The 144,179-nt window shown below is 41.8% G+C and overlaps 2 protein-coding genes across 2 annotated transcripts; one reads left to right on the forward strand and one right to left on the reverse strand.

Moving 5' to 3' along the window:
* Positions 1–24,869: 24,869 nt before the first annotated feature.
* Positions 24,870–109,000, forward strand: LOC126174718 (hornerin-like). Its single transcript, XM_049921056.1, has 2 exons — positions 24,870–25,111; positions 102,673–109,000. Exon 2 carries the CDS (start codon positions 102,689–102,691, stop codon positions 105,227–105,229), a length of 2,541 nt encoding a protein of 846 aa, XP_049777013.1. The 5' UTR covers positions 24,870–25,111; positions 102,673–102,688; the 3' UTR covers positions 105,230–109,000.
* A 26,933-nt stretch (positions 109,001–135,933) lies between these two features.
* LOC126176720 (uncharacterized) lies at positions 135,934–137,028 on the reverse strand. The gene has a single exon (XM_049923924.1). The coding sequence runs from the start codon at positions 137,026–137,028 to the stop codon at positions 135,934–135,936; it is 1,095 nt and encodes a 364-aa protein (XP_049779881.1).
* Positions 137,029–144,179: the final 7,151 nt, after the last annotated feature.

A 144,179-nucleotide genomic window follows, 5' to 3' on the forward strand; every position in this document is an offset into this window, starting at 1 on the left:
TAAGTATTCACTGACTTCGCTTATGTTTATTACAATTATCGTTATTACCGATACCTCTTTCTGTATTCCTAGCGATGCATCTGTCCGTGTCGACAGTTACGGCTCGATACGTTTTCTCAACAACGTAATTTGGAGCCAAAGTGAAGCCGGGGACACTGTAATAGCGTGAAATTAGAATTAAAAGTTATTAATAATATTAATGCATGTGACTACAGATAACGGACATGTAACATGCAGGGTGCTCTTTACCTCTTTTCAGTAAATCATGTGAATCAAAGAACTATGAGTCTGAAAGTAGAAACACACCATGAATTACCAGCGGCGGTTCATCGCGAGTATGGCACAACCGATGGGATGGCCTTTTCCTAGAAGCCACGTCCGACAATTAACCTAAGAGCTTTCGTATTATTCCGTGGAGGAGTTAGCTCATACGTAACACCTGGGTTCACCTATTGTGCAGCGAGGGTATTGTTCCATTTCACCGGAGGCGGCCACGCTCTAACAGTTATCACGGCTGGGTAATCACACGGAGCACACAGTTTCGATTTTCTCCTTCTGCTCCGAATTTTTTACGCTTGATGTTTTGATGTTGGGGCAGAGCGTCACCTACTTAATCCTTTATTTCTGACAAGTTTGATGCTGTCCTTCTTATTTTCCTATCTTTCCATCTCTCCATATCCCACAAAAATGTCACTTTTTCTGGTAGAAGTCTACTACATATCAAATGCTTCCAGCTCCCACTAGCTGATATCGGAAGTCCAAATTTCACTTTAGCAGAATGCTGTGATCAAGACATAAATTTTCAGGAACATTCGTATTCAAGTGGGGTTCTCCTTCAGCAGGTAAGATCAGCAAAGGCAGTAACCATACATAAAAAAGGTGATCAGCAGTATGGGTTGTTGTAGGCCTGAGTCACAACTATCGGATACTTCACAAATTGTTGTTAAATTGTACCTGTCACGAATGACGACATTATTCGACAAAAGCAGTATTGTTACTGAATGTTAACATGGCGTCAGGACACAACGCTCAACTGAAACAGCTACTTTGAACGTAATAAACTGTGTCGTAAATGCAGTGGCCAATTACAAAGAAATCTCTGCAGTACTCTTAGACGTAACACAGTCTTTTGATTTAACTAATCATGCTGTTCTGCTGACAAAATTTGTACGATGTGGTGTAAGATTAAATCGTATGGTAACTGAAGTAAATTGCATGGAAGGAAACGAACTCCAGAGTCACTTCACAGAACCCCAGAAAAAGGAACCCGCGACTCTCCATACACACACACACACACACACACACACACACACACACACACACACACACAAATACAGCACTAGCAAGAATATGTATCGGTAATTAAAACGTTAGTGCTTTTACCGAAACTAAATTTGATGGGATTCAAATTCAAGAAAATCTTAAATAATGTTCTCATATCACATCTCTTAATTAAAACCTGACAAAAATGGGAATGGAGTAAGAAATATTTGCAACAAAACTAATGCTGACATAGTTAGGGCCGTATACTTTGCTCATGTACATTCATTATTAAGATAGGATATAATTTTCTAGGGAAATATACACCAAACTGGACCTGTGTTCAGACAACAAAAACCAGATTTAAGAATAATAAAGCATGTAAGCAGCAGGTAAACATGAAAAAGTTTTCTTAAAGAAGTAAAAATCGTACCACTTACCTGAATTTATATACTAGAAGCAGTTATGAAAGTAAAAAATCTGATGGTGAGACATTTAAAAAATTAAAGATGATGATGAGCCTAGTTGAGAGAAGAGAGAAATTTCCTGATGATCTTGGACATTGTAGTGCCGAGGAAAATATAGTTTTCCCTCAAAACAAAACTTTCCATGAACACAGCTCCAGGTCAAACAGCTGCAACACCACGTTGTGCCAAAAATGTGTATATGATGCAGTTTGAAAACGATATAATGCATTACCCATGTTTTTAAAAAGAACTGTGACATGCAGCCTACTGCAAAAGTCATTTACTCTATCTCCCAGACCTCGTGCGTGAAAATTTGTAACTTACCCTTTTAATTACCGTGAAATATAACATGTGAACAGTTGGGGGCGCATGTAAATTAACTTTTATCCAAAAAATGAAACTATTCATTGCGTGGTATCAAATTGCCTATAAAAATTTAAATGAAATGCACTTGTAAGTTGTAAAACCAACGTGTTTTCTGTCCAACATCTCGTGTCCAGTACATGTACTGGAAAAAATATTTATATGAACAAAGAAAGAAAATATTATTAGTGCTCGAAAATTACGTACTGCAGCTGTCGTCCTCCTCTACATATGATCGTTATACCGTAAATCCTAAACTGAAAACGTCGGTCATGCGCATGGTCTTATGACATTCTGAAAATTATGGAACTAAGCAAACAGCTAAAAGAAGTATTTCTTGACTTGAGAAAAGCTTTTCAGTCAGTTCCACATCAATGCCTGTTAGCGAAAGGATCATCGTATAAAGGAGACAGCATTATTTCTTGTCGGAAAGAGCTTATCATTTTGTCTAGGATGCAGGATCGTTGGCAGATGTAGAATTAGCTTCAGGCATGCCCCCAGAGAATTGTGTTGGGACCATTGCTGTTCATGTTATCTATAAATGAACTGGCAGACATCAGTAATAATCTCAGGGTTTTGCAGATGGTGCAGTTACCTATAACGAAAAAAAAAAAAAAAAGAGAAAAACTGCACAAATATTCACTCAGATCTTGACCAGATTTCACACTGATGCAAAGACTGCTTACTTGCTTTAGTCAGAAATACAAAACAGTGCTCTTCACAAAACGCAAAAACACAATATCCTACGACGACAATTAGAACTGAAATCAGTCAAATCATATAAATACCTAAGTGTACCAATTTTTTGGCGTACGTAATTGAACAACGTAGGAGTACAGTAAGGAATGTGGGAGAATTCAGTTCATTGCCAGTACGCTGAGTAAATGTAGTAATTCTACGATGTACATTTATTATAGATCACTTTCGCGACCCATTCTCTAATACTGTTCAAGTGTATGGGACAAACGTGAATTATGATTAACAGGATATATTGATTAAATACAAAGAAGGGCAGCACAAACAGTCACAGGTTTGTATGACTCAGGGATGAGCGTCACTGAACAGATGAAAAATTTGCAGCGGCAGACGATAGAAGCAAACTGTCCCTCGAAAGAATACTTACAGTATTACAAGAAGAAGTTTTAAGTGTGGAACTGGGAAACAGACCCCTAGGTATGGCTCCCGCACGGAGCGTAGAGGTAGGGTTACAAGAACTATAACATTTGATTAGTCATTCTTCCCATGCGCCGTAAGCAAATGGAACGGGAAGAACCTCTCTTACGTGGTATTGTGAGGAGTACCCTTTGTATGCACTTCACAGTTGTTTGCAGAGTATGGCTGGGGGTGTAGGCGCAGATGTTGATTTAGATGTATGTGTGAATTTTCCTTCCTTCTTCTGTGTGTGCTTCAGTCGAGGTTCCCCCTTTGCTCAGTACGCAACACAGCTCAAATACACCGTTTAATTTCGTTCGTCATATTACATGATTCAGGAAAGCCTGTAACTGTCATTCATGACTTAAATAATGAAAACTGCGCCAGTTACTTATAACTGGTGCAGTTCTCACTACTTAAATAAAATACATCGGCCTACTGGTGCAGTTTTCATGATTTAAATCAAATACACCGACCAAGTGCTTCCGACAGTGGACAAAAATAATCGAAGAGAGAAGTTCATACATCCGTTTCGCCAGCTTGATGTAGGTTTTTACTTGCCTCCCGAAATCACGAAGGATGACCAACAGTAATTTATTACGGATGCGGGCCATTTCGTTTCCCATAATATTTCCTCTGAGCTACGGGGCACGATGTGGTTAAAGGTGTATGATTTTAATTCCTATTTCTAGTTAACTCAATGGCGTAGGAACGCTAATCATCACCTTTTGTTTCCTTCAGCTGGAATACCACGCATTTCTGAGTGACTAGTTTCTTCTTATTTAAGTTTCCTTAGACGAGCTCGATTCTTAAGAGAACTAAATCAGAAATAACCAAACGGACAGATCTGCTGACCTTCGTGGCCGAGAATATCACCGAATTTTGACACCGTTATTGACTATGTGCAATAGAGGCTTTTGATTATGCTAAAAGCAGTGATAATGAAGTTGTAAAAAATTGTGGACTGCATGTGCAAGCAACAATTTCAGTATCCCAAAACACGCAGACTCGTAGGGAATGTAATTACGTTTTCATTTTCGAAAAAACTGATAGGTGTCATATATAATTTTGGTATCTGAATTTTTCGTATCTGAATCGATTGTGAGGGAGCAGCGATGTTGTAAACTGTACCGCAGAAGTTAAGCTAACATCGCTAATGTGCGCGAGGCGGGCAGTGGAAGCAGTCAATGTGGAGAGGACAGTCGAAGTTCAACTGTGTTAGAGTTACGCTAATAATATTTACCAGTGTTAGAGAGAGGAAGCTATGGGGATATTATGATTCAAATTCAATGTCTCAGTTTATCATTTTGTTCAATCAACATGATAATGAAACTAATTTATGAAGGAAGAAATCCAGTGGAATGTCAGGTAAGCACAATAATGATTTTACTTTTTTTCCACTATTGCTGCACCAACGAACTAACTTGGTTATTGTACTGAAAGTTGTTAGATTTGAGAAGCAGGAAAATGTTTTCTTTGGATGTTGAGAAGTTCATTAAATTTGAAATCTGCTTTGAGAACTTTTTCTCAATATACAAAAGAACATAGTGTTGTCATTTTCGCGCCTATTTCATTTTCTTACCAACTTCTCTCTTACAATTCTTTTAATGGATCACCTAACCAAATATGTTCGATAAACAGTTCGATTTGCAGTTAACACAGAACTCACTGCACCTCTCGAGTGTCTCTGTACAGATACAGTAATTTGCAGCATTAGCATATCGGCGCGCAAAACAGAGCAGTACTGCAAAGCGTTATCCAGATTTGCGCAGAATAGAGGTAAGGAGAAAATATTATGATTTTTCTTATTTATTCAATCAGGGCCAACTTATGTTATTCAGAGACAGTTTTTGTGATCGAATATTGAAAAGCGAATTACTCTAGGTTTGATGTCCAAGTTAATTATTCAGGCAGTTTATACTGTTCAAAATACTTGCAATCAGATTGCTAACTTTTACAGTATGAGAGACTTCCCTTTTCATTACGACAATTAATTATTATCACTTTGCAACTTTGCTTTCACATTACGACAGTACTAGTTTCATCACGACTGTTCATTTATTATTACAGCTCAGGCATACAATCAGAAACAGTACTTCATTCTAATATTTTTATTTATTTAGATAACTTTCAAAGTAATGTTTGTGACCATTTGTCTCGGCACTGCACACCTATAATTCAATCGTATCTACACTATCTGGTCAGAAGTATCTGGACACCTATTTTAGTGGATATTAATATGCGATGTGTCCAGCCTCCGTCTTTACGACAGTTTCAACGATGCAGGGGAGACTGTCAATGAGGTTTCTGAATGTCTGTGGAGGAACTGCAATCCATCCTTCCTCAAGGGCCGAAACCAGAGAAGGTAATGATGTTGGACGCTGGTGTCTGGAGCCAAGTCGATGTTCTAAATCATCGCAAAGGCGTTTTGTTGAGTTCAGGTCGGACTCTGGGCAGGCCACGTCATGTCAGGAATGACACTGTCAGCAAACCACTGCCTCACAGTTGTATGGCAGAATGCGTTATAATCCTGATAAAAACAAACATATCTCCGAAATGTTCCTCTGCTCTATGCAGTACACAATGCGGTAAAGTCTGTTCATATCATTTCTGTATTTAGAGTTTTCTTAAGTGCGATAAGGGGACCGCTCCCCAACCGTGAAACACACTCCTATTCCGTAACACTACCTCCTATGTGCTTCATTGTTGGCATTACATATGATGGCAGGTAACATTCTCCAGACATTCCCTAAAACCAGACGCTCCCATCGAAATCCCACAGAGTAAGGCCTTAGTTCATCACTCCAAATCATTTGTTTCCATTCATCTGCTGTCAACACCACCTGAAGATTTGCGTAGCATTGCCTGCAGAAATGTGTGGTTTATGAGAAGCTGCTTAACCACTGAACTCCATTCTTTGTAACTCCCTATGCATAGTCATTGTGCTAGCTAGACTGCTGACAGCACTTTGGAGTTCCTCTGCTTTCATATGATTATTTACAACCAGCTGTCGCAATATTCGACAGTCCCTGTTCGTCAGAATACGATGTCAGCAGCCTATTCGATATCGTCCATACCGTCATTTTCGGTTCGGTAGCCGAGTTGCTATTCTGTACATTACTGAGGGCTGTCAACGATCAGTCCGCCTGCCGATTATTCGTCTGCTGGCTGTAGAGCCATATGGCGATCGACAGTCAGCTTGGTACCCCACCACTGTTTGGGGTGTCTCCAGACATGTCTTCACTGATCATCGGGACTCAGTTCGAAATGGGACTCATGACTGAAGATCATTCTACTCCTGTCAATGAGATTCCAGCCGATCTCTCGTAGCGTTTCTACATCTACATGGATACTTTGCAAATCACATTTAAGTGTCCAGCAGAGGGTTCATCGAACCACCTTCACAGTTCTCTATAATTCCAATCTCGTGTTGCGCACAGAAAGAATAAACACCTGTTTCTTTACGTACGAGCTCTGATTTCCCTTATTTTATCATGCTGATCGTTTTTCCCTACGTAAGTTGGCGTCGAAAAAATATTTTCGCATTCAGAGGAGAAAGTTGGTGATTTAAATTTCGTGAGAAGATTCCTCCGGAACGAAAAAGGCCTTTGTCTTAATGACGTCCATCCCAAATCCTGTATCATTTCAGTTACACTGTTTCCCCTATTTCGCAATAATACAAAACGTGCTGCCCTTCTTTGAACTTTTTCGATGTACTCTGTCAATCCCATCTGGTAAGGATTCCACACCGCACAGCAGTATTGTAAAAGAGGATAGACAAGTGTAGTGTAGGTGGTCTCCTTAGTAGATCTGTTTCATTTTCTCTAACTCCTGCCAATAAGCCGCAGTCTTTGGTTACCTTTCCCCGCAACATTTTCTGTGTGTTCCTTCCAATTTTTAGCAACTGTAATTCCTAGGTATTTAGTTGAATTTATGGCTTTTAGATGAGACTGATTTATCGTGTAACCGAAGTTTAACGAGTTCCTTTTAGCACTCATGTGGATGACCTTACACTTTTCGTTATTTAGGGTCATTTGCCACTTTTCGCACCATTTCGATATTTCTTCTAAATCGTTTTGCAGTTTGTTTTGGTATTCTGTTGACTTTATTAGTCAATAAACGACAGCGTCATCTGCAGACAACCGAAGACGGCTGGAAAGATTGTCTCCCAAATCGGATATATAGATAAGGAACAGCAAGAGGCCTATAACACTACCTTGGGGAACGCCAGAAATCACTTATGTTTTGCTCGATGACTTTCCGTCAATTACTACGACCTGTGACCTCTCTGACAGGAAATCACAAATCCAGTCACATAACTGAGACGATATTCCATAAGCACGCAATGCCACTACGAGCCGCTTGTGTGGTATAGTGTCAAAAGCCTTACGGAATTCCACAAATACGGAATCAAAATCTGTGTGAAATCTTATGGGACTTAACTGCTAAGGTCATCAGTCCCTAAGCTTACACACTACTTAACCTTAATTATCCTAAGGACAAACACACACACCCATGCCCGAGGGAGGACTCGAACCTCCGCTCGGACCTGCCGCACAGTCCATGACTGCAGCGCCTGAGACCGCTCGGCTAATCCGGCGCGGCAATACGGAATCGATCTGAAATCCCTTGTCAATAGCACTCAACACTTCATGTGAATAAAGAGCTAATTGTGTTTCACAAGAACCGTGTGTCAATAGACCGTTTTCTTCGAGGTAATTCATAATGTTCGAACACAATATATGTTCTAAAATCCTGCTGCATATCGACGTTAATGATATGGGATTACTCCTACTACTTTCTTGAATATCGGTGTGACCTGTGCAACTTTCCGGTCTTTGGGTACGGATCTTCCGTCGACCGAAAGGTTGTATATGATTGTTAAGTATGGAGCTATTGCATCACCTTACTCAGAAAGGAACCTAACTGGTATACAGTCTGAAGCAGAAGACTTGCTTCTATTAAGTGATTTAAGTTGCCTCACTACTCCGGGGGTATCTACTTCTACGTTACTCATGTTGGCAGCTGTTTTTCATTCGAATTCTGGAATATTTACTTCGTCTTCTTTTGTGAAGGCATTTCGCAAGGCTGTATTTAGTAACTTTTTGGCAGCACTGTCTTCGATAGTATGTATCTCCATTGCTGTCGCGCAGAGAAGGCATTGATTGTGTCTTGCCGCTAACATACTTGACATACAAACAGAATCTCTTTGTACTTTGTGCCAGTTTTCCAGACAAAGTTTCGTTGTGGAAACATAAGATCGCCAATCTTGGATGTTTTGTGTGTTTTTTTTTTTTAATATGGAAATATGGTATGTTTTTTTCGTTGTTTCTACAACAGTGTTCTGACCAGTTTTGTGTACCAAGGAGGATCAGCTCCCCCGCTTGTCAATTTATTTGGTATAAATCTTTCCATTCCTGCCGATACTATTTCTCTTAATTCAAGCCACATCTGGTCGACACTTATATTGTTAATTTGGAAGGAGGGAGATTGTCTCTCCGGAAGGCGTCAAGTGAATTTGTATTTGCTTTTTTGAATAGGTATATTTTTTGTTTATTTTTGGAGGATTTGGAGGTTACAATATTCAGTCTAGTTACGACAACCCTGTGTTCACGAATTCCTGTATCCGTTATGATGTTCGTTATTAACTCAGGATTATATGTTCCTACGAAGTCAAGAATGGTTTTACAACCGTTTACTATTCGAGTGATCTCATGAACTAACTGCTTGAAATAATTTTCAGAGAATGCGTTTAGCGCGATTTTGGATGATGTTTTATGCGTACCTCAGGAATTAAACATGTGTTTTCGCCAACATATCGAAGGTAAATTAAAGTCACCACCAACTATAATTACATGAGTCAGGTACGTGTTTGAAATCCAACTCAAGTTTTCTTTGAATCTTTCAGCAATTGTATCATCTGAATCATTGGAAAAGGACCCAATTATTATCCCGGTTGCCAAGAATGACCTCAGCCCATGCTAACTCACAGGAACTATCTACTTCAATTTCGGCACAAGATAAACTACTTCTAACAGCAACAAATACGACACCGCCAGCTGTGTTTAGCTTACCCTTTCGGAACACCGTTAGGTTCTTCGCAAAAGTTTCGGCTTTCAGCTTTCAGTGCCTATAACTATTTGAGCATCAGTGCTTTCTATTAGAGCTTGGAGCTCTGGTACCTTCCCTACACAGCTACGCCGGCCGCTGCAGTCCGGAACCGCGGGACTGCTACGGTCGCAGGTTCGAATCCTGCCTCGGGCATGGGTGTGTGTGATGTCCTTAGGTTAGTTAGGTTTAAGTAGTTCTAAGTTCTAGGGGACTTATGACCTAAGATGTTGAGTCCCATAGTGCTCAGAGCCATTTGAACCATTTTTTTACACAGCTACGACAATTTACAACTGTTATACCGATGGTTCCTGTATCTGCGACGTTCCTGTGTTTGGCCTGCACCTTTTGTGACTGAAGCCCTTTTTGTGTTTTCCCAAGAACCTCTAGTCTAAAAAACCGCCCAGTCCACTCCACACAGCCCCTGCTACCCGTGTAGCCGCCTCCTGCGTGTAGTGTACTCGCTGACCTATTCAATGAGAACCGAAACCGAACCATCATATGGCGCAAGTCGGGGAATCTGCAGCCTACACGATCGCAGAACCGTCTTAGCCTCTGATTCAGACCCTCCACGCGACTCTGTACCAGAGGTCCACAGTCGGTCCTATCGATAATGCTGCAGATGGTCAGCTCTGGTTTCATCTCAAAAGCAAAACTAGCAGTCTCTACCACTTCTGTTAGCCACTCGAAACTGGAGAGAACCTCTTCCGATCCAAAATGACACACGTCATTGGTACCGATGTGAGCCAGCACTTGCAGTTGAATGAACCCTGTGCTCTTCATGGCATTCGGAAGGACCCATTCCACATCAGGAATGACTCCACCTGGTATGCACACAAAGTGCACATTGGCTTTCTTCCCCTCCTTGGCAGCCATGTCTCTAAGGGACTCCACCACATGCCTAACGCTGGAGCTCCCAACTATCAATAATCCCACCCTCTGTGGCTGCCCGGATCTAGTAGGTTCAGAGGTTTTATCTGAAACAAGCGAGGCAACTGCATCTGGCTGTCCAACGGTGTCAACCACAGACAGAATCTGAAACCTGTTTGTCAGACTAACAGGGCAGGCCTTATGTGCAGAGCGCTCCCTGCTGTGCGCTGGGGCAACCTCCCACTCGACCAAGGGTGAGAAGTCAACCTTGGTGTGAGCAGTAACTGGGCTGGCCACTGTTGAGCGCCGATCGGAGGACTCAGACGTACTGGACGTCAGTTGGATCCCCACAGCCGGCTCACAACAGTGGTGCTCAGCCACTGCATCTTCAAGTTGTGTAACCAAAGCCATCACAGCCTGGAGCTGAGAGCGAAGTGTCACCAACTCAGCTCGCATCCACACACAACAATCACAGTCCCTATCCATACTAAAGAACGTGAAAAACTGAACTACCCAGATAAATGGACTATCGGCACGTGTAGATGCTGACGAAAACGCAGGAACTGTGTGCAATAAATTAGATTCCTATGAATAGATTCAAAAACCTAATTACCAAAGCACTCAGGCGAAACTAAATCCCCCCCCACCCTGATTAGGAACTTGTAATATGTCACAAAATCGGTTTACTTTCCAACACAAACGAAAACGCTAGAACTATGGTTATTAGGTATTAAATTAACATACAGAAACTCAAAAAACTAAACTAGCATAGCACACAGATGAAATTATACAATTTCCTTCTGGTTACGAACTCGTAAAAGTCACAAAATTGGTTACTCCCCTGTTGTTGCGTCTGTCTCGGCCGGCTGTTGCTGCCTGACTGCTTTGGAGCATTATGGAGCATCCTGGGCTGCGCACTACAACCAGCTCCGGGTTTTGACAATCTAACGTGCCAGTTGGACACAATTTGGCACGATATCCTTTAGGAATGCATCCAACAACTCTGTCAACAAATGCTTGCATATGGGCCAGAGGTGAACTAACACGTCACTGACTTGTTCGATTTGAGAAGCTCGTTCTCTTGAATTAACCGTCCATTTTTCCTGTATCTGTAATCATATTTTTGTCTATACATGTACATCATACCTACCATTTTACATCCCATTCGGATAATTCCTTCATGGTGCGTCGTTTCCTTGTCTTAGAGTGTATCTAACAGTTAATGCCTCCAATTTCCAGCGCTATGGAAGCAACAAGATATAACACAGCTTCATACAAACATTTATTTTCAAGCTATGAATGTGTGTAAAATGTACGACTTGAATTTTCACGTTCTTGTAGCAAAAGATGATAAACAATAATGAGCAGACGTAAGGTGCTTAGAGTGACATGTAATGCAGTTAATCGTGGTGCCTATTAATCTCAAAGGAAGAGTATTGCAGTATTAGCGTAAAACTCCTCTCCATGCGGCAGGATGTAGGCCAGGAGCACTGCGAGCAACAGCACACAGAACGTTCCAAAGAGATTCAATGGGATTCATGTCCAGAGCTAAAATTTCTACTTTTGTGCTGTTCATTGTCTTCTCCAAGGAGTAGAGTGGCTTACTTGGGATCTGGCCGACTACAGATTCAAGGATCTTTTCAGCCATAAACCAGGCGGACTGTATGGGGCAGAGTTTCCCAATTGGGGATAAATGGGAGGGAATTACCAAGTCCGATATTTGCCTTGCTGCCAAGGGAACCCTTCTGGAAACCTTGGTCAGAACTGGGGGATTTTTTATAATATATTTTAAATTATATTTTTCATTATATAGGTGGAACACGCTATCCAGTCCCAGCTGGGAATATTTGTGAGAGGATTTAGAGTAATGACATTTGCCTCAAATCCATGGTAAGCCTCCCGAAAACCCTCTAAGAAGCGGGAAACGGGAATAAATTTTGAATAAAATTGTAATACGTGCCAATTCTCAACGTTTGGTGAACAATAAACGTGCTACCTTTCACTCAGTGATACATCGCCTAATATCTATCCCCATGAGTGATGGCAACTTCCAAACTGAATAAAAAATGAACAAACAAAGAGCGACAACCTATTGTTACTCTCCTCTCATGCCGGCCTCTGTGGCTGTGCGGTTCTAGGCTCTGCAGTCCGGAACCGCGGGACTGCTACGGTCGCAGGTTCGAATCCTGCCTCGGGCATGAATGTGTGTGATGTCCTTAGGTTAGTTAGGTTTAAGTATTTCTAAGTTCTAGGGGACTGATGACCTAAGATGATAAGTCCCATAGTGCTCAGAGCCATTTGAACCATTATCTCCTCTCATGGTGGACTTCATGGTGCACACGAAACAGAAGCAACAGATCGCCTCAGTTCTTTAACTGGTACTCGACCCAACAGCTCAAGACATTAGTAAATGGTGCACACTTCCAGATTTAAGAAATGTGTCTCTGAATGAGACCTGAAAGTTTAAATCCGCTAACTTCGAAACGTCATATTATGTGTACAACATTAATGGACACTTTTTGCCGGCCGTAGTGGCCGAGCGGTTCTAGGCGCTTCAGTTCGGAACCGCACGACTGCTACGGTCGCAGGTTCGAATCCTGCCTCGGGCATGGATGTGTGTGATGTCCTTAGGTTAGTTAGGTTTAAGTAGTTATAAGTCTAGGGGACTGACGACCTCAGATGTTAAGTCCCATAGTGCTCAGAGCCATTTGAATTTTTTGGACACTTTTTTCCCGGTGGTAAAGACTGCACATCGCTTAGGAGGAAAGTGGAATATACAAAGTCACTTTAAATGTGGCAAATTCTATACGGGCCAGTCTGGTGGGGCAATATCCAGCTGCTTGAAGGAACACCGTAGAAGCTGAAGACTTAGAAGGGGAGACTCTGCTTTTGCAAACCATTGACTTAAAGAGGGCCACTGTTACAAGTTGCAACCTGAAACCTTAGATAACACCCACAAAGTCAGTAAGATGAACTACCTTGAAATAATGGAAATTAGTTAACATATGTCTGCTTGCACGAGCTTAGTACTGAGTGATCACACAAAGTTTCACTATACGCCACTTGTAACTGTAGATACTGCTAATAATCCCATCCCGACCACATGGTAGATTACCTCTTCTACTCATATGCCGTATTTTCCTTTATTTAGTTGCCGTATTTTCAATAGCCCTGCTAAAATTTTGCTTTGTATACTTACAGTTGTTTCACTTAACTGTTTCGTCTTACTTGTAATATTTTACATGTTTGTGATACTGGACCTGTTAAAAACAAGATTATCTTGTTCAACACACCCTAGTATCGGATCATCAAAGTTTACTGCATACTATTCAGCTTATTTTTCTTCTCAGGACAGTTGTAATTTGTCACTTAGTTATTTAATATGTTACATACTTCACTTAAGCTAAATAGTTTCACATTTCAATTTGCTAAAATCATTCCTCTTGTTGTAGTGCTAAATCAAACATGAATAACTGTTCTCTCTGAAAACCAATCTTTGATCCCTCAAATATTTCACAGCCACACATATTTGTCTTTGTACCTGATGTGATGTGTAACAGCCGAAAACTGTCGACATAAAAGTTTTCTGGGTTGGTTTTTCTCCAGCAGCAGTAGTATTTTTTTTTTTTTTTTTTTTTACATTATGACGCGGTAGCATACCCAGAAAACTTTTATGTCGACTGACTCTGGCCGCGGAAGCCTACGCAATTACATTAGCCGAAAACTGGTTTTTGAAACAATAAATATTGCAAAATGTTGTATCAGTGTCGTGTGTTTTTTTCTTCATTCGTACCTATAAAATATTCAACCAGGAACCAATGGAACAATCAATTAACGGAACTAATTTTAACTTAATTCTGGGATGTTTGTCCCACGCAAACAATGAAAGCCCAATGTATGTGATAATGAACTTGATTACGATTATACAGAGTAAATTTAATGACTTACGTGATACGTGCAGTGTACATGTGTCGCTATCGATCACATGCAATGCGAAGATGGTCTCAGTGCGTCTAGGACACTTGATCTATTTTAAAATTATTTCGAGAACATTGTTATCGATTGTCATAAACAAAATTTTAAAAAGTATTTTACGTACGTGTATGTGAGTTTGGGAATCGACTTGGAACTACATGAACTACACTGAACTGCGTGCATCGTTTGCGAGACGATCACTTTGTAGTCAATAGCTGTCTTCCTGTAGAATGCTTCGGCTGGAGGATGCACACCATAACATGGTCGGTCCGAGAACATTTTTCACAAGCGACTTGTCATTTGGTGCCCTCGCACTCGGCGCCGCTAGTGTCCATTTCAGATTGGCGAGCCAAGTGACCGCTATTAATAAATTGTGATACGTCCTGTAAAAAAATCTTACAGCCTCAGCATGGCGCCCCACGAGGCGGTTTGTGTCACATCGGCTTTAAAGCTGCTCTGATCAAGAATGTCATCTTTTGACATTTACACTCAGTTCCTCTTGGAAAGATACCGAGATCTGCGCTCACAGCTAAATATTTGCTGCAAACGCTTTCTTCTGGTGAGACACACGCAGAAGACTGCTTCTGACTTTTAATTTTTTTAGTCTTTTGAACAAAGTTATTTGATGATCGCGATATCACTTGCACGAAAAGATTTGATAAATTTACGGTACTATGATATAGACCAGTACGTTGTGCAATACGCCAAAATATGTGTTGTGTTACATCCACATTACTAGTAGGCGTCAAATTATCTTACTATCGAAATTTGTTGTAATGAGAAGAGACGAGGCTGTAATGAGTTCTTTGGAGAGTGTTCTTGTATGTATTTTTGTAAAATGTTATAGAGATTGTCGCCTGAAAATGTCTGAGCTGCAGAATCCGGTCAAAGTCAGCGAGTTTACTACGCACGGACGACTGCAGAGTTGCAGCTTGCGTCAAAGATAACATCCACGGCGCAGCTGGCCACCGCAAGACTCCAACGACAGCCGCAAAGGAAACCCAACTATTGTTGAAATAGAGAATTTGAATTCTATGTTTATTCGTCGTAAATGGTTGTTGGTTTGACCCATGAGAACTTCAGTTAGTCGTTGGTGGTTGGTAGCCAGATTAAGATCAGTCCGAATCGCAGTTAGACTCGGGAATGTTTGAGACAGACGCCATATTTGTTTTGGAGAATTCAATGAGATTGATATCGACTTGTTTGAAAGATATTTAGCCCTGTGATAATTCCGATCTCAATTTGTGGGGCGAAAAGCGTGAAGTGTTTGATTTTTGTGGGATTATACTTTTGTGTGAGATAGTAGAAGTGGCTACTGTATGCTGTTTTTTAGGATCGGTTTCTCGTAGTTGGTGATTTTATGCCAAAGCGGTTACTGGACGAAGTGTAGCTTGAAAGCCACTCGTTTGGAGGCGATCTGTATCTGGGTTAGACTGGAGATTTTCTATTTTGTTGTGGAAACTAAGCGACGTTATTGGATGAAGTCTTCATTTGAGTTTGAAGATGGAGAAAGCACGCACTAAGGAAATAGTGCCTTTGCGTTAGTGTATTTGAAGATGAAAGCAAGCCGTTAGGAAACGGTGACTTTGCGATATTGCGTTAGGCATTGTTTGCGATTTCAGCGTGAGCACAGATGTATTTTAGTTAAGGCCTTGGAATCTCTATATAGATACACGAATTGTGTTGTCCTTGTAATTAGGAGAACGACGTCCTACGTCTGTATGTGATATGGTGAGAATCAATCTAAGTTAGTAGGAGATCTTCAAGCGCGGTCTCAGATTTAGTAGCTTTTCCTATATAACCCCAAATGACAAAACAAGAACATTGTTACTGAAGGCACGCAAATTATCTCTCCTACAGTGCGAGAGCTGCGTTTTAAATAATTTCAGTACTAGTAGGTACGCGGAAAGTCAATGCGTGAAGTGGGATGAATTTTGAGCCTATATTAAAGTCCAAGCAGTTTAAAAGTGGTGGTGACACTCAGGTCTTTTAGGTCTTTTGTTTGCTTTTTTTCCGCTTTGGGGGTTGTTTGATTGACCAAAACTCGTAAAATCAAAGATTAGCTTGTACCTCTACATGAAAAAAAGGAGCAATAAAGACTGAAGAGTTTCCTTTTAAAAATTGAAATAGTTATCTGGGTCTCATTTGCACCATATTCAATATTCAAGGAAATTTTAAAAATAAAGTTCAGTTTTGTAGCAAACGAATAATTTGCAAATATCGGAAAGTGTTAAAAGGAAGTCAAAGAGTAGATAAAGAAAAGTTTGCAATATTATAAAAAGCAAAGATATTAATTCCCAAACAAATAGAAATATTGGTTCATATTTGGTAATTTGTAAAGAAAGAAATTATTTCATACTTCTTAAGTTAAAAAGGAGAGAAATTATCTCCAGGATTTTATTTAAAGAGAAAGATGCTTAATTTTTGAAAGAAGGATAATTTACTTATTTCTGAGACTGCGAGAATTTTAAAACTAATTATACATTGGTAATTCAGTTATGTAACGATATTGTTGCAGCATGGCTGCTTTCACGTGCCTCTATTTGTATATTACCTTACGAGAGGTACTGTGGCTGTACACCTTTCAAAGATATACTTTGGCTTTCACAAAGGCATTGACAGATGTTTCTGTTTTCAAGGTTTCGACGTGACTGCGGCAGCCATTCTAGCAGACGAATTAAAGCAGAAGCTCATTATATGTTTAGCTGGTTCATTCATTGCGAATTTGGAAACTATTACTACCTTTTCTTTTTTTCGCAGTTGCGATCTTTTCGATTTATATCAATTATATCAGTTACATAGTAGGAAAAATACTTAAGAAGCGCCGCCAAAGATACATAAGTGAAATATGTTCTAATTTGTGCGAAAAATTATAACTGTTGCTGTATTTTCTTTCTTTGACAATGAGAAACTGTCAACTACATACTAATTATTTAAGTAGCGATACGTATTAGAAAAAGTACTTATGGAGAAACTCCCCCATTGCTAAATAAATGTGCTCATTATATGAAGCATGTTCTAATTCGCGTAAAAAATTAAAATTCACTGCCAGGGAAGTAAATGTCTTCCTTTGTTCTTGACAGTAAGTGAAACACCAGTAAAAATATGCCTGCACCAGTACCAGAATACATTTCGTCTGTATATGTGCTTAATTTGACGTCGTTTTTGTTTGGAAAAGACGTATCCGAAAATATTTAGCTCGTAAATTTTCTTTTGTAATTCATAGGCGGCTGACAGTGAAGCCAAGTCACCATTCAATTCTGTCTCACATCTGTCAGTTTTCTTATGTTTTTGTTCTGATGATGAGTGATACTTTGTTTTTACCAGATAACCAATATGTTTTGTATATTCACTCCCATTTCCGTGTTTTATGTTCAATTTGTAAATCACTGAGAATGTCAAGTCCCAGAAACTATCAGAACTGTGAAGGTGAATAATAAAATTTTTGCAGATGGCAATACGCAAACTAAAACTAGTGCATTTGCAATTATACAACCACTTCCACTACTCGGAATGTTATCCACTATACCACAACGATAATTTGCAAATCAGGTCCTTTATACCTGTGTGATACGTCTGATGGAACCTATAAACGCGAATAACATATTATCTGACATTTAATATCAATAAATTGTACCTTTTCGAGCGATCCTCAATGTGCTAGTGTTTTGGGATAGCGTTTATGTATAGGAAATAAGTTATAATGTGACTATCTGTAAAACCAACAACCTACATAAGCAATATACCTCCTTGTGTATAACACACCACATACGAGCTTGACGAAATCCAATATGGCCTCACCACGAGCTTCAGCCAAAGTATATCTTTGAAAGGAACACAGCCACAGTACCTCTTGTACTTACGTGCAAATAAAGCATGGAGGTAAGAATAGAGGGACGTCACAGCTGCGAAGCCATGTGAAGCCGAGGGTAGCCATCTCAATCCGACCAAAACATTGCTGCTGTAAGCTTGTGTGCATAGGCTTGTCGCTCGCTTTTGGAAGGATTTTGCGCTATTATGGTGACTTATGTGCGAAATCGAAGGGAATAACATTTCAGGTGTAAGTTGTCTCGTTAAGTGTGATTTTACAACTTCATTGTGAATGAACGTGTGCTACATCAGTACTTGTACTATAGCGTGTTTTTCTCCTGTATGATTTTAGATTTCCTAAAAATGAAAGTCGGAAAGCTCTGTGGGAGAATGCCGTGAGGAGGAAGAATTGGCGTGCGTCTAAATGGAGCACTATATGTTCTCAGCATTTCCGAGAAGAGGACATAGACCGAACTTCCCTTTCAACAGTAAGGCTCCGAGAAAATGCTGTACCATCAGTTTTCCCTACACACCCAAAACATTTGCAAAAGGTATGTTAATTCAAAGAATTAAATTCTTAGTTTTCAAGTTCACGTTTCAGTATAATACGTACGTATCGTCGATAATCGAAGTGTTGAGTAACTCACTTTGTCTTCATCATGTACCAAATTAAAAGCTAACACTACATTAACTGGCATAAAGTATAGGCCTAAACAGGACACTGTGTAGATTTGCCATTCTATGTACCGTATTTCAGTAAATATTGGTGGTAATGAACAGTGTTTCCCAGTAGTGTAACGTTACTGAAATGTCCCAGTACGTATTACAAACAAGATGTATTTATGGGGCTTTGGAGGGAGGGTATAGCTAACTTAGTTTTCAGTTTCTATTATTTAGTTTGTGATACACGTTTATTATTGAATTAACAAAATTGTATCGTTTACATTGAGGACTAGCTATTCATAATGTTACATTAAAACTGTTTTTAATCAGAAGAAACGCGGAATTTCGCCTTTACGAGATTTTATTTTAAACAAAAACTTTGAAACAACCAATCTGATGACGTTACATGCGTATATGGTGCAATTAGCGACTGTAATACACGCAGCGCTATACCACACTGGCAATGTTTTGGTTAGAGTGTCATGGCAGCGAGTCACGCCCCCATGGCTTCAAAACGTAGTACGGCTGGGATACGTAGCGCCATCTCCCCTTATTCTTACCTCCATGAAATAAAGGTACGTGGTTACTACGTACAGAAGTTATCACTTAGACAATTAATAACGTCAATGAGACGAGAGAGTAAATTACATCTCTGAAAGTGGAACGTAAAATAAATATTATTTAAAAGAGCAGTCAAGCTCACTGCAATTACCTGGTTATACATGATTTTGTTGTGGTTTTGATGTAGAAAGATATTTATTAGGTATTATTGAGCACGGCAGCTCGTACTTCTTTTTTTATAAAAGAGTTGAATATTTCTGTTCTTCCGTTACTTAGCGATGTGCGTTATCGTGTGAGAGATATACACTATAAGTTTTCATTTTGTTACTTTGAGAGGTGAGGTCGAGTATCTGGTTTTCTATCCAAGGTACACTGTAGTGCATAGAATTTTCCATTGAAACTGAGATCGTCATTGGTGGTTGTTACTCGCACGAACAAGACACTTGTAGATCTTTTGACAGTCAGACGCGTTATTAATATCCCTATTAACATGTTTCGGTAGCTACCACTAGGCCATCAAACCAAAAATAGTATCTAACTGTGGTATTTCTGTAGTGGACATCATCTTCGTAGTGGTTCATAGTGTGGGCTGTATCGAGAGAATCTCGACATCCGAATGAAAGTGTCTACATTGTGATCTGGACAGATGATATTTCCAATACCGCTGCTTATCTTAGGCGTAGTATTACCTGTGAAGTCGATTGACGTACATTCACGATAGAGCTAACGTAGTAGATCCTCGTGTTATGCTTCTTGAGTACAATTGAGCGAAATTGAGGTGTTGATTTTAGCTGTGCGACGTTGTTCTCCCAGTGCGTATCACTCTGCCTGTGAAGTATCTAACAGTTTTGTTATTTCTACGAGGATGGTCGTGTCTGTAGGGTAGCGCAGTACAGAAGTGGCAACCCTGTGGTCCAGGGTGTGCTACTGGTTGTGTCTTTGAAAAGCAATACATTCTGAGGTGACCAGGTGATAGAAAATTGTTTTCTGCTAAGTCCAGTTCAGAAGTGTTGTCTTTGCTTAGTGAGGATTCGCAGAATTCGAGCGTTTCCTGAAGAGATCTCAGTCGTTGGACAGTAATTGTCGGGAGGAGGTCGGAAGTAGAATTAAGTCTGTGCAGGTACTACCAGACGTAGCTGGGGCAATATCATTCCACGGGCGGTGCCGTCAGCTGAGAATGCAGCATCAATTGACTGCAGTAGCGACATCGGCGTCGGCTACAGCTTCAGATTTTACCTACAGGTGCAGCTCCTGTACAACTTAACACGACTTCACAAACTAGAGCAGCTCTTGCATTGCCTTCGGCTGTGGCGGCAGCGTCGGCGTCGGCTTTGCCTGTGTCATCCTCGGCAGTGTCTATGGCGACTTGTCGAACTAATTGCGATAATGAGGAGCCATGGAAGTAAAAAACTTAAGTATCAAAAAATAATTTGGTTGAGCCCTTATTGTTTATTGTAAGTGAATGTTCTTTCGAGAAGTGATGATTCAGTTTGCGGACTATTTGTCGGTTAAACTGACGTAAAGTCGTAGAGTGGCTTTTAAATATTAGACATTATTACTCATACACTTGGTTTAAGATTTCAATGTATAATTAGTCATTATTTAAGATTGATGGTGATCACAGTGACAAGTTAGCGCAGCTATTAGCCGGTACAAAGCGAATAAATGATGGTACAAATGAGACTAATACTAATATGTAGGTTGGAACTTAAATAGTGACAACACTGTTGTGGAGATACTATGCAATGGAATCTATTATTGTCGCTGATAGCACACGTTGTTGACATACCTACCTTACACCCGAGCAAAGGGACTCGCCCGTCCCACGACACCGGCATGCGCGCAGTCGAGGGAAACTCAGTCACTTGTGAGCCAGCGGTCTAACGTAACGGTGTCACTATGTTTTCGAAACAGGAACAACGGAGTTGGATCAAGATTGAATGTGCCAGAGGTGGTACGGCACGATACTGTCATCAAGGTCTTCAAGAGGCGTGCGGGGAATCGGCATTGCCGTACAGAACACTGGCACGTTGAGTAAAAGCCTTCAACGAAGGTCGGCGAACTGTGGCAGACATGCATCGGGTAGGTCGTCTTAACGTCTCTGAAGAATTGCATGCTGTTGCCGCGCTAGTGGACAGTGATCGACGCCATACGATTCGTGAGCTCGCCCACGAAATCGGCTTAGCGCATACGACTGTGCTTCGCATCCTGAAGGAACGCCTGGGCATGCGAAAAATTGCATCACGATGGGTTCCACATGACTTGACAGAAATACAGAAATGGATGCGTTACGACGCTGCTCAGACGCACTTGGAGCGCTATGAGCGCGAAGGAGAGGCTTTCTTACGCCGTATCGTAACACTGGATGAGACATGGGCTACATAGTACGAGCCAAAACTGAAACACCAATCCAACGAATGGCGTCATTATGGGTCGCCGTGAAAGTTGAAATTGCGTCAGAGCCCCAGTATGGTGAAAGTTATGGTGATTCTCGTGTACGACTGTCCAATCCAACGAATGGCGTCATCATGGGTCGCCGTGAAAGTCGAAAGTGCGTCAGGGCCCCAGTATGGTGAAAGTTATGGTGATTCTCGTGTACGACTGTGATGGTGTTATCCTGACGCATTACGTTCCTCCACGGCAGACCGTCAATGCACAGTATTACTGTTCGTTTTTGGAGCTTCACCTGCGACCAGCTTTGCGAAAGAAGCGGCGACACTTTCTGCGCAACCCACCCATCATTTTGCACGACAGTGCGCGGGATGACTTTGATTTGATTCCGAAGATAAAGGAACCACTTCCTGGCATTCGCTTCACAACTGTTTCAGAGATTCGACAGGCGCTAGACCGCTCCATTCGCACCATCAACAGAACAGGCTCTGCTAACAGTATACTACGCCTTCCACATCGCTAGCAACGGGTTCTACACAAAGCTGGTGACTACTCTGAAGGACAGTAACGGGTGCAAACATGTAACTCTTTGCATCAGTTGTGAATAAATAGTTGCCACTATTTAAGTTCCAACCTTCGTATAAATAAACTTAGTGATAAGATAGCAGCGGGTCTGAAGGTACTGGATGAAGCTAAACATGACAGGGAGAAATTGTGACGTGATTTAAAGAAAGAGATCGGAGATGGTCAGGAAGAATTACGAAATGAAATTTCTATTTTGAATTATAAATATGAAGCGGTTAATAGTGATGTATTGTCAGTAGAGGGTGCACATAAGGAATCCCAGGAAAAGGCGATAGATTTGCTTAGGCGAGATGTAAATGATCAGATTGAGAGTAACAATGTACAGTTCCGAGGTTTTAATGAAATCACGATCAATAAATTAGGCAAATACCATGTAAGCGACATAAGGAGGTATACTGTAGGCAGAATAAAATTAAATATGAGAGATACCTAAGCCAGCACTGGAAGAGGTTTCTACTATAGCAATTAGTAATGCGACAAAAAATAATGTTAAGAAACCTCATGGCGGTATATGAAAGAGTTCTAAATTTAAAATTACTGAGAATCTAGTCGGTAAGGAAATAGGATACAACAGAACTAGCAGTGCATTATTTTTAAGTGCATTACCCTATATTCTAGCGAAAAGAAATGGTTGCGTAAGAAGAAAAGAACAAATTAGGCATGGCAAACTCAGGAGTATCTGGAACGTGTCAAGAAGGCGGAATATAATCATGGTGACGCAATATAAAAAGAGAAAGATTAAAGAATTTGAAATAGAAGGTAGAAGACCACGTGCTTACGAGAAGGAGTTGTCTTTGAGTGGGTCGGTATAGGCTCGACTTTTATCGATGCCACAGGGTACCTGGTAATAAATTTTATACTTCAGATTAGTTATATAGGAATAATTTGTTTAAGATTATGTTTAATGTTTTCGGTAGTTCAAGAAAGTTTTGTTTGCTGTGTCCTGCGTGTAGAATTGGGAATGGTAAATGAAGTTTATCGTCAGAAGAGCATTGATATTATAATGCGAGGGGGCGACACCCAGATTATTTCTGTTTTGATTGTTGATCAATTAATAGGTGAAGTTAAGAGTTTAGGTCCAACCCTCTGAAAGGTCTCGGGCGCTCCGTCTAAGCACTGGTCAGGCACGACAATTGCAGTGTGTTAAAAGTATCCATTTTTTTTAAATGTGGGGACTTGAGTTAGTCTATCAATGCCTTCCACGACGAGTAAATCCGATGGACTGAGTTCTTGTATAATTAAAATTATAACTAAAGAGTAAGCGAATTACCAAAACTAAGATGTTGCTTTCTGCTGTGTGACGTTGCTCTCCTCTTATGTGTTACTGTGCCTTTGCAGTGTCCAACCTTTTTTTTTTTTTTTTGTCTAGAAGGATGGTCGTGTCTGCAGGGTGGCGCAGTGCAGTTGATTGTAGCCAAGTTTGTAAATATGTTACATATGATACGCTTAATAGACACCTGAGAATGGCAACACACTCTAAACTACATAGTAGTAAACAATATAAAGTAAAAGGATGTTTTAATCGTAATGATAAACAATTGAACTGCAAATTTGTCTCATAGAAGAAATTTATCACATCTGTGGACTCGACTGGAACTAATTATTTACATTTTATGGAATTATTGCTGTTTTAAAGTTAACCTGATTTGTGAAAAACCATTGTATATGTGATATATATTTTGTGGCAAAATCGATTTGAATAAAGTTATGAACTAAGAATACAATTTGATATCTATGTGTAAGTGCTGAGTTCTTTGGGATACTGTTCTGTGACGTATGGTTATTGTATGTGATCTGAAGGAAGTTATACTGTGATAAATAAAAGAAAGTTCAGTATATTTAATAGTGTTTATTCTTTGGTATTACATAGGATACCTAAAAATTCACTTAATAAAGCTTGATAATAGTCCACTGATTTTAGGCTCAGCTCTCTTGTCCAACAAAAATTTGCTGTGCATATTTATGATAGCCGCATTTTGATCTTATTTCCTAAAAGAATCATCAGCTACCGTACCTGAATTATCACTGTAAGAAATAGCTTTCTATAGGCTTGTTATTTTAAATAATCTGCTGCATGCATGTACTATCTTTCTGTAGGCATAAAACCGTTCGTTTGTAGCCCGAATTTGTGAGAAAATATTGATTATTAACACACGCTCGAAAGTATCGTAACCATTGTTCCAGTTCACTAGATAGTTACGTGTAGTAATTTCTCAAACGTTGGTACAGTCAGTAAGACGTAAATCACTTCGATCCGGGTGAAATTTAAGGTTACCTCCAACAACAAGATTTCTTAAAAATGAGAAGAACATTACAGAGAACTGCGACTTAAAATGGCAAGAAAAACTCATATTCCACTGGTTAAGAAGTAGGCTGTAGTATTGTTATTGTATTAATATACAACCTCATGCGTTTATTTGAAGACGTCATGGGCGATTTATTCTATTGAGTCGTATCGTGTCTTCGTTTTATAACCATAGGTACGAGTCATATGGAGCATGACAACTGAAACAATGAGTGTACACCACTTTGCTCAAATGCAACGCTCGTTCGTGAAACAGATAAAAGTCTCGAGCGCAGAAACGCAACGCTGCAGTCGTACCAACTGTATTACTGGTAAGCTAACGCCGTCGGTGAGGTCCCAAGCGTTGGCAGCTCCGTACGCCGCTCCTGTGTTGCTTGTCAAACTGCGCAGCGGAGGAAATTCCGCAAAACGTATGTATTGTGAGTGTGCGTGAGGGATATTGCTCAAATAACTAAGCTGTATCTGCGAAGATCTCTCGCAGGCGAGAGTTCAGATACGTGAAGTGAAATCATACATAAGAACGAAATATATACTCGTACTTTTGCCTGTAGTGACTTGTAAGTAATCGGCAAAGGCTCGGTGTAAAAATCAACGGACAAAGGTAAGCCAATAAGAACTGTGTTTCTTTGTTATTGATAAAGTAACGCTTCGTCAGAGCTATTTTGATGAAATGACTTGTAATTAATTGGCAAAGGTACATTGGAGAAAGTCAACGGACGAAAGTAAGCCAATAAGAACTGTGTTATTTTGTTATTGATAAAGTAACGTCACGGAGCTAAATATTCATGCACAGCCCCTGTTTAATTAGTCATATTCATGTAACTTTCTGTGTGATTATCTATTCGTCGACAAGCTTTAGTGTAATGTTGAATTATTTTCATTGTCTCAAACCACCAAACTACCTAATGGATGGAACTCAATGGATTTTTAAAGGAGAAACGAGGTGCTGAATTTCTTGTGCATTTAATGTTTCTGCACACGTCATTTTAGACGATGTAGCAATTTCTTTGACTATAACCTACTTCAAACAATGTTAAATGCGTTCTCTAATTCAAGCTCGTTTTAATGAATTGTTGTGAGTGACTGCTGTCATCTGCCAAAATTTCACCTACTTTGTATTTACGAGTTAAAATGGACCACAGTAGAATTATGTATCTTTGAGAATTACACATGCTATATAGGTGCCATCAAAATCTTTTTCTATGTTACTGTGTACACAGTTTTACTACATACGTTGATAATCAGGTGCTAGTAATGCTACATTGGTTACAATGTTGAGGTTACACCTACGTGAAACTGATTGAATACATTTGATATAGTGCTATAAACGATTCGTACAATTCATTTTGAAGTAGCTTTAATGGCAATGTTTATGTTGATTATGCACTGTGTGTGCACATGGTGTTCTGCTGATGAAGCTGGTCTTCTGTTTTCAGCGGTGTATAATCCTTTTGGCACAGCTCACAAATAGCATTTTAATATTTCCACCATGGTGGCAGTTGCTTGATGGAGAAGTGGAGATGTAATTAGTGTGCCATGAGAAATGCGTGTGACATTGATGATAACAGCCTATCTTCAGTAGTGTCAGGTATGCATACCTGTAGTGCAGAAGTACTACAGTGGGCATTGTGCACCTCATAATTAACTGAGTCGAGACGGATACGGTAGAATCAGGGCCATTAGAGAACATTTTTCTACATAAGCGATACATCGTTTAGTGCCACATCCCCATCCATTTTTCCACACAAGCGGCATATGATTTTGCCACCGCCCTCCTCCTATTTCCTCCCTTCTTCACAAATTAGTTGCAGTTCTTTGAGCGTTTAGTAAGACCGTTAAAGATATTCTGAGTCTAGTAAGCGCGGAAATGTGTTATTTTCGCCATTGGTTATGACGCATTCTATGTGCAAATTTTGTGTTACGGGCGCCCCAAGTGGATGCTTGTGTCGTTTGGGCTTTATACCAGCTTTGGGTAGCACAAAATCTGCACTTGTTTAGTTGCACACAGACCTCAATATTAGCGTTACAGTATTGCTATTTATCACGAGTTTATTGTCACTGAAAACTGCGAAAACAGCCATGCTTTGAAAACAGCTGTTCATGAATGTTACATTTCAAGAAATGTTTATTACATAGTAGCTTGTAAACATTCTACGTAAACGAGATCTTAAAACTCATTTTGTTAAATGAGGCCGGCGGGAGTGGCCGAGCGGTTAAAGGCGCTACAGTCTGGAACCGCACGACCGCTACGGTCGCAGGTTCGAATCCTGCCTCGGGCATGGATGTGTGTGATGTCCTTCGGTTAGTTAGGTTTAAGTAGTTCTAAGTTCTAGGGGACTTATGACCACAGCAGTTGAGTCCCATAGTGCTCAGAGCCATTTGAACCATTTTTGTTAAATGAGACTCTTCGTTATTCCCCATCAGACTCGAGGAATATTATGACTGGCGTTTAATGCCCGTCGGCATCGAGATAAATAGCGATCGAGAACTAACTCAACAGGGCAGGGAGAGAAGAATACAGTGGTGTTCTTGTTGAAGGAATGGTTTTAGCATTCAGGTGTCATTGTCTTGCACCGGACGGGGATTTCTGAATAACGCCTCAACTCCCAAATAGCAGTCTAGTGCGTAAAGTAATTCCTCACATCGCTCACTAATCTGCAGTATACTTAATAAAATGCAATTCCGGAACCCGGTACCAGTTGAGGGCAACAAAAATTCAATTTTCGATATTTCGAACAATTATTGCCCGAATTTAAACTAAGTCATACTATAATCTTTAACATGTGTAACATTATATTAAATGGTTAACACAGTAACACAAGTATTTATCTTGCGGCAGCATAACGGACGGCTCGAAAATACAAGGATCTCATTCATACAGGATTTGAGAATGAGAGGGCTTAGTGACTTCCAACAAACTTTACACACAATTTCAAACCTTTACGAAACTGTTTCTCGCCGACATCCATCGTACAATGATTAAGGGAAAAATGTTTATCATTTATTACATTTTCCCGGTTCGTCTAGTAAAACTTCAGCATCAGACAAGATGTTTTAATTTATTATGTCTTTACTACTGCCTTTATTTGCAACACAGTTTGCAGACAGTATACGCATATACCGTTGAATGAAACTGAAAATTGTGTCACCGTACGAGAAGTATTTCATGAGATACGTCGTCATAAACGTTGAGATGCGTGAAATACTAGCATTTGGTTAAAATTAACCGTACATTACTCAGTTTATACTCATCCAGTCTTTAATGAGAGCACTTTGCGACTTCCAACGAACTCAAAGCACAATCTCAAAGGTAATCTTTTATTTAAACTGTCTTGATTGCAGAATTCTTTGAACAGAATTGCTGGTTTCTGCTAAGCGAGAGCGATCTTCAGACTCTACAATAGAAGTAACATAAAATAAATTGCTAGCTGTTACATTAAGTGGTTAAAAACAGAGGAGACAAATCACAATGTGAACACGTTAACACCGTATACCTCTCGTTCTGCTGCACTGCAACAAGTCTTAACGATGTAAAAATAAAATGAGTTAAACTTGCCAAACATGCTGCGACCGTGTATATATAGGATGCGAAGCTATCCTAGAGGTCCTTGATAATTATACAAAGTAGTTAAAAAGAGGTCCATAACCGTTTGAAGCTGGCGTGGCAATTTTGACAAATGTTATTTTTACATGGTTATGATTTGTTGCGTAGCAGCAGAATGGGAGTTAGCCCATATCGTGTTCACAGTATGATTTTTGTTCTTCGTTTTTAATTTCTTAATGTAGTAGCCAGTACTGTATTTTCTTTTACTTTTATTGTGGATTCTGAAGATGGCTGATGCATAGCCGAAACTTTGTGACACCACAGTAACCATGTAAATCATATGATAGATCCCCAAATTGTCATTTTATGTCAACTTCTATATAATTTCAAACCTTCTCTAAACGTTTCCTTGCTTACATGCTTAGTCAAATATTTAACATATTAACTCATTTGTCAAGTATTCGGGCATTTGATGCTGCTTTAAAGATGTGAGTTCGATTCTTTGAAGAATCAGGGAGTTGTTGGTAATTTCGCAGCGAGAGCGAGGGAAGTGTATTCGCGCGGCTCTACTGACAAGCAGTCAGTTGCCAGTTCCCTTGTGTAGATGAGTGCGTCAGCTGAAGGCGGGGAACTGATATGAGCGCAGCGATAGAGGAGGGGGCAGTACGTGACCTTGTAGGCAGCTTCTTTGGTGGACGTTGGACTACAGCCAGCGGCCTTGCACACGGAGTGCATTCCGTTACGAACTGCACGGCGCGCTGGCGTTTAATTCGGCAAAGAAGATATTGTTGTTGTTGTGGTCTTCAGTCCTGATACTGGTTTGATGCAGCTCTCCATGCTACTGTATCCTGTGCAAGCTTCATCATCTCCCAGTACCTACTACAACCTTCATCCTTCGGAATCTGCTTAGTGTATTCATCTCTTGGTCTCCCTCTACGATTTTTACCCTCCACGCTGCCACCTAGTACTAAATAGGTGATCCCTTGATGCCTCAGAACATGTCCTACCAACCGATCCCTTCTTCTAGTCAAGTTGTGCCACAAACACCTCTTCTCCCCAATTCTGTTCAATACCTCCACATTAGTTATGTGATCTACCCATCTAATCTTGAGCATTCTTCTGTAGCACCACATTTCGAAAGCTTCTATTCTCTTCTTGTCCATACTATTTGTCGTCCATGTTTCACTTCCATACATGGCTACACTCTGTACAAATACTTTCAGAAACGACTTCCTGACACTTAAATCTATACTCGATGTTAACAAATTTCTCTTCTTCAGAAACGCTTTCCTTGCCATTACCAGTCTACATTTTATATCCTCTCTACTTCGACCATCATCAGTTATTTTGCTCCCCAAATAGCAAAACTCCTTTACTACTTTAAGTGTCTCATTTCCTAATCTAATTCCCTCAGCATCACCCGATTTGATTCAACTACATTCCATTATCCTCGTTTTGCTTTTGTTGATGTTCATCTTATACCCTCCTTTCAAGACACTGTCCATTCCGTTCAACTGCTCTTCCAAGTCCTTTGCTGTCTCTGACAAAATTACAATGTCATCGGCGAACCTTAGTGTTTATATTTCTTCTCCATGGATTTTAATACCTACTCCGAACTTTTCTTTTGTTTCCTGTACTGCTTGCTCAATATACAGATTGAATAGCATCGGGGAGAGTCTACAACCCTGTCTCACTCCCTTCCCAACCACTGCTTCCCTTTCATGTGCCTCGACTCTTGTAACTGCCATCTGGTTTCTGTACAAATTGTAAATAGCCTTTCGCTCCCTGTATTTTATCCCTGCCACCTTCAGAATTTGAAAGAGACTATTCCAGTCAACATTGTCAAAATCTTTCTCTAAGTCTACAAATGCTAGAAACGTAGGTTTGCCTTTCCTTAATCTTTCTTCTAAGATAAGTCGTAGGGTCAGTATTGCCTCACGTGTTCCAACATTTCTATGGAATCCAAACTGATCTTCCCCGATGTCGGCTTCTACCAGTTTTTCCATTAGTCTGTAAAGAATTCGCGTTAGTATTTTGCAGCCGTGACTTATTAAACTGATAGTTAGGTAATTTTCACATCTGTCAACACCTGCTTTCTTTGGGATTGGAATTATTATATTATTCTTGAAGTCTGAGGGTATTTCGCCTGTCTCATACATCTTGCTCACCAGATGGTAGAGTTTTGTCAGGACTGGCTCTCCCAAGGCTGTCAGTAGTTCTAATGGAATGTTGTCTACTCCCGGGCCTTGTTCCGACTTAGGTCTTTCAGTGCTCTGCCAAACTTCACGCAGTATCATATCTCCCATTTCATCTTCATCTACCTCCTATTCCTTTTCCATAATATTGTCCTCAAGAACATCGTCCCTGTATAGACCCTCTGTATACTCCTTCCACCTTTCTGCTTTCCCTTCTTTGCTTAGAACTGTGTTTCCATATGAGCTCTTGATATTCATGCAAGTGGTTCTCTTTTCTCCAAAGGTCTCTTTAATTTTCGTGTAGGCAGTATCTATCTTAACCCTCGTGAGTCACGCCTCTACATCCTTACATTTGTCCTCTAGCCATCCCTGCTTAGCCATTTTGCACTACCTGTCGATCTCATTTTTGCGACGTTTGTGTTCCTTTTCCCAGCTTCACTTACTGCATTTTTGTATTTTCTCCTTTCACCAATTAAATTCAGTATCTGTTCTGTTACCCAAGGATTTCTGCTAGCCCACGTCTTATTACCTTCTAGATCCTCTGCTGCCTTCACTACTTCATCTCTCAAAGCTACCCATTCTTCTTCTACTGCATTTCTTTCTCCCATTCCTGTCAATTGTTCCCTTATGCTCTCCCTGAAACTCTGTACAACCTCTGGTTCTTTCAGTTTATCCAGGCCCCATCTCCTTAAATTCCTACCTCTTTGCAGTTTCTTCAGTTTTAATCTACAGTTCATAACCAATAGATTGTGGTCAGAGTCCACATCTGCCCCTGGAAATGTTTTACAATTTAAAATCTGGTTCCTAAATCTCTGTCTTACCATTATATAATCTATCTGAAACCTTCTAGTATCTCCAGGGTTCTTCCATGTATACAACCTTCTTTCATGATTCTTGAACCAAGTGTTAGCTATGATTAAGTTATGCTCTGTGCAAAATTCTACCAGGCGGCTTCCTCTTTCATTTCTTAGCCCCAATCCATATTCACCTACTACGTTCCCTTCTCTCCCTTTTCCTACTACCGAATTCCAGTCACCCATGACTTAAATTTTCGGCCCTTCACTATCTGAATAATTTCTTTTATCTCATCATATATTTCTTCAATTTCTTCGTCATCTGCAGAGCTAGTTGGCATATAAACTTGTACTACTGTAGTAGGTGTGGGCTTTGTATCTATCTTGGCCACAATAATGCGTTCACTATGCTGTTTGTAGTAGCTTACCCGTACTCGTATTTTCTTATTCATTGTTAAACCTACTCCAGCATTACCCCTATTTGATTTTGTATTTATAACCCTGTATTCACCTGACCAAAAGTCTTGTTCCGCCTGCCACCGACCTTCACTAATTCCCACTATATCTAACTTTAACCTATCCATTTCTCTTTTTAAATTTTCTAACCTACCTGCCCGATTAAGGGATCCGATCCGTAGAACGCCAGTTTTCTTTCTCCTGATAACGACGTCCTCTTGAGTAGTCCCCGCCCGGATATCCGAATGGGGGACTATTTTACCTCCGGAACATTTTACCCAAGAGGATGCCATCATCATTTAACCATACAGTAATGCTGCATGCCCTCGGGAAAAATTGCGTCTGTAGTTTCCCGTTGCTTTCAGCCGTTCGCAGTACCAGCATAGCCAAGGCCGTTTTGGTTAGTGTTACAAGGCCAGTTCAGTCAATCATCCAGACTGTTGCCCCTGCAACTGCTGAAAAGGCTGCTGCCCCTCTTCAGGAACCACGCGTTTCTCTGGCCTCTCAACAGATACCCCTCCGTTGTGGTTGCACCTACGGTACGGCTATCTGTGTCGTTGAGGCACGCAAGCCTCCCCACCAACGGCAACGTCCATGGTTCATGGGGGGAGGAGAAGATATTTATGGTATTATTTCCAACGTAAAAGCAGGGCCGTTTTAAGGCCCAAGCGGCCGACCGGGGCGCCAAGCTGACAGGGGCACCAGAGGCGGAAATGCAGGCTTTGTATACATTGGTGTATTAGAATTAGTAGCGAAAACTGACTCGGTAAACATGGATCTGCAAACGTGTCGTTTGTGAGGTAATTCAGTATGAAATATCGCCGAAGTTTGTACATACCTACATCAATATGCCGCAGCGGGGAGTCCTGATACTACTAACGGATCGCCTCATCCCCGTTCCATTCGCGCATGGCACGTAGGACGAATGATTATCGGTAAATCTCTGCATTAACTCTAATTTCTCGAGTTTTCTTGTTGTGGTCATTCCACGAGATGTTTATTGACGGAAGTAGTATGTTTTCCTACTCTTCCCTGAACGGACTCTCTTGGAAATTCAATAGTAAACTTTTCTGTAATGCACAGCGTCTCTCTTTTAGCGTCTGCCACTGGAGTTCGTTGATCATCCCCGTTTCGCTCTCTCGCCCACAAAACGCGACGCTCTTCGTTGGATCCTATATCGTATGTTAATTTAACCGGGTAAGGGTCCCAGAATAATGAGCAGTACTCAAGAATCGGTCGAACAAGTATTTCATAATCCACTTTTATCGTTTAATGAAATATATGTCCTTAAGATTCTTCCTACGAATCTGTATGGCATCCTCTTGTGTTACTGTTTATGCCTTTTTCCAAGACAAAACTTTTCTATTAAGTCACAGTCCAAATGGGCTTAAATTTCACCAAAGTCTACCTAAACTTGGAATACAATACTATTTCGGCACATTACGTATTACAATTTTTATTAACCTCAGGGTAACTTGACTAGTAATTCGCAATTGTGCATCACAGCAAAATACGAGCATTTCGCCAATAATACGTGGTAATGAGGAAAAAACTGTTTATAGAGGCAAAATCAGTCTCCTTAGCCAGCTGTGGCGCCTACCTCTTTTACTTTCTCACTGCTTAGCGGACAATAACATGCAAACAATGAGCAACGCTTGATTCCAGACTGCAGTGTTGTTTTCTACAGTGCTCTTGTTACGTGCTAGTACATTGTCATGTTTTTGCCAGTAACACTTTCGTGAAGTTCCATTGTACTTTCACTGAATTCATAACAACGAATTAACTTACGAAAAATCCCCAAAAACAAGAAAATGTCTGGCTCATAATGTTTAAAAACAGTGGCAGAAGTATAAAAGGAAAATGAAAAACAAGCTAAAGCCATGAAAATTTTTACCTCATTCTCAATAAGAAGCGAAAAAGATTGTAAAGATGTATTTCTGCGTATAGAAATCAACGGAAATATGTCCTATCGGACCACAAAAAATGCGAATATGTTCCTTTTCATTTAAAAGACTTGACTGCAAAGTGGGATTCCTGCTTCTTCATTCTACCTTCCCCAGCACCTTCAAAAATTTTGGCATGCGAACATATTCGCGCTTTTTTGTAACATGCAACCACCTCAAACTCCCACAAGCTCCCCTAACTGTGTAACTCACACGCACTGGTCCATTGCTGTAAGTCACTGATACCCATCTGCTCCCATTGCACTTTCCCTCTCATTCAGCGCAACTCATTGTCAGTATCGCTTTGTATCTTTATATCATTGTCTCCCGTATCACAGCCACAGTCCCTGTCGTTCTGTTCTACTACTGCAAATCATTGTTACTGTCTCCCTCTTGCTCTCTCTTTCTGCTACTATCTCATTCCTTCCTCCCTACTGCTGTTACCCACTTCCCTACATCTCCCTCTATTCTTCGTTGCCGGCCGGTGTGGCCGAGCGGTTCTAGACGCTTCAGTCTGGAACCGCGCGACCGCTACCATCGCAAGTTCGAATCCTGCTTCGGGCATGAATGTGTGTGATGTCCTTGGGTTAGTTAGGTTTAAGTAGTTCTAAGTTCTAGGGCACCGATGACCTCAGATATTAAGTCCCATAGTGCTCAGAGCCATTTGAACCATTTCTTCTTCGTTGTTACTGTGTCAAATACTCTGTCTCTCGTTATCACTGCCTCTCACACGCTTCCACTTTCTTTTTCTGTTTATTCATTCCCCCTGGCACAGTCACCTCCGCTTTTATCCAAGCACTGTTCTGTCACTGTCACTTATGTCCCACTGCCACTGTGCCCCCTCTCATTTTCTTACACTGCCATTGTCTCCTTCGCTCTTTTCATAACACAATCGCTGTCTACTATCTTCCAGTATTTATTAATTTTCCGTCTGTTTGCCTCTGCCACTGTCATCTCACACAGCATAACGAAACCGAGTATGCTCGCATGCCAAAATTTTTGGGAAAATAATTAAAGGTGCTGAGGAGGCAGATTGAGGCAGGTGGTCCCTACTGAAAATAGAGTAAAAAAACCGGGTTTTCCGAGGAACCGCACATTAACTAATGGTGCCTCAGTAAGTCCCATGAAACCCGCCGTAGACCACATCAAATGCAGAAAGAGCCAACCAGTTTGCTTAATTTGCCGAAGCGGGAGGAAGTGTGTAATATTCATACTTTGACCCTGTACTGTCGGATAGTAACACTCAGCGCCCGCTTTTTATGGCGGGAGGAGAGGGGAAGGGAGGAACCCTAAAATTAACCACATTACTTCAACGTTTGTAGTGCTTAGACAGTACCTTAAAACATTAATTTTATGAAACGTTTGGTTTTTTGAGAGTGCCTAAAAATGTTATTGAAAAGCGCTCTGAGTTACTAGATGCTTGTAGCGCGATGACTTTTACGGCATTGATCCATCCTCATCTACATCTACACAGATATTCTGCAAACCACCATACGGTGCATGGAGGACAGCACCCTGTATCATCAAGTGAAGTAGTTCTGAAGTTATTAACGAATGATTGAAATGAAGTAATAGCTCATTTCATAACGCTTCTTGCTAAAGATTGACTGGAACGGTTCAATATTGGATAACGTTTCGTGTTCTGTTAACAACACAAGTGACTTCCAAGTGGCCAACGCAGTTTTTCCAAACTAAAATTGATAAAAACTTACTTGCGGTCTGCAATGTCTCACACAAGTTTGGCCTCACTATTTATTGGAAATGAAGTTGCAAGAAACCTAGATTTTACTAATCGTACCGGAAAGTGTACTGACAAGAAAAACTAGAAAAGTTAAGGTTTAGCTGTTTGTTTATATTTGCTTTTCATTAAATGTTTTATGCTCAGACAACTGACAAACAATATAATCTCATGGATTAGAGTTATATTAAAGTCAGTAAAAAATACGGTACCCATTCAAAATTAGTTTTTTCTTCATTATACACTACTGGCCATTAAAATTGCTACACCACGAAGATGACGTACTACATACGCGAAATTTAACAGACAGGAAGAAGATGCTGTGATATGCAAATGATTATCTTTTCAGAGCATTCACACAAGGTTGGCGCCGGTGGCGACACCTACAACGTGCTGACATGGGGAAAGTTTCCAACCGATTTCTCATACACAAATAGCAATTGACCAGCGTTGCCTGATGAAACGTTGAGTCAACAGATGGGACCGTTTGTAAGACAACCATCTGCACGAACAGTTCGACGACGCTTGCAGCAGCATGGACTATCAGCTCGGAGACCATGGCTGTGGTTACCCTTGACGCTGCATCACAGACAGGAGCGCCTGCGATGGTGTACTCAACGACGAACCTGGGTGCACGAATGCCAAAACGTCATTTTTTCGGATGAATCCAGGTTCTGATTACAGCATCATGCTTGTCGCATCCGTTGTTTGGCGACATCGCGGTGAACGCACATTGGAAGCGTGTATTTGTCATCGCCATGCTGGCGTATCACCCGGCGTGATGGTATGGCGTGCCATTCGTTACACGTCTCGGTCACCTCTTGTTCGCATTGACGGCACTTTGAACGGTGGACGTTACATTTCATATGTGTTACGACCCGTGGTTCTACCCTTCATTCGATCCCTGCCAAACCCTACATTTCAGCAGAATAATGCACGACCGCATGTTGCAGGTCCTATTCGGGCCTTTCTGGATACAGAAAATATTCGACTGCTGCCCTGGCCAGCACATTCTCCAGATCTCTCACCAATTGAAAACGTCTGGTCAATAGTGGCCGAGCAACTGGCTCGTCACAATACTCCAGTCACTACTGTTGATGAACTGTGGTATCGTGTTGAAGCTGCATGGGCCTGTACCCGCCATCCAAGCACTGTTTGACTCAATGCCCAGGCGTATCAAGGCCGTTATTACGGCCAGAGGTGGTTGTTCTGGGTACTGTTTTCTCAGGATCCATGCACCCAAATTGCGTGAAAATGTAATCACATGTCAGTTCTAGTATAATATATTTGTCCAATGAATAACCGTTTATCATCTGCATTTCTTCTTGGTGTAGCAATTTTAATGGCTAGTAGTGTACATATTATTATAAAATGGACGCCAAATGAGTCAGCCGCCCTGGGCGCCTGGATGGTTAAGGCCGGCCCTGGTGACACTAAGAAGGTTCTTCTGTTGGGTATACAAATGGTCTCTAACCCAAGGGCCGTCCTAACACCTGACCCTGTCATTTTATCACCAATGAAGCCCGAGGTATGAGCATCCCTTTTTTATGCGCGGCGACGCATGCATGCCGATTCAATGAGCCTAGGTGATCGACACCTTACAGCTAGCTACAAGTCTCTTTTCAAGAGTAGAATCGTTGCTGGTACTGTTAAGAACTTATTTTATTTACTTGTTGGTGACTTAGTTTCTTGTTTCTAAAAACTTACGAATTTTGTAAGAAAAATTGAATTTCACTAGTGCAATTCTTTATTATTACAATTATCAAATTGGTTTGTAATCAAATTAGTAAAAATATGTTCAAATTGTACAGGTTAATTGATTTCTTTGGCAACTGCACTAAAAATCGTATTAAGACTATATGCGTTTCCCTTTGTTTTAAAGCATTTCAGTGATCTCTGTGGCAATTTGGTTTTTTTCTTACAATTTTCTTTGTTATGATCATTAACAGTTCGCTTGTTGCACGTAGAATTGTGAGCAGTTTTTATTGATTTCGTTACTCGTGTTTTTAATGTTTATTGCATTCTTGTTCGCCTTCCACGTGAATGTGTTGAGGTCCTGCACAGAGCATTTTCACTGCACTTAACACATTCAAATTTCTGCGTTGGAAAGTATCACTGTCCTCTCGCCATTCACGTGCTTTTTCCGGGTTGCATTCGTCTTTTGTTTTGATAGTGGTGGAAGCCTGTACTGTTGCTCTGCCGGCCGAAGTGGCCGAGCGGTTCTAGGCGCTACAGTCTGGAACCGCGCGACCGCTACGGTCGTAGGTTCGAATCCTGCCTTGGGCATGGATGTGTGTGATGTTCTTAGGTTGGGTTTAAGTGGTTCTAAGTTCTAGGAGACTGATGACCTCAGAAGTTTAGTCCCATAGTGCTCAGAGCCATTTGAACTGTCGCTCTGTTTGTGTTTATATTTCCTAACTGGAGAGAGAGAGATTACATTTCAGTACATTTCATTACTCTATTGTGGATGTCGAACTGCGACTGTGATTTAAATTGGCGATTTATCTGGCGACTGGTTGCATATTTATTACCAGATATATCGCCAAAGAGATAACATTATTTTAATTTTAAAGTGGGGCTGATTATCTCTGCACGTGTGTGTGAGAGGGAGAGAGAAGAAATAGACTTTTCATTTTTTTTAGTGTGGGTAATTATTTTTGTTTATTTGTGTGTGTGTGTGTATATATATATACAAGTGGGTTTCTAAATGAAGATAACAACTCCTAGCTACTGTGTGTGTAATTTATTGTGTTGCTATGGTACGGTGGTGGATGATCTAGGGTGAGGATATCGCCTAGTTTGTAATATTATTTGTGGTGTCTATGGGGTTTGTTCTTTCTCAGCAGTATATTTTATTAGTTTCAATAGCGCCTGGTTGCTAACGTAGGTCTGGTCGTTTATTGTGTGTTTCTTCTTTATTATTGCTTTTTGAATGTGAAAGTTTTCTTGTAGGTGGAGAAGAAGTTTCTTGTTGCTGAATCTAACAACTTTCATGTCCTTTTTTATGGTGTTAGGCTGATGATTTTCTTGCTGGGAGTGTTCTGCAAATGCCATATTTCCATGCTCTTTTGTTTTAATTTCTGCCTGTCTCTCCTATGTGAAGAGCATGACAGCTGTTACACTGGAGTTACTAAATGTCAGATATTTGGTAGATGTCCGTTTGATCTTCCATATTTGGACATTTCTGTATAGAGTTGTTGCTGTAGTATATTATTTTTATTTCTTGGTGCTTGAGGATGTTTCCAATTCTGTGTGTTGTTTTGTTTCCATATGTGATTGTGTACCTGCTGTCTATTGGGTTTCGATGTTGTTCTCTTTTTGTGCAGTGGTGGTGACATTGGTGTATGTGTCTGTTTTGGGTGAAATGGGTCTGTGGATTTTTGTGGTGTTTTGTATTTATATTTTTCTGGATCTTTTTTTGTTCAGTTTTGTTACTAGGGATTTTTGGTATTCATTATCTTTTGCAATAAATTAATAATTATGTTCAACTCCTTTTATAATTTTTTTAAGTGGTACTGCGTTTTATATTTTGTGGATCACATATCTGAGGGCAGATTCCTTTTGGGCCTATGGGCGGTTACATGATTGATGTAATATTCTGCTTATTGTGATGTTTTTCTGTAAATAAGACTTTTATTACAGTTGCTAAAGACGGAAATTAACCTATACAACTTGTATATGTCCAAGTGCGGAAAAAAACGTCCAAAAAACAAAGAACAGTACTGTCTTCTTTGAAAAGTTACTAAAACAGTAGTCTCAACTAACTGACTCGCGAAAAACAGTGGGGAAGGGGACCCCAAATAATATGATGCTCTTGTGCGAAATGGTCTCGAACCAACCCGGTGGACCGCCTCCCTAGTAGCCAAATACTAGCGTTGCTGCCTTGCGTGCGGAAGGTTCCACGTTCGATTCCTGGTACATTCTCAGATTTTTCTGAGATTAGGAGGTCTGGCAAGGAGCCACTCAGTCTATGTGAGGCGAAAAGAACAACAGCATCATCAGGATTCATCTCCTGTCAATAACGACTAGGACATGCTGATCACATGTTCCACGATGCTAGATCGCTCGCCGTACTGCCTCGCAAACAAGACAAGCTTTTGCTTTACTGTACAATTAAAATCGCTCAAAAGAGGAAAGGCCTCTGGACCTGATGGGATACCAGTTCGATTTCACACAGAGTACGCGAAGGAACTTGCCCCCTTCTTGCAGCGGTGTACCGTAGGTCTCTAGATGAGCGTAGCATTCCAAAGGATTGGAAAAGGGCACAGGCCATCCCCGTTTTCAAGAAGGGACGTCGAAAAGATGTGCAGAACTATAGACCCATATCTCTAACGTCTATGAGTTGTAGAATTTTGGAACACGTATTATGTTAGAGTATAATGACTTTTCTGGAGACTAGAAATTTACTCTGTAGGAATCAGCATGGGTTTCGAAAAAGACGATCGTGTGAAACCCAGCTCGCGCTATTCGTCCACGGGACTCAGAGGGTTCCCAGGTAGATGCCGTGTTTCTTGACTTCCGCAACGCGTTCGATACAGTTCCTCACAGTCGTTTAATGAACAAAGTAAGAGCATATGGACTATCAGACTAATTGTGTGATTGGATTGAAGAGTTCCTAGATAACAGAACGCAGCATGTCATTCTCAATGGAGAGAAGTCTTCCGAAGTAAGAGTGATTTCAGGTGTGCCGCAGGGGAGTGTCGTGGGACCGTTGCTATTCACGATATACGTAAATGACCTTGTTGATGACATCCGAAGTTCACTGAGGCTTTTTGCGGATGATGCTGTGGTATATCTAGAGGTTGTAACAATGGAAAATTGTACTGAAATGCAGGAGGATCTGCAGCGAATTGACGCATGGTGCAGGGAATGGCAATTGAATTTCAATGTAGACAAGTGTAATGTGCTGCGAATACATAGAAAGAAAGATCCCTTATCATTTAGCTACAATATAGCAGGTCAGCAACTGGAAGCAGTTAATTCCATAAATTATCTGGGAGTACGCTTTAGGAGTGATTTAAAATGGAATGATCATAAAAAGTTGATCGTCGGTAAAGCAGATGCCAGACTGAGATTCATTGGAAGAATCATAAGGAAATGCAGTCCGAAAACAAAGGAAGTAGGTTACAGTACGCTTGTTCGCCCTCTGCTTGAATACTGCTCAGCAGTGTGGGATCCGTACCAGATAGGGTTGATAGAAGAGATAGAGAAGATCCAACGGAGAGCAGCGCGCTTCGTTAGAGGATCATTTAGTAGTCGCGGAAGCGTTACGGAGATGATAGATAAACTCCAGTGGAAGACTCTGCAGGAGAGACGCTCAGTAGCTCGGTACGGACTTTTGTTGAAGTTTTGAGAACATACCTTCACCACCCTCCTACGTATATCTCGCGAAGAGACCATGAAGATAAAATCAGAGAGATTAGAGCCCACACAGAGGCATACCGACAATCCTTCTTTCCACGAACAATACGAGACTGGAATAGAAGGGAGAACCGATAGAGATACTCAAGGTACCCTCCGCCACACACCGTCAGGTGGCTTGCGGAGTATGGATGTAGATGTAGATCCCGTGTTTTTTTTTTTTCGTTTTTCATCCCTGAGGGGACCGGGGGACGGGAGGAAATTCATGCCTCTTCCGTTTTACCCGACAAAGCGAACTGAAGACCTGGCCAGGATGGCAGCACCCAGTGAAATTCGCACCCAGAACAGGTCGAGGAAAGGTCCTTTAATCTCTCCGTCCGATACCCGCCCGGCAGGTAGAATCGCCGCTCGGCAGGTTGGAGAAGCGGAGGCCTTATTTTACGGCAATGTGTGGCCGTAGTAGTGTTGCCAGCAATATTTGTGCTACGCGTCAATTCCCAGGCCATGTCCGTCTCAGTTCTTGTCTGTATATGTTTGCCTTTCACTCTCAGCCTTGGTTCTTCTTAGCCTTGATTCTTCTTCCTCAGCCGACAGTGCTGCTGTGTCAAGTCACGTGAAACAGCATTATTTCGTCCTTGGAGATTAGGTTCGTCTAATGAATTGCACGAAGCACTGCTCCAAGAATACAGAGGCAGCTACGGGTACGTAAAATTGAGCAAACGAGACAGCCATCGAGAAATCATGAACGTGATAAATATATCTACAACTGGAGCGAAAGAAACAGAAAGTAATGTATACAAAGAGCGAATTTTTCTCACTGCTGTCGTTTTAGAAGATCTGCAGTACTGAACAGAAATTGTATTCTACATCGGTTTTTAAGACGCCGGAACGTTTTTGAAGCTTCATCACGCGTTTTAAATGGGCATCCATTTGCCAACTGTTATTATTTTATTGCGATGGTTGTATACATTACATTGCACACAATATAACTCTGACCTCTCCCCATGAACCATGGATCTTGCCGTTGGTGAGGAGGCTTTTGTGCCTCAGCGATACAGATAGCTGTACAGTAGGTGCAACCACAACGGAGGGGTATCTGTTGAGAAGCCATACAAAAGTGTGGTTCTTGAAGAGGGGCAGCATCATTTTCAGTAGTTGCAGGGGCAACAGTCTGGATGATTGACTGAACTGGCCTTGTAACATAAACCAAAACGGACTTCGACATAAAAGTTTTCTGGGTATGGTACCGCGTCATAATGTAAAAACTACTGCTGCTGGAGAAAAACCAACGGCCAGAAGAAGGCCGCTGCAATCGTGGTCGAAACGCTGTTTTTTCTCCAGCAGCAGTAGTTTTTACATTATGATGCGGTACTATACCCAGAGAACTTTTATGTCGACCGACTCTGGCCGCGGAAGCCTACGCAATTACAAAACGGACTTGTTCTGCTGGTACGGCAGAAAGCAAGGGGAAACTACAGCCGTAATTTTTCCTGAGGGATGCAGCTTTACTGTATGATTAAATGGTGACAGCGTCCTCTTGGGTAAATTATTCCCCGGGCGGGGACTACTCAGAAGGACGTCGTTATCAGGAGAAACACAACTGGCGTTCCACGGATAGGAGCGTGGAATGTCAGATCCCTTAATCGGGTAGGCAGGTTAGAAAAATGGATGGGTTAAAGTTAGATATAATGGGAATTAGTGAAGTTCAGTTGCAGGAGGAACAAAACTTTGGTCAGGCGAATACAGGGTTATAAATACAAAATCCAATAGGGGTAATGCGGGAGTGGGTTTAATAATGAATAAAAAAAATAGAAGTGCGAGTAAGCTACTACGAACAACATAGTAAACGCATTATTGTAGCCAAGATAGACACGAAGTCCACGCTTACCACAGTAGTACAAGTTTATATTGTCGCGTCCCAAGCGTGGGTATTGCGAGGGATTGAGCGACACGGTTCGTGGATGGGATTTTAGCCGGTTGACCGTAGTGAGAGGGAGACTTTGATCTGGCTAAGATGTAGAAATCCCTGGTTGTCACAAGGCTAGGAAGGCGGTGGCAAATTAAAGTCGTGATAACTTTAACAATTTGCAGTTTATTCTATATGAGTACAGCTCGCCCTATCTGACGGTGGTTGCACTCACAGGAAGGCCAAGTCCGATACAGAGACGATGACTGACTCCACCGTTCCGACTGCCTACTAGAAGTTCTGCAATGTCTCTTAACACCCTACGTTAGAGTCCCGCGGCTACGCCCTGACGCACTCCAGCGACTATCTCCGGCTGCCTGCCTACAGTCCGTTCCCCAGCCCAAGTCGGCTGCCGCTATCACTCTCTAACTCTCCAGACAAGACCCGACACCACTTAGCTTAGCTTAGCTCCCCAGAGCGGCGTGCTCTCGGGTTTTGTTAGCGTTTCCCCTTCGACCCCGCCAGCGCTTGGCATGACGTAGCGTCGAAGGCAACTTGCCCTAATTTGGTCTCGTTAAAACATTGTTGTTGCTATTGTTCTTCAGAGGCTGAGTGGAGGGATAGAGGCGCCTCTCCCTATATGGTCACGCACTGCGTCCTGAGCCCTTCATTGGCTCCTCATGACGTAGCGCAGTCCCCACCAAGGGCCCTCTTTCTTTCTCTCTCCACTCCCAGACCTCTCTCTCTAGCCAGGAGTGCTTTCTGTTTATACCCCTTACTTGATTGCTTGTCATGAGCCCTGCACAGACCTTCGTTTGTCTCTGCTGGCTGTTTACTTTCTTATCGAGCACCCAGCTGCCCAGCGGTTTGAGTGCCGCCTCGGCTGGCCCTTCGGCCACGCCTGGCGTCCCACGCTACAACTTTTAACTTCTTCCTACGTGCTATTCTCAAAGTACTGCAATTAGACTTGGCTTGTTCCTGCGGTTACAACACCTCCCCCGCCAGGGAAATTGGCGTTACTCCTCAGAGTAGCGTCAATTGTGATTCTCTCATTTTAATTGGTTACATTTTCTTTTGTTACATCAACACTTCACATGTTTTCTCTTTTCTTTTTTTTTCATGTAGATTCGTTACATTTAATTCCATCTAGTTCTTTGTTAGACACAATCATTTTATACATACATTTCTCAAGATACACATTTTTTTTCTTTTAAATCATTGTTACATTTACAATCGAGGTACATTTTTAAAACATTGATGCAAAATACCACTTTCATTCAACATTGGTAATTACAAGTACGTACAGTTTCATAAAACATGGACAAAACACTAAAATTGATTACACCCTTTTTTTTATAAGACACTTTTCATATATTTTTATCTTTTTATTTTACTTAACTCCGGTTTCTAAACAGGACTGACTCTTCTTGGTTTTTCCCACATCTTTCATATATTACCACTTCGTCAGTTTCTTTATTAGCTTGTCTTCTACTTAAGCTAGTCTCTGGATATTGATTTACTATAGTGTTTCTTATACACACTTTTCCACAACAGTTACTATCGTCAAAGTACTTCCATAAACTTTTGAAACATTCTTTACAGCATTTACAATTTTTACAACAACATGTTATTACAATAACAATGACTATTGCTATAGCTATGTATGTAGTTATTGAGTAATGGGTAAGGTATCTGGAGTATTTTAGTTCTTCCTCCTGCCTTTCTGCCATCGCTGGACATCGTCCAACCTTTTCCCAGCGACTTTCAAGTCGTCTAATTGGGTTACTACCTGCTCCAATGGTAAATCTAAAGTTAGCGTTGAGACATTCTTCTTTTCTTCGTTTACTACACAACAGTCAAATTCTAAATTAATTTGAGGTATTATATCCTTTTTTGTTACGTTACTATGAATTACTCTATCTGTTTGTATGAACACTCTCGTTCCATACCCTTTACATTTGCTATAAAAGCTTATCTTTCCTACCCCTTTCATTAATAAATCCTTCGGGGGTTCCTTTCCACATAATACTGTCAGTCCAAATAGACAAAACATTTAACACCCTGTAAACCTGCCAATACTGTGTTCATTAGTCTCTGGAAACATCCTGGGGCTCCCTTCAGTCCCATCGGCATTCTTTTGTATTCGTAATGTTGATAGTTTGAGCTGAATGCCGTTTTCTCTCTGTCCTTCTCGTCCGTCAATATTTGATGGTACCCGCTTGCGAGATCAAGCGTCGAGAAGTACTTGGCTTGCCCTAATTGATCCAGGATATCGGAGATATTCGCCAGTGGAAATGCATCGCCTACCGTGATGTCATTTAATTGTCGGTAGTCCACTACTATTCTCCATTTCTGCTTGCCGCTGGCATCTAACTTCTTTGGAACTAACAATAACGGTGCGTTCCATGCGCTCTTGCTTTCGACGATATGTCATCCTTCAGCATTTGTTCTATTTGCTCTTTTAGCACTTCCTTTTGCGCTTCAGGGATCCTGTACGGTCTAGCGTTCACTACTTTCCCCGCGTGTTCCGGCGCAATCGGTATTCTATGTTTCACTGCAGAAGTATAGGACAATTTGTCCCCCGGCAGATGAAATACATCTCCGTACTCCGTGCAGACCTCTGCTAGAGCGCTCTTTTCTTCGCCGTTCAAATGATCCATTCTGAGCTGCCTTCGCAACACACTAGCACGACTTTCCGTCTTACCTACTGCCTCAGTGCTACATTTTACTTCGCGTACTTTCGCTATTCTTTCTACTTCTTCCGTTATTAGTCTTACACTTCCTAATCGAACTCTGTCCTCTGACACGTTCAATGCACTTACTATGCATTTCCCATTTCGCACTTTTACTAAGGACTCAGGTACATGCACCCCTCGTGCAATCTCCTGCCTCGGTATGACCATTTCTCTTTCGATTCCCCGTGGTACCTTTCCGTCCACTTTCAACAACATTATTCTTTCTTCCCGGGGCCCTATCTCTCCGCCTATTTCTGAATTTGATTCTTTCTCTTGTCCCTTTGGTTCTTCCTCTACTACTAAGGGTATATCTCGCCCTTTTAGTCTTATTACTTTACCCGCATAGTCCAGCTTGACTCTATGCTGTGTTAAGAAATTCCTCCCTATCAATCCGTCGTACGGAATGTCTAGCCCTCTACCGTACACGTGAAATTTCTGTCTCACCTTTTCAGATCCGTCTATACTTAAGTTTATTTGTACCGTGCCCATAGTGCTAACGGCTTCACTCGTTACACCCTTTAACCGAAGTTTTTCTGTTTCATTGATTCCAAGCATACTTCTTACCGGAATACTCGTCCGCTTTAGCAAACACAATTGTGCTCCTGTGTCTATTAATAACTTTAAATACTTCTTTAGTTCTACACAGTACAATACGACCACGTCGTTTTCTGTTGCACAGTCGATTACCCTCACTGTGGGTTTACCTATCGCAACAAGGCCCGACTGCGCGGCCTTGCCGCCTCTTAGTTTCCCTGTACCACCTCTCCTGTTTTACTCGATACTGGCACCCTGCCTTTTCTCCAGGCGTGCCAGGGCCCTTCGTGGCAATCTTTCGCGTAGTGGCCCTGCCGCTTACACTTAAAACATGCGACATCTTTTACTCTTGTGCACGGAACTCCGCAGTTCCCCGGTAAATTACACTGTGGACATCTCCACTCTCGTAACCCTCCATCGGTTTCTCTGTGATTTCCTTTGAATTCCCTTACATCTATCGGGTGAACTTTCCTTAACCGCTCCCGGCATTCCATGTCCGTGTGTCCTGGCTTGTCACACCCATAGCAAAAATTTGTAAATTCTCTACCTGTCATGGCTCGTACTCTATGCTCTGGCCTGCTTTTCCTACACTTGCTCGCTATGTGACCTCTCAGCCCACAATTAAAGCATTTCAACTCTTTACTTTCTCTCGCGTTTTTTACAGCTTCCTTATTTCGAGTGTACGTTACCCTCGGGGCTAGTCCCCGCTCTCTCATGGACAATATCGCACTCTCTTCCTGCAGTGCCAATTCCACTGCTGCTGCCAACGTGATTTCATCGCCTCTGCTTCTCACTATTGTTTGTATTCTGTCATTACTTAAACCCTGTATAAAACACGCTCTTCCTAGGGAGTCAACTAGTTCTATTGCACCTTTCAAGTTTTCTCTGGCCGTAACTCTATTTACTGCTTCTCGAAAGTCTCTCTGCATTTCATCAATTCTGCTTGCCCACATTGCTATTGGTTCCCCTTGTCCCTGTCTGGCTTGGAAAATTTTACAAGCGTAGTAGTCCATAGTACGCTTACTGGCATAATTTTCTTCCAAAACGCGTTTCACCTCTTGCCACGTACCTGTGCGTTCACGCACCTGTAATCTCGACCTGGCCTCACCGGTTATCTTTGCCTTAACGAACTTTAATAACGTTTCATGTTCCTCTGACTTTACTAATTCAGAAGCTGCATCTACATTTTCGATGAATTCCCTCAAATCTTTCTTGTTCCCTTCGAACACTTTTGACACAATACATAGAGCTTCCTTCACTGACATCTTACCACTAGTGGAGGATGACGCAACTTCATTAGTTAGGGGCATCGTAACTAAGTTAACACTTTACACAGCAAAATACAATATTCTTAAGACAGTTTTACAATTACCGCTTCTCTTTTGGTGCGCCGTCTGCTTTGTTCGTCCGCGTCGTCCCGCACCGCTTCGCGCTGTCTGTGTGCTCGCGCTGTTCCGCGCTGCTCCGCGCTGTCTCTGCGCCCTCTTTGTGCCCGCGCTGATCCGCGCTGTCTCTGCGCCCGCGCTGTCCCTCGCTGCTGCGATGCGCCGGCCGCCGCTCTGCTGGGCTGTGCCGACCCCGTCGCTCTCCTCGGTTGCCGCTGCTACGGCTGCTGCCGCTTCTGCTGCTGCTCGGCCCGGACCCCCGGACTCGAACGCTGGCTGCTTAGGCACCTCTGCGCCTCGTCGCTCCGCGTCGCGCTGCCGCTGTCCTGCGTTGCCCTGCACCCGCGAGGACTACCTTTCTGGGCTCTGACGTACTGGTGCTACTAATGCTGAAAGTTGCGAGTCGCCACAACTTCCTGCCAATTGCCACAGTCGCTGTAGCAAAATCTAATGTCTTCTGGAGGTAGAAGCCTATGCGCCTTTGTGATAACCCCACACCTGGCACCAAAACGTTTTTATTTATGTCGCGTCCCAAGCGTGGGTATTGCGAGGGATTGAGCGACACGGTTCGTGGATGGGATTTTAGCCGGTTGACCGTAGTGAGAGGGAGACTTTGATCTGGCTAAGATGTAGAAATCCCTGGTTGTCACAAGGCTAGGAAGGCGGTGGAAATTAAAGTCATGATAACTTTAACAATTTGCAGTTTATTCTATATGAGTACAGCTCGCCCTATCTGACGGTGGTTGCACTCACAGGAAGGCCAAGTCCGATACAGAGACGGTGACTGACTCCACCGTTCCGACTGCCTACTAGAAGTTCTGCAATGTCTCTTAACACCCTACGTTAGAGTCCCGCGGCTATGCCCTGACGCACTCCAGCGACTATCTCCGGCTGCCTGCCTACAGTCCGTTCCCCAGCCCAAGTCGGCTGCCGCTATCACTCTCTAACTCTCCAGACAAGACCCGACACCACTTAGCTTAGCTTAGCTCCCCAGAGCGGCGTGCTCTCGGGTTTTGTTAGCGTTTCCCCTTCGACCCCGCCAGCGCTTGGCATGACGTAGCGTCGAAGGCAACTTGCCCTAATTTGGTCTCGTTAAAACATTGTTGTTGCTATTGTTCTTCAGAGGCTGAGTGGAGGGATAGAGGCGCCTCTCCCTATATTGTCACGCACTGCGTCCTGAGCCCTTCATTGGCTCCTCATGACGTAGCGCAGTCCCCACCAAGGGCCCTCTTTCTTTCTCTCTCCACTCCCAGACCTCTCTCTCTAGCCAGGAGTGCTTTCTGTTTATACCCCTTACTTGATTGCTTATCATGAGCCCTGCACAGACCTTCGTTTGTCTCTGCTGGCTGTTTACTTTCTTATCGAGCACCCAGCTGCCCAGCGGTTTGAGTGCCGCCTCGGCTGGCCCTTCGGCCACGCCTGGCGTCCCACGCTACAACTTTTAACTTCTTCCTACGTGCTATTCTCAAAGTACTGCAATTAGACTTGGCTTGTTCCTGCGGTTACAACAATATGCCAACTAGCTGCGCAGATAACGAAGGGATTGAAGAAATGAATGGTGAGATAAAAGAAATTATTCAGATAGTGAAGGGAGAAGAAAATTTAATAGTCATTGGGGACTGGAATTCGGATAGTAGGAGAAGAAAGAGATGGAAATGTAGTAGGTGTAGCAGGGATGGCAAGAGGACAAATGTAAGAATGTAAATGCGTATATCACTAGGGGTAAGATAGATACTGCTTACAGGAAAATTAAAGAGACCTTTGGGAAAAGGTGCAAGGGGGGTAAGGAATGAAAGAGGAAGCCGCCTGGTAGAATTTTGCACAGAGCATGACTTATTCACAGTTAATACTTGGTTAGAATGATGGAAGAAGGTTATACACGTGGAAGAAGCCTGGAGACACTGGAAGGTTTCAGATAAATTATATAATGGTAATCCAGAGATTTAGGAACCACGCTTTAATTTGTAAGACATTTCCAGGGGCAGATGTGGACTCTGGCCACAATCTGTTGGTTTTGAACTGTAGATTAAAACTGAAGAAACTGCAAAAAGGGGGGAATTTAAGGAGATGGGACCTGGATAAACTGAAAGAACTAGAGATTGTAGTGAGTTATGGAGAAAGCGCTAGGCAACGAATGACAAGAATGGGGGAAAGAAAGAAAGTAGAAGAAGAATGGGTAGCTTTGAAAGATGAAATAATGAAGGCAGCAGAGGATGAAGTACGTAAAAAGACGAGGGCTAGTAGAAATCCTTAGGGTAACAGAAGATATATTGAATTTTACTGATGAAAGGAGGAAATATAAAAATTCGGTAAATGAACCAGGCAAAAAGGAATACAAACGTCTCAAAAAGGAGATCGACAGAAAGTGCAAAATCGGTAAGCAGGGATGGCTAGAGGATAAATGTAAGAATGTAAAGGCGTATATCACTAGGGGTAAGATAGGTACTGCTTACAGGAAAATTAAAGAGACCTTTGGGAAAAAAGAACCACCTGTATGAATATCAAAAGCTCAGATGGAAAACTAGTTCTAAGCAAAGAAGGGAAAGCAGAAAGGTGGAAGGAGCGTATAGAGGGTGTATACGAGCTCAATGTACTTCAGGCCAATATCATGGAAATAGAAGAAGACATAGATGAAGATGAGGGTATGATACTGCGTGAAGAATTTGACAGAGCACTGAAAGACCTAAGTCGAAACAAAGCCCTGGGAGTAGACAACATTCCATTAGAAGTACTGACAGCCTTGGGAGAGCCAGCCCAAAAAAAAGCTCTACCATCTGCTGAGCAAGATGTATGAGATAGGCGAAATACCCTCAGACTTCAAGAAGAATATAATAATTCCAACACAAAGAAATCAGGTGTTGACAGGTGTGAAAATTACCGAACTATCAGTTTAATAAGTAACCGCTGCAAAATACTAACACGAATTCTTTACAGACGAATAGAAAAACGGCAGATGCCGACCTCGGGGAAGATCAGTTTGGATTCCGTAGGAACATTTCTAGCATTTGTAGATTTAGAGAAAGCTTTTGACGCTATTGACTGGAATACTTTCAAATTCTGTAAGCAGATAGCAGTTACAAGAGTCGGGGGGGATGAAAGGGAAGCAGTCGTTGAGAAGGGAGTGAGACAGGGTTGTAGCCTATCCCCGATGTATTTCAATCTGTATATTGAGCAAAGAATAAAGGAAACAAAAGAAAAATTTGGAGTAGGAATTAAAATCCATGGAGAAGAAATAAAAACTTTGAGGTTTGCCGATGGCATTGTAATTTTGCCAGAGACAGCGAAGGACCTAGAAGAGCAGTTGAACGGAATGGACAGTGTCTTGAAAGGGGGATATTTGATGAACTTCAACGAAAGCAAAACGAGGATAATGAAATGTAGTCGAATTAAATCAGGTGATGCTGAAGGAATTAGATAAGGAAGCGAGACACTTAAAGTAGTAGATGAGTTTTGCTGTTTGCGGAGCAAAATAACTGATGATGGTCGATGTAGAGAGGATATAAAATGTAGATTGGCTACAGGAATTTGCGGCGCAACTTGACTAGAAGAAGGGATCGGTTGGTAGGACATCTTCTGAGGCATCAAGGGATCACCAATTTAGTATTCGAGGGCAGCCTGGAGGGTAAAAACCGTAGAGGGAGAGAAATAGATGTATACACTAAGCAGATTCAGAGGGATGTAGGTATGGTTGGCCCGCTAGATGGCGCTGCCATAGGACAAACGGATATCAACTGCTTTTTTTAAAAATAGGAACCCCCATTTTTATTACATATTCGTGTAGTACGTAAAGAAATTTGAATGTTTTAGTTGGACCACTCTTTTCTCTTTGTGATAGACGGCGCCGTAATAGTCCAAACATATGGCTCACAATTTTAGACGAACAGTTAGTAACAGGTAGGTTTTTTAAATTAAAATACAGATCTTAGGAACGTTTGAACATTTTATTTCGGTTGTTCCAATGTGATACATGTGCCTTTGTGAACTTATCATTTCTGAGAACGCATGCTGTTACAGCGTGATTACCTGTAAATACCACATTAATGGAATAAATGCTCAAAATGATGTCCGTTAACCTCAATGTATTTGGCAGTACGTGTAACGACATTCCTCTCAACAGCGAGTAGTTCGCCTTCCGTAATGTTCGCACATGCATTGACAATGCGCTGACGCCTGTTGTCAGGCGTTGTCGATGGATCACGATAGCAAATATCCTTCAACTTTCCCCACAGAAAGAAATCCGGTGAAGTCAGATCCGGTGAACGTGCGTGCCATGGTATGGTTCTTCGACGACCAATCCACTTGTCATGAAATATGCTATTCAAAACCGCTTCAGCCGGCCGCCGTGGCCGAGCGGTTCTAGGCGCTACAGACTGGAACCGCGCGACCGCTACGGTCGCAGCTTCGTATCCTGCCTCGGGCATAGATGTGTGTGATGTCCTTTGGTTAGTTAGGTTTAAGTAGTTCTAAGTTCTAGGGGACTGATGACCTCAGAAGTTAAGTCCCATAGTGCTCAGAGCCATTTGAACCATTTTCAATACCGCTTCAACCGCACGCGAGCTATGCGCCGGACATCCATCATGTTGGAAGTACATCGCCATTCTGTCATGTAGTGAAACATCTTGTAGTAACATCGGTAGAACATTACGTAGGAAATCAGCATACAATGCACCATTTAGTTTGCCATCGATAAAATGGGGGCCAATTATCTTTCCTCCCATAACGCCGCACCATACATTAACCCGCCAAGGTCGGTGATGTTCCACTTGTCGCAGCCATCGTGTATTTTCCGTTGCCCAATAGTGCATATTATGCCGGTTTACGTTACCGCTGTTGGTGAATGACGCTTCGTCACTAAGTAGAACGCATCCAAAAAATCTGACATCGTCCCTTAATATCTCTTGTGCCCAGTGGCAGAACTGTACCAGAAGTTCAAAGTCGTCGCTATGCAATTCCTGATGCATAGAAATATGGTACGTGTGCAATCGATGTTTATGTAGCATTCTCAACACCGACGTTTTTGAGATTCCCGATTCTTGCGTAATTTGCCTGCTACTGATGTGCGGATTAGCCGCGACAGCAGCTAAAACACCTACTTGGGCATCATCATTTGTTGCAGGTAGCGGTTGACGTCTCACATGTAGCTGAACACTTTGTTTCCGTAAATAACGTAACTATCCGGCGAACGGCCCGGACACTTGGATGATGTCGTCCAGGATACGGAGCAGCATACATAGCACACGCCCGTTGGGCATTTTGATCACAATAGTCATACATCAACACGATATCGACCTTTTCCGTAATTGGTAAACGGTCCATTTTAACACGGGTAAAGTATCACGAAGCAAATATCGTCCGCACTGGCGGAATGTTACGTGATACCACGTACTTTTAAGTTTGTGACTATTACTGCGCCATCTATCACAAAGCGAAAAAAGTGGTCCAACTAAAACATTCATATTTCTTTACGTACTACACGAATATGTAATAAAAAATGGGGGTTCCTATTTTTAAAAAAAGCAGTTGATATCCGTTTGTCCTATGGCAGCGCCATCTAGTGAGCCAACCATAGCGCCATCTGGTTTCCCCTTTAAGCTAGACGAGTTTCCATACATATTGGTTTGTGCTATTTTTTATTACAGAGACATGAGGCCATCTTTGTTTTTTTTTTTTTAAATGGAACTCCATGTTAAATTTTAGCGTAACAAGATGGGCTTAAAAGGACGGTTTCAAATATGTGTGTATCATTATATTTAGGCGAATAGTTTTTGAGACACAGATATGTTCTCGTATCGTATTCGTCCTTCGAAGCGGCTTTGTCCAATGTGACCTTTCTTGTTTGATAGGCTGAAGAGCGGCGTAATAAGCTGCTGCCAGCCCGCCCCCTTTAGGGGGAATCGAAACTCAATAAAGGAAAAAAAAAATCTTGTTTGACCACTGAAGAACTTAACAGGGAAGGCGTTGTTTTCCTGCTTCTCGATAACGCCGCAAGGTGACCCACGAGGAAGCTGGAGAGAAGGGTATAAATGTGCTGCTGGGGTAATGAGACATCGCATTTCCGTCACAGTTTCTTGGAGCAGACATGTGCACCAAGGAAGAAAAGTTAGATATAGTGTAGGTGAAAGCAGAAGAAATGCTGTTAGAGCAATAAAGCGATATGGAGAGCGCTGTATCCTGATCGTGAGAGTCCTACGCGCCAGCTTCTTCCACGTATTTGCAAGAAACTACTTGAATTGGAATCCTGGAACGCCATACAGAGGACAGGGCAGAAAACTGCAACTGGCGAGGTATAAGAAGATGGCGTTCTAGCGTTGGCGCATAACGACCCTACTGTTTCGTCGAGGCGTATCGCCTCGGAATATGGTGTAAGTCAGAGAAGTGTTCTACGCATATTGCACCGGCATAGATTTCACCCGTTTCACCTCTCATTACATCACGGACTCTCCGGTGTGGATTTCGAACGGCGCCAGGTATTTTGCTGGTTTGCTCTGCAGCGCCTACAAGTTAATCCAACTTTTTTCAACGGGTGCTTTTTACTGATGAAGACACTTTTACCAACCACGGTAATGTGAATTCGCATAATATGCATTACTGGTCAATAGAGAGCCCTCATTGGCTTCGACAGGTACAGCATCTGCAACCGTGGAGTGTTAACGTGTGGTGCGGCATCGTCAGAAATGTCATTGTGGGGCCGTACGTTATTCCGGGTATACTAAATGACAATAACTATTCACAGTTCCTGCGAAACGTTCTGCCCATTTTACTGGAAGAGGTACCACTAACTACGCGTCAGTGCATTTGGTTCCAACATGACGGCTGTCCTGCTCACACTTACCGTGTGGCTACAGAGCTGTTACATGAAAAGTTCCCGGATTGTAGGATAGGACGACGTGCTGAAGTGAAGTGGTCACCCCGGTCTCCTGATTTGACCCCTCTTGATTTTTTTGTGGGGAGCAATCAAACATGAAGTGTATGCTCAAACACCAACTACGCCAGACGATATGAAGCAAGGTATCATCGAAACGTGCGCCGATATCTCACGTGACACCCTCGCAGCGGTTCAAAAATCATTCGAACGGCGATAACAAATGTGCATTGCAACAGAGGGGAACCATTTTGAGCACATGCTTCAGTAAAGTTTTGTATTATGTACAGTATGTATTTTGCATCTTTGTGTGTATTTGCTTCGTATTCTGATCAACAGTAAATATTTAAAAAAATACGTAGGAAATAATTGTGACCAATATGAGCCTCCTCATTGACATTTGTATTTCTGTTACTTACAATGTACACTCCTGGAAATTGAAATAAGAACACTGTGAATTCATTGTCCCAGGAAGGGGAAACTTTATTGACACATTCCTGGGGTCAGATACATCACATGATCACACTGACAGAAGCACAGGCACATAGACACAGGCAACAGAGCATGCACAATGTCGGCACTAGTACAGTGTATATCCACCTTTCGCAGCAATCCAGGCTACTATTCTCCCATGGAGACGATCGTAGAGATGCTGGATGTAGTTCTGTGGAACGGCTAGCCATGCCATTTCCACCTGGCGCCTCAGTTGGACCAGCGTTCGTGCTGGACGTGCAGACCGCGTGAGACGACGCTTCATCCAGTCCCAAACATGCTCAATGGGGGACAGATCCGGAGATCTTGCTGGCCAGGGTAGTTGACTTACACCTTCTAGAGCACGTTGGGTGGCACGGGATACATGCGGACGTGCATTGTCCTGTTGGAACAGCAAGTTCCCTTGCCGGTCTAGGAATGGTAGAACGATGGGTTCGATGACGGTTTGGATGTACCGTGCACTATTCAGTGTCCCCTCGAAGATCACCAGTGGTGTACGGCCAGTGTAGGAGATCGCTCCCCACACCATGATGCCGGGTGTTGGCCCTGTGTGCCTCGGTCGTATGCAGTTCTGATTGTGGCGCTCACCTGCACGGCGCCAAACACGCATACGACCATCATTGGCACCAAGGCAGTAGTGACTCTCATCGCTGAAGACGACACGTCTCCATTCGTCCCTCCATTCACGCCTGTCGCGACACCACTGGAGGCGGGCTGCACGATGTTGGGGCGTGAGCGGAAGACGGCCTAACGGTGTGCGGGACCGTAGCCCAGCTTCATGGAGACGGTTGCGAATGGTCCTCGCCGATACCCCAGGAGCAACAGTGTCCCTAATTTGCTGGGAAGTGGCGGTGCGGTCCCCTACGGCACTGCGTAGGATCCTACGGTCTTGGCGTGCATCCGTGCGTCGCTACGGTCCGGTCCCAGGTCGACGGGCACGTGCACCTTCCGCCGACCACTGGCGACAACATCGATGTACTGTGGAGACCTCACGCCCCACGTGTTGAGCAATTCGGCGGTACGTCCACCCGGCCTCCCGCATGCCCACTATACGCCCTCGCTCAAAGTCCGTCAACTGCACATACGGTTCACGTCCACGCTGTCGCGGCATGCTACCAGTGTTAAAGACTGCGATGGAGCTCCGTATGCCACGGCAAACTGGCTGACACTGACGGCGGCGGTGCACAAATGCTGCGCAGCTAGCGCCATTCGACGGCCAACACCGCGGTTCCTGGTGTGTCCGCTGTGCCGTGCGTGTTATCATTGCTTGTACAGCCCTCTCGCAGTGTCCGGAGCAAGTATGGTGGGTCTGACACACCGGTGTCAATGTGTTCTTTTTTCCATTTCCAGGAGTGTATTAACATCTTGTAGTATTTTAATACTGTATGTTGTCTACTATTTTGGTATCACAGTTGTCAAATAACTGAATAATATTTGTGCGACATCATCAGTTAATTTTTGCGCGAAATATCACAGTATGTATTACTATTGTCGGGTGAATGGGCGTGTTTGTGTAAGGACGAACTGGCGACGTTTGGCATGTACTCTACACAACAGGAAAGATCGTATTGGACAGTGCCGCTTCGAAGGACGAATTGGATTACGCTGGCTTGTTTATTGCAGGCATTATCGAAATTTTGACAGAAACACACTCGACACCAACATCATTTATAAAGAAGCCAAAACATGACGATATAACTATTCAGGCAGTTAACTAAACGAATGAAATAAAGCCTATGTTGGACAGACGGATATTTAAAGGGAACTGGTCGTGAAATGACTGAAATTTTCGAAAACTTATTTTTGTCACCATCTGAAAGACAGATTTCTCCCATTTCAAAAAATGTATTCTTTATCTACTTTTCAATTGTTGATTTGGTCTTAAACGCACTTTGAACATATGTCAGCGAATCAGCCATAATCATGCGTCAGGCAAGGACTATCAGCATAAACATGTCTTACCGTGCCACAGTCATGGAAACAATAAAGCCAATATACAGGGACCTTGCAGATACAAAATTACTTAGCAGATGTCTACATGGCCCTACACCAAACCCTAATGAGAGTTTCAACAGCTGCGTGTGGCAAAGAGTATCAAAAACAGTGTTTGTTTGATTGACAGGACTCAGGTGTAATTGATGCTGTCAGCTGTTTCAGTGATGGTGTAATTAGCAAGACAAAAATAATGGAAAAATTAGGCACCCAACCAGGAAATAATATGATAGCTGCGTTGAATGCCAAAGATTGTCAACAAGTAGTTGAAGCTGGAAGGGTTTAGAAAGTCAGCACTAATGGTCCAGAGTAAGGAAAAGATTCATGAAAAAGTCTACAGAGGATGAAGAAGCAGCTGGCCAGCAAGAATAATGCTGCTGAAATGTTCTGAAAGAGTCAAAAACACTGAGGACAATTATTTCTCATTTTTTCGAAACTAGTTTCAGGACATAGGTACATATATATATGTTCACAATGATTTTGAGCTATGTTCACTAAATTACTCCAAAGTGAACGGTCTATCTATTACACAGAATGTCGTATTTCTTAAAAAATAACAGATAATTAAGTAGCTTTTCTTGTACAGCTTTAGTTAATGTCATTCAGTGATTAATGTTATTCTGATTCCTTCGCAATGTAGATCAAGAGTACCACGCGATGAAAGCGAGGCGTAGATATGCAGCCCATTGAACTCCAAATCCCCTTGAAACGAGATATACAGAATACATAAACAGAAGCGAAAATAACCTTTCAATTTTCAGTACGCTTCTCAGAGAATAATACACACTCCACTGAAAATATCGAGATACATTTCACTACTTTACAGATTTATTCCAAGGCCAATTGAGGGTCGTGCTAGAAGAAATACCTGTACAAATCTACATTCACACGACTAGGCTCCCAGAAGAAATGTTAAATCAACAAACAAAATCGCGCAGCAGAAAAATCATAGAAAATTTCCATAGCACCTTAATCAGCACATGAAAGGGACTCCACCACGTACTAATCATCGAATACGCGACTACAAACGATTCAAAGAAACCTTCAAGAGTACCTTAATCAGCATATGAATCGCAATCCATACAGTGAGAATTATAACAGCAGAATACTATTGTACGTAGATTTCATTGAAATAAAAATTAAAGAATACTATTTGCTTTCAATTAATGTAGAAAAGAAATGAAATATTTATTGTAGAACTGTAACGTGATGGAACACTGTCTTACACTGGATATAGTCATTGATCTTAATACAATCGCGAAGTAAATTGAATACATCAAAGATTTATAAGACATAATAAAATTCGTTGCATCAACATTTGTCAAAATTGTGATCAACGTCACGCACAGCGTAGTTCATTGAGGAACTTCTCCATTGTATATAAAATATCGTTGTCACGTGGGTCACATAATGCTGGGTAATGAAGATACAACAATTAAGGAAAATATATATTATGCAGATATGTTAACATAATACTGTAATGTGTAACTACAATTGCGACATATTTTAACGCAGATCTGAGATATATGTCAGTATTATGACATAAATAGAACTGTCCACATCAAACACATCCTAAATATAAAATACGTAAGTAGTTACCATATGAACCACGCTATTACTGATAGGCTACATTTATTACCCACATTCGATGCATCGACTCATTACAAATTCTATTCTCTGTAACACTTGATATCTGAAAATATGCAGAGCCCGAAACTTGTCAGCCAACGCTAAATAACTATCAGTTCTGGTGTAAACTTTTAAAAATGTATTTTTTTGCAGTTCGTGAAAGAGGAATATCAGACCTCTGTATGAGCCCCCACTAGCCGAAAACTGAACAATTGCAACTCGTACATACTAGATAATAGTGGTATTGGTTTTATCAATTCTCGGACGAATTACTTGTAAACGATATATTCGAAATCGGATTTCTGCATTCTGGAAAACGTATGTTCCCAGTATCAGTTAACAAGCTAAAGTTTTGGAAGCCGTTCGCCTGCTTTAAAAAATAAAACGTCCATGTGGACCTATTTCATGTCATGGACTGCGCGGCCCCTCCCGCCGGAGGTTCGAGTGCTCCCTCGGGCATGGGTGTGTGTGTTGTTCTTAGCATAAGTTAAAGTCAGTTAAATTAGCGTGTAAGTCTAGGGACCGATGACCTAAGCAGTTTCGTCCCTTAGGAATTCACACACATTTGAACATTTGATTTGATGCCCTATTTCTTTTGTTCTTGCTACCTTTTTTCCTTGTTGTTGTTGTTGTTGTTGTTGTTATGGTCTTCAGTCCTGAGACAGATTTGATGCAGCTCTCCGTGCTACTCTGTCCTGTGCAAGCTTCATCTCCCAGTACCTACTGCAACCTAATTCCTTCTGAATCTGTTTAGTGAATTCATCTCTTGGTCTCCCTCTACGATTTTTACCCTCCACGCTGCCCTCCAATACTAAATTGGTGATCCCTTAATGCCTCAGCACATGTCCTACCAACCGATCCCTTCTTCTACTCAAGTCCTACCACAAATTATCTACCCATCTAATCTTCAGCATTCTTCTGTAGCACCACATTTCGAAAGCTTCTATTTTCTTCATGTCCAAACTATTTATCATCCACGTTTCACTTCCATACAATGCTACACTCCATACAAATACTTCCAGAACCGACTTCCTGACACTTAAATCTATACTCGATGTTAACAAATTTCTCTTCTTCAGAAACGCTTTCCTTGCCATTGCCAGTCTACATTTCATATCCTCTCTACTTCGACCATCACAGTTATTTTGCTCCCCAAATAGCAAAACTCATTTACTACTTTAAGTTTCTTATTTCCTAATGTAATTTCCTCAGCATCACCCGACATAATAAGACTACATTCCATTATCCTCGTTTTGCTTTTGTTGATGTTCATCTTGTATCCTCCTTTCAAGACACTGTCCATTCCGTTCAACTGCTCTTCCAAGTCCTTTGCTGTCTCTGACAGAATTACAATGTCAACGGCGAACCTCAAAATTTTTATTTCTTCTCCATGGATTTTAATCCCTACTCCGAATTTTTCTTTTGTTTCCTTTACCGCTTGCCCAATATACAGATTGAATAACTTCAGAGAGAGGCTACAACCCTGTCTCACTCCCTTCCCAACCACTGCTTCCCTTTCATGTCCCTCGACTCTTATAACTGCCATCTGGTTTCTGTACAAATTGTACATAGCCTTTCGCTCCCTGTATTTTACCCCTGCCACCTTCAAAGTTAGAAAGAGAGTATTCCAGTCAACATTGTCAAAAGCTTTCTCTAAGTTTACAAATGCTAGAAATGTAGGTTTGTCTTTCCTTAATCCATCTTCTAAGATACGTCGTAGGGTCAGTATTGCCTCACGTGTTCCAATATTTCTACGGAATCCAAACTGATCTTCCCCAAGGTCGGCTTCTACCAATTTTTCCATTCGTTTGTAAAGAATTCGCGTTAGTATTTTGCAGCCGTGACTTGTTGAACTGATAGTTCGGTATTTTCACATCTGTCAACACCTGCTCTCTTTGGGATTGGAATTATTATATGCTTCTTGAAGTCTGAGGGTATTTCGCCTGTCTCGTACATCTTGCTCACCAGATGGTAGAGTTTTGTCAGGACTGGCTCTCTAAAGGCTGTCAGTAGTTCTAGTGGAATATTGTCCTCTCCCGGAGCATTGTTTCGACTCAGGTCTTTCAGTGCTCAGTCACTTCTTCACACAGTATCATATCTCCTATTTCATCTTCATCTACATCCTCTTCCACTGCCATAATATTGTCCTCAAGTACATCGCCCTTGTATACACCCTCTATATACTCCTTCCACCTTTCTGCTTTCCCTTCTTTGCTTAGTATTGGGTTTCCATTCATTCAGCATCACCCGACTTAATTCGAATACATTCCATTATCCTCGTTTTGCTTTTGTTGGAGTTCATCTTATATCCTCATTTCACGACACTGTCCATTCCGTTCAACTGCTCTTCCAAGTCCTTTGCTGTCTCTGTCATCTTCATCTACATCATCTTCTGTTGTGGATTGGCAGGAGAGCCAACACCGTATTATTAGAGGAAGCCGAAGGGCACGCATTTTAGCTCACGCAGGCTGGCGTGAGGTGTGGAACAGGACAAGGAAATTAGACTTTAGAAAAACGGACGTAGCTGGTGGAATACTTAACTTTAATCCATTAATGATGAGTGTCGCTCTTGACGGTACATGATTACAGTATCAATAGTAACTGGTACTGGCGCCTTGCTAGGTCGTAGCAAATGACGTAGCTGAAGGCTATGCTAACTATCGTCTCGGCAAATGAGAGCGTATTTTGTCAGTGAACCATCGCTAGCGAAGCCGGTTGTACAACTGGGGCGAGTGCTAGGAAGTCTCTCTAGCCTGCCGCGTGGCGGCGCTCGGTCTGCAATCACTGATAGTGGCGACACGCGGGTCCGACGTATACTAACGGACCGCGGCCGATTTAAAGGCTACCACCTAGCAAGTGTGGTGTCTGGCGGTGACACCACATCTTCCATTTCCATAATATTGTCCTCGAGTACATCGCCCTTGTATAGACCCTCTATATACTCCTTCCACCTTTCTGCTTTCCCTTCTTTGCTTAGTATTGGGTTTCCATCAGAGCTCTTGATATTCATATAAGTGGTTTGTTTTGTCCTAAGGTCTCTTTAATTTTCCTGTAGGCAGTATCTATCTTACCCCTAGTGAGATAAGTCTCTACATCCTTACATTTGTCCTCTAGCCATCCCTGCTTAGCCATTTTGCACTTCCTGCCGATCTCATTTTTGAGACGTTTGTATTCCTTTTTGCCTGTTTCATTTACTGCATTTTTATATTTTCTCCTTTCATCAATTAAATTCAGTATTTCTTCTGTTACCCGAAGATTTCTATTAGCCCTCATCTTTTTACCTACTTGATCCTCTGCTACCTTCACTATTTCATCCCTCAAAGCTACCCATTCTTCTTGTACTGTATTTCTTTCCCCAATTCCTGTCAACTGTTCCCTAATGCTCTCCCTGAAACTCTGTACAACCTCTGGTTTAGTCAGTTTATCCAGGTCCCATCTCCTTAAATTCCCACTTTTCTGCAGTTTCTTCAGTTTCAATCTACAGTTCATAACCAATAGATTGTGGTCAGAGTCCACATCTGCCCCTGGAAATGTCTTACAATTTAAAATCTGGTTCCTAAATCTCTGTCTTACCATTATATAATCTATCTGGTACCTTCTAGTATCTCCAGGCTTCTTCCATGTATACAACCTTCTTTCATAGAACGCAAATGTAGGAGAGCTCCACTCACATCCACTATCTTCCTTTTGTTCTTTACGCGGCCATTGCGTGGGTCATGAAAACACATTTGGCCCGGAAATGTTTTGCCGCAAATGTTGCCGTGAACAGTGGCCGGCAATATTGCCGTACATTTGGTTGTAATTCGTGTGGCCGTGATATTGCCAAACAGCACTGCCGACCTGTATTGTCAGCAATAGCCAATTTTTACAGTCCGTGTAAACGTACTTTTACGTGGCGCACAGGAGAAGGGGACTAGTGGATGATCGAACAAGATTCCTAATGCCACATTACTTATTATGAGAAGTGATCATTTTTTCTGTTGGATGATTTTTACTTAGTACTATATTTTCAGAGACTACAATCGAATATAGGAAAACAATTTACAGACACAAATTTTAAAGATATAACCACTTCTGTTTCACAAAAAATACTTAAAAATAAACGTAAAGTAAAATATGGTCCACAGCATATGGTACATATAATGTAGGCCTATCTAAGACGCGTTGTCATACTAACTGAAATTCCAAGGTTAGGCACGAATATAGGTGAAATTAGCTGTACACAACTTCGGGTCACACCTAACGCTACATACGCACAGCTCTTGTACAGGGGCCTTCATCTTCGCACATTAGGCGACAACGCATGTTATGTACTTTACATTACATATACCATGCGTAGTTATGAGCCATACTTTATTTTTATTTTGAAGTACGCTTTTGACAAATAGAAGAGATACGATTTTTAAATTGTGTGTTTCTGGAGATGGACGACGTTGGCCAATACAGGCCATATGTGAAAGTTTTATGATTGCGTCAAAGAGAAAATAAAAAAATATCAGTCAATCGTGGTACTCCATACGTGAAACGTTGTTTCTTATGGGAAGTGATAATGTTGCCTCTGTGGATTTTTCGTAATAAACAGACTCCCATCACACTTTATCCAGGATTTGGACTAGCTAAATGGCAAGAGCAAACTGTCATTTAGGCGTGTTTAAAATCAGTTTCCTTGTATTTTTTTGTATTTAATTTTTAAAATTTTATATTTTATTTTTAAATTTGTAATTTACTCTGAGTATTTACATTTTGTACCTTCTTTTCATGTATATCGTCCAACACTAACATATGGCTTCATTCAAAATTTTGGACATTTAAGAGATTGCTTTCAAACAAGCCCTGATGTCACCATCCTCTTCATACTTTTCTACTATTTTTTCCAGCCTTTCATCAAGTTTCGTATAAGTTATTTTCTTTCGTTTGACTTTCATACTTAATTCTGACCTCATTAATTCGCATGCCGAGTTCTCTGCTTCTGCCTTCATACACTCGATCACGTCTGCAATTTTAGGATTCGGTTTTCCGAGAAGATTATTAATTTTGTTGTGCCAATCTTCTACAGCATGTGTGGTAAGATGGCGCCGTCTGTAGCAGTTCCAAAGACTGATCGGGTTTTCGTCATTTTCCAGCCATCTATCTACAAAATGGTCGAAAAACTGAGAAAGCTTAGCGATATCCGGTGGTTGTGAATGTAGCACGAGCCAGCCATCGCATACATCTACAGGTCGAAGAAACGCCAGAGCAGCACAAATGCGAATTTGCAGCTTCTTCGTTTTCTCTGTATTCGCAAGAAAGTCCAAAGTCTTGCACTTTCACAAAACTGCTTGCTATACCATTTGAAGGTCACATCCATAAAAAGTCTTGTTTAGTATTAAGAGCCTCTCTTCCTGCCTTTCCGCCAAAGACTACGACCCTATCTCCAAAGCTATCATCACCTAAGAGAAAACTGCTGTCATCATTCATGGTTAGTAACTCTGCTCGAAGATCAACTTCTTGTCGTGTTTCTGGCTCTTTCTGATTGCCGTGTGATTTGGCCCAGTGCATGTATAATATCCTCTTCATTGCTTGCTGTTCTGGCATTTCGGTAACAAAATAATACCACCGATTGTGCAAGTCGCCTAACTCTTCGGTATACATTTTAGAAGTTGAAGTTTCTTCCTCTCGTTATCTCTTTTCGCCTGATTCAACGTCTTTTTTTACATCAAAGCGAGCGTCGTCCTGTGCCTTTGATGCTCGAAGCGCGATACAGTCTTTAGTTTTAAGCATTCCTCGGCAATATGTTGTTCTATGTTTCGGACAGCGCCATATCCCAGTCCCATCTGCTTTGGTTCTCTTTACGGGGTACGAGTAGCCATCATAGTGGGCACATGGTTTACCGTGGGTGGTTGTTGACAGTCCCATACCGAACATATAAGCACACAGAGACACAAGACGAACGAGCTGAACACTCCGAAAATTACACTCACACTGACAGTGACTAGCCGGCCGATGTGGCCGAGCGGTTCTAGGCGCTACAGTCTGGAACCGCGCGACCGCTACGGTCGCAGGTTCAAATCCTGCCTCGGGCATGGATGTGTGTGATGTCCTTAGGTTAGTTAGGTTTAAGTAGTTCTAAGTTCTAGGGGACTGATGACCTCAGAAGTTAAGTCCCATAGTGCTCAGAGCCATTTGAACCATTTGACAGTGGCTAGCCACGCGGTCAGTCACGTGAGTGGACGAGGACTTCCCGAGTGCAGGTACGCCGTGGCGCACAGGGATCGTTTCCGGTGGATGACAGCTCGCGGGGGTGCGGGTAGGCTCTGCCCCAGCGAAACTGGGTGCGAATTTCACAGATTTCCGGCAAGGTGCGATTTCACACATCCGTCAGCACAGTCTTGTTTACGCCCGAGGAACAGCTACACTGCAGTAGTCTTACAAGTTTAGCGCTTTTAAGTTCCTTTACATTAGAGCGAATGGATGCGAACTGAAAGCGAACGAGCATTCGCAGGCAGTTCGCTGTGTTCGCTACCATTCGCTTGTATCTGTGAACAAGCGTTAACGCTGCAGGGAACGGATGAGAGTTACTCGATACGGCACTAATACAGCCTTGATGAAAAATTTTGATTATGAGATAGGACCATTTTGCATTTTGATTTTTAACGAAGCAAGAAAAAAAGAATGTAGGCGTCTGACTATAATGTAGACATTATAATAAGGCATGACTGCAAAATACTAACATGAATTATTATTTTTACAGAAGAATGGAAAAACTGGTAGAAGCCAACTTCGGGAAAGATCAATTTGGATTTCAAAGAAATTGGATTAGATTAGATCTGATCAGATCCGTGTTTGTTCCATAGACCCAAAAATGAGATGATTTCTAGTAAGTGTGTAACGTGTCAGAAAGAATAACATAAAAAGCATAAAACATTGGAATACAATACTTATTACCCTGATCATTTGCCAGGAGGTTGTCGAAGTAGGTGAATACATTACAATAAACTGGAACTGCTAATATTTACAGAATTAATACACTGCCAGAATGAAACATTGTTACGCACTTGTTATAAATTTATCATACACAAAATACCTGATTTTATTTTTACTTAAGCTAGTCTATCAATCCCTGTTAAGATATTCGTCTATAGAGTAGAAGGAGTTGCCTATCACAAAGTCTTTGAGACTGATATCTGCAGTGACATAATGCGATGCAATTCAAGGATGTGCTTAAAGTACTTAAAAGAAAGATAACGTCTGTAAAGTATCATTATTGGAATGTGAAATACACTGCTACAAGCTACTTGATAAAATCTGCTATATAGTTTTCTTGAGGACAGATAGGTGATCACAGAAAAACAATTTTTATTTACTCTGTTAGTGAGTCAACATCTGTAACATAAGTGATAAATAACCATGCTATTACAGCTACCATGAAACTAACCCACAAGAAAATTTTTTAATTTTAATCAGCATATTATATTCATTTTCGTAGTTGTTTGCTTTGTAAGACCTGTAATGTGCTGTTCCTATGTGATAAAAAGAAATGCACAGTTTATGCTAATTAACTCAGTATCCATCTGATGGATGCATCTGAAAAATTTGCCACTACCTCTCGTTCCTAGTTGGAACTTTTGAGTGCTTCAGCAATTTTGTACCAGTTATGTGTCACTTTCTTTGGCATTTGTGCTACGCATTACTTGGACCGGTTCAGATGGCTCTGAACACTATGGGACTTAACATCTGAGGTCATCAGTCCCCTAGATCTTAGAACTAACTAACCCAAGGACATGATACACATCCATGCCCGAGGCAGGATTCGAACCTGCGACTGTAGCAGTCGCGCGGTTCCAAATTGAAGCGCCTAGAACCGCTCGGGCACACAGGCCGGCCTTACTTGGACCTCACGAACATCTATGACGGCAATATTATGAAACGGATAGTTGCTACTCATCATATAACGGAGAGTTATGATTTGGTTGGTGAAAGCCTGCGACTGTAAACTTGACTCTCTTTACCGTATAAGTTTCCTGCTCCAGTCATGATTGTGCAGTACAGACGTAATTAAAAACAAAATCGTGCCGGCCGAAGTGGCCGTGCGGTTAAAGGCGCTGCAGTCTGGAACCGCAAGACCGCTACGGTCGCAGGTTCGAATCCTGCCTCGGGCATGGATGTTTGTGATGTCCTTAGGTTAGTTAGGTTTAACTAGTTCTAAGTTCTAGGGGACTAATGACCTCGGCAGTTGAGTCCCATAGTGCTCAGAGCCATTTGAACCATTTTTGAACAAAATCGTGGCCACTAACACAAATGTTGTATTCTAAACAAATGCTCGCTATGCGAGACAAAAGCGGTGTGATATTCTCAGTGTTGGTACTTATTTGTAGTTTTGATAAGATTGCACAAATTTCTGTTTACTCATTTCATAATGATTGACTCCTGACTTTGAGCTCATATTCTGGTTACATTACACGATGAACATTCATGATTTGTACATTGCCGGAACCGTGAAAACGTCTCTTTTTATTTGGTGTATGAATGTTTCATTTTAACTGAAAAGGGGGCAACATGCGCGATATTATTTAAGAGAAAGCATGCTTTTTCAAGCATTTTTTGGTGAATGTCAATTGCGAGCAGTTGTACAAACCAGACCATAATTAGAAGAAAAATTTCCTTTGCAAAGTTTAAAGGTACAACCTTGTTCTACTTAAGGATTTCCGTTATTTAATGATTACTACCTTAATCGCTAAAATGTAAAACGCAAGACGCAAACGTTTAACCTTACCGTTAAAGCTGTTACCTTGGACAAAGCTTGAAGTTTAGTTGGTTACATCTTATGTCAGGACTAATGAATGCTCTACATGTTTGTCTGTTACGAGTTTGTAAAGCAGTTCCGTTAGTAGCTGCAATCCATGCCAGGCTATGGTGGAGCGTGGTTGTCAAAACAGCGCGTAATGCGCGGTAAGAACCTGTTCACCAGCGAAGAATTGTGCCGTCATTCCAGATCAGTATTGCTGCGCTTAGTTGTTGCGAGTAGAAGGCAGTCAGATGGGACATTGCGATTGAACGCTCATTGTTCAAGTGACTCTCAGTAAATGAACTAGCGCAAATTGAGACGCGTATAGCGCGTGTGGCGCGACGCAGCGGAGCGCGCATTTTTGTAACTTCACGGATTCAAATGGGACGTGACGCGACTGGGACGAGACACGCGCCTGCGCCAAGTCGTTTGGCGTTGTGGTTACGGCACAGTTTCTCGCGCCGCGCCCCACGCGACTACTATTGTCTATGCGAGGGGTGCGGCGGGGAGCGGGAAGGCAGTCCTGCCGTATGCTCACTTCGGGATCTTCGGGATGGCGCGTAGTGGCAGTGGAAGTATTGCCCATCAGAAAAATACGGCGTTGCTGTACCCTGAGTTTTATTATTACTGAGTAGTGTTTCATTTTTGGTTGTTTAAGCGCTCCATCTGTTTTTGTTAGTACATTATAGTTTTCAGTTACGTATATCTGTTTAGTTCTTTTGTTTTTGTGGTGTCACCGCCAGACACCACACTTGCTAAGTGGTAGCCTTTAAATCGGCCGCGGTCCGTTAGTATACGTCTGACCCACGTGTCGCCATTATCAAGTTCCGCTTGGGACGCGACAGCGATCGGACGTGTCGGTACTTCCGCGTAGTCGTAGCGCCGCAAGCCGTGTTTATAATAATTCTTGGATTGTGACCTGTGATATTCTCAGTGCTTCTTCACTACCGTCGTACACAAGCTTCTTAATTTACTCACAGCGGTCCCGACCGCGCATATAGTGCAGTTATGGCTCCCAGTGTACCACGTAAAAATACCCTGTGTTTTGCATTTGAGAAATCTTCCAGGAATGTGCAACCGAGTTCTCTAGAAATCCATGACTGGATAGTAGATATTATTGGCATCACATCCGATCAGGTCCACACAGCATATTATGACATGGCGGAATACTGTTTCTTTGTGAAGTTCTTGGACCAGATACAACTGGAGAAAATTTTGGTGAATACTGGTGGGAAAGCAGAGTTCCGACATCGTGATCAGTCGGTGAGTACAGTTTCAATAACTAACGCTGACTTTGAGTATAAACAAGTGCGAGTGTTCAATTTGCCACCTGAGGTTGAGAATTGTTTTCTTAGAGATGTCCTCGCCAAATACGGTGACATCCGACAGATTAGAAACGAAAAATGGTCGAGCCGTCACAAACTCCAATGTTATAGTGGGATTCGCTCAGTTGACATGGCCGTTAAAGTCAATATCCCATCCTATATAATGGTTTGTGGTTATAAGGCTCATGTCATTTACGAGGGGCAAGTAGGTACTTGTTTCATCTGTAACACGAGTGGCCATTTACGAGAGGATTGCCCACGGCGAGTTGTCGTACTTCGAAACAATCTGCAACAACGACAGAGATTAACATTGGCTGATGTCCTAACTCAAAATCAGACGCCTTCTGTGACTGACTCCCAACCGAGTGCATCTGTGTCAGAGGACAACGATCTCGGCAACGGCACCTTCCCGCCCTTGCCTCAAAAACCCGTGGCCAGTCACCCCTTAGCCACCGGTGTTGCATTATCTGTCGGTAACAAACGACGACGTGACGGTAGTGGTTCCGGCGAACAGGCAGTAAAAAATCACACAGATGACGCGGAGCCACGGGCCTCCACACAGGACACGCATGTGTCGGATGGCTCAGTTACGACCGGCCAAATTCCCATTCAACCGCCCGACGCAGGAACTGTCAATACGAGTGCAGCCGAGTGTTTACAGCAATCCGTTCCGATGCCGCTTGCCGACACGCCGCAGGTGGCCAACACACAAGTGGCGGCAGTCAGTCAAATGCAACTCGTAAACACGGCGGATGAAGCACGCGGTGTAGAGCGTAACAAAAACAGCCGCCACCTCGAAACTGCTTCCACACAACACGAGGACCCGGACAGCTGTATACAAACAGCCAGTGCGGCTCCAAACACAGTGAGCCTACTGACGCCGCGTCTTCGGACTTGCCGTCACCCGTTCCGAAGCAAGGACTTTCACATACTGCTTACAGCCATGACTCGCCGACTCCGCCGTCTTCAATGACACTTCGGACGCCTTTGCGACGGCAAAATAAAGTTAAACCAAAGGACTCCGTGGCTCGAAGTAACTCAAAAAGTAAAGTCAGCGCAAAAACTGGTACAAAACCTGCGGATGTAGGTTCGAAGTCCGACGGTGAGATGGACTGGGCTTCCTACGCTTCCCATCACCCACAAGTCTCGGACGATCATGAGTCAAGCTTACAAGTTTTTGTCCCTGAATATTAATAGAGTTAGGACAGATTTAAAATTAGCAATGCTACGGCAGTTTATCTACGAGTCCGAAGCTGATATAGTTCTGTTACAGGAAGTGTCTATCTTAAGTTTTCATGTATCAGGATTTGCAACAATCGTAAACACCGTGGCGGACGGGGGTACAGGTACGGCCATTCTATCACGAGACGGAATCCCAGTGAGCAATATCGAAATGTTGGACTCCGGTAGAGGCATAGCTTGCCAAATTTTTGATGTCACCCTCGTCAATATCTATGCTCCATCTGGAACGACCTTAAAATCAGAAAGAGCTAACTTCTTTAAACAAGACATCATATACTTGCTACGCCGCAACCCAACCCAGTTGATAATCAGTGGTGATTTCAACTGTGTGATCCACAGGAAAGACCAATCGCCAAACTTTAATTACTGTAGGGAACTACATGATCTGGTGCGTCACCTGCAGCTGAAGGATGCGTGGGAACTAAACTTTCCTACCCTGGTAAAGTACACGTACCTGACCACCACCGCATGTAGCCGTCTAGACCGTTTGTACATCTCTGAGAACATTTGCCAACATGTTCTGGACGCCGATGTCATTCCGGCAAGCTTCTCCGACCACTGCGCCCTCTGTGTCACAATAAATCTGGACAAACAGCATACTAAATGGCATAGGATTCCGTGGAGCCTAAATGTTTCTATTCTCGCCGATGCCTTGCTACAAGATGTCATCTCCACGACATGGGCGGATTGTCTCAAGCAATGCTGCAGATATCCGAGCAAGATAGCCTGGTGGAATGCTGTGGTCAAACGGAAAATGCGATTATCTTTAAGGAACTACAGTTGGCAACGGGCGCAAGATGTCAAACGCACGATTGATTTTTACCAAACAGTTCTGCGAGAGTTGTATGCGACTACGACACCCACCAACACACAGCTGACGACCATCAAACAAATAAAGGCGAAGCTTATAGGCATAAAGCGAACGCAGTTTGAAGGACTGAAGATCAGATCTAAAGCAAAATCGCTTCAAGAGGACGAACTTGCATCGCTGTATCACCTCATAAAACATCGTGCCCATCGCAAGCGAGCTTTTATCGGGGAGCTGGACACAGATGATGGACTCCGTTTGACCCGACAGAGTGATATTCTTACTGCAGTTTACCGGTACTTCACGGATCTGTACTCGCAATGCGATACATATGGTGATGACGGCGGCGATATCGTGAGTGCTCTGCCCACCGTAGTCACGCCTGCGGACAACTTGGCGGTCGTACACGATTTTGCTCCAGACGAAGTCTTTGAACTGATTTCTGGCTCGCCATCAAATAAATCCCCTGGCCCTGATGGTTTGCCACGGGAATTTTATGTGCGCTTCTGGCCCATAATCGGACACGCATTTACAGATGTTCTCAATGAAGTGATGCGAGGGAGTGACGTGCCGGCCGAAATGAAGGAAGGCCGAATTGTATTGATACCAAAAAGCAAACACCGAAAAACCTTAGATAACTTCCGACCTATTACTTTACTCAATTTTGATTACAAAACCTTCGCCAGAGCACTCAACAGCAGATTGTCTCCGTTAATGAAGCAAGTGATTCACAACCATCAATCATGCATCCCTGGTCGCACTATTATGACGCCCCTTGCGGAATATAGAGATGTAATAGCCATAGCGTCAGTCACTAACGTGAATCTCGCATTGCTGTTTATCGACTTTTGCAAGGCTTTTGATCGCGTCCGCCACGAGTACCTCCTACAGCTACTGCAGCGGTGTGGTTTTGAGCAACGGGTTATAAATGTCGTGCAACATTTCGTCACGGGCATTACAACCAGAATCAGTGTAAATGGACAGCTTACTCATCCCATCGAGGTCCAAAGAGGAGTGCCGCAGGGGAGCCCTCTCTCCATGATATTTGTTTTATCGCTCGAGCCGCTCTTACGCTCTATTCATGACAAACTTGCAGGCCTTTCGATCGCCGGGACGTCCTTCGTGGTTCGTGCTTACGCCGACGACGTCGGAGTGTTACTGCGCAACGACGGAGACGTATCAACCCTAAAGACCGCGGTAGACGAGTACTGTCGTGCTTCCGGTGCTAAAATCAACGCCGGTAAATGCACCTTTGTCAACATTCGAGGATTCGACGCAGTTATTATACCTTGGGCGAAGCGTGTCGAAAACCACACCACTCTGGGGATGATTATCGACAAATGCCCGCTAAAAATGAATGCAAAAAATTGGAAGCAGGTCACCAATAAAATGCAAGGTGCCATCTATGAAAACAATTGGCGGTCCGTTAACATTCTCCAACGCATACGACTCCTCAGCAGTTATATATTCAGTAAAGCGTACTATATGGCCCAACTATTTCCAGTCCCCAAGATGCAGGCCAAACACGTGATGAAACTCTAATAGATTTATCTGGCAAGGGCAACTGTTCAAAGTGAAATACACCACGCTGACATCTTCCAGACAGGCCGGCGGACTAAACATGCCTGACATTAACCGAAAGTGTACTGCGTTATATATAAAACGAATCACCCATTTGTTGGACAAGGAACCTCTCAGCGTAACCAGTTGGCTCTTCCGAACCTTACAACCCACCGATACGCATCCACACATTGATGTAGGTAAAATACATTACAAACTACGACATGTCAAGCAGTTTTTTCTTGAAGTAAGCTATATTGATGGACATTATTTCACACAGGATTTACCGACGACGCACCTGTTATTAAAAAGATGGACATCTCCAATAGTCCGAAATCCTATTGAACTTAAATACCCGAGTGTTCATTGGAAGGCAGTTTGGGACAACATAAGTTTAACCGTCCACACTGCTGAAGTGGCGTCCACATGGTATAAAGTGGTAAACGATGTTATACCCACAAATGAAAGGTTGCATAGAATCGGTTTAAGTGACAGTGATAAATGCGTCCGCTGTGGCCTGGTCGACACCTTACGCCATCGCTTCACTTGTGGCGGTCATCTCATTAACTGGAAATGGGTGCAGCAGAGGCTGGGCCTGATTACACGCAGCAGCCCAGCCAGCCACTGCACCGACATCCTGCTCTGGCCGGACGCGAAACATTTTCCCGCTACCAAGAACAACACCGTGATGTGGATGTTAGGACAGTTTGTGACATATATCATCATCCACAATAGTGAAGATAATCTCATTAGTTTCGAGGCTTACATGAGAACGGCACGCTGGAAGATGAAACGTTACCCAAATTTCAGGAAGATGTTTGCTAACATGTTGGACATAATTTTTGAAAAACAAGGCGTAGGGTAATTCTCGATGCCGGTAATGGCACAAATCACATGCAAGACTATGTAGCGAACAAAATACACAACGAGTAAGGGGTTATACTAGTTCCTAGGACTACTCCCGACTTCTCAATGGTGTAATTAACTTCATTACGACGTTTTCATTAATTTATGTACCTGTGCATCTCTTGTTATCCGTTTGTGTGCTCCAAATGACTTTGAGTTTGGACGGTTATGAATCAAATGACAGAACTGTCATTCCAGTTAAGACAATCAATTATATATATGTTTGCGTTTCGGATCTATGTCTCTGTCTGGACTGAAGAGGCTACTATTTATGTTCTATTTTGTAAGCTTACAAATGGCACTATATTGTAATGTGTTCTTCAGTCTATTGTAGGATACAATTCGTGTTGAATCAGTTCCAGCACTTCAATATTTTGTTTTTGTGCTTATGTACATATATGGTTGTTTTAATAAAGAAAAAAAAATGGTGTAAAAAAAAAATCTGTGATCGCAGACCGAGCGCCGCCACACGGCAGGTTTAGTCTAGAGAGAGTCCCTAGCACTCGCCCAGTTGTACAGCCGACTTTGCTAGCGACGGTTCACTGTCTACATACGCTCTCATTTGCAGAGACGACAGTTTAGCATAGCCTTCACCTGCGTCATTTGCTACGACCTAGCAAGGCGCCATATTCAGTTACTATGAATGTATTCTGAACAGATAATATTGTGAATCATGTACCGTAAAGAGCGACGTTAATCATTAATGGATTAAATTAAGTATCAAACTAATTGCGTCCGCTTTCTGAATTCTAATTCCTTGTTATGTTCCAGACCTCACGTCAGTATAGTTCTTCCCTCGTCACGCCAGCCTGCGTGAGCTAAAACGCGTGCATTTCGGCCTCCACTAGTAACACGGTGTTGGCTCTTCTGCCAACACAAGAGTTTTGTTTATTCTTTTGTCAAGAACAATGCACAGTTCAATAACTGGTGAGCCATTAGCCACTAGGATTGTATCTCCTGTCCACTCAAAATGTTTTCAGATCATATAAAGGGACAGACGATTCATCATGAGGATAGCGAGAAGTAAGGAACATTATAAAACCATGTGATCTAGAAGCAAGGTGTGAAAGTAGAACTAGGTTATCTGCTTGCTGCCTATTATGCTGACGTATCTCTACAGTCTATTGCAAAAAGTTGAAAAAGCGTAATTACCATAGATATGACCCCTTTGTGCTTCAGGAAAAAGCTTCCAAGATATGAAGTACATAGGTTTCTCTAGCGTTACTTGGTTATGGATGTAATAAGACTTTATACAATGTATATGTGGACATCGAACTGCCTCTGCAAGCTAGAAATAGTAGAAAAGGTCTCACAGATAACAATGTTGTAATTGGCTCGCCGTGACGAGAAGATGCATTTCAGTGGTTGCTTACACATGATCAGCATTAATAAACTTATTATACAATACACGAAGTCCACGCCTACTACAGTAGTACAAGTTTATATGCCAACTAGCTCTGCAGATGATGAAGAAATTGATGAAATGTATGATGAGAAAAAAGAAATTATTCAGGTAGTGAAGGGAGACGAAAATTTAATAGTCATGGGTGACTGGAATTCGACTGTAGAAAAAGGAAGAGAAGGAAACGTAGTAGGTGAATATGGATTGGAGCTAAGAAATGAAAGAGGAAGCCGCCTGATAGAATTGTGCACAGAGCATAACTTAATCATAGTTAACACTTTGTTCAAGAATCATGAAAGAAGATTGTATACATGGAAGAACCCTAGAAGATACTAGAAGGTTTCAGATAGATTATATAATGGTCAGATAGAGATATAGGAACCAGGTTTTAAATTGTAAGACATTTCCACGGGCAGATGTGGACTCTGGCCACAATCTATTGGTTATGAACTGCAGATTAAAACTGAAGAAACTGCAAAAGGGGGGGAATTTAAGGAGATGGGACCTGGATAAACTGAAAGAACTAGAGGTTGTACAGAGTTTCAGGGAGAGCATAAGGGAACAGTTGACAGGAATTGGGGAAAGAAATACAGTACAAGAAGAATGGGTAGCTTTGAGGAATGAAATAGTGAAGGCAGCAGAGGATCAAATAGGTAAAAAGACGAGGGCTAGTAGAAATCCTTGGGTACCACAACAGATACTGAATTTAATTGATGAAAGGAGAAAATACAAAAATTCAGCAAGTGAAGCAGGCAAAAAGGAATACAAACGTCTCAAAAATGAGATCGACAGGAAGTGCAAAATGGCTAATCAGGGATGGCTAGAGGACAAATGTAAGGATGTAGAGGCTTATCTCACTAGGGGTAAGATAGATACTGGCTACAGGAAAATTAAAGAGACCTTTGGAGAAAAGAGAACCACTTGCACGAATATCAAGAGCTCAGATGGAAACCCATTTCTAAGCAAAGAAGGGAAAGCAGAAAGATGGAAGGAGTATATAGAAGGTCTATACTGGGGCGATGTTCTTGAGGACAATATTATGGAAATGGAAGAGGATGTAGATGAAGATGAAATGGGAGATATGATACTGCGTGAGGAGTTTGACAGAGCACTAAAAGTCTTAAGTCGAAACAAGGCCCCGGGAGTAGACAACTTTCCATTAGAACTACTGATAGCCTTGGGAGAGCCAGTCCTGACAAAACTCTACCATCTGGTGAATAAGATGTATGAGACAGGCGAAATACCCTCAGACTTCAAGAAGAATATAATAATCACAATCCCAAAGCAGGTGTTGACAGATGTGAAAATTACCGAACTATCTGTTTAATAACTCACAGATGCCAAATACTAACGCGAATTCTTTACAGACGAATGGAAAAACTGGTGGAAGCCGACGTTGGGGAAGATCAGTTTGGATTCCGTAGAAATGTTGGAACACGTGAGGCAATACTGACCCTACGACGTATCTTAGAAGAAAGATTAAGGAAAGGCAAACCTACATTTCTAGCATTTGTAGACTTAGAGAAAGTTTTTGACAATGTTGACTGGAGTACTCTCTTTCAAATTCTGAAGGTGGCAGGGGTAAAATACAGGGAGCGAAAGGCTATTTACAATTTGTACAGAAACCAGATGGCAGTTACAAGAGTCGAGGCACATGAAAGGGAAGCAGTGGTTGGAAAGGGAGTGAGACAGGGTTGTAACCTCTCCCCGATGCTATTCAATCTGTATATTGAGCAAGCAGTAAAGGAAACAAAAGAAAAGTTCGGAGTAGGTATTAAAATCCATGGAGAAGAAATAAAAACTTTGAGGTTCGCCGATGACATTGTAATTCTGTCAGAGATAGCAAAGGACTTGAAAGAGCATTTGAACAGAATGGACAGTGTCTTGAAAGGAGGGTATAAGATGATCAACAAAAGCAAAAGGAGGATAATGGAATGTAGTCAAATTAAGTCGGGTGATGCTGAGCGAAGTAGATTAGGAAATGAGACACTTAAAGTAGTAAAGGAGTTTTGCTATTTGGGGAGCAAAATAACTGATGATGTTCGACGTAGAGAGGATATAAAATGTAGACTGGCAATAGCAAGGAAAGCATTTCTGCAGAAGAGAAATTTGTTAACCTCGAGTATAGATTTAAGTGTCAGGAAGTCGTTTCTGAAAGTATTTGTATGGAGTGTATGGAAGTGAAACATGGACGATAAATAGTTTAACAAGAAGAGAATAGAAGCTTTCGAAATGTGGTGCTACAGAAGAATGCTGAAGATTAGATGGGTAGATCACATAACTAGTAAGGAGGTATTGAATAGAATTGGGGAGGAGTTTGTGGTACAACTTGACTAGAAGAAGGGATCGGTTGGTAGGACACGTTCTGAGGCTTCAAGGGAGCACAAATTTAGTACTGGAGGGCAGCGTGGAGGGTAAAAATCGTAGAGGGAGACCAAGAGATGAATACACCAAGCAGATTCAAAAGGATGTAGGCTGCAGTAGGTACTGGGAGATGAAGAAATCTGCACAGGATAGAGTGGCATGGTGAGCTGCATCAAACCATAACAACAGCATACAATACGCTACAGAAATGAAAAAAAAATTACAATAAATGGTCGGTATTATTTCGAAAGTATGTGTATTCTGAAAGAATGCGGCGATTAGATATATTTCATTTGTTGAAATGTATTGCTGACAAAGGCATATCTACTTTCATGACATAATGTTTTTCGAGCGAACTCTCGCGCACAAGGCACACATGCCTAGCTTCCGCATTTCTGCCGCGCGCATTATTCTCAGCTGCTGACAATACACTGCACATTGTGTTGTGCGATAGATCGATTGTTTATTCTTCTCAGCAACTACTACTTTATTCGCGAATCACACATTGTCAGCCGCGCGGAGTGACCGCTCGGTTAGAGGTTGCCACGGATTGCGCGACCTCTCCCGCCGGAGGGAGCATTTGAACATTTGAACATTTTGTCAGTTTGGCAAGCCGTAGGTGAGTAACCAACATCTGGCATGTGCCTATCATTCCGCCTGAAGGAAACGCTCGTCATTATTTTAATACTGCTCAGATCAAAAGAAGGAATAAAATCCTTTGGTAAGTTTCCATCCCAGTCGTTCAGTGTTAAAAATACGGTGGATTACGGGGATTCAACCAAAATTGCAGCAGAACTGGCAGTTTATTTTTGTGCGAATTGTTGACCTTTTCTCATTCGTAGAAGCATCACCATGTATTAGTAACGGCCACATTTCTCTTGTTAACGGGTTTAACTATACTTCCTGTGCCAAAACACAGTGTAATTTGTCCAGACTCATAAACAGAGGAACTCATTAAACAAGTAATTGGCAATCAGAGCACAACAGCTTACAAAAAATGTGATAGCATCGGTTTGCAGTAACATAAGAGAAGAAATTTCATATATATTTTTATACTAGGAAACTTGTTTCACTAGCTTTCGATAACTCTTAAAAAATTTCACTGGAGTGAAAAAAATAAAAAAAGAAGTATATATCGCCACAGATAAGAAAGTGCCATGAGTTTACGAATTGGCAAAATACTCACCTCTTTGTGTGCTATTATTCGCCAAACTCGTTTCGCTGTCTCGAGCCGTTTAGGAGATACCAGGGATGTGAATATTTCATTGTCGCGGGCGTGAGTTCGGGAGTGAGCGCGAACCATAGGATCCATTTTCTCGATTTCGGAGGAAGATACAGAAAAATGGAACATGTTAGCTAAATTTCATACCTCGCAACATATGGTGTAATATGCATCGAACGCAAAATCATAGCGACCCCTATTATCATCGCAAACTTTTCAAATTTTGCCTGCCGTCTTACTAAAATGTGTATACCACAATAAGTATGACCATTAGCGAGACGATTGGCACTTCGCCACGAAGCTGACATAATACGCTACAAGCAAGGTGAAAGTGAAATAGTTTTACTGAATAGTTTCTGTAAAATCGTTTCAGAAAGATTACAATGTGCATGCGCTTCGTTTCTGTCAGTACAGATCGTCACTAACCGGCGCGTGCAAAGTATGTGTACGCGTCTCAATATGCGTTGGATCCGTGCGACACGTGCGCGTAGTGTCATGTCACGTCACACGTGCTACACACGTCTCAATTTGCGCTTAACCGAAGCGCAAATTGAGACGCGTATAGCGCGTGTGGCGCGGCGCAGTGCAGTGCAGTGCAACGCAGCGCGCTTTTTAGTAACTTCACAGGTCCAAATGGGACCGCGCAAATTGCGACACGACGCGACTGGGACGCGACACGCGCCTGCGCCAGGTCGCGCGGCGTTGCGGTTCCCGGCACAGTTTCTCGCGCCAAGCGCGCTCGTGTGAGGGGCGTCCTGCCATATTCTCACTTCCGCATAGCGCGTATGAGCAGCGGAAGTATTGCTCACCCGAAAAATCAGCTTTACGGTATACTTTGTTTTATTGTCACTGAGTAGTGTTTCGTTTTTCGCCGATTTAGCACTCTATATCTTTTCGTCAGTTCATAATAGTTTTCAGTTACATATATCGGTATACTTTTATGGTTTGTTTCTTCTTTTGTCAAGAACAATGCACAGTTCAATAACTGGTGAGCCATAAGCCATTGGAAGTATATCTTCTGTCTCCAGAATGTTTTCAGATCGTAAGAAGGGACAGACAATTCATGGTGAGGGTATTGAATAAGGAAGTAAGGAATATTATAAAATCATCTGATCTAGAAGCAAGGGAGGAAAGCAAAACAAGATTACGTACTTGCAGCGTGTTATGCTGGCGTATCTCTACGATCTGTTACATAAAGTAGAAAAGGTGTAATTTCCACAGGTATGACCCCTATGTGCTCCTGGTAAGAAGCATCTGAGATATGAAGTACATGAGTTTCATTAACATTATTTGGATACGGATGTAATAAGAGACATTATACCATGTACATGTGGACATTACATTTCCACTGCAAGCTATAAAGAGTCGAGAAGCCCTAACGAATAACGATGTTGTAATCAGCTCGTCGTGACGGCAAAAAGCAGTTCATTGTTTGCGTACACACTATCTACATCTACACTTATACTCCGCAAGCCACCCAACGGTGTGTGGCGGAGGGCACTTTACGTGCCACTGTCATTACCTCCCTTTCCTGTTCCAGTCGCGTATGGTTCGCGGGAAGAACGACTGTCTGCAAGCCTCCGTGCGCGCTCTAATCTCTCTAATTTTACATTCGTGATCTCCTCGGGAGGTATAAGTAGGGGGAAGCAATATATTCGATACCTCATCCAGAAACGCACCCTCTCGAAACCTGGCGAGCAAGCTACACCGCGATGCAGAGCGCCTCTCTTGCAGAGTCTGCCACTTGAGTTTGTTAAACATCTCCGTAACGCTATCACGGTTACCAAATAACCCTTTGACGAAACGCGCCGCTCTTCTTTGGATCTCCTTTATCTCCTCCGTCAACCCGATCTGGTACGGATCCCACACTGATGAGCAATACTCAAGTATAGGCCGAACGAGTGTTCAGCATTAATAAACTAATTACACAACAGGCTACACAAATGAAGCAGTTGTCGGTATTATTCCGAAAGTATGAGTATCCTGAAAGATTGTGTTGATTTGCTTTATTTATCTTGTCGAAATATATTGCTGACAAAGGCAGATCTACTTTCATGGGAATGTTTTTTGAACGACGTGAACTCTTTCCTCTCACGAAGTACACTTGGCTAGCTTCCACATTCCTGTCACGCTCATTATTCTTAGTTGCTGACGATACATTGACCATTGTGTTGTTCACGTATCAATGGTTTACTTTTCTCAATAACAACTATTTTATTCGCGAATAACGCTTTGTCAGTTTAGCAAGGCGTAAGTGAGTAACCAGCAGTATTGGAACAACATGCGTACCAGGTCAAAGTACCGTTATCCAAGATGGCCGATTTTGGCGGGAAGTTTGAATTTTGGCGGGAAAGTGCCACGGCCCCCTCGCCCATAAAAATGGCGGCAAGTTCAAATTCCAGTACGATAATGGCGGGAAAAAAGGACTTATCTTTATTATTTAAGCAATTTCAAGCAGATGTGTTAGCCACTGGGTCTGGACTGCAACTGGCTTAGTTCATATTGACGCCAGCAGAGGACGCCACCGTAAAGCGGTGCGAGAGAGAAAGCTGACGATCTTGAGTCATCTTCTGACGTCACAGGCCCGTGAAAGTCCGAGCGCTTCCTCCATACACGCTCTTGACATAGTCTTTCGTAAATATTCTAACACTCACATCGCGCATCTAACTTATTAATTACCCAAGTACTTAATTCCATTTCAGTTTTAATGTACTACATCTGTATTCAATGAACTGATTCAAATTTTCACATTTTCCCACTTCGGGGCGCTGTGGTCCTTCATGACGTACCACTCCCTCACCGATAAAATGCTGCTCTCCTATTGGCTACAGCACTAGTCACGTGACTCTACGTCATAGTCTATATAAACCAGAGCACAATCCAACTCTCCCTCACTCTGCTCCTATAATTTGTTGAGTACCTGTCTCATCGCTCTTAATCTTCGAAAAATGAAACGAGCAGGTAGCGCCAGTGGCAGCAGCAGCAGCAGCAGCAGCATCAGCATCAGCAAACGGGCTCATGTGGATGAAGTTCCATTACCTGGTAAGTACATTTTCAATGTTCTGATATCTGTACCTTTAACTCCGTGTGTAACTGCTACATCTGTTTCGGACCACTGTCTATAAAGATTGTGCGTCCACGTGTTATGTGTGTGTGTGTGTGTGTGTGTGTGTGTGTGTGTGTGTGTGTGTGTTATATCCGTTTTGGACCTCTCTCTGTATAAAGATTGCTAGGTCCTTTAACGGACTGTGTGTGTGTTCTGTGTTACGTGTTACATCAGTGTTCGAGTGATCATATAAAGATTGAGCTTAATCCTGTTGTGTGTGTCTCTGTTATGTCTTATATCCGTTTTTGACCGCTCTCTATAAAGATTGCCTCTATAAAGATTGAGCTGTTGAGCTTAATCGTGTGTGTGTTCTGTATTATCTGTTATATCTGTATTCGAGTGCTCTCTTTAAAGATTGAGCTTACTCGTGTTGTGTGTCTCTATGTTCTGTGTTATATCTGTTTTTGACTGCTCTCTATACAGATTGGTGGGTATTTTAACAGATTGTGTGTGTTCTGTGGCCGGCCGTAGTGGCCGTGCGGTTCTAGGCGCTACAGTCTGGAGCCGAGCGACCGCTATGGTCGCAGGTTCGAATCCTGCCTCGGGCATGGATGTGTGTGATGTCCTTAGGTTAGTTAGGTTTAATTAGTTCTAAGTTCTAGGCGACTGAGACCTCAGAAGTTAAGTCGCATAGTGCTCAGAGCCATTTGTGTTCTGTGTTATGTGTTATATCCGTACTTGAGTGCTCTCTATAAAGATTGAGCTTACTCGTGTTGTGTGTCTCTATGTTCTGTGTTACGTGTTATATTCGTTTTGTAGTGCTCTCTGTAAAGATTGATCTTCCACGTGTTCTTGTGGCTCTATGTTGCGTGGCTCTATGTTGCGTGTCTCTATGTTGTGTGTCTGTATGTTATATGTCTGTATGTTGTGTCTCTGTGTTCAAAGTCTATATGTTCTGTGTTACGTGTTATAGCCATTTTCGATCACTCTCTATAAAGATTACATTTCTTTGTTTTTCTCAACATGTTATGTATATCTTTTGGTCCGATGATTTCTGTATCATTTAACTCGCTACACATTTTCGTTTCCATACTCGATATTATACTCAGTCTTTTGCATCTTTCTAGATTACATGCCTCAGATGTCGACTGCTCTAGACCAGCAGCTCGAGATGGAGAGGGTGCAAGCGCAGCTCAAATGTAAGTACATTTCTAATAAAAGCGTAGTTCTTAGATCAAATGATTTCAAGTAGTATATAACCGTTTTCCAAGTGTATACATTCAGTCTTCATATACATATTCCTGTCTTTTCTTTCTAGATGTCCCTAATTCCGTGTATAGGGAGGCGTGTGCCGACCAAAGCAAGCAAGGCGGTGGTCAAATGGCGTCCGCTGCAGGGGGCACCCAGTTTTTAGAGGTGGAGGAGGAACTCGATCTGCGTGAATGGTTTGGGGTCTTGTTGAATGTGGCAATGAGTTGCTCAAACCATGGAGCAAGAACGGAGAAGGTGAATAATTTTGAACATTAACATTACTGCAAATGAAACTTCCTGGCAGATTAAAACTGTGTGCCCGACCGAGACTCGAACTCGGGACCTTTGCCTTTCGCGGGCAAGTGCTCTACCATTTGAGGTACCGAATCACGACTCACGGTCTCACAGCTTTACTTCTGCCAGTATCTCGTCTCCTACCTTCCAAACTTTACAGAAGCTCTCCTGCGAAGGTAGGAGACGAGATACTGGCAGAAGTAAAGCTGTGAGACCGGGCGTGAGTCGTGCTTCGGTAGCTCAGATGGTAGAGCACTTGCCCGCGAAAGGCAAAGGTCCTGAGTTCGAGTCTCGGTCGGGCACACAGTTTTAATCTGCCAGGAAGTTTCATATCAGCGCACACTCCGCTGCAGAGTGAAAATCTCATTCTGGATTACTGCAAATTATTACCATTATTTACTCTCAATTATTTATTACTCTTTTAAATGTAGATCATTAAACTTTTTTTTTCTTATTTAAGTTACAGGTATATCACATGGCATAGCTCGTGTACCTAGAGCGGTGTTTGCGGAGGTGGGACTCGAGGGCACACAACCGCAAAGGCATGCGGCGCCCTGTAGCCCCGATCAGTATTGCGCGAGAGGCGGCAGCAGAAGACGCGCAAGCACCGCCCCAGCCCCTCTGCCCTCTGGCGTCCGTGGGCAACTCAACCGGCTGCTTGCGAACAAGAACAGCAGCCTCCCACGCCACAGGCAGGTAGCGGGAGCAATGCACCCCGGGGCTGTTGTCGCAGCCCGGTTCTTCAAGTCGGCTGTCACCGCCCCGTCCTGCTCCGGAACCAGCTCGCCGCCGTCCGCGCAAGGTACTCCCTGTAAATGATGATGATGATGATGACGATGCACCATCACCGACCTCATCCTCTACTGGGTGGACCCCTAGCTGTAGTAGTAGTAGTAGTAGTAGTAGTAGTAATAGTAATAGTAATAGTAATTATACTCTGGCTAGCGGTAGTTCTCTCCCCCGTCCTATCGATAATGATTTGGATCAGAATAATGACGTAATGAGCGCCTTAGAGTACTCAGTGCTGCTAGAGCTTTTGAGGGGCGAATCTCATTCACTAGAATTGAAAATCCGGGCGGGAGATATCACGAACCTTTCGGGTTTTTAGAGGGGTGCCTTCCTGTCTTGGAGACCGAGCTCCTCAAAGTCCTACAAGATCCGAGATTTAACGCCATTAAATGCAGCGCAGTTTTATGCTGCAAATTGAGTTGCCCACCTAAACATCAAGGTGAGGCGGAGACAACGACTCTGCACTATATATGCTGTGATAATGGCGTCATTTCTCGGAGCACATCGATTGCTGAGTGGTATCGAGAATCCACCTTGAGCACTATTATGGGCCGATTTTCCGAGATGGAAGTACGTGGGTCCGCTAAAGCGCTCAGCTGTATATCATACCTCGACATTCATATACATGTCTATGGTCCAATAAATGGAGGGTCCAGTTATATTAAACTCCCTGTAGATATTGAAAAAAGCAGGTCTGCATTAATGTTCAAAATAAGTATGATAATGCTTGTTTTGCATGCTCAGTCCTGGCTTGTCAGAGAAGTTACAGTTACAAAGATAACCCTAGGTGTCCGAGCAGTTACAAAGTCAAAGATATTAAGACACAGTATAACTTTGATGGTATAGAGTTCCCTGTAAAGATCCATGACATACATAAGTTTGAGGCTCAGAATACTGAAATAACGGTTCACGTATATGGCATGGAGAAGAAGAAAAAGGACAAGTCAGATGAGCAGGACAAGCATACAGTAATAGGCCCCTTCCATTTCTCAAAATTTGCAGGTGAGCGAGAGTTGCATGTATACATGCTGCTCTTCTCTGAAGGTGATAATTATCACTACGTCTGGATCAAAGCCATGTCCCGACTCCTTTCCACCCAATTATCAAAAGATCACTATAAAAAGCATATTTGTTTAAGGTGTCTGAATTATTTTTCATCTCAAGAGTTAATAGCGACACAGCTATTAGATTGTGCCTCCAAGGATGCGGTACGTGTGGTTATGCCTACTGAGGAAAATAGCTTCATTAAATTTCAAAATGCTCACCACCTGCAGCGTTGTGCTTTTGTTGTGTACGCCGATTTTGAATGCTTGTTGGCTCCTATTACTTGTTGTGAAGGGAATCCCCTAGCCTCACACACAAATTTCACACAAAAACACATACCTTATGCGGCAGTGTTGCAAGTTGTTTGTGCTTATGCTTCTAAACTTAACCGCTATCAGTCTTATGTAGGGAATGATCCAGTGGTTTGGCTTCTCACTGAGCTTGAAAAACTTTCATGGGAAGTTGACAGGCTCTACAGCATCAACATTCCCATGACCAAATCAAAGGAAGATGATGAATTTTATGAAAAGGCGGTTAATTGTCATATTTGTGGGCTGGCCTTAGATAGAAAACCGGAAGCTCCTCGTAGAGACCACTGTCATCTTACGGGCAAGTTCCGCAGTGCAGCTCACAACGCATGCAACTTGAAATATCAGTTGCGTAGACACATACCCGTTTTAATTTGAGCGGGTATGACGCTCATTTTCTCGTTGAGCACTTGGCTGAATTCTGTAAGAAAAATGATCAGGTCAGTGTCCTCCCTGAAAGTGTTGAGAAGTACATTTCTTTTTCAAAACGAATGACGCCAAAAATTACGCTCCGATTCCTTGACTCTTCACTCCAGAAACTGGTTGAGACTTTACCTCGGAATGCTATGCTTATCTCGATCTGCATTTTCCGATGAGGAAAAGTTCCAACTTGCGACTAGGAGAGGAGTTTTCCCATACGAGTATGTTAATAGTATGGCAAAACTCAATGAAACCAGGATTCCCGACAATCTGCTTTTACCAGTACTCTCACAGGCGATGTCATAACTACCGCAGATTATTTGCATACTGTGAATGTCTGGCAGGAATTCAACATCCCCAATTCGGGCCAATATGCAAGGTTATACATGGAAAGTTCTGGACTGTATGTATGACCACGTACTCTCTGGAACCCGCATTTTATTACATGGCACCTGGGTTGTCCTGGGACGCTATGCTCAAAAAAACGGGCCGCAGCATTGAACTTTTGACTGATGCTGCAATGCTTCTATTTTTTGAGCGAGGGATCCGTGGGGGACTTTGTCAGTGTGTTCCCAGGCACGCCAAGGACAATAACCCGCGGATGGGTGTTGAGTACAACGCATTGAGTACAACGAATTGAAGGGATTAGGTGGACAAATAATGAGTATTGCGGCTGATTCTGATGTAGGGTATGTGCTTGAGGCAGACAACGCATACCCTAATAATTTGCATGGAGGGACAAGCGACTTGCCGTTATGTCCAGAGCAACAAATTCCGCGAGGAAGCACCATTCCTAAACTGCTGGCTGCTGTTGGGGATAAGCAGAGGTATATTATTCATTATAGTCACCTCCAACAGTGCCTCAGATTAGGGATGAAGGTTGTTAGTCACCCAGGAAATCTTCTTCAAGCAATCCCCCTGGTTGAAGGAGTATATTGAATTAAATACCGAAAAGAGGGCGGTCGCGAGTAATGATTTTGAAAAAGACTTTTATAAATTAATGTAAAATTCAGTTTTCAGGAAAACTATGCAGAATGTACGAAATGAACACGATATTTTGAGTAGGACCGCATGGGAAGGGCGTTATGGCGTGAGAAAATGTATATCCAGGCCAAATTTTAAGCATGCCATTATCTTCAATGAAAACTTTGTTGCTTTGGAGATTTCGAAGACTGCAGTAGAGTTTATGAAGCCTATCTATTTGGGGATGTGCATACTGGATATCTCCAAATATACATGTACCAATTCCACTATGAGTTTGTGAAACCTCATTTCGTAGAACCAAAGTTACTTTATATAGATACAGACAGCTTTATCTACTGGGTCAAGAACTGCGATCAATATGAAGTAATTAGGTGCAATGGTAAAGAATTCGACACGTCTTCGTATGAGGCCAATAATCCTTATGCTATTGTTCGACAGAACAAGAAGGTTATCGGCCTCATGAGAGACGAGTCGAATGGTTTACCAATTGTAGAGTTTGTGGGATTGAGGTCCAAAATGTATGCATATCGTACAATAGACGGGGACACTCAGAGGCAGGCAAAGGGTGTTAGACAGATCGCATCTCGTGCTCTTACGGCCGAGGACTATTTACAATACCTGTATGGTCGTAGCGTTGAAGGCACTCTTTCACACATGGTTCAACAAACTAGCATTCGATCACGAGGTGTACAATGTGCTACAGTCTAAAGTCGTATTGTCTCCTCATGATGATAAATGAGTAATTTGTGAGGTTCGGGTGGAAACCCTCCCATACTCACACTATTTATTTGAAACGAAAGCAGGGGTGGGGGACTAAGGGTTGATTGATAGAGAGGGAATGAGCGTGTGAATGTTCTGATTGGGGGTTATGTGTGGGAATAGTATGGCTCTTTTATCATAGTGTAAATACTGGTTGAGTGTTGTGTGGTGTGCATCAGTTTGCGCGCTTCCGTGTATGTCTGAGTGTGCGAGCCTGTGTTATGTGTACATGTGTGTGTAAATATATATTCATTATTTTTTGAAAGAAAATCATAAAAATGGAAACAAAATTTTAAAAACTGAAAAAAAGTCTATCTATGTAAATATTTTTTGACCAATATTACTATTTAATACATATGAACAAAACATAAAATTTCCCACTTGACTTGTATCTTGTATATAAAAAAAAGAAGTTTTCGCACTTCAGAGATTAGATTTTAGATTGTAAGTTTCACCTATCGCTAGCCATCCAGTCAGAACTAGTTTTAAGTGTGTGTGTTCCACCAATTAAATTCTTTATGTATGTTCACTTCCTTGTTGTAGTGAAAAAATGTTTAGGGCCATATATGAAAAATATATATATGTTCACCTCGTTCTTGTAGTGGAAAATATTTAGAGCCACTTACTTGAACCAAATATATTTTCAATGGCTCGTGGTAGTGGAAAATGTTTTAGAGCCATCCACTTGAAGTAAATATGCTAGCCTTTAGTTAAAAGTGTTTTCTATTTTTTTTCAGGTGGAGCTTCACTAGTAATAGTGTAAGATAGTGTAATTAGCTTGTAGTACCTCTGCATTAGTTGTAAAATTATGTATAATTTATGTGACGAGAATGCTTATATTTCTCAATGTAAAAATCTTAAACACTTATCTGCAAACAGCGGAAGCTTGATATTTTTCGTCAAAAAGCAATCATAGATAATGTGAAAACTGAATCATGTTACTGTAAACTGATATTTCGCAAACACTGTTATAAAATTCTGAATTGAATAATAAATTCAATTATTTTATTGTAAAAATGTCGAATGTTGTTATTATTTCACCCCTCAATCATCATAATTCTTTTTATTAAAAAAAATATTATAAATCAATTTTTGTGTGTGTACAAGACGTGGATATAGCCACATTGCACTGCAGAGACTTATAAGGTTTGCTGCTTTTAAAAACCAATAATTTCTGAATGACATGTGCTGGACTTCCGTCCGGCGGTCACGAACACGCAGCGTGCCTCAGCTCTCGTTCAGCCACCGAACTGTCACAGTCACTGGATTCCACGCAGGTGAGGTGACAGCTGGTCTATTACTAACTCAGGTAACGTTACTCAGCACGTCAACGCTGGGGTATGTGTGTCAGACAGTTCCAGTGGAATTCCCCAATAAACTTACATTCTACGGACATTGGGTGTCATAGAAAGAAAGAAAAGCAGCCAATCTTCTTGTTGTTGTGGTCTTCAGTCCTGAGACTGGTTTGATGCTGCTCTCCATGCTACTCTATCCCGTGCAAGCTCCTTCATCTCCCAGTACTTACTGCAACCTACATCCTTCTGAATCTGCTTAGTGAATTCATCTCTTGGTCTCCCTCTACGATTTTTACCCTCCACGCTGCCCTCCAATGCTAAATTTGTGATCTCTTGGTGCATCAGAACATGTCCTACCAACCGGTCCCTTCTTCTTGTCAAGTTGTGCCACAAACTCCCCTTCTCCCCAATTCTATTCAATACCTCCTCATTAGTTATGTGGTCTACCCTTCTAATCTTCAGCATTCTTCTGTAGCACCACATTTCGAAAGCTTCTATTCTCTTCTTGTCCAAACTATTTATCGTCCATGTTTCACTTCCATACGTGGCTACACTCCATACAAGTACTTTCAGAAACGACTTCCTGACACTTAAATCTATACTCGATGTTAACAAATTTCTCTTCTTCAGAAACGCTTTCCTTGCCATTGCCAGTCTACATTATATATCCTCTCTACTTCGACCATCATCAGTTATTTTGCTGCCCAAATAGCAAAACTCCTTTACTACTTTAAGTGTCTCATTTCCTAATCTAATTCCCTGAGCATCACCCGACTTAATTCGACTACATTCCATTGTCCTTGTTTTGGTTTTGTTGATGTTCATCTTATATCCTCCTTTCAAGACGCTATCCATTCCATTCAACTGCTCTTCCACAGCCAATCTTATTGAATGATAAATTATTTATTTATTTCTCTTCCAACTTAAAAGTAATTTTACATTGTCATATGCGGATACAATAGCACTTTTTTGGTAAATGTTCTTGAGTCGATGGATAGAAGGACATCCGTACAATTCGAGGTCTTGAATATAAGCACATTTAAATAATCGTCGCATCCAGGAGATTTTGTCTTTTCCCTTCACGTAAACAATTGTGTCCCTGTGAACGAATAATTTAAGCGCAGTCACCATATTTTTATAGGGTATGCCAGGATCATCCCAGTTAATTCCATGATAAAAGTTAGTCAACCACTTTGCGCTGTTCCGTGCTTTAGAGCATTTCACTTCTTTGAACGGTCTTGGTGATTGAATATTTGCAGAGAAAGTTCGAATTATTCCTGCGTCTTGTGTGGAGGCTACAAAAGCAACATCTTTAAATACGAACTGTCTAGACTCTCCATGATTGAATCCTTGAACATCTGCAACGATGGTCACTTGCTGACACGCCATCGTCAAATAATCAATGCACAGGGCAGTACCTATTCATTTATACAGCTCGCTGCACAACACCTGCGAGCAGACAGTAGTTGATTACGCGGTCATGTTGAACTAAAGCAGTGTGTTCTGAGAAATTTGTGGATAATTCAAATTCAATTCACATGTCTATAGATCCAGACTTCATTATCTCATTCTGTTTAGAACAGTTTTATTACAATGATCGGTGAAAGCTCTTTGAACTTACGCGGACCTAGTAGGCAGCCCCATCCCTCTCCTTCAGCAATTTCATAGTAAGAATGACGAAATCTTGCAGATGTAGATTGTCATATGGGTAGAATTCTGAACTGAGGTAGACTTTAGCATTAGTTAACTTGCAGTTATCGAACACGGTGGAATCATTTGCTGTATTTGCTCTTCTATCAGTCTGAAAGGCAAGTGTGATGAATCTGGGTGTCTCTAGATGGCTGGAGGTCTTAATAGCCCATGTTTGTCTGCTAGCGGTCGTTAACACTGGGTACTCGAAGATCTCCCATGAGCAAAATATCAGTGACAGAAACGTACCTGAATTCAGCACTTTTAAAAGCTTTAAACTCTCCTCATTGGATACACTGATTTGACGCATTTTCCATATCATCTTGTTGATCGTGATTATATTCTCTTCTTGAGCTCCTTTTTGTATGAGTTATTGTCCGTGGCACTCCACACCACAATGAGCTCCTGTTTAGCGTTCATAATAATCTGTCTCATATCCTCAAAGTATCCCATAAGCATTTTTAGAGGTATGCATGCAGTAAATCGCGTGTACTCTTGAGCCGCTCTATCCTCTGGCTCGTCTATGAACCATCCTGCATTTTCTAAATTATGCAGATCTGCTGGTGATGCCGAGACGTATGTTTTAAGGGTCGATGTTGTGCCAACATTGCGTGTACGATCGATCTCAGAACTGTTAAGTTCATAGCGAATCTCTTGGAAAAGGAATGCTAATGCGTTGCGTGTCAGCTTGGATCCAACTGTATCGCTGCCGTCAGTTTTCTTGAATGACCCCTCAAGATATGTCAAACTATTGCATGGAAGCGTGATTGCGTCTTGGTGCTGTTTGACAATTGTGATTTCATCATTCTTGTTAAACGTGGTTGAAGTGTAAATTTTATGAGAGAAGTATTCCTGACGTATAATTCTCACATCTTACTCTACTGGACTGGTTATATTGAGTGATGACGTCATTGCGCGGTTTCAGACCAACTGATTTAGGAAACTCGTAGTTCGCAGGTGTTATCACTTTGCTGTTCGGTAGCGAAATGGCGCGCTGTGGATTGCGTGCACTTGTTTTATACCGCACGCCCATCTTGACTTAGATGTAATCGTACAATGATTTCCTCACCGCGAAAGACAAGTTGATTATTCTGACCCACAATATGCAGCTCCAAATAGTCCAATGTCTGAGCTGTCACTGGAACGTATATTGCATTGGCTGGGGTCTCAACAATCTTATACCCCGTTGCAACTGAGGGGAAGAATCCCTAAGTAACGTGAATGAGACTATTGTTGAGATAGGAGTTCGTTGCAATGTTACACTCAATGCATATTGTGCTGACTGGGAGTATGTCCACTGTCTGATTCGACTTGTAAAATTTAGTTGCATCCTTCTTCAAAATCTGGCCTTTTGTGAATCCAAGCAGGCGTCCTGTTGTACCTTTCTGGTTAAAGTCAATCGTTGCATTTACGGTTCTTATTTCAGATTTAAGTGTATTGATGTTTGCACGTAGTTCAATACCTTTTCCGGGCTGTTTTAAGACATCGTTTAAATCGTCGATATCGTATGCACCAGGTTCTATTTCCAGAATCTTTTTCACCATCACCATTAATACCAGTTTGTTAGTGTCGGTGATATTCGGGATGCTGTTCTAAGTCTCCTGTCCAATCAATGCAAGACTCCATTGACCTGCACTCAAACCTATTGGCGGGAAGTAATTTGCACGCAATACAGAGGACCGTCCTTTCACCGTCAAAGTGTACAACACTGCATCTTAACCTCAACTGATGAATGAATGTTTAAACATACTCCTTATATAGCATGCTTCTTCTTATCCTTTTTTTGTGAACGTCAAGAGAAACATGATGCAAAGATGCCCGCAGAGGTGTGTATTAAAGTCCTGATAGCGTTGATAATTGTAGAGAACATGTCTTCTGTGAGGGAAGTATTATAATTCTTCGGTTGGCTGCAGGTCACCAAATGAGTCGAAATAGTACACCGTCCCAGCGTCTCTTATAACGTATGCCACCTAGGGGGTGCCGGGACTTCACAATACCATATTCACGTTTTCCACATAGTCTTCGGTAATGTATCACGCAAAAACACACCACGGAATCTTGGTATCTTGAATTTATTTCTAACATACTTAAGAAGATCTGTATTTGTGAGCAGCCGATCTGGTGGGACCGCTAATGGTTTTTTAATTTTATTTATGAATAGACCAAGGCCCTTCCTGTACAGTTTCAAGTTTAACCTTTTTCCAATGGCTGTGGCTTCCATCATGCGGTTATGTCTTCTCGCCTCTTCTAACTGCGCTTGGGAGTTTTTCTTATTAATGGATCCTCTTGATCTTCCTGTTCGTGAATGTATGTGCTTCATTGCGTTTTTAGCTGCACACGTCGCTGGAAGGATACAGTTCTTCAAAGAACCCTTCTTTTTCTTTTTCTTATTGTTTAGTGCGCAACGTGCAGCGTTCATAACTCGCTTGAAATTTATCACTCCTAAACCCAACTTGATAGTTCCGCGCATTGTTTTATCAACTGCGAATGCCGCGATGCGTTGACCTATACCAATATCTTTGCTTTTCCGTATCGCCTTAGCCTTATCAGCTAAAATCCTATCTGCAATGTGACGACTTGACAGATCTTTATTTGCTGCGTATGCAACATCTTGTTCCATGCACGCTTTGTCAAGCAGATTCACTCCCTTAGCGCCTCGCGCCAAGCGTTTCTCAAGCTTTGCCCAAGGCCCACAGTAATTATACCCAGGGATGTGTAATTCCACAGGTAGTTTGTCTAGAGCACCACCGCCTCCCCTAATGTGCCTTCGAGCGCGCATGTTACGCTACTGTGGCGGTTGCGGGCGATGCATGCGCATTATGTAGCAAATCGCTGGCATCAATCCAACTGTTTTGTGTAGCAGGAAAACCAAGCCATTTGACTAGTACCTTATTTTCGCGCCGCCTTATGACTCTGTCCACGAGAAAAACATCTGGTTCTGAGCTTTTCTGCGTCTCCTCTGTGTAGAAGAAGGCTGCAGTTTCTTCACCTTTACAGTCCTTGAATATATAAGTTCTAGGATTCGTTCGCTGCACCTTTGAAACTGTAAATATCTCAGTTGACCGGTTCGGTAGGTATGATTTTTCAAATGCGGTCTTGTGTTTTGAGATACGCACCAAATCACTTACATTAAATTTCTGTTTTCGTGGATCCAGCATCTTAATGCGAAAGTATTAGGTAACCATGAGCCCATTATCACGAACATCGATTGGCCGCATTTTTATTGTGCTATGTTTGGTTCTGTAGTGTTACCTTTCCTCGGGGTTCTGCCGTGAAAATATAAAATAGAAAATCTGATTGGGTTTTGAATTTTGGAGGAATAAGTTACGGATAAGGCGGACTTCTTATTACTGATTGAGATCGTGCTGTAATTTGACCGTGCATGGCAGACCGGGTCGGCAACTCTACAAAAAGCGACTGTACGGAAATAGCATCAGAATCTAATTGAAATTTACCTTATGATCTTGTTAGATACGCAGTACTAATTGCAATATAGTCTTCATGGCTGTCCTCCTTATTTCTCTTGTAGGACGACCCGTCTCCGTCTGTTGGAAACTTCTTTAAGTTGTCACTGTCATGATCATTTTACAAATTTGGCGGTAACCACCTCGAATCACTATTGAAACAACTTCGTTTTGTAATATAATTTTAATTTCCACCCAAAAGCAAATTCAACACAGCGCCGAAAGATACACGTCTTTCGTATAAAGACAAGAGAGAGAGAATAATCAATTAGTTGTTAAAAAACAAACACCTACGCAAAAGTAAAGAAAAGAACAAAATTATTTATAAAAATCGGTCGCTGGCGCAGCGCTCTTCTGCGTGCGCGATCGTGAATTATATCTTTGTATTGGCGGAGGCGCGGTGGTCAAAGTACCATTACAGTTCTACACTCCTGGAAATTGAAATAAGAACACCGTGAATTCATTGTCCCAGGAAGGGGAAACTTTATTGACACATTCCCGGGGTCAGATACATCACATGATCACACTGACAGAACCACAGGCACATAGACACAGGCAACAGAGCATGCACAATGTCGGCACTAGTACAGTGTATATCCACCTTTCGCAGCAATGCAGGCTGCTATTCTCCCATGGAGACGATCGTAGAGATGCTGGATGTAGTCCTGTGGAACGGCTTGCCATGCCATTTCCACCTGGCGCCTCAGTTGGACCAGTGTTCGTGCTGGACGTGCAGACCGCGTGAGACGACGCTTCATCCAGTCCCAAACATGCTCAATGGGGGACAGATCCGGAGATCTTGCTGGCCAGGGTAGTTGACTTACACCTTCTAGAGCACGTTGGGTGGCACGGGATACATGCGGACGTGCATTGTCCTGTTGGAACAGCAAGTTCCCTTGCCGGTCTAGGAATGGTAGAACGATGGGTTCGATGACGGTTTGGATGTACCGTGCTCTATTCAGTGTCCCCTCGACGACCACCAGTGGTGTACGGCCAGTGTAGGAGATCGCTCCCCACACCATGATGCCGGGTGTTGGCCCTGTGTGCCTCGGCCGTATGCAGTCCTGATTGTGGCGCTCACTTGCACGGCGCCAAACACGCATACGACCATCATTGGCACCAAGGCAGAAGCGACTCTCATCGCTGAAGACGACACGTCTCCATTCGTCCCTCCATTCACGCATGTCGCGACACCACTGGAGGCGGGCTGCACGACGTTGGGGCGTGAGCGGAAGACGGCCTAACGGTGTGCGGGACCGTAGCCCAGCTTCATGGAGATGGTTGCGAATGGTCCTCGCCGATACCCCAGGAGCAACAGTGTCCCTAATTTGCTGGGAAGTGGCGGTGCGGTCCCCTACGGCACTGCGTAGAATCCTACGGTCTTGGCGTGCATCCGTGCGTTGCTGCGGTCCGGTCCCAGGTCGACGGGCACGTGCACCTTCCGCCGACCACTGGCGACAACATCGATGTACTGTGGAGACCTCACGCCCCACGTGTTGAGCAATTCGGCGGTACGTCCACCCGGCCTCCCGCATGCCCACTATACGCCCTCGCTCAAAGTCCGTCAACTGCACATACGGTTCACGTCCACGCTGTCGCGGCATGCTACCAGTGTTAAAGACTGCGATGGAGCTCCGTATGCCACGGCAAACTGGCTGACACTGACGGCGGCGGTGCACAAATGCTGCGCAGCTAGCGCCATTCGACGGCCAACACCACGGTTCCTGGTGTGTCCGCTGTGCCGTGCGTGTGATCATTGCTTGTACAGCCCTCTCGCAGTGTCCGGAGCAAGTATGGTGGGTCTGACACACCGGTGTCAATGTGTTCTTTTTTCCATTTCCAGGAGTGTATTATATTGAGCAATCATTTCTGGGAGGATATCTGTCCATTTATATAAGCCTCGAAGGTTAAAACGCATGCACATTCGACCTTTTATTGTTCTGTTCAAGTGCTCCACGATACTCGCATTAAAGTGAGTGAATGTCGAGTAGTGATGTATTCCATACCGCTGCATCACTGTCTTGAAATACCTATTGTAGAACTCCCCATCATGAGCGGTTTGGAAATTGTCCGGGTATCGATTAGTTCCTGTCTGTAGCAAGCGTTCAAAAACAGCTACATGTGGACAGTTTTTTTTTGTTTTTTTTTTGTTTTTTTTTTTTTGGGCAGGTAATGCCCATGCAAATTTCGAGTATGTGTCAATAACCATTAAAATGTATTTGAATCCATTGTTATCATGTGAATATTGCCGCATATCTACAAGATCAGCTAGTCACAAGTCATCCAGCCCTTTAATGATAACATGCCTGCGAGGGTATGTTTTGCGTGCTGGCTTGTGCAGTTCTCGAACTACCGTCTCCATACTTATTCGATGATACCTCTCTCTTGAAGCTCAGAGATTATCGAGACAACTTTATTCGAATGAGCTGTATTACCTGCAGCAGCTGATGCCATGAGCAGCCGTAGTCGATCTATTAGTTCGTTGGGGTCGTCGTAATATATATATACTGAGGGATTCGATTGTTCACTGCTTTAAGCCCAATGTCAATACCATTGCCGCTGCTGCCACCGTTGTTAATGTTTTGGTCTTCAAGTATTGGTTTTATATTTCCTGTTGCTCAGGGTTTTCGTGATCTTGTGTTCACCAGTCATATGCAGTATTTCACGGTACATGTACTTATCATTAACTGAATAATTTATGGTTTTTTGGTAGGTCTTAGGTAAATAAGATTATATAAGTCTGGTGTTCTGTCAAACTATCACCGATCTGTATTTTGTCTTCAGTTATAGTTATGGTATGCGCACCCAGCATGTACGGACTTACCCTGCTAACGCCGAATGTTCTATCTAAGTGACCTGGAGAGTGCCTAATAATGAATTCATCAGTGGCAGATCCCTCGTTATCGTGTGTTTTGTTTTTGCTGAGAGCTGTCGAAAAGATTCAGTAACCGGCTTAAAGGTCTTTCTTAGTGTTTGCTGCCGATTCATATGCCCTAATCTCAGCAGACGTAATTTCTCACGAACTGCTTTACGCACTTGAATTACTTTCTGCTTCGTCAACATCTCGGCATATACTAATCAGACATCTCTGCGACGTGAGGGTTTATATATCCAGTCATTTTCTTCCTCCTCTTGCTATGATCGTGATCACCCTTCTCAACAATGAGGAAGTCTACATCTATTTTCCCCTGAATAGCATCAACCTTTTCAGTTAAGTCGGTTACTTTCTTACAGACTTGATTAACTAGCTCATTTAATGCGTTCACCATTGTAAGAAGAGTCTGGTAATACGTCTCTAGTTCCCTGCGCATACCTGCAACTTTATACGCCATAGCCTGAATTTTCGCATCCAAGTGCAAGCGAATGTACTGTCTATGCACACCCATCCTCTCGGGTTGACAGGTGGACATACGCTCGAATTTGTCCATAGTGTAACGTAGACTGATGTACTAACCTCTCTTACCTTGCTATATATGCAAAAATTCTTGAAAGTTTCGCCTGTACTTACCATCATTCAGTTTTCTTGTTTTGTCAGTAACGAGAAACCCATACTGTGAATGGTTCCAGCAATCTGCACATATCTTTACAAAATCATTGAACAACATGTCCGTTCCCACATGTGCTTGGTAAATGTGCTTTAAATTCAGATTGTTTTGCTTGAAGGCTATAATGAGGTTTGCGTTATCTCTAACAAGCTGTTTGGGGATTCTGGAATACGTCAGCACCCATATGACGACCGAAACAGAAATATTTTCGAATTTGGTCTTGGTTTTCCACGGCGACATCGTCAAATATGAAGACTGTATTTGGTTTTGCTTTTTCAGGTCAATTGGACGGACCTACAATAATTGCTCGTGTATTATCAGGAAGGAGAATTCCGTTTTTCTTGTTCTTCTTCTTCAGCTCTTCACTTAAATCTTCACATGACCAGTCACCGACAACAAAGTCCTTGTGGCAAGGGTGTTTCACCCAGCCCGCCAAGATACTTAATGAGTCATGTACAGTCATGTAGTTGACCTATACATACAAAATACACGTGGAAAGATAATAGTAATAGTATTTGTGTGTAGCCAGTATAGTTCCATCACTTGACCGATTGAGCTATATTGACTACACGAAGAAAAGAAGTATATTTTTTACGCTTGAAGAGTAAGATGTTCATCATATGAGTAACTGGTATAGTATTGAAAGAAATTATTGTTATAATTTGATTATAATGGGAAAGTGGTATTAAATAAAACACAAACACGAGTTGAGTTTAGAGATAAATTATTTATTAAAAAATCGTACATTGGATGCAGTATTTCTGGAATATCGTCATAATCTGTACGTTTCTTCTTAGCACCTGTACAATATCTACCAAATAATTCTTTTTGGTTGGCAATAAATTCGGCACGTATCTCACGCAATCCAATAGGTGACTCACAGTAAGATGTGTTTCTGACACACGCATTTCGAATGGAAGTCTTTAGCTTTAACAGTCATATGCGAATGAAGGTGCTGCTCAAAATCGTCAATATGTATAATATTCACACCTAGAGAGTTTACAACATCACTGTATGCCGCCTCTATGCTAGGCAACCAATGGTTCAGTCTCCAGTACAAACCGTATGGTAGAGTCTAGATTGAATAACTTGATAACTGATGGGTGTCTTAGACGCATTTGACACCTGATTTAACGCATAAGGCGCAGTCATCATATACTGTAGTAACAGAAAGTGTAGCATCAGTAAGACGAATGTCTGGGGGAGAATGGGATGGATTATATTCGGTGGTCATTTGCTGGTTGATGTAGCGCTCTGCACCGCACATCTCATCCCAGTCGAACTCGGAAATTCAGACTTTAACGCATTTGGATACATTTTCAATCTCCATTATAGCTTGGATCCCCCAGACATGGTGCACTTCTATAGCAATGTTCACACGTTTGGACCCACTGGGGGTTAAATTGTATGTGGTGGTGAAAAGCGTAGCTGCACTAGACGTATTCTTTTTATCTACAGTATCTAAACTCTGTGGTTGCACTATCACAGGAATGTTCGACTGTGGTGAGTCATATGTTGGCACCCAGTACTGACCTCCATTTAGTTGCTGTTTAACACCGCCAGTGGCTGCATTCGTTGTGTTGTGTGCAGGCCGTGCATCCTAATCACACAAGTTTCTGAGTGGGACGGAGAGCAGCAACTCCTTGTCCTGCTCCAACATGTGGGGTTGGTGGGCTAGCTTATTCGTCTGCTGACTGACTGACCAAGACTGAGGCCTCGAAGCTGCTGAGCTTAACCTATATCTCCTACAGTGACGTCATCAAATAGTTCAATCCTTTTGGCCGAAGTCGAACATGTGACTCGATTAAGGGCTCCTATTGGATCCTACCATTTCCCCCACCCTCAGATCATAATCAGCTGAGGCCATCACAGAGCCCTCTGGTGGCGCCGATAGGAACCACACCTACACCACGTCGTGGATACACTGGTTGCAGCCATCCTGAAAAATGGTACTTGCGTCATGATCTGATGTTACAGTGGCGCTCTCTGGTGGCGACGATATGAACTAAGTCAGTTGGAGTCCAGACCCAGTGGCGAACACGTCTGCTTGAAATTGGTTAAATAATAAAGACAAGTGCTTTTTTCCCGCCATTATCGTACTGGAATTTGAACTTCACGCCATTTTTCTTGGGGTGGGAGTTAGGTTAGTAGAGGTAGGCCAAGTGTCCTACCTTCCCACGATTTTCTATGATTAGTAGAGATAACTGGGGTGTGACGCGTTATCATGTTGGAATTTGAACTTCCCGCCATTTTTCTTGGGGTGGGGGTTAGGTTAGTGGAGGTGGCCCAATTGACCTTTTTCCCGCCAAAATTCAAACTTCCCGCCAAAATCCGCCATCTTGATTGACATCATGCCGCCATATTGGATGACGTCGTCACCGCCATCTTGGATAACGGTACTCTGACCTGGTACGCAGGTTGTTCCAATACTACCAGCATCAGGCATGTGCGTGTCATTCCACCTGACAGGTACGCTCGTCATTACTTTGACACTGCTCAGACGAAAAAAAGGAATAAAATCCTTTGGTAAATTTCCTTTCCAGTTGCTCAGTGCTAAAAATTCCAACAGAATTGACGATTTATTTCCGTGTGAATTGTTAACCTTTTCTCATTCGAAGAAGCATCACCATTTACGAGTAAGGGCCACATTTCACTTGTTGACAGGATAGATAGTACTTCTGTTGAAAAATGCAATGTAACTTGCACAAACTCATTTTTGCAGTAGCTATTGTGACAGAATTCTGAAACAGAGTGTCTCTTTAAACAAGTAATTGGTGACCAGAGAGCAAAATAGCTTTCGAAGAACATCATTGTGTCGGTTTGTGATAACAGATGAGAAGAAATTTCATGTTTATTTTCGTACAAGGGAACTATTGTCTCTAACTGTCGATAACTCTTAAATAATTACAGTCACTGGAATGGAAAAAATAAATTTAGAAGGTACAACTTCTGATGCATCGTCATACATAAGAAACTTAAGTGTGTTTACGAACTGGCGAAGTCCTGTCCTCCTCGTGTGCCGGCTGGTGCGGCCATGCGGTTCTAGGCGCGTCAGTCTGGAACCACGTGACCGCTACGGTCGCAGGTTCGAATCCTGCCTCGGGCATGGATGTGTGTGATGTCCTTAGGTTAGTTAGGTTTAAGTAGTTATAAGTTGTAGGAGACTGATGACCTCAGATGTTAAGTCCCATAGTGCTCAGAGCCATTTGAACCATTTGAGCCATCCTCCGTGTGTGTCATAATTCTGCAGAATCACGTTTCGATATATCGAGCGGTTTACGAGCTATGAGGGGTGTAAGAATATTTCAATCCCATGGCCGTGAGATCGGGAGTGAATGCGCTACATAGGATCCATTTTCTCGAGGTAGTTAGTATGCTGACGTATCTCTACAGTCTATTGCAAAAAGTCGGAAAAGCGTAATTACCATAGATATGACCCCTTTGTGTTTCAGGTAAACAGCGTCCAAGATATGAAGTTCACAATCGTTACTTTGTTATGGATGTAATAAGAGACATTATACAATGTATATGTGGACATCAAACTTCCGCTGCAAACTAGAAACAGTCGAAAAGGTCTCACAGATAACAATGTTTTAATTGGCTCGCCGTGACGAGAAAAAGCATTTCAGTGGTTGCATACATATGATCAGCATTAATAAACTTATTATATAATAGGCTGCATAAATGAAACAAAAAGGTCGGTATTATTTCGAAAGTACCGGGTGATCAAAAAGTCAGTATAAATTTGAAAACTGAATAAATCACGGAATAATGTGGATAGTGAGGTACAAATTGACACACATGCTTGGAATGACATGGGGTTTTATTAGAACTAAAAAATACAAAAGTTCAAAAAATGTCAGACAGATGGCGCTTCATCTGATCAGAATAGCAATAATTAGCATAACAAAGTAAGACAAAGCAAAGATGATGTTCTTTATAGGAAATGCTCAATATGTCCACCATCATTCCTCAACAATAGCTGTAGTCGAGATATAATGTTGTGAACAGCACACTATCACCGTCAGAGGGTGGTACGGGACTACAAGTCCCACCGCCACACCTCCAAAGTGAATTGCAGTGACGCAGTCACTGCCCTGGGGAAATTACTGCCTCACCAACACAGTTAGACCGCAATAGACCGGTGATGCTGCACTGTAACATATCACCCCGGACTACAAGTCCATTTAAAAAAAAAAAAATGTAAAGCATGTCTGGAGTTATGGTGAGCCATTGGCGTCGGATGTTGTCTTTCAGCATCCCTAGAGTTGTCGGTCGATCACGGTACACTTGCAACTTCAGGTAACCCCAAAGCCAATAATCGCATGGACTGAGGTCTGGGGACGTGGGAGGCTCTTTCTGGTTTCCATGCCCAATACAACTGATGTCAAAAATATTCGCAGTTATGACAAAATTTCATATTACTACGGCTCCAGATCATCACCAGTGTCTGTTCCTTCAGACAAGCAAGCGTGTCTGAAGGAACAGACATTGCAATAATAAAGAGATTTCCTCTTCAGATGATAAAAGAAACTACGTAAAATTAAGAAGCGAGTGGTTGGAAGAAAAAAAAAGGACGAGCAGATGTCTCAAAATGAAGAACTCTTAGTGCTGGACTGTTATGATGCTGTAGGGGCTATATGAACTTATGTAGGCCTATTTCCCAGTTTCCTATAACTTTGATTTTCAATGCTTTAGGTACAGTTTACTTTGGAGTTACTGAAATTTTTGTGATGTTTAATCAGATGATTCCTTAAATATTAAGAAATGGTAAAAACTGTTTGCTATTAGTTCCTATATGACATAATGCTATTCTTTCCTTTGTCATTAAGAGCACAAATAAGAATGCAATATTCCACTCACTTTATCAGTTCTTAAGTTTTTACCATTTTGAGTGACTTTCTACATCATACGAGGTGCGACAATAAAGTAATGAGACTGATGTGGAAAGACAATGTTGAGTACCGTTTTAGTCAAATTTAGTGTTGTCTCCTTCAAAGTAATTCCCTTCTGTTTTCACACACTTTTTCCAGCGCTTCTGCCATTGATAGTAATATTTCTGGAATTCAGCTTCTGTAGTATCCTCCAAGACCCTCGCCACAGATTTTTGGACACCTTGTTTGAAAATGTTGTCCATTGACCGCCGTTTTGACTCTTGGAAATAGGAAAAAGTCGCACGGAGTGATATCTGGTGAATAAGGTGGCTGTGGTAGTACTGAAATATGTTTTGAGGTTAAAAATTGCTGTACTGACAGAGCAGTATGGGATGGTGCATTATCGTGATGCAGAAACCAATTGTCAGCAATGTTGGTACGGACACGAAGAACTCTTTTTTGAAGTGTTTCTAAAATTTCTTTGTAGTAATATTGGTTAACTGTTTGTCCAAGAGGCACCCACTCTTTACGAACAATTCCCTTGGAATCAAAGAAGCACACGAGTATGTTTGTGATCTTCATCTTCAAGATTCGTTCTGCCTTCACTGAACATTTTATGCCAATGAAAAACTTGAGCTCTTGACATAACCTCCTCTCCAACAGCCTTCTGAAGCTTACCGTAAGTTGTCATCGCATTTTCACCCAATTTATACAAAAAGAAATGGCATACCGTTGCGCAATATTATGTGGTTCCATTTCAGTGACGAGAGACACAAACACATGTTAACTTCCTGCAGCACAACTCACGACTGAGCAGTTGCATTGATGTGCCGCCTGGACTGGAAGCAGCTTATAAGCCAAGGTCAAAGATATTGTGCCTATGCAAGCCTGCAGGGTTGCCACATCTTGCAAAGAAAATAAGTCTCATTACTTTATTGTCGCACCTCGTATGTTATAAATTTTCCTGCAAAGGATATTGGTGTCGTCTGTTGCAAAACAAAAATCAGTAATTCCAGTAAGAGGCTTATTACGTGAGGACGTTATGAGCGATTTTTTCTCAGTACTTCCAATATTTTGTGCAGACTATTTGTTTCTGGTTTTAGTAGACGGTAAGAGAACTTGTTTAATGTATACCTCTCTGCACTACCCAATGTTTTATATTGCCTCTTTTTACTATAAATAGTAGCTGCATGCTAGGTTAATTTATGGTCTGAAATCTAAGTAACAGTTTTGTGTTGCAGGAACCTTTGTGCTAATATGACTCTCACGCTGCTGCGCACCTTTGACAAAGATGAAATTCTTGGCTGGTCACCTGTCCGTTTCGCAGAGGAAATGGAGCATTGGGAGTCTGTGGAAATGGTTCTTATTGAAGGAGCCTCTATGAGTGACTTAGCTGTGACGAAGAGGAAGCTACAAGACTCGGAACGTGCGGCACTGATCTTTGGCGAGCTCTGCAGGCGTAGGCTGGTGAGACTGCTCACCTTTGCCCTTCAACAGAGGCCTTGTCTGGTGCAAGCTGAGCTGCCGCTCAATCGTTCCCCACTACACGAAGCGGCCCGCTCTGGCTGCCCAGCAACTGTCCGCTGTCTCATTGCAGCAGGCGCTGTGGTCAGTGCTGCCGATGACCACGGCATGACTCCACTACACGAAGCAGCAGCCCACTCCAACGACTTCACTGTGCGCATACTTCTAGATGCTGGCGCCGTTCCTGACACCACAGACAATGGAGGGAGAACGGCTCTGCACTATGCGTCCAGAAGTGGTTCCGCTGCCTGCATCCAGCTTCTGCTGGCAAAGGGTGTGCCTGTGGACCATGTAAGTGCTGATGGCTGTACTGCTCTCCACGAGGCCGCCACCAGCCCCAGTGCCCACGCCGTCCGCTTGCTGCTGGACGCTGGTGCTGACAAACATGCAAAGTCTGCTTCTGGCTGGACAGCTCTACACTGGGCCGCCAGCAGGGGTCGACTGTACGCTGTTATGATCTTACTGGAAGCTGGCATTAGTGTGGATGTGAAGACAGTGGATGAGGAAACGCCTCTTCACCTTGCAGCAACCCTCACATTGTGCGATGTTTGGGAGGCTCTCGTCAGGGCTGGAGCAGATGAAGGAGCTGTGGACAAGAATGGTCGGACACCAAAGGAACGAGCTGCAGATAAGTCAGTGCCTAATGTTGTAGGGTATGACATTCGTGGAACAAGCACCAGCGATATATCACCAAACCAGTCTCACATTCCTCTGGGAGCGGCAAATGATGCTCCATTGATATCCAGTGGTAATGTCTGTGATTCAGAGAATCTCCCTGCTGAAGATTCAGTTGTGCCATTAAGCAGTGCGTCACCAAATTCTACAACACAACAAGCAGTAACAACAACTGCTGAAGAAGATAAAGGAACAGGTGTAGAGGGTGCACCATCAGTTTCTGGTCAAACAGCAGACAATAAGGGTAGCTTATTGTATGAGACATCAAGCAATAGTATCTGTGAGACTGAGGAACTAACTGTGCCTTTAAGCAGTGTGACACTAAATTCTACAACACAACAAACCATAACAGACTTCCAAGAAGATGAAGGAGCAAGTGTAGAGTGTATGTCAGCAGTTTCTAGTCAAAGAACAGACAGCATGCATAGTTCATCGTGTGAGGAATACAGTGAATTGAGTGATGAAACAGGGAGTGCTGATGAAACATATAGTGGTGAGCTACTGGAGAGTGATGAAGAAACAGACAGTGGTGATGAAACGGCGAGCGATGAAGAAATGGGCAGTGATGAGGAAACAGGCAGTGGTGCAGATGAAGAAGATGCTTCTTCCTACATCAGCTCAGCAAATGAAGAAATAGATAAAGTCTCAGAAAGAGGGTCAGTTAAGGAACTTTTCTCCCCTATTCTGACAACTAATACAATAATGCATTATGAGGGACCTCCATTGTTCCATACTTTGGGAACTGTTGGCACTTCCTCAAAATACAACCAACAAGAAACAAAATTTCAAGGAAAATTTAGAGGAAGAGGACGCGGAGCTCCTAGAGGTACTCGTGGGAGAGCAGCAGCATATACCACCAGATCAGTGGCATCAGCATCAAGACAAGAAAATGTCAGTCAATCTCCACATTCACAAGGAAGTAGACAGCATGGTAGGAGCAATGAGAAAGTAATCAGAAGAGGAAATGTTAATGGTTCTGTATATCAACATGCAACAAGGCAAGGTGATGGAAATTGTGGCCAACCAAATACAGTTCTGTTTGGAGGTGGATCAATCCAGCCACATACCAAACAACAACCTAGTGTGAGAGATGACTATAAGAACAGAGAGCCTCATATGGCAGCAGACAAGAAAAACAAAAAGATAAAACACCCAAAATCTGTATCAAAACAGCAAGGAGATTCTAATGCGGAACACAAGAAGCAAAAGCGACCTGATTCCCAGCATGGTGTAAGTCATCACAAAAAAAGACATGGTGAAAGTCACCATGGCAGTCAGCGTGGTGGAGGTTACGGTAATCAAAACAGTGAAGGTCAACATGGTAATCAACATGGTGGAAGTCATTATGGCAATCGACATGGCAAAGGCCATCATAGTAATAAATCTAGTGAAAGTCATAGCAGTAATCAGTTTGGGGAAACTAATAATGGTAATCGACATGGTGAAGGCCATAGGGGTAATCGACATGGTGAAGCTCATTTCGGTAATCAGTCTGCTGGTCACCATGGTAATGGTCATTATGCTAATCGACAAGGGGAAAGTCGGGCTGGTAAGTGGAATGGTGCGGGCCGTGGTGGTAAGAGCCATGGCAGAAGTTGAGGAGGTAAGAGTTGATAAGTTACTGAGTAGATGGGTTGCTGCTAACTATATCATAAACTTAAGCTGAGAATAAAAAGAGGAATACAATATCTGAATCTACAGCAAACTAGTGTACAGTTGTTGCAACTGTCAATACAGTGGGCAGCTGTGGTATAACGGACTTTTATTTTAATATCTGTACACAATAAAACATTTACATTTACATTGGAAGAAAGAACATAGACAATGTCTAGTAGGAAACATCAGAGTGATGAACAATGATAAGCTGCAGTTTTTATTGTTGCAGAATTTGTGCTTCATGTACAAATGTGTTACAGGGGAGGACTGATGCTGCAGATCTCAGAGTTGAATACTCCACTGGGAACACTCCTCTGGGTGTAAAGAACAATGTGAGAATGTCACCAGATCCAACTGTGAATGTGTGTGTTAGTGCTGATATAACTACGTTAAGACGGATAAATGGAACATCCAATTTATTTTAATGTGTGGAAACTGCTGTTTCCTGTCGAGGTCATTCCTGTACATGAGGCATGTCAGGTGGTACAATACTATGGATTCCATTTTAAAATCTTAACAGGTTCTGTAAGCTGTTTCACAGCTGTGAAGAGGGCAAAGTTGTATGAGCACTGTTGGGTTCTAGCAAGCTTTGAGATTTATGGTTGCTGTAATTTTTACTTTTCAAACAATTTTTTCTAAATAAAACTAAAAAAGAAACTTTCTATAAAAAAGCTTCTAAAAGACTTTTGTGCATTCACAGTGTGTATGTATATAAGTGAGATTATACAATGACTGCCTGCTGTGACATATGTGCTGAATATTTGCTCAGACTGTAGCTGTTTTCACATGAAACATTTGTGTTTCAGAAAGGGGACATGACTGAAATCTTGGCATCACAGAAGTGACCCATCTTAGACAAGTGTACATTTACTGGTACCTGACTAGTACCACATACATGAGTATGTAGGAAACATGCTGCTATAGGACAAATTATAAATGAGAGTAATTTTTTACCTCTGGATTATACTGCAGAATAGTTTTATGTAATGTGCTAGCAAGGAGCAGTTCATGTTTTGTACTGCTGTAATTTAGGATGATGTTATTCTGATGTTAAGTGAACATGATTGTTGAATCCAATGATCACAGTTGAACTCTATATCTTTCTTTTTTGTTCATGAGAGGCTTTTGAAACTTTTATCAGCAATAACACAGTTTTTGGAATCTGGAATTCCATATGTACTCTCAAGACTGGATTTAATTGGTGTACTGAATGATTAGTTATGTGTTGTTGAAATATTTGTGTAAATATGATAAGTAGAATGTCCTGAGGGGAGTAAAGGTAACAACTCACCCTGTAGTTGAGACATTGAGCAGTTGATAGGCACAAAAACAAGAGTGAAAATGTGACTACATTCTACATTGTACTGGCTCTGCAGCTCTGAAGAGAAACATTATCCGAACACCTAGCAACAATTTCAGCATTTGTATGTGTCTCATCCATTCAGTGCCTTGTCTATACATTGATTTTGGTATGTTCCATGATATATTAGTATGTTTAGTGTGTTTAATGTGCTATTTTTCCAGTAAATAGCTTACTGCATTTTTTTATGTGTCAGTGACCATTTATTTTGCTATGTTTATTTTATGGTATTTAATTTTCATTGGTTTACTCAGTTTTGTTTGTGTGATGTGTAATAGTTTCTTAATTCTCATTTTGTTGGCTTAATTTCTTGTGTCTGAGAGTTCTGTACAATTAATTTAGATAATTTATAAATTACATAAATCTTTGTTTTCTTCTTTTTCCTGGCCTTACCCCATATCTTCAGGGGTTTCAGCATGTTAATGTGGATTTGGCAATGGCAGTGGTAGAGGGTGGCTGGATGCGCTGTCACTACCCATTTTTCTTCATACGGAATTTGTGTACCCCTCTTGTCTGCGTCTGTTGTTAAGTTGTGAAAGTGTGCGAATATTTTTCCAAATGTTTGCGAATAGTGTAACTGAGGTGGAACTAGGGCACCCGTCCAGTATTCACCTAGACGGATGTGAAAACTGCGTAAAGACTGTCCTGCAAACCAGCCCTTATGGTTAATCTGCCATGCAGAATTGATGCAGGACAGGTGTGCCTCCCCTAATTCAGGAAGCAGCATGCTAACATGCATGGCAATCTGGATAGATCTGTAAAAGAGGTAACTACTTTTTGCAAATTTTTTAGATAGAGAGCAGCATGCATTGTTCTGAATGAACATATAGATACTGTTCTGTACATAGGTTACAAGATGGCTCATAGTGAAGCAGTATGGTCCTGACATTAGTGAGAAGATTGTGTCACTCTTTGAATGCAAGGGTAAATAAAATGCAAACCAGACTTTGTGTTTTATGTGCCTTTTTGTAAATGGAGAAAGGCATGATCTCTGCTCATTGTTGCTTTCATTTCCAGTGATAGTTCTGTACAGCTAAAAGTTTTCATACTATTACTTTAATCTGAATCAAATGTCAGTGCAAGAGGTACCATCATCTGTTGCGTAACACATTATAGTGAAGTATTCACAACAGACGGTGTAAAACCACCCAACATTTTGAAAAGACTTGTGGCACAGTTCGGGGATAATACTCTGAAAAAGACTCAAGTGCACACATGGCACAAACAGTTTTAACAAGAAAGAGAAACTGTTGAGAATGCAGCTCACCAATATTGCCGGAAGACCAGTATGACTGAAGAGAATATTTACATTGTTAGCTAGCTTATTGACAACGAATGACATATAACAATTCTTAAATTTGCTACTGAGGTTGGCACAAGCTCCAGTAATACTCGGGCAATCGTTACTGATAACCTTGAATTTTGAAAAGAGATGGAAAGTGGGTACCTCATCTTTTCACCAAGCAACTACCCGAACTCAGCAAAACATTCAGGAATTGTTCTGGATCACACTAGATCATCCTTCCTACAATCTGCAATTATTGCCCTGAGAACTTCATTTGTTTGCACCACTAAAGGAAGCAGTCAGGGAACACAGATTTGACATCAGTGGCGTTGTCAAAGTGATTCTGCACAACTGGCTGCTGTCACAGACACATTCATTTTACAAAAATGGGATCAAGGAACAGCCTATCCACTGGGAAAAGTTTGTTTCCCATTCAAGAGACTATACAGAATTGTATGAATTTTATCTGAAGCTTAAACAACCTCTTAAAAAGAAATGCCAGTATATATTTGATTCAAACTCGTATTATGACAAGCCCTGAATAATGCATTCTATGGAATGTGTTAAGGCAGAGGTTGCGGTGATCTTTGGCAGTGGTGACACAGGTGTTCTTAATGCATTGTCAGTCATCAGGTCACATAATTAGTGGTATTGTTAAAATATGAATCCTTTTGGTAAGCTGAATGCGTCTAGTAAGGCACTACTTACGTGGAGAACTGCCAAAGCAATATCCATTATACTTATGTGATTCTCTATGTTTTAATTGTGCATCTTTTACTCATTCCATATCTTCTGTTTAAATGTAAGAAAATAAAAAAAAATTTAAAAAAATGATGAACTCCTGGTATTTAATACAGGAAAATAAATGGGAAAATGTTTAGAACTAGGTGCATACAACCTAATCTAATACTGTTGTAGAACTAATGCATGGTTGGGGTGGGAGTGCTTTTATGTACAAAAATCTAAGTTGACTCCCAAGCCTTATGTATTATAGAATATTGAATTGAACAACAGTGGGTCTAAAACACACAAGCTGTTAATACTAATAGTTTACAAGTCATAATTTAACCCTAGCACCACTAAACTCAGATCTGTCACATGGATGTCTAAGGGGTGGGGTGAGGGGCAAAATTGCCATCACATTAACATTTTTGTTTGTTTGTTTTGTTTTGATTATTTAATGAACTAGGAATTTCTTTACTAGGTTGCAGCACACTTTCCATAGTTATCAGGAACATTATAACATATACAAAAACAATAAATAAAGTAATGAATATGAGAAATATTATTATATTTTTATCATGAAACTAACACTTTCATATACATCAGATTTAAATTAAGAAATCATAAAAGAACATACAATAACAAACCACACAAAAACAACAGAAAATCAAAGTCATAAATTATAACTGAGTTTTTACTTCCTACTCACTTTCAATTTTACAACCTTTGCATATGACTGTTTTGCAGAATGAGTGGAACACACTAACTTGGAACACCTGCAACAAACTATAGATGCTTTTGTAATCTTGTCTTTTTCTTTTTTAGAGTTTTTACTCTTCAAACAGATGTAAAATCTTTCTGTTGAATAAAATTCAACAGATTGAACAGTTGCAGTAATGCTGGGCATTGTTTTCCCTAGAACACTTTCCATTGCAGAGATGATAGGCTTTTGCAAACCCATGATACTCTTTGTTCTCTCTTACACAGCTGGCCTAAAGAGCTGTTGACCTAATTCTAACAGATACAGCCTTCTTACATTATGCTTCTTCTTATCCCAATTTGGGGTGAAAATTGTTCCAGCACTGAGACAGGCAGTATCTGTCAAGGTAAAAAAGAGTGATAATGGCCACTTTCTCATCCCTCGTTTTACTGAATTTTGTTGCTTCATTTGATTAATGCTGTCTATGCTCCCTTTGGTTTCATTGTAGTCATTGTAGTAGAGATTGATGTTTGTCTTTTTTTTTTTTTCTCTGTTGACTCGTCCACTTTGTTATCATTGTATTGTGTTGAAAGAAGTGGGAGATCCTTAGTAGTCTTCAGTTTGGAGATGTAAGAAACCAAGGTAACTGGTGCGTTGCCTGTTTTTGGATCTGTGAATAAGAACTTAGAGAAAAATAGCCCTTGACCCTGCGTCATCTTTAACTGTTCTGGTATGTGTTTCCTGTTACTCTTCAATGTTCCCACCAAAGTAAACTTATCCTTGTAAGGCTCCTCGGCTAGGTCTATGGATGTATAATAACGATCTGTCATTATATTTCCAGAGGGTAGGGAATGTGGTTTGGGGATTTCATAGGGATGAACTAAGAGGTTACGAAGGTTAGGTGGACGGCGGAAAGACACTCTTGGTGGAGTGGGGAGGATTTCATGAAGGATGGATCTCATTTCAGGGCAGGATTTGAGGAAGTCGTATCCCTGCTGGAGAGCCACATTCAGAGTCTGATCCAGTCCCGGAAAGTATCCTGTCACAGGTGGGGCACTTTTGGGGTTCTTCTGTGGGAGGTTCTGGGTTTGAAGGGATGAGGAAGTGGCTCTGGTTATTTGCTTCTGTACCAGGTCGGGAGGGCAGGTAGAATAAATTGGGAAGAGGTTCATAAAGTGGACACTGCAGGTGAAAAATTTAACTTTTTCATAAACATACACCTACAATACTTTACTGATCTTGGCTAAAAAAAGTTAACTTAAACACAAATAAATAAATGAAATGAAGTGATCATGTGGTATTATTTGCTCCGAGGCCCCATCTGGGGAAGTTCAGCCGCTGAGTGCAAGTCTTATTTCTTGTAATGCAATACTGGATGACTTGCATGTCAGTGATGATGAGATGATGATGAGGAGAACACAAAACCCAGACCACAAGTGGAGAAAATCTCCAATCCAGTAAAGAATCAAATCCAGGCCTGCTGCATGGTAGGCAAGCATGTTGTGGGCTGGCCGTGGGGATCCAGTGGATGTCCAGTACATCCGAGGATTCAATTGGTCCTCACCAGTGCCCAGCCCAGTTACTGCTCACACTGAAGTTGATTCCTCACTTGTGGTCGAGTGGAAGATCACCCTGGAGCATAGCATGTGGCGAAAGACCTTCCATGGGCCACACGTAAGACCTCCTCAGTTAGTCTGACGAACATGTTCCAGGTGCTGTCTGTAGCTGATACTGTTACTCAGCCAGATGCAGTCGCCTGTCATGTTTCAGAGGAAACCTCTCAGCCTGCAAGATCTGGACGATGATAGAGGGTGGGGTTATTGATAGTTGATAGCTCCAATGTTAGGCACATTATGTGGCCCCTTAGGGACATGGCTCCAAGAAGAGAAAGAAAGTCAATGTGCACTACATGTGCAAACCAGGTGGAGTCATTCCAGACATGGAACGGGTCCTTCCGGATGCCATGAAGAGCAGAGGGTGCAGCCAACTGCAGGTAGTGGCTCATGTTGGTACCAACGATGTGTGTCACTTTGGATCAGAAGAGATTCTCTCTGGTATTGAACGGCTAACAGAAGTGGTAAAGGCTGCCAGTCTTGCTTGCAAGATGAAAACAGAACTGACCATTTGCAGCATAGTCGACAGGACCGATTGCGGATCTCTGGTACAGAGCCAAGTGGAGGGTGTGAATCAGAAGCTCAGATGGTTCTGTGACCATGTAGGCTGCATGTATTCCTCGATTTGCGTCATAAGATGGTTGGGTTTCAGATTCCGATGAATAGGTCAGGAGTCCACTACACGCAGGAGGCAGCTACACAGGTAGCAGGGGCTGCGTGGTGTGGACTGGACGGTCTTATTGGTTAGAGGGTCTCGGGAAAACACAAAAAGGGCTTCAGTGAAAAAGGGTGCAGGCCAAACACAGGAAGAACATACACTCCTGGAAATTGAAATAAGAACACCGTGAATTCATTGTCCCAGGAAGGGGAAACTTTATTGACACATTCCTGGGGTCAGATACATCACATGATCACACTGACAGAACCACAGGCACATAGACACAGGCAACAGAGCATGCACAATGTCGGCACTAGTACAGTGTATATCCACCTTTTGCAGCAATGCAGGCTGCTATTCTCCCATGGAGACGATCGTAGGGATGCTGGATGTAGTCCTGTGGAACGGCTTGCCATGCCATTTCCACCTGGCGCCTCAGTTGGACCAGCGTTCGTGCTGGATGTTCAGACCCCGTGAGACGACGCTTCATCCAGTCCCAAACATGCTCAATGGGGGACAGACCCGAAGATCTTGCTGGCCAGGGTAGTTGACTTACACCTTCTAGAGCACGTTGGGTGGCACGGGATACATGCGGACATGCATTGTCCTGTTGGAACAGCAAGTTCCCTTGCCGGTCTAGGAATGGTAGAACGATGGGTTCGATGACGGTTTGGATGTACCGTGCACTATTCAGTGTCCCCCCGACGATCACCAGTGGTGTACGGCCAGTGTAGGAGATCGCTCCCCACACCATGAAGCCGGGTGTTGGCCCTGTGTGCCTCGGTCGTATGCAGTCCTGATTGTGGCGCTCACCTGCACGGCGCCAAACACGCATACGACCATCATTGGCACCAAGGCAGAAGCGACTCTCATCGCTGAAGACGACACGTCTCCATTCGTCCCTCCATTCACGCCTGTCGCGACACCACTGGAGGCGGGCTGCACGATGTTGGGGCGTGAGCGGAAGACGGCCTAACGGTGTGCGGGACCGTAGCCCAGCTTCATGGAGACGGTTGCGAATGGTCCTCGCCGATACCCCAGGAGCAACAGTGTCCCTAATTTGCTGGGAAGTGGCGGTGCGGTCCCCTACAGCACTGCGTAGGATCCTACGGTCTTGGCGTGCATCCGTGCATCGCTACGGTCCGGTCCCAGGTTGATGGGCACGTGCACCTTCCGCCGACCACTGGTGACAACATCGATGTACTGAGGAGACCTCACGCCCCACGTGTTGAGCAATTCAGCGGTACGTCCACCCGGCCTCCCGCATGCCCACTATACGCCCTCGCTCAAAGTCCGTCAACTGCACATACGGTTCACGTCCACGCTGTCGCGGCATGCTACCAGTGTTAAAGACTGCGATGGAGCTCCGTATGCCACGGCAAACTGGCTGACACTGACGGCGGCGGTGCACAAATGCTGCGCAGCTAGCGCCATTCAACAGCCAACACTGCGGTTCCTGGTGTGTCCGCTGTGCCGTGCGTGTGATCATTGCTTGTACAGCCCTCTCGCAGTGTCCGGAGCAAGTATGGTGGGTCTGACACACCGGTGTCAATGTGTTCTTTTTTCCATTTCCAGGAGTGTAGAAGTAGATATCCTTGGAGTAGTGAAGCATCTTAAACCATTTAAAGAAAGCAAGTCTTCTGGTCCAGACTGTATAACAGTTAGGTTCGTTTCAGAGTACGCTGATGCAATAGATCCATACTTAACAATCATATACAACTGTTTGCTCGACGAAAGCCCCATACCCAACGACTGGAAAGTTACACAGGTCACACCAATATTCAAGAAAGGTAGTAGTAGTAATCCACTAAATTACAGGTCGATATCATTAAAGTTAATATGCAGCAGGATTCTGAAACGTATATTGTGTTCAAACATTATGAATTACCTTGAAGAAAATGGTCTATTGATACACAGTCAACACAGATTTAGAAAACATTGTTCTTGTGAAGAACAACTTGCTCATTATCCCCACAAAGTGTTAGTGCTACTGACAAGGGATTTCAATTGATTCCGTATTTCTGGGTTTCCGGAAGGCTGTTGACAGTGTACCACATGAGTGGCTTGTAGTGTAATTGTGTGCTTATGGAATATTGTCTCAGCTATGTGGCTGAATTCATGATTTCCTGTCAGAGAGGTCACAGTTTGTAATAATTGACAGAAAGTCATCAAGTAAAACAGAAGTGATTTCTGGTGTTCCTCGAAGCCCTTGCTGTTTCCTATCTATTTAAACAATGTGGGAGACAATCTGAGCAGCTGTCTAAGGTTGTTTGGAGATGATGCTGTCGATTATCAACTAGTAAGGTCATCAGAAGATCAAAACAAATTGAAAAATTTAGAAAAAATATCTATATGGTATCAAAATTGGCAATTGAGTCTCAATAACGAAAATTATGAAGTCATCCACATGAGTGCTAAGAGGAGCCCATTAAACTTCAGTTACACGATAAATCAGTCAAATTTAAAGGCTGTAAATTCAACTAAATACCTGGGAATCACAATCATGAACAACTGAAATTGGAAGGAACACATAGAAATGTTGTGGGGAAGGCTAACCGAAGACTGCGTTTTATTGGCAGGACACTTAGAAAATGTAACAGATCTACTAAGAAGACTGCCTACACCATGCTTGTCCATCCTCTTTTAGAATACTACTGCGCAGTGTAGGATCCTTACCAGATAGGATTGATGGAGTACAATGCAAAAGTTCAAAGAAGGGCAGAATGTTTTGTATTGTTGTGAAATGGGGGAGAGTGTCACTGAAATTATACAGGATTTGGGATGGACGTCACTAAAACAAAGGCATTTTGACTGTGGAGGAATCTTCTCATGAGATTGCAATCACCAACTTTCTCCTCTGAATGCGAAAATACTTTGTTGATGCTGACCTACATAGGGAGAAATGATCACCATGATAAAATAAGGGAAATCACAGCTTGCACAAAAAGATATAGGTCTTCTTGTATTCAAACACTGTAAAAGATTGGAGTAATAAAGAAACTGTGAAGGTGGTTAGATGAACCCTCTGCCAAGCACTTAAATGTGATTTGCAGAGTCTCCAAGCAGATGGAGATGTAGACATTACCACTCAGCTAAGCAGGGGACAACATAAGTAGAGATAAAGGATTACAGTGATTAAGATTAAAGTATGTTGCACAGGAAGAAAGAAAGAAAGAGATCTACCCACATTTAAAAGGAAAATTCAGTCAAGAAAACTATTAAATTATGAGACAGAATTGCTAGGTAGTACTAAATTTTTCGAGGTGAAATATTTAGTACAGCTGATAGAAACATGTGGGTGATGCTAACCTAGCTTTGGAAACTATTAGTTGCTTCCTTGGGGAGGAGAGAGGAATGAATTGAGGAGGGTTACAAAGAAAGGCCAGATCACTCAGAGCCATCAATGACAGGAATCCCTCAGAAGTCCACCATCATCCTCACTATGGGTGGGTTCTTCTAATTGTGGGCCCTGAGTGCCTTGCTCTCCCTTTGTAAACCTCCACAATCTATCCCTCTTCCCCCCCCCCCCCCTCCTGCCACCCCACGCCCCAAGGAAGGAGCTAATAGTTTTGAACACTAGACTAGTGTTGTGACCTTTTATGTGTTGTGCTAGAATAGTGTTGTGTCCTTTTACTTTTATGTGTCTGCCAGCAGTACTAAATATTTGGGCTGCTGAAGGTAAATGCTGCTCAGAGAATCTATGTCATAATGTAATAGAGCCTAGCTAGCTCAGAGGACAGTATAATTAAGAATTGAACTTTGTTACCGCCAATAGTAGGTTATTCTCCAGACTGTTATCAAAAAACGAAAATTTAAGAACTGTGCTGTACAAAAAATGAAACATTCAACAAAAGAAGCAAAAACATTTTATCAGATCTATTAAACAAGAAACAAATAAATTTCATTGAAGTGAATGAAATTGGATTGCCAGACAATAACTGTTGAAGAAATGGTAGCACACTGAAGTCATTGGCCATCAAAATCAATGATTTCTCCTCACATTGGTGTCAAACATAGCACTTATTAGTAAACTGTTATGTAAAAATGCACTGATGTAACTCTGGCAGATAAGATTCCACCAGCTGCAGCTACAAGTTGACAACCACCACCAAGGGGAATGCAAAAATCACTGTTGCAAAAAAAATGGTGATTTTTCAACCGGAGACTGTATTTTCAGTATAGTATTAAAAGTGTATGTGACTTGAGGAGTCCACTTTGAGCTACCTTTATAATCATCCAGTAACAAAAAGTATGTTTTCTGACAAGCTTTAATACTCAGGAGTTACATCTTTCTATAAGAAATGGAGACAGAAAATCTCTAAATATACACCAATTTCACTCCTTTCTACAAGGTGAACCAGAACTTCAGTCACAAACTTTCAGAGATTCTTCAGAGATACCTCCTGAGTATTTTGGTATGCTTTGTATCTGTATTGCACTGAAAATAGTGCACAACAGTGCAAATGTAAATGGTATGCACTGTGTGTCTCGTTTCCATGGCATTTGCTGTTGACAACAGTAGTACTCATTTTACTCTTCACTCTCAGGTTTTCATTCAGTACTGCTCAGTCCTATCTTGAGTCTGTTTCCTGCCAGTGTTAGTTGTACATTAACAATGATACACAACTGTATGGATAGCTTTACTGATGAAGAGTTGTCTGGTATGCACCTTGTGTATGGGTTGACTGAATGCATTGCAAGAACAGCACGCTGATGCTATGCTGAGCTGTTCCTGCAGCAATGGTAATTACATCACAGTACAATGGTTCATGTGAGAGTCATTGCGTTGTTGTGTGTTGTATGTTTTTTAATTGCATATTTCAGGCTTTTTCAATAAACAAGGAAGATTGTGGTAAAAATTGAAATTACGTTATTACTCTGCAGTTAGCCACAGGGTTTGATTTTGGGCCTACAACCAACATAAATAACCCTCTCAGCTGTAGCGGTATGGAGCACAGTAATACACAACAGAAAACAGCATTTGCACTAGTTACACAAACGAACAAATGCACATTCCCATGGCCATGGCAAGACTAATTATTGATACCTGGTTATTGAAAGCATTTGTATGAGTTGATGAAAGTGGGGAAAGGATAGGGAAGGATGCAAGTAGGGTGTAGTGGGAAAGAACAGATCTTTGTTCAGAAGTCTTTGCAGCTGCACAAGAGGAAAAGGGTATGGAGGATACAACAAAAAGTGATGCAGAGAGAGGGGGGGAAATGGGAGGGGAAAAAGAAGACAAATATGAAGATGAAGAGGCAGAAATGGAGAAGAGAGAGTAGGAAGAAGAGTTGAAAGGGGGGGAGAGGAGAGGAAGAATGACCGCATGGCACATGGGGGAGGGGGGAGGAGGAGGAATTGTGGGAGAAGACAGTGCATGATCTAGATGGAGAAGGAGTGGTGTGGACAGAGAGAAAAGGGCAAAAGCAAGGTGAGGCAGTGGGAACAGGTTGATCGAGGCTTAGGCCAGGGAGACTGTGAGAGCACAGGATTTGCCAGTAAGACAATTCCCAACTGCTGAGTTCAGAGAAACTTGTTCCTAAAGGGAGTATGCAAATGGCGCAGGTAGTGAAGCAGCCATTGAAGTCATTTGTGTTGTGGTGTGCGGCATGTTAAGCAACTGGATGGTCAAGTTTGTGTTTGCCACAGTTCGGCAAAGGCCATTAATACGAGTAGACAGTAAGTTACTAGTCACGCAAGCATAGAATCCTGTAATTTAGTTGCAACATAGTTGATACATAAAATGGCTGCTTTGACATGTGGCTTGTTTTTTATTGGGTAGGGAATGCCTGTGATTAGACCGTGGAAGGAGATGGTGGGTCATAGTATGGGACAGGTCTCTCACCCGGGCTGACCACAAGGCTTGAACTGTGAGGTGTAGGATTGGGAGTGGTATTGGAATAGGAATGGACAAGGACATTCTGTAGGCTGGGTGGTGGTGGAATGCTGTACAGGTTTTTAACAAGGTTAGAACTTGAACTTTTTGTGGCTACTTACAAGATGCCATTCCTCTTTGAAAATATTAAAAATACTCCACTCCATACCCCCAGGTCTGCTCCTCCCCCTGAAAATATTAAAAATACACCATACCCCCAGGTCTGCTCTCCCCCCCCCACCTCCCTTACAAACTACAATATGGGCGTCCTCGGCTGGATAGGATATTGTACATCAGTAAAGGCTCTGGCAAGGTTATTCGTATATTTTGGCAACTCCTGCTTTCCATTGCAAATGTGGCATCCATGCATGGCGAGGCTGTATGGGAGAGTTTTTGACATGGAATGAGTGATAGCTGTCAAACTGGACGCACTGTTGCATGTTGGTGTATATGTATCAGTGTGTACTTTGGTGTTTGTTTATCAATATGTGTACTATTGCTAGAAAAAGAACTAGTGCTTGAAAGCTAATGTGAACGCTGTTTTCAGTCACGTATTACTGTGTTCCACTCATCGCTAGAGATGCATGGTTGCCTTTTCCTTATTTTATGTATTACGCCATCCAAGAATTCCCATTATTGTAATAACTTTTCACTGGTTTGAAGAGCTGTGGTCTTTGCTGATGACACTAGCATGTTAACCACTATCCCAGGTTCAAGTTTAGAAGAAGTGACATATAAGACAGCTGAATGGGCCTACAAGTGATCCATATAGATTTTTGGCCATATTCTTGCAGGAAGGCTTGTTATAAAATTTCAGACACGGGGAAATGATGTGCTGGTACCAGATATGGGCAGAGGGACAATATGCTAAATAAAAAGTTTTGAACAAAATTCCATAAAGCCCATCTGGATACAAGCAAAAATAACTGAGAAACTCACACACCATGTTTTACACTGAGGTGAGTCTATAGCTTTGTTAGAAGTAAGTCTTCTTGTTAAGAATAATCCTTGATTCCCCAGACCTGTATCCCATTAATTGTATTTGTTACTAATAAAAGTATTTCTTCATCTCATTGAGAAATAAAAGAACGAATAATATTTTAACTATAGTTTGTTTAATATCATTTGTGAGATGTCCTGTCATACATTGCAGTCTGGTTGCTTCTAATAAATGAGTTCAGTTAATTAATTGGCATAGAACTGTCCCACAAAGTAATAATTTTGATTAATGATTTCAACAAGCACTTAATAGTATAATTTCTAATGCTCACAACTTCAGTGACAAATGATGCTAATTCTAGTATCTTATAGAATTACTACATAGAAACAGTCTTCATTACTACAGTAATGAAATATAATTCAAAATACAACTTTTTAAGGTGACCATTAATAGCAATTTTAGTGTAATACCAATTGTGGAAATGTGTTTAAGGTATGCTAAAGAATAAAACCAGAATTGTGTTAAGTTAAAATATACAAAAAAATCAAATTAAAGAAACTCAAGCTGTAAGAATTACTCTTAGTAAAATATTTTATATGTTTGAGGTTTACAAACCACATGTCAATGGTTAACGTAACACAAAACCAATGTTTAGACTTTTTTTTATGTTGCTAGCTTTCACTATCTGCCAATATCTATTGAGACCATTTATTGATGAGCCTATAATACAGCTTTCAAGCTGTATACTGCAACGTCCACAAAATCACACATATGTGTTATGTCTATTGAAATACAGGTTGTACTGTACAGTATGCAATTGTATATACTTATGCTTCAGTTAAACGTTTTGTAGACAGGCAAAATTTTGTTACACTAAACAAAGTAGTTCTACTCACCTCTTAAGAATGACAAGGATGGAAGCAGTTTTTTTATAAATAAATTAATAAGGATAGCAGCTGTTGTTTATAATTAAATTATTAGATAATGTATATCACTATTTACAAATTCATGAACAATGTAGAAAGCTTTTTCTTTCAGCCAGGATTCTCTAGTTATTCTGAACTTATTAGTTTTCAGCTGCCTAATGCCACAGATAAAAAGAGATGTATGATTTTTTGAATTCAGTATTCAAAGAGCGCCTGTTCCTAGACCTGTAAGAGGGAATATTCAATCTAGTATCATGTTTAATACAAGTGTTCTTGGTGTGCATAAATATGTGAAATATGTATAAACTTGGATCAGTCATTATTTTGATATCAATGAAATACATTTTCATCAATTAGCTTTTCTCCTGAAAAAGATAGGCTCTTCTGGCTGCAGTAGAGTTATCCACATCATTATGCCTGTGTTTATGTGTGTATGTGGAAAAAGGAATACTATACAAAACATAGCTGCTTAACACTAACTCATGTTTTTATTTCCTGATTAGGTACAATACATGGGAGCCACATGACGGTGTGTGGCAGAGGGTACCTTGAGTACCTCTATCGGTTCTCCCTTCTATTCCAGTCTCGTATTGTTCGTGGGAAGAAAGTTTGTCGGTATGCCTCTGTGTGGACTCTAATCTCTCTGATTTTATCCTCATGGTCTCTTTGTGAGATATATGTAGGAGGGAGCAATTTACTGCTTCACTCCTGGGTGAAGGTATATTCTTGAAACTTCAACAAAAGCCCTTACCGAGCTACTGAGCATCTCTCTTGCAGAGTCTTCCCCTGGAGTTTATCTATCATCTCTGTAATGCTTTCACGATTATTAAATGATCCTGTAATGAAGCGTGCTGCTCTCCGTTGGATCTTCTCTATCTCTTCGATCAACCCTATATGGTTCGGATCCAACACCGGTGAGCAGTGGGCAAACAAGTGTACTGTAACCTACTTCCTTAGTTTTCAGACTGCATTTCCTTTGGATTCTTCCAATGAATCTCTGTCTGGCATCTGATTTACTAATGATAAATTTTATATGGTCATTCCATTTTAAATCACTCCTAATGCCTACTCCCAGATAATTTATGGAATTAACTGCTTCCAGTTGCTGACCTGCTATATTGTAGCTAAATGATTTGATCTTTCTTACTATGTATTTGTAGCACGAGATTCAATTACCATTCCCTGCACTATGCGTCAATTTGTTGCAAAACCTCCTGCATTTCAGTACAATTTTCCATTGATACAACCTCTCGATATACTACAGCATCATCCGCAAAAAGTGTCAGCGAACTTCCGATGTTATCCACAAGGTCATTTATATATATTGTGAATAGCAACAGTCCTACGACACTCCCCTGCAGCACACCTGAAATCACTCTTACTTCGAAAGACTTCTCTCCATTGAGAATGACATGCTGCATCCTGTTATGTAGGAACTCTTCAATCCAGTCACACAATTGGTCTGATAGTCCATATGCTCTTAGTTTGTTCATTAAACGACTGTGGGGAACTGTATCAAATGCCTTGCGGAAGTCAAGAAACACGGCATCTACCTGGGAACTCTTGTCTATGGCCCTCTGAGTCTCGTGGACGAATAGCGTGAGCTGGGTTTCACATGATCATCTTTTTCGGAACCCATGCTGATTCCAACAGAGTCTCCAGAAAAGTCATTATACTCCAACATAATATGTGTTCCAAAAGTCTACAACTAATCGAAATTAGAGATATAGGTCTATAGTTCTGCACATCTGTTCGATGTCCCTTCTTGAAAAAGGGGATGACCTGTGCTCTTATCCAATCTTTTGGAACGCTATGCTCTCCTAGAGACCTACGGTACACCACTGCAAGAAGGGGGGCAAGTTCCTTCACGTACTCTGTGTAAAATCGAACTGGTATCCCACCAGGTCCAGCAACCTTTCCTCTTTTGAGTGATATTAATTGTTTTTCTATCCCTCTGTCATCTATTTCGATATCTACCATTTTGTCATCTGTGCGACAATCTAGAGAAGGAATTACAGTGCAGTTTTCCTCTGTGAAACAGCGTTGGAAAAAGACATTTAGTATTTCAGCCTTTAGTCTGTTATCCTTTGTTTCAGTGCCATTTTGGTAACAGAGTGTCTGGACATTTTGTTTTGATCCACCTACTGCTTTGACATAAGACCAAAATTTCTTTGGATTTTCTGCCAATTCAGTACATAGAACTTTACTTTCGAATTCGTTGAACGCCTCTCGCATAACCCTCCTCACACTACATTTCGCTTAATGTAATTTTTGTTTGTCTGCAAGGCTTTGTCTATGTTTATGTTTGCTGTGAAGTTCCCTTTGCTTCCGCAGCAGTTTTCTAACTCGGTTGTTGTACCACGATGGCTCTTTTCCATCTCTTACGATCTTGCTTGGCACATACTCATCTAATTCATATTGTACAATGGTTTAGAACTTTGTCCACTGATCCTCAATGCTATCTGTACTCGAGATAAAACTTTTGGGTTGAGCCATCAAGTACTCTGAAATCTGCTTTGTGTCACTTTTGCTAAATAGAAAAATCTTCCTACCTTTTTTAATATTTCTATTTACGGCTGAAATCGCCTATGCTGTAACTGCTTTATTTTCACTGATTCCCTATTCTGCATTAACTGTTTCAAATAGTTCAGGTCTGTTTGCACCAGAAGATCTAATACCTTATCGCCATGAGTCAGTTCTCTGTTTAACTGCTCAAGGTAGTTTTCAGATAATGCACTCAAAAAAATTTCACTAGATTCTTTGTCCCTGCCACCCATTACAAACGTTTGAGTCTCACAGTCTATATCTGATAAATTAAAATCTCCACCCAAAACTATAACATGATCGGGAAATCTACTCAAAATAGTTTCCAAATTTTTCTTCAGGTGTTCTTCCACAACAGCTGCTGAGCCAGGGGTCCTATACAGACATCCAACTACCATGTTTGAGTCTGCTTTAACTGTGACCTTCACCCAAATTATTTCACATTTTGGATCTTCGTCTATTTCCTTCGATACTATTGCACTTTGTATCACTATAAACACAACTCCCCCTTTACTGTCCAGCTTGTCTCTGCGGTATAGATTCCAATCGGAGTTTAGAATTTCATTACTGTTTACGTCTGGTTTCAGCCAACTTTCCGTCCCTAGTACTATGTGGGCATTGTGACCATTTATTAATGAGAGCAGTTCTGGGACCTTTCTATAGATGCTCCTGCAGTTTACTACTACCACATTAATATTGTCATTCTCTGTTGTGTTTGCCTACTCCTTGTGTTTCACCTTGCTGCGTCTCGGGAGGCATCTTGTCAGTCCTAGAGAGGGAATTCTCTAACCTAAAAAACCCACATGTGCACTTCACATGTACTCCGCTTGTAGCCACTTCCTACGTGTAGTGCACACCTGACCTATTCAGAGGGACCCTACATTTCTCCACCTGATAGCGGAGGTTGAGAAATTTGCATCCCAGATCTCCACAGAATCATCTGAGCCTCTGGTTTAATCCTTCCACTTGGCTCCAAACCAGAGGACTGCAATCAGATCTGAGAACAACACTACGAATAGTTAGCTCAGATTCTACCCCGTGAGCGAGGCTTTTCACCTTCACCAACTCTGCCAACCATCTGCATGAACTGAGGATGACCTCTGAACCCAGATGGCAGGAGTCATTGGTGCCGACATGAGCAACAATTTGCAGTCTGGTGCACCCAGTGCTCTCTATCACTGGCAGGGCCTCCTTCCAAATCTCGGATGAGACCACCCAGCAAGCAGACAGAGTGAAAACTGGCCTTCTTCCCTGACCTTTCTGCTATTTCCATAAGGGGCTCCATCATCCGCCTAACATTTGAGCCCCCAATCACTAATAAACCCCTCCCCCGTGTGCCTGCTCAGACCTGGCTGAAATGGTCTGTGCATGTTTTCCACTTCAGTTTGCTGTCAAGGTGGATACCCAGTAATTTAAAGTCTTTGCCATGGTAGTTATTACCTTTTAGAGATAATACTACATTATGTTTTGCTTTGTTGTAATTTCTATTCATTCACCTGAATCAAGAAGATGCCTTTTCCATTACAATTTCATTCATTTCCTTCATGGAATTTGTGTCATTATGGAAGATGATAAATGTGGTATCCTCTGGAGGCATTGCTGCTTTGAAAGGCAACAAGATAGGTAGGTCATTAACATAAACAGTGAACAAAAATTGCCCAAGCACCAATACCTGAGGCACTCCTCTTATGGCGTTGAGAAAGCCTGACATTGTATTCGACTCATTTACAATCATTTATTTCCTACTGGACAAGTGTGGTTTTGGTAATGCTAGCCTCCTGCCTGTTATTTCATAATGTTTATTTACAAGAATATTATGCAATATTGTGTTAAAGACCTATGTCAGTACAACCAATGTGGTAGATGTGTATTGCTCATGTTCCAATTCCTTGGACAGATGAAACAATAGCCTACACTGTTTTAACAGTGGACTGACCTACACAAAATCCACATAGTACCTGATCTAAGAGGCAGTTTACCTCAACATATTCATTTAGTTGCTTTTTCATTGTCGTTTCAATGATTTTAGATAATAATGGAACTATAGTGATGTGTCAGCTATAATTTTCTGGTGATTCCCTATCTCCCTTTTTATCTACAGGTTTAATTACAATTAACTTTAAACAGTTAGGAAAGGCACTTTCAAACACCTAATTTATTTCACAAGGTAGGCTTATGATTCCCGCAATTTTTTATATTAAAGTTGGAAAGACCATAACAGTACTCGCTTTTTAAGTATCAAGTTTTGCTACTACATGTGCTACGTCCTTTGGGGAAACAGATTTCCATTCAAACTGACTATTATTGTGGTTGCTGGTTTCTGTATCCAGTGAGGTAACTATGGCTGATTCACTGTCATTATTGGCTATTGTCTCATCTTTATGTACTGCATATTTCCCTGAACAGACAAAGTTGAGATCAGGTTGAATAGGTAGTTCTTTTTTTTGCGTATATTCCAGATTCTGCTTTTATTATTTTCCAAGCTGTCTTGTATTTGTTACTTTACTTATCTGTTATGTTATAATATGCCTTTTTTTAGTTTTACTTATTTCATTTCTGTAATATTGCTTCAGTTTCAGATTCAGTGGATTGTATATACTACTGTTACATGACATTTCATATTGTGACTTCATCAGTATTTTTAGTTCATACAGGCAAGAAGTGTAGCACTTAGTTATACCTCCTTTCTTGCCTTTCTTTGAACATGGCCGCTTGGTATTTGTAGTAGGACAGTATTTATTAAAGTTGACTATAGTAGTATGTAAGAAATTTTCATATGCTTCACAAGAGAACTGATACCTATTGAGAATGGAGCTCCGGTCAATGCCCCGCAGATCGTATCTGAAGTTTACACTATGCCATGCAGTAGTCTCATTGTCCTGGATTAAGCCTCATATTCATATATTTTCAACTACAGACAGCCTAAGGAGTAGGCTATCTTAGTGAGATGAAATGGCTTAATGCTTTTCAAGTAAGTTTCATGTTTACATTTATTTGAAATGACATTATCTATGCAAGCATTTTGTTTCGTAGGGCTATCGTTGAGGTAGTCAAAGCTATGTGACCGAAGAATAGCTAGAAAAACAATAGTGTCAGAATTTTTCACTAACACATCACCAATGATTAATATTCTCTTTGTATGAACCAAACAAAACATTTTTTAGCCTCCTTTCACACACTTTACTACTGAACAATCTAGGTTTTGGGTTATAGGCCAATTTTCTAGTGGACAACTAATCTCATAGACAAGAACCAAGCAAAGATAAACATGTCTACTTTTAAAATGTTGATTCCTATCTTAAAATGTAAAAGTTATCTCTGTTAACAAGTTTGACAAAATTAATATGGATTTACAAAATTCATTAGGACATACATTGGTGTAGACCAATGCACAGGAACAGACAACAGCCTAGCCACAGTGGTAACATCAGTTCCCATCAGATCACCAAAGTCAAGCACTCTTGGGCTTGGCTAGCAATTGGACGGGTCACTGTCTGTATCTGCTGAGCACTGTTGGCAAGCGGGGTGCTCTCCGCTATAGAGTTGCCAATTGCGGAGCTACTTGATTGGGAAGTAGCAACTCTGGTCACAAATATTGACAATGGCTGGGACAGCAGTATGCTGATGACATGCCCCTCCATCTTCGCACCCAGTGATGCCTATGGACTAAGGAGGCCCAGCGGTTGGTCGATACCTTTGGGCCTTTCGAGGCCTGCTCAGATGGAGGTTGGTATGAACAGGAATGCAATTTTGCTATGTGATTGAAGGCACCAAGTTTTTTTTTCTATGTAGGGGTTGCAGTTTTGTCTAAAAGTGGTGAATAGTTGAACTGGGTTTGTTCATTCCATATTAAACATGGAGATGCACACATCTAGTTCTTAACTTCTAACATTTCTAACTGAGTGAGCTTTACATCCTTTCCTTCTATGTGCAGTACTTGCATATTTATGATGTATTTGTGTTTGTCATTTATGCAATGTTTGGCAAACAACGTCTATGGGTTTTCTGAATCTAGTGCATAGAAATTTTAAATATTAAGAAACAGATGTGCATATCTCCGCATTTATTATTGAATGAACAAACACAGTTTTACTATTTAAGCCTTTCAATAACACTGCAGCCCCTACGTAAATGAAGCACCTTGGTACCTTCATTCACATAACAAAATTCCATTCATGTGCATAGCTCTACTCCAGTGTATGTTATTCATACGTATTGTAAATGCTGTCCTAAGGAATTTTGTAAATCCATATGTAATTTTGTCAAAATTGTCAACAGAGAAAATTTGTACAGTGTAAGCCAAGTACTGATAGTTTAAGAAGTTGACATGTTTACATTTGTTTGGTACTCATCTTTGGGATCATTTACATACTGAAGCAGGGTTTATAACCTGAAACCTAGGTCATGCAGAAACAAAGGTTGTGAAACAACTCTAAAAAGTGTGTCATTAATACAATATACTATGTTTCACCAAGAACACACAGTTGAATTAGTTAAAATATTCTGTTATATTATTTATATTTAAGCAATGGTACTAAAAGATATATCAGGTGCTCCACAAACTCTTTAATGTCTGTTTTGGGTGGACAATGTATAGACATTATAATCACTTTGCATTCAAGGAATCAGTCAGCAGCAATCTATCTATTTGCCTTTCAGGGGCAACTGTTTGTGTAGCCGTCTGGAGTAAATAAGTTACAATCCTTTTCCTTAAGCCAGTTTTCTTTCAGACACAGTATTTCACATTGCATTTTTTAAAAAGAGTATCACCAACTCAGGCCATTCATTTCTTAATGACTGTATGTTCAGGTGGATTAAGCTAATGGATTCAGTGGATTAAGGTTGTGGATTCACTGTGCAGTTCTGATGAACCACGAAACTTGAAATCTTACCCTCCCACACATCACCATTAAAGTCACATTCCTTGCACAAATCTTGAAAACATTGAGAGGAGTAAGATTACAAAAGAAGAACTTTTTACTTATCTTGATTATCTTGTTGTTGTTGTTGTAGATGGCTTAATGTCTTGTCTAGGAGTACTTTCTTGCAGCTTAAAATTTTAATTTATTAGGTTCGTGATGACAAAATAACTGTTGAAGAGATGCCGAGGCAATGGAGGCATCCGATCCCACCTTTGGCTTTGACCCGTGACATAAGGATGTTGTGTTGTGTGACGTCATGATGGCGCGGGGTTTAGTTTATGACTGTGTTGTGTTTGTAGATGTCATCTTGTTGCGGTTGGTGGTGTCCTCTGGTGGTGTATTGGGTTTATTTGGGTGTCAGTGCTTGAAGTGTGGTCATTTCCATCAGAGGCATGCCCACTGCTACTTACATTCTGCGGTATTCACATTATTCCAAAGAGTTTACAAAGAAAAAGAGTTTTCAAAACAAAAGATGAATCATTGATAAAATGTGACATTATTTTATAAATTAATCCAGAAATGAATTTAATAATAATTGGTGTTAGATTGTGCAATTAATAACATGAATTTTAAGTTAGCCACAAATTTTGTAATTTCAAATATTTTTAAAAGAAGAGTGATTTTAACTGTTAATACATATTGATTGTAACACTTTAATTTCTTTTGTATACATTTTAGCCTGAAATATAATACATTGTATACAAAACCATATGAATTCTTTTAATGAAACAGCTGAGAATATTTTTACCTATGCTAGATTCAAGATTATACATGGAATTGCTTATTACTATAAAAAAAGGTAATGTTAGAAGAGGATGACTCATTGCAGACTATAACTCCCATTGCTTCTGTGGCATAGGCTACATCTGTATTCTGCCTTTAGATGTCATTTTGAAACCTTGGCAGAATTGTACAACCTATTTCAGTTTGCCCCTAAACTCGGCAAGTTGTCTGTGATCTTCCTCACATTTCTGAGCTGTGTAGAGTTTTTCCTCTTTGAACACATGCAACTCCAAATCTTCTTAGTCAGTTGGGCACATAAAATAGCAGCCTTCCTGCAGTAGCCACCAGAAAGATTGCAGGAGGCACACATCAGCACGGCGCGTCACGGACAGTAGTTGCCGCAAGTAAAGTCCCGTCCACCAGAGGGCACAGGAGAATTTGACTGCGCCCTCTGGTGGCGGAACAACAACAACTCAGGCAGCACGGGCCGTGCCCAGTCAGTTATACATCGGGCATACCTAGCAGACAGTTCCCTGTCTACACTATGTGAAGTGCGACGGACAACATGAATTGTGTTAATACAGTTCCCTTTCTAAACAGTGGTATGATAGATCCCAACTTATTGTACAGGTCCCTATTAGGTCGTCATTTTTTTTGTCAACCCAGTTGTACTCACAGTCTCCAATGTACATAACTCTTCTATTTTGATAATCAAGTTGAAATATCTTAACTATGCTGAAAACTGTATTGCAGAATTCTTTTGTCTGGTGGTAGGCCCCAGCTACACCTATGTCTCTTAACTGTAACCCAACTTATGTGTTCATCAGAGGGTCCTTTGTGAACCACTATCTCTTCGCCTTTCCTGTTTCAGTTGTGAATTATGTGCAGGGAGAAAATTTGTTGCTAAGACCATGTGTGAGTTCAGATCTCTACAGTTTTACCTGCATTGGTTTCTTGAAAAATATAGGTCTAATTTTGTGATGCTATTGCAGTTTAGTGGTTTGACATAGCCCTTTATTCAGGAACATCTCATCTAAAAATTTAAATGTATAGACCCTTATAATTTTCCCATAGTCAGTGGTTATTCATCCTGGTACATAACTGTACCTTGTCTAGTGATTCATTGTGTCAAAAGCACTCTATAGTCTTACTCTCTCAGACAGATCCATCACATGGCTGAGCTGCTTTTTTACATATCAGTGCTGTTGCTCAAGTGTGCTGTGTCATCAGTGAGGTCCATGATGACAGTAATACTGTTTTAAGTATGGCATCTGATCTGTATTAATTCATTTATTATTTTGTTCACCTTTCACAATAAGGAACTATGATAACCATGGATATTACCAAGGCAGGGTGGCTTGCATTCCAAATGATACATTTACCCATACTGTAGTTGAAACCACAGCAGATGGGTATCTGTGGACTGGCCAGAAAGACATGTGGTTCTAGAAGAGCAGCAGCAGACTTTTCAGTAACTGCAGAAACAACTGTGGGTGATTTGACTGATCTGGCCTTGCTGCGATGGTACTCCGACTGGCTAAAAGCAAGGGGAAACTACATCCGTTATTTTTCCTGAGGCCATTGAGCTCTGCTGTATGGTTAAATTATGATGAATGGCTAGAAGATTAGATGGGTAGATCACATAACTAATGAGGAGGTATTGAACAGAATTGGAGAGAAGAGAAATTTGTGGCACAACTTGACTAGAAGAAGGGATCGGTTGGTAGGGCATATTCTGAGGCACCAAGGGATCACCAATTTAGTATTGGAGGGCAGCGTGGAGGATAAAAATCATAGAGGGAGACCAAGAGATGAATACACTAAACAGATTCAGAAGGATGTAGGTTGCAGTGGAACATGAAGAACCTTGCACAGGATAGAGTAGCATGGAGAGCTGCATCAAACCAGTCCCTGAACAGAAGACCACAACAACAACAACAGCTAGAATACTCCCCCATTTGTATCTCTAGGCAAGGACTACTTGAGAGGATGTCATAATCAGGAACAGAAGGTTATTCTACTCACCGGAGTGCGGAATGTTAGATCACTTAATCAGATAGGTACATTAGCAAATTTGAAAGAGAAGGTCAATAATGCACAAGAAAATAGTAATGCAAGTAAGCTACTGTGAATAACATAGTGAACACATTACTATAGACAAGACAGACACAAAGCTGACACCCACTACAGTAGTACAAGTTTATATGTCAACTTGCTCAGTAGATGATGAGAGACTGAAATGACAAATGATGGGATAAAAGAAATTATTTAATATAATTAAGGAAGAGGAAAATTTAATTGTGATGAGTGAGTTGAATTTGATACTAGGAAAAGGAAGAGAAGGAAAAATGTAGGAGAATATGGACTGGGGGAACAGAACAAAACAGGATGCCGTCTGGTAGAATTTTTCATAAAGCATAATCATCACTATCACTTTGTTTCGGAATCATGAGAGAAGGTTGTATATGTGGAAGTGACATGGGACACTGTATGTTTTAGATTAATTATATATAAGGGTAAGATAGTTGTTTCAGAGCCAAATTTAAATCTAAGGCATTTACAGGAGCAGATGTGAGCTCTAATTTAATGGTTATGAACTGTAGATGAAAACTAAAGAAATTGCCAAAAATGGAGGAAACTGAGGAGATGAGACAGGTAAGTTGAAAAAACGTTATATTGTTGATATTTTTGGGAGGTTCAAAGCAAGTGATAGTAAACGATTGTCTGAAATATGACAAAGGAATACAGTACAAAATGAATGGGCAGCCTTGAGAGATGAAATAGTGAAGGCAGGCAAGGATCAAAGAGGTAAGAAGACAGGGCCTAGTAGATGTCATTTTACATCATAGGAGATACTGAACTTAATTTATGAAAGGAAAAAATATAAATTGCAGCAAATGAATCAGGTGAAAGGGAATACAGATGTCTAAAAGTGAGATTGACAAAAAGTGCAAAATGGCTAAATGGGAATGGCTAGAGGACAACTGCAAGGCTGTAGAAGCATATAGAACTAGGGTAAAGATAGATCCTGTCTATAGGAAAATTAAAGAGGCCTTTTGGGAAAGGAGAAGCAGCAGTACAACTATAAAGGGCTCAGATGGAAATCAGTTTTAAGCAAGGAAGAGAAAGCTGATAGGTGGAAGGGATATTTAGAGCAGTTATACAAGGGAAATGATCTAGAAGCCATTATTATAGAAAGGGATTTGGAAGCAGATGAAGATGTGTGTGAAGATATGGTATTGCAAAAAGGAACTGATAGAGCACCGATCACCTCAGTTGAAACAAGGCCTCTAGAATAGATGGCATTCCCTCAGAAGCATGGATATTCTTGGGAGAGCCAGCCATCACGAAACTATTTCACCTGATGTGCAGGATATATGACTTCAGAATAATGTAATAATTCCAATTCCAAAGATATCAGGTGCTAAGAGGGTGTGAAGATTACTGACCTAATAGTTTAACAAATAATAAAGTGTGATGGGAGTTATTTACAAATACTGGAAAAACTGATAGAAACCACACTAGTGAAGACCAGTTTTGGGTTCCAGAGGAATACAGGAATGTGCAAAGCAGTATTGATGCAAGGACTTATCATACAAGTTATGTCAAAGAAAGACAAACCTTTGTTTATAGCATTTGTAGACTTTGAAGCTTTTGATAATGTTGACTGGAATGCACTTCTTTAAAATTATGAAGGTAGCAGAGGTAAAATAAAGGAAGTGAAATATTAAATAAAACTTGTGCAGGGCAGGAAATAGATGGCAGTTATAAGAGTTCAACAGCATGAGGGGGATGTTGTGGTTGAGAAGGGAGTGAGACAGAGTTATAGCCTATCCCCAAAGTTATTTCACAGAAAAATGAGTAGAATGAATTAAAGTTCAGGGAGAATAAATAAAAAGTTTGAGGTTTGCCATTGGCATTGTAATTCTCTTAGAAACAGCAAAGGACTTGCAAGAGCAGTTGAATGGAATGAACAATTTTTTGTAAGAAGGCTGTAAGATGGAACACAATGACAGCAATACAAGGGTAATGAAATATTGTCAAATTAAATCAAGCATTGTTCAGGGAATTGGCTTAAGGAAAGAGACATTAAAAGTAGCAGCTGGGTTTTGCTCCTTGGGCAATAAAGTAACTGGTAGTGGTGAAATAGAGAGGATATAAAATGCTGACTGGCAATGGCTAGAAATGTGTTTCTGAAGAAGAGGAATAAATTAACATTGAATATAAATTTAAGTGATAGGAGGTTTTTCTGATGGTTTTCGCCTGCAGTGTAGCACCATACAGAAGTGAAATGTGGATGATAATCAATTCAGACAAGAAGAGAGTAGAAGCTTTTCAAATGTTGTGCTACAGAGTAATGCTGAAGATTAGATTCATGTAGCACATGACATATATCACATACTGAATAAAACTGGGAAGAAAAGAAGTTTGTGGCTAACTTGGTTAAAGGAAGGAATCATTTGAAAAGACGCATACTGAGATATCAAGGGATCATAAATTTAGTATTGGGGGAAAGAGGGGGGTACAAATTATAGAGGGAAACCAAGACAGATGAATTATCGTTAAATAAAGACCTTCAGCAAGGCTGCTGCATATAATCAATTTTTTATGTGATACTGATCACAACAGTTTGGGTGTGAGCCCTGAATCAACCCATAGTTTTAATGTGTGAGAAAATATTCTGTTAAAGAGTATTTCAGCGTTCAGAAATGCCCAAGAAATTCAAATAGAACATACTGCAAGGAAAAAGTCATGTAAGATGTGTTCTTAAGATTTCCGTCTCAAACAAAGAGTCTTCAAATGTACATACTTCTCCTCCCATATGTAGCTATTTCTCAGAAACTGTGGTGGAAAATTGCTGACTTAGGCTATGTGTATAAGAGTACAGGGAGCTGTTAATCCTGCATAGTGTCCAGGAAAGAAAATAATAATTAAAGCCATTACATGGTGGTCGGTCCGACAGACTGTCAATCCTAAGGACTCGGGTTCAATTCCCAACTGGGTCGGAGATTTTCTCTGCTCAGGGACTGGGTGTTGTGTTGTCCTAATCATAATCATTTCATCCCCACCGACACGCAAGTTGCCGAAGTGGCGTCAAATCGAAAGGCTTGCACCAGACGAGCAGTCTACCCGACGCGAGGCCCTTGTCACACGATATTATTATTATATTATCTGAATACATACCACTAGTAGATTTACAACTGTTGTTTAGAATGCACCAGTGGGATCCTCTCTGGAAAGTCCGACATCAAGGCAGATCAACATTATGGCGATTGTAGGTCTGCTTATATATCAGAACACTTACAGAGGTTGCTGATATTTGTTTTATGGGCATAAGACTGTGGTCCAAGGTGTAATTCTCTCCCTAACATTTCATCTTCCATGTTGGACACATCATAAGAGAAAGCAGCTGAGCAAGTTGAGCTGTTATGTATCTACCTGACGGGCGGTCTGTGATGCATCAGACCACTGCCTAAGATTGTGGAGTCGTGGGAGACTGAATGAATGCAGGTGGCTGACAACAAACTGTGATCGCTCAAATCGACCACAAAGGCATGGCGGACTTAACGTCAGCCTCGCCTCTGGAAGGTGGTTTTGCTTACCAGACTGTGCATCGGACATAGTCCTTTTAACATGTGGCTTCCTTCTCCGGCAGGAGGAACTACCACTCTGTGAAGTTTGTGACATGGCGCTTCAGTTCAGCATATTATGGCTATATGTGTCCTGTATACTGATGTTAGGGCAGCCCTCAGTCTCACTGGAGATCTGCCCACCATCCTCGCAGATGCCAATTCCAGTGTTTCAAGGGTGGTGAAATTTTGTGAACTCACTGGACTCACCCTTAAATTAGTGGGAAAGGGCGGCAGGCTGTAATACATTGTACACCTGTAATACATTATACACTACTCCGCATGTGGGGAGAGCCTTCGTCCCCATCCATTAGATTTGCATGCTGACTATTCGTCAGGTCGCTGATGACCATGATGTCGAGCGCCCCCTCAACCCAAATCATCATGATCATCGTGGTGTCGCACCGAGATATCCTGTGGAGATTGCAGAGCGGATGAGTTCGTGCTGTTTGTTTTATTTAACACTAAGGCCGACAATTTGTCTAATTTAAATCCTTCTTCTTTTTCATTAAAATTGTTTTTGTGCTTTTGAACTTTTGTGGCCTCTCTGTACATTCTAGCATAGTAAACTTGAGACATTATGGCTTGCTAAAACCACGGTTTTAGAGAAACGAATTTGGTGGTTAGTACTGACCAAGAAATACTGTCATACCAGCAATTGATGTAGCACAGGAGCAGGAGTCAGTAAGTATGGTTGGATGCTCCAGACTTTTGGTTGTACATATTGATGAAAACTTGAACTGGAAGAAGCATATTACTGAGCTTCTCAAACAGTTAAGTTCAGCTACTTTTGTTCTTTGCATAATTGCTAATCTTGGCAACAAATATCTCAAATCCCTGACGTATTTTGCATATTTATGCACAGTAATTCGTATGGAATAATTTTCTGGGGTAACTCATCACTCGGAAAGTAATGATTGCATAAAAATGAGCAGTAAGAATAATATGTGGTGTTCATCCACAGACGTCATGTAAACACCTCTTTAAGGAGCTAGGCATATTAACTGCGCCATCATAATACATGTTTTCACGAATCAAATTTATCATAAATAATCCACCACAGTTTGAAAAGAATGGTGATGTACATACCTACAATACTAGAAGGAAAAATGACCTTTGTTGCCCATTGTTAAATCTGTCAGTGAACGAGAGAGGACTTCAGAATGTAGCGATAGAAGTTTGTGGTCATTTTCCCAGTAACACATCGTGTCTGACAGGCAGCGAAGTGAGGTTTAAATCTGATTTGAAATCATTTCTGCTGAACAAATCCTTCTATTCCATTGACGAATGTCTACTTAAAATCTGTTACATTTCCAGTATTAAAAAAAAAAAAAAAAAAAAAAAAAAAAAAAAAAAAAAAAAAAAAAAAAAAAAAAAAAAATAACTCGTTCTTAAGTGTAGCTGTATGAGTAGGAATAAAATGACAATGTATTCATTAATGTTAACACTTATCATTTATACATATCCTGTAACCTGACTAATTCCATATCATTTCGATAAAAGAACAGTTCAAATTATTTATGGAATATGTAACTAAGTACTTTGCTGGTGTGATCTGTGACTGTTTCTACAAATGGAACGAAAACTTTCCCATAAGTTGGTTATTTTTCATTAGAAGCTATAGATCTTTTAGGATGCAGTCCCCTATTTAACTTTCTGTCAGAGAAGCCATCTCTTTTAGCCCAGCCACATCAATGTTTTGACCATTCCTCTTTCCTGCCTCGGATGGCGAATGGAATTTCCGTGTGGGTATCTATCTGTTTGAGTGGGCTTTCTGTAGACCTTATGAGGGTTTCTTCTTTGCCATCTGAAGGGCTGCTTCCTCACTTGTACTGAGTTCCGCCTAGTCACACTATCAGTTTGCTCATAGATTTGTAGTCCCATTGAAAATATGATAATATGAGTAATTGTTAAAAGATATGTTCCATATTACTTTCTGAAAACACTTTCAGCTGTGAGAATAACTCACGAAGAAGTGATACAACATCAAATCTGACTATAGTATCACCTGGATTCAGCCTGAAGAATTTTAATTTTTCGTTAAATGACCAGAATATATAATGCAAGTGTCAGTGTTTCTTATAAATGGCTGTAGGACAGAGGCTAGGTTTTGGCAATCCCATAGGTCAGACAATCAAGTGGCGTTAAGTGAGCTTTCATTTCACCTTTCGTTAAGTTACCACTAGGTGGTTTGCTCCTAAGCAATATCTTGCTTGATTCTATGTGTATATCTTCTGCAGCTTGTTCAGTTAGAAAACGGATTCCAGCTTCGAAATTAGCAACAATATCTTCCAGAAACTGCAACCATATATTTTCTTCCTTTAGCAAGCATGTCTGTTTCATTCTTAGACAGAACTCTGACAGACTTAAATAACAGCATGACCCATATCTGAAGGTGGGCAAGTTACTGTCTCCTCTTGCAGTCTATCGAATGTTTCTTTCTGTCTATTAACTGATATTCCAGAATCTTGTACTTCCATGGTTGGGTTATGTCTGTGGTTTTATGGATGTATTCTCATAAAACAACTATCAGTTATGCAAATATCGACCATGAATGCCTGCATTATCTGATTCAAATACATGTTCTTATGGTAAAACATAGCAGCAGGTAACATTACTGTGTTGCAGGTATTTCGTAAAACGAGCTTCAGGAATAATGTGTATATACTGCGGACTAAGTTAATTTCTTTTGTTTTTTTCACACAGAAAACTACAAGATAAACTGTGATAGGTAATGAAATTGAAGTACTATAACGAGAAAAGAATGACAACATAGGTGGTGAGAGCTGACACAAAGGTCGTCAGTAGCCGGAGATCCAGTGTGGCGACTCCAAAGATGCTAAACCTGGGGCTGCGGCGCTGCACTTGAAGGTCAAACAGCTTCAGCTCTGCCTCGGGTCTGCTGCCTGATGGTGTTTGCAGCAGCACATGGAATACGGCAGTAGATGTGTCTTCCAACTGCCGAATCGTCATGTGGGCTGGGAGCAGCACCAGCAGGAACTGGGTGGCTTGCACGAAGTGGGCACCCCACGTGTGGTCCATTGTCTGGAAATTATCTCCATATTTCAGGCGCTTGCACGTATGGAAAACGGTGCACACCGATTCCATAAACAGTGTAGGCAGCAACAATGTCAAGAACACCTTGTGCGCCGAAAATATTTCGTCCGAGAGGCTGCAGAGTGCCTCGAATCCTCGCCTGAGGGATCTTATACTTTGGCAGAAGTGGACCTCATCAACATCATTAGCCACTTGACTGAGAACAGTAAAACACTCTCTCTTAGAGCTGCCTTCAGTGAGTCTTTTCCTGCCATACTGCCGCATACTCACACTGAACAAGCCATTGTTGAGTGTAATTATTCTCTGTCTTGCCATTAACAGCAAAAAATAAAATTTGAAGAGATTTCCTGATGTTACCAATGTGTTCACTATGTAGGCCAGCACCAATTGCAATGCATTCACAGATTTCATTTTTATGGCAATGATAACAAGTTGCATGCTTGAGACAGTGACATTGACAAGTGGTCCCACAAGCCACCCGATGCTCATTCTGTCAACAGCACCAATCTGCGATTGTGAAAACTCCCGGTCACAGTTGACAAGTAGAAGGACCATTTTCCTGTATCTGGAAGTATTGACTAACATTTCTAATAATACTACAATGATGTTGATGAATAAGAATACAAACGAAGAGATTGCATTTAAGTACACAGCAGCTGGAAGACCACGCATATGGACTCCCATCCAGGTTAGCACTAATGGAACTAGTGTGCTCACAAGGCATATGAAGATGGCCAGGGCATAAACAATATCCGTTGCCTTCATGTCCAGCTTGGCGTTCTCCATGTCTATGCTGAAGGGTGCTAGTCCTACTGCCTTACAGAACAGATGAAGACGTCTCACTTCTCTCAGAATCTTCTGTCTCCTGGATATTTCTGCCATCTCCTCATTGATTTTCAATCGGAAGATCTGAAAAAGAAACAGGGAACTACTTAGCAATGTCCAGGAGCGTCTCAGATGTACTGGACAATTGACAGGGAAATATGAATGATGTAAGTGAGTACCTTGCAAATGCAGAGCAGTGTGTGTAAGTTTGTGTAAGTTTGTGTAAGTTAGGAATATCTGTGAAGAGAACTTAAGATGTGCAGAACGAAATTTTTGTCGCCAACATACACTAACATCAAATGTCACGTAACTGTGGTGGGATGTAAGGTTTGTTCATAAACGCAGTGCACACTTTGAATGTCATTACATCGCCAGTACAGTCATAGGTACAGTGTACTTTGATCATGCGTTTCATAAGCAACTTAAAAATTTGCATTTTAATCTAGAATGGAATTGACTTAACGCCATAAAGAGGTTTGTCATAAGTGTCGCAGTTCATGTGTCGATCTTTTGTAATAGAAAAAGAACAGTTAGCCACAGCACTGCACTTTATTGTATTGATTTCAAATGGCTTTCTAGTACACCAAAATGAAAGTGTGCCGAAAAACTTCAAATTTCAAGTAATGAAATGTAGCAGTTTGGCACTCTTTGCAATTATTTACATCTTAATGTTGCAATTATTTACATCTTAATGTAGTACACTCTTCAGAAAAGCAACATACTAACTGAATGTAATCAAGCACCATGACTCAGAATCTTTATGACTACAGTAAAATAACATAATAATTTGGAAAACGGAATAACACATCAGAAATGACATATACTGTCATATATACTATCTGATCAAAAGTATCCAGACATCGATTGGTGGCTATTAATATGGAGTGTGTCCCTTTCTTCTTTTATTTCAGCTTGAATTCTGCTGCAAACACTATTGAGTGAGGTGTCTGAATGTCTGTAGAGGAATGGTAGTCCATTCTTTCTCAAGACCAGAAACCAGAGAAGGTAGTGATGTTGGGTGCTGGGGTCAGGAGCGAAGTCGATGTTCAAACCCATACCAACAGTGTTCCATTTGGTTCAGTTAGGGACTCTGAGCATGTCAGTCCGTTTTACCAATGTTATTGTTCACATACCATTGCTTCAAAGATGCTGATTTATGACAAGATTTGTAGTCATGCTCATACAACCATCGTCTCCAACCTATTCCTCTTTTGTATTCTGTACACCATGTTGTAAAATGTATTCCTGTTCTTCCACATTTATCGTTTTATTAAGAAAATTTAGGGGACCACACTCTAACACCAGACTCTACCTACTTCCCTGTTGGCATCATGCATGATGGCAGGTAACGTCAGTAGTAGGATAAAGCTGGCACGAGGACATTTTGTTAGTGTGGGCTGCCTACACCAGAGGCCAGCATTCATTCAGGGGCAAATGTATTGTTCTCTTTTGATTGACAGGTCTTTAACCTAATGTTTTGCCAAGTGGATTATGACCCCTGTGGATAATCCAACCTTCTGAGAAACCTCCCCCCACCCCTTCCTCCCCGTCATCCTTCCAACCTCTGGAAACCTCCAAACCATCCCACCAACTCACCAATACAAGTACACTTTGAGGCCTGAATTATTCGAATGGCCCCCACCCACTCTATCAATTTGATTGACCAACTAATTAAATTGATAAATTAATTAACCCATCCGCCTCTAGTAAATCCCCGGTATTCCCCTCCCTCACTTCCCCCTCCCCACCCACCTAGAAATTGGCGTCTCTGTCCTTGAGGAGAAGGACCTCAAGACAGGAAATTCAATTACATGACAGAGGGTATAGTGTTTATTTATAAAAAAAATTCAGTTTGCAGGCTGGAGCTCTCTTGATGATCATGCTCTGATGTTCAGAAAGATGCGAGTCTTGTAAAATACATCGAAAAGAAGTAATCAAATCTATTGTTATTTTATTTTGATTGTGCAAGGAATACCATTGACAAAACGTATCAGACATAATTACACTGTTAAAAATCTTCTGATCACTAAGCACCCACTGGGCTGGCTGCCCCGTGTATTCCCAAATAAACTGGCCGTTCGGGGTCATGTGAAGTGACATGCCTATCAGCTGCCGCAGTAAAACGGTCAGCTAAAGCTTTCAGCCAAACACTACACCTGTACATCCATACATATGCCTATGATCCAGAAAATGGAGGGTCTAGTTATATAGAGCTTCCTAAAGATGTAGCATCCAAGCAGGTATAGATTAATGTCCAAAATAAAGCCGACCAGGCTTGTTTTCCATGGTCAGTCCTGGTTTGTGAAAGATATTATGAGAAAAAAACCATAGTTTACATCTTGATACGGTAGATACCTTGGCGTTCATAAGTGTTATAACTTTGACAGTGTCGAGTTCCCACTTCGGGATCCAGGACATACCTAAATTTGAGGCTCAGAATACTGGAATGTCATTTCTTGTTTATGGCATGGAGACGGAAACCAAGCCAGATGAACAAGACAAGCATTTCTCAAAATTTGCCAGAGAGCGTAAGATGCATAAATGTGCTCTTATTCTCCAATGAAAAAGTGAGGAGATATTCAATTATCATTATGTTTGGATCTAAGACAGGTCCTACCTTCAGAGAAGCCATTAGCAGCACATCTAGTATATTATGCTGCCAAGGATCTGATACACGTTATGATACCTACTGAAGAAGACAAATTCATGAACTTTAAATATGCTTACCATCAGGAACGATACCTGTTTCTTACACCTGTGACCCACCGTGATGGTGACCCTAGTGTCTCACATACTACCTTTATGGAAAAATATGTACCATATGGGGCAGTGTACCAAATCTTATATTGTGGGTAATCCTGCAGTTTGACTGTTCACTGAGCTCAAAAAACTTTAGAGTGACAATGTTCCCAAGACCAAATCGAAGGAAAATGAAGATTTGTACAATATTGCTGTTCACTTTCATATTTGTGGGCTGCCATTAGACTGGAAAAAGAAAACTCCTCCTAGGGACCACTGTCATCTTATGGGGAATTTCTGTGGCGCAGCTCACAATACACGGAATTTGAAGTACTAACTACCAAGGCTCATACCCATTTTCTTCCATAATTTAAGTGGGTATGACACTCACTTTCTCGTTGAGCACTTGGCTGATTTCAGCATAGAGAGGTTGAGAAATATATATTTTATTCTCCAAAGGAATGACGCCAAGAACTACGCTCTACTTCCTTGACACGCTACGTTTTATGTAGGTACCACTCCAGAAACTCGTTGAAACTTTACTGCGGAAGGATATGCATATCACTTGAGATGCATTTCCCGAGGAGGAAAAGTTTCAGTTTGTGACTAGGAAAGGGCTATTCCCGTATGAGTATGTGGATAGTATGGCAAAACTCAAGAAACCAAGCTACTCGACATAACTGCCTTCTGCAGCAACCTTACAGGTGATGCCATAACGGATACAGAATAGGAGCATGTCGTGAATGTCTGGCAGGAATTCAACAGCACCACTTTTCGAGGGTACATGCAGCTTTACATGGACACATACGTGCACTTGAATGCAGACTTTTTCAAGAAGTTCCAGAGTCTATGCATGACCACATATTCTCTGGATCACGTCTTTATTACATGGCACCTGGATCGTCTTGGGATGCGGTGCTCAAGAAAATGAAATGCAGCATCAAACTATTGACCAATCCCATTTTTTTTTCTTTGAGCGAGGGACCTGTGGGAGACTTTGCCAATGTAACCATAGGCATGCCAAGGCAAATAACCCACAAATGGGTGACAGACTCAACACCTCTCTTGATTCGAGTTACATCATGTACTTGGATGTGAATAACTTGTATGGGCAGACCATGCAACAATCACGGACAGTTGGTGAGTTTCGATGGCTGCCTGAAGATGTCTGTAAGGGATTAGGTGCAAAAATCATGAGGGGTATGGCAGCTGATTCTGATGTAGGGTATGTGGTGGAGGAAGAACTCACACACCCTAATAGTTTCCACGATATGCACGCCGATTTTCCGCTCTGTCCAGAACAACTAGTTCCGTGAGGAAGCTCAACTCAAAAACTGATGTCAATGTTGAGGAATTAGCGGAGATTCATTATTGTAATCTTTAACTGTGTCTCAGTTTGAGGGTGGAGCTAGTTAAAATCATCCAGGCTGTCACCTTCAAGCAGTCCCCCTGCAAAACAATGGAGAATTTGGGGGAATAATATGAAATTTTGATTAGATCCTCATGGGATGGGTGTTGGGGTGTAAGAAAATGCATCACCATATCAAATTTTAAGCAGGTCACTATATTCAATTAGAGCTTTGTTGCTGTGGAGATAATGAAGACTTCAGTAGAGCTTAGGAAACCTTTTTACGTGGCGATATGCATACTAGACCTATCCAAACTCCACATGTACTGATTTCATTATGAGTTTGCGCAAAGTCATTTCACAAATTCTGAGTTGCTTTGTATTGATACAGATAGCTTCATCTATGGGGTGAAGTACTCTGATCTCTATGAAGTAATGAGGCACCATGATAATGAATTTGACATGTACACATACGTGGCTGATGATCGTTATGGTAATGTTCCACAAAACACGAGGGTTATTGGCCTTAAGAAAGATGAGATGAATGGATTTCCGATTGTTGAGTTTGCAGGTCTGCATGCATATCACACATTGGAAGCTGCCATGCAGAGGTGGGCTAAGGGTGTGCATCATATGGCATCAAGATTTTGTGGTGCCTGTACAGCGTTGTTCATGGTGCACCAAAGCAACCGCATATTGTACAGCAAGCTAGTAATCGATTAAGATGACATGAGGTGTAGTCTAAAATTGGCCTTTCGCCTCATGACAATAAAAGGGTCATTTGTGATGATGGGATTGAAACTCTCCCATACTCATACTACTCACTTGTAGGGAGAGAAGAGGTGGGGGAGTCTGATTGAGTGATAGGAAGAGAACAAGTGTGTATGTGTGTGTGTGTGTGTCTTGTAAATATTTATTGACACTGAAGTGCCAAAGAAACTGATATAGGCATGCGTATTCAAATACAATGTAAACAGGCAGAATAGGGCGCTGCAGTTGGCAACGCCTATATAAGACAACAAAGCGTCTGGCACAGTTGTTAGATTGGTTACTGCTCCTACAATGGCAGGTTATCAAGATCTGAGTGAGTTTTAATGTGGCATTATAGTCGGTGCACAAGCGATGGGACACAGCATCTCCGAGGTAGCGATGAAGTGAAGATTTTCCCTTATGACCATTTCATGAGTGTACCATGAATATCAGTAATCTGGTGCAACATCAAATCTCTAACATCACTGTGACTGGAAAAAGATCCTGCAAGAATGGGACCAGCGACAACTGCAGAGAATCGTTGAACATGACAGAAGTGCATCCCTTCTGCAAATTGCTGCAGATTTCAGTGTTGGGCCATCAACAAGTGTCAGTGCACGATCCATTCAATGAAACGTCATTGATATGGACTTTCAGAGCTGAAGACCCATTCGTGTGTCCTTGACGACTGTGTGACACAAAGTTTTACGCCTCGCCTGGGCCTGTCAGCACCGACACTGGACTTTAAAGAGAGATGGGGCCCCTCCACGCCCGCACCAACGTGGTGACCAAACCAAAAGTTCTACTGTCACCTCTGTAAACATGTTAGTTATCTAGTAGGTGGATCACAGGATGCTGGGCTGTGATGTTGTCCGTGCATCTGGGTAAGGCTACGCATTAACACGGTCCATCAGGTGATAGATAGTGGACGAAACGCGAGTGAGGGTAGCGATTTGAAGAGCAGAGGGAAAAAAGTGCCATGGCTCGTGCCGTGGGAAAAAAACCTCTGCGACAGTGGGATGGGTAGTAAGAGCAGTAGTGGCTTACTAGCTGCAATAATTCATGCAAGGTTGGATTTGTTAGTATAGGTATCATGCATCATTACTGTGACAGGCGATGGCGATGTGTCCCAGTTGCTGCGGCTGCTACTTTCCTGGAACAATCAAGATCGTTATACAGTAGTGGGAGATCGGCCATAGATCATCTCACTGTGTGGGGGATGTGTGGAGCTTGTTTGCATGCAGTGTACGGTACGGCTTCCCTGTATGGTGCCAGTTATTCGGCAGTGTATTTCAGCTGGATATCCAGTAAATGCGTCTGATTAACAGGGGCTCGCCTGTGCCGTTATGTTTGCGTAAGCTTGGCCATAGATGTTATGTCCTTGCAAGTATGTCTTTTGGTCTTTTATGTTTCCATCTATGGTTGTGGTCGTAGTTCCCCAGATTCAGAATAAACGGGTTCTGCGAATGTCTGGAGTTTCTGTATAGTCTTGTGGTGAGTTTGTGGATTACCTCCGTGAGAGTCTCAAGTCGGTATTCCCGGTGAAGGTCCGCGATGCGTGTGTATCGTGGAGCATTGCTTATGATTTTGAGTACCTTGTTTTGTATGAGCTGCAGACGGCGCAGGCGTGTAGGCGCAGCGTATCCCCAGACGGGAGCTGTGTACTGTTGATGAGTGGAAACATGTTGCCTGGTTGGACAAGTCTCGTTTCAAATTCTGTTGAGTGGATGGATGTGATGGGTATGGAGACAATCTCATGAATACATGGAACCTGCATCTCAGCAGGGGCCTGTTCATGCTAATGGAGGCTCTCTAAAGAGTGGGGCCTGAGCAGTTGGAGTGATATGGGACCCCTGATAAATCTAGATATGACTTTGACAGGTGATACGTACGTAAGCATTCTGTCTGATTACCTGCATCCACTCATGTCCTTTGTGCATTCCGACGGACTTGGGAAATTCAAGCAGGACAATACGACACCCCACATGTTCAGAATTGCTACAGAGTGTCTCCAGCAACACGTTTCTGAGTTTAAACGATTCCACTGGCCACCAGACTCCCTAAACAAGAACGTTATCTATATCTACATCCATATTCCACAAGCCACCTGATGGTGTGTGGCGGAGGGTACCTTGAGTACCTCTATTGGTTCTCCCTTCTATGCCAGTCTTGTATTGTTCATGGAAAGAAAGATTGTCGGTATGCCTCTGTGTGGGCTCTAATCTCTCTGATTTTATCCTCATGGTCTCTTCGCGAGATATACATAGGAGGGAGC

The sequence above is a fragment of the Schistocerca cancellata genome, chromosome 1 (assembly GCF_023864275.1).
Source record: "Schistocerca cancellata isolate TAMUIC-IGC-003103 chromosome 1, iqSchCanc2.1, whole genome shotgun sequence".
In the NCBI taxonomy this organism is placed as follows: domain Eukaryota; kingdom Metazoa; phylum Arthropoda; class Insecta; order Orthoptera; family Acrididae; genus Schistocerca; species Schistocerca cancellata.

Excerpts from the sequence above, each read along its gene's own strand:
- LOC126176720 (XM_049923924.1), bottom strand. The coding sequence starts at position 137,028 with ATGGAGAACGCCAAGCTGGACATGAAGGCAACGGATATTGTTTATGCC.
- LOC126174718 (XM_049921056.1), top strand. The coding sequence starts at position 102,689 with ATGACTCTCACGCTGCTGCGCACCTTTGACAAAGATGAAATTCTTGGC.